General features: G+C 43.2%; 2 protein-coding genes and 1 pseudogene across 4 annotated transcripts; all 3 read left to right on the plus strand.

The window, feature by feature from the left end:
* LOC106603418 (SH2B adapter protein 2-like) overlaps positions 1–14,626 on the plus strand; it is a 21,275-nt pseudogene extending 6,649 nt beyond the window's left edge.
* An 8,191-nt stretch (positions 14,627–22,817) lies between these two features.
* On the plus strand, positions 22,818–87,956 carry LOC106603469 (potassium channel tetramerization domain containing 7). Its single transcript, XM_014197190.2, is given in 17 exon segments — positions 22,818–23,388; positions 31,009–31,111; positions 31,232–31,464; positions 31,726–31,748; positions 31,751–31,832; positions 32,212–32,384; positions 42,257–42,334; positions 47,385–47,484; positions 58,730–58,804; positions 59,011–59,084; positions 59,248–59,356; positions 63,256–63,329; positions 63,545–63,682; positions 64,694–64,804; positions 85,151–85,320; positions 85,514–85,692; positions 85,926–87,956. Coding segments are annotated over 17 exon segments (2,190 nt in total). The 5' UTR covers positions 22,818–23,297; the 3' UTR covers positions 86,303–87,956.
* Positions 87,957–90,890: 2,934 nt separating this feature from the next.
* Positions 90,891–119,755, plus strand: LOC106603470 (RAB guanine nucleotide exchange factor (GEF) 1). Of its 3 annotated transcripts, none has more exons than XM_014197199.2 (9): positions 90,891–91,650; positions 95,220–95,442; positions 95,882–96,081; positions 101,349–101,515; positions 104,943–105,024; positions 116,055–116,187; positions 116,387–116,478; positions 116,778–117,034; positions 117,150–119,755. In XM_014197199.2, exons 2-9 carry the CDS (start codon positions 95,264–95,266, stop codon positions 117,555–117,557), a joined length of 1,518 nt encoding a protein of 505 aa, XP_014052674.2. In that variant the 5' UTR covers positions 90,891–91,650; positions 95,220–95,263; the 3' UTR covers positions 117,558–119,755. The 3 variants fall into 3 exon arrangements, with proteins under 3 accessions (XP_014052674.2, XP_045573110.1, XP_045573111.1); XM_045717154.1 differs by having other exon boundaries at positions 95,224–95,442; XM_045717155.1 differs by lacking the exon at positions 90,891–91,650 and having other exon boundaries at positions 95,425–95,442; positions 95,882–97,009.
* Positions 119,756–121,896: the final 2,141 nt, after the last annotated feature.

Here is a 121,896-nt window from a genome sequence, read left to right on the forward strand (position 1 = left end):
CACTCGCTCTGAGGCTTGGAGTAGTTTTTTCCCTTCCTCTACATGGGTAACGCTGCTTCGAGGGTTGGCTGTTGTCAATGTGTTCCTGGTTTGAGCCCAGGTAGGAGCGAGGAGAGGGACGGAAGCTATACTGTTACACTGGCAATACTAAAGTGCCTATAAGAACATCCAATAGTCAAAGGTATATGAAATACAAATCGTATAGAGAGAAATATAATTCCTATAATAATATAATAACTACAACCTAAAACTTCTTACCTGGGAATATTGAAGACTCATGTTAAAAGGAACCACTAGCTTTCATATGTTCCCATGTTCTGAGCAAGGCACTTTAACATTAGCTTTCTTACATGGCACATATTGCACTTTTACTTTCTTCTCCAACACTTTGTTTTGCATTATTTAAACCAAATTGAACATGTTTCATTATTTGAGGCTAAATTGATTTTATTGATGTATTATATTAAGTTAAAAATAAGTGTTCATTCAGTCTTGTTATAATTGTCATTATAAAAATAATAATAATAATTGGCCGATTTAATCGGCATCGGCTTTTTTGGTCCTCCAATAATCGGCATTGGTATCGGCGTTGAAAAATCATAATCGGTCGACCTCTAGTTAGTATAACAGTAGGGTTAAGCAGTAGTCCTGCTTTGGCCTCCCTCCTACTTGGACCTCCTATCGCCTTTCCTATCATTTCGTTTTTTCTCTGTTCAAAGCTAAATGGTCATTGTAGGAACCAGATAATGTGTACTTGCAATTTGCTTCTCCCAAAATGGCAGCCTTTTAAATTGAACAAAAACCTATCCATTGAAAGTGATATCGGACCTGTAAAACGTCTTGTATTGATTGCAGTCAGTCTCTTGTAGGGTATTAATGAGTATCATGTAAGTCTCCCACATGAGACAGGGAGTTCATGTCACATGTTTTTAGGATAGGCCATCAAATCAGGTAGGAAGGGATGTAAACTGGAGTTGTTTCCATAACGGCACACCAGAGTATCCACTGAAATAATGAGGGTAGCCTCAAATACAACTCAGCTCCCTCATCTCTTCTGACCTTCTCTATCCACAGATTTCACCAGCCGAATGCACTAATGAGGACTTGGAGCAGGACTGTGTGAGGAGGAACTCTCTCTGTCTCTCAGTTCTGTACTCAGGATTATTGGGAGTGCTTTTGGAATGTGCCGAGCTAAACCAGAAGAAGACTGCTGTCCTGGTGGGAGGAGGCCGTTAGATCTGCCTGCTACATACATATTAATCTGATCTACTAGGCCCTCCAACCTTTCCCTGGTCTCTGACGGAGGGCAGCCCATTGAAGCAGAATCCCAGCCCCCAACACCAGCCCAAACCCAGGGGCCCCTCCAATCTGACTCTGGGCCAGTCCTGCAGCACAGAGGACCTGTCTGAGGGCCTCCCCGTGGCCACCTTCAAGAAGGGTTTCTCCCTGCGTAACGTCAGCCTGTGTATGGTGGACGGGGTCCAGGATATGCTCCAGAGGAGCCGTGGGGCCTCCCCAGAACCCCACTGCAGGCTCAAAGGGGACACAGGGGGCCACTGGAGCCCGCATCTGCTGTGCCTGCCCCGACGGCCCCGCTCTGCCACCCGCCAGCCGAGGTGCAGAGGGAAGGGGCCCTGCGCTATATGGTAGCAGACGACTCGCATAGCATGGTCTGCAGCACTCAGTAGCAGAAGTGTCGTCTGCTGCTCATGAGGAGGAGGGGCCGCCACTGAGCGGGAGAGGGGCTTCCTGCTGGAGTTCTATGTGCCGCCCAAGGTGAGTCTCGTGGTCACTTCCTGTATTTTACATGGATTTGGTAGAGAAAATCACATACCTGAAGTTTTAAAAGGTAGTCAACGCTATAGGATTACATTGGGCTCCTGTATTGCTGACCTGATACTCTGACACTGAAAATTAGATGTCTTTTGTCAGTGCGTGCGGTATCTCTGGTGTCTCCTCTGTCCTCTCTCTGGCCCAGTCATCCAAGCCCAAAGTGAGTGTTCCTCTGACAGCTGTTGTGGAGGTGCGGACCACCGTGCCCCTGGAAATGCCAGACATGGACAACACCTTCGTCCTCAAGGTAAGCTTTACTTGTCAGGACATTATCACACGTGTATGTAGGCTTTATGACATAACATTCAAGTAGTACCAAATGCTCTGTATGCTGCAGATTTGCATAATGAACCAAACAGTGAAAACCGCAGACCATATTTGTTGAATTTATCTTACGTCAGTAGGCTAAAACAGGCTACGAATATGATACCTTATACATCAATGTATTTTCCACTTCGTTTGCTCAATTATATGTAGTCCTACACTGAACAAAAATATAAACGCTACATACAGTTCATATAATGAATTCATTAGGCCCTAATCTATGAATTTCACATGACTGGGAATAGAGAGTTGATTGGTCACATATACAGTTGAAGTCGTCAGTTTACACAAGTCATTAAAACTCGTTTTTCAACCACTCTACAAATTTCTTGTTAACAAACTATAGTTTTGGCAAGTTGGTTAGGACATCTACTTTGTGCATGACACAAGTCATTTTTCCAACAGACAGATTATTTCACTGATAATTCACTATCACAATTCCAGTGGGTCAGAAATTTAAAGGCACAGTCAACTTAGTGTATGCAAAAAGTTTGGAAAATTCCAGAAAATTATGTCATGGCTTTAGAAGCTTCTGATAGGCTAATTGACATCATTTGAGTCAATTGGAGGTGTACCTGTGGATGTATTTCAAGCCCTACCTTCAAACTCAGTGCCTCTTTGCTTGATATCATGGGAAAATCAAAAGAAATCAGCCAAGACCTCTGAAAAAAAATTGCAGACCTCAACAAGTCTGGTTCATTCTTGGGAGCAATTTCCAAACGCCTGAAGGTACCACGTTCCTCTGTACAAACAATAGTACGCAAATATAAACACCATGGGACCACGCAGCCGTCATACCGCTCAGGAAGGAGATGCGTTCTGTCTCCTAGAGATGAACGTACTTTGGTGTGAAAAGTGCAAATCAATCCCAGAACAGCAGCAAAGGACCTTGTGAAGATGCTGGAGGAAACGGGTACAAAAGTATCTATATCCACAGTAAAACGAGTCCTATATCGACATAACCTGAAAGGCCGCTCAGCAAGGAAGAAGCCACTGCTCCAAAACCGCCATAAAAAAGCCAGACTACGATTTGCAACTGCACATGGGGACATAGCTCGCACTTTTTGGAGAAATATCTTCTGGTCTGATGAAACAAAAATAGAACTGTTTGGCCATTATGACCATCGTCATGTTTGGAGGAAAAAGGGCGGGACTTGCAAGGCGATGAACACCATCCCAACCGTGAAGCACGGGAGTGGCAGCATCATGTTGTGGGGGTGCTTTGCTGCAGAAGGGACTGGTGCACTTCACAAAATAAATGGCATAATGAGGAAGGACATTTATGTGGATATATTGAAGCAACATCTCAAGACATCAGTCAGGAAGTTAAAGGTTGGTCGCTAATGGGTCTTCCAAATGGACAATGACCCCAAGCATACTTCTAAAGTTGTGGCAAAATGGCTTAAGGACCACAAAGTCAAGGTATTGGAGTGGCCATCACAAAGCCCTGACCTCAATCCTATAGAACATTTGTGGGCAGAACTAAAAAAGCTTGTGCGAGCAAGGATCCTACAAACCTGACTCAGTTACACCAGCTCTGTCAGGAGGAATGGGCCAAAATTCACCCAACTTATTGTCGGAAGCTTGTGGAAGGCTACCCAAAACATTGGACCCAAGTTAAACAATTAAAAGGCAATGCTACCAAATACTAATTGAGTGTATGTAAACTTCTGACCCACTGGGAATGTGATGAAAGAAATAAAAGCTGAAATAAATCATTCTCTCTACTATTATTCTGACATTCTTAAAATAAAGTGGTGATCCTAACTGACCTAAGACAGGGAATTCTTACCAGGATTAAATGTCAGGAATTGTGAAAAACTGAGTTTAAATGTTTTTGGCTAAGGTGTATGAAAACTTCTGACTTCAACTGTACGCTATATATGCAAAAGTATGTGGACACCCCTTCAAATTAGTGGATTTGGCTATTTCAGCCACACGTTGCTGACAGGTTTATAAAAATCGAGCACACAGTCATAGGATACCACCTTTCCAACAAGTCAGTTCGTCAAATTTCTGCCCTGCTTGAGCTACCTGGTCAACTGTAAGTGCTGTTATTGTGAAGTGGAAACATCTAGGAGCAACAATGGCTCAGCCGCAAAGTGGTAGGCCACACAAGCTCACAGAACAGGACCCTGTGTGCTGAAAGTGTGTAAGAATCGTCTGTCCTCGGTTGCAACACTCACTACCGAGTTCCAAACTGCCTCTGGAAGAAACGTCAGCACAAGAACTGTTTGTCGGGAGCTTCATGAAATGGGTTTCCATGGCCGATCACCATGCGCACCATGCGCAATGCCAAGCATCGGCTGGAGTGGTCTAAAGCTCGCCGCCATTGGACTCTGGAGCAGTGGAAACGTTTCACCATCTGGCCGTCCTACAGACGAATCTGGGTTTGGCGGATGCCAGGAGAACGCTATCTGTGCCTATGCATAGTACCAACTGTAACGTTTGGAGGAATGATTTCTGGGGTAATTTTTCAAGGTTCCGGCTAGGCCCCTTAGTTACAGTGAAGGGAAATCTTAACGCTTCAGCTTACAATGACACTCTAGACAATTCTGTGCTTTCAACTTTGTGGCAACAGTTTGGGGCGGCCCTTTCCTGTTTCTGCATGACAATGCCCCCGTGCACAAAGCGAGGTCCATACAGAAACAGTTTGTTGAGATTGGTGTGGAATAACTTGACTGGCCTGCACAGAGGCCTGACCTCAACCCCATCGAACACCTTTGGGATGAATTGGAACTTCGACTACGAGCCAGGCGTAATCACCCAACGTCAGTGGCCGATATTGGCGGGAACTTGAACACGCTGTCATACACACCAATCCAGAGCATTCCAAACATGCTCAATGGGTGTCATTTTTGGTGAGGATGCAGGCCATGGAGGAACTGAGACATTTTCAGCTTTCAGGAATTGTGTACAGATCCTTGTGTGCATTATCATGCTGAAACATGAGGTGATGGCGGCGGATGAATGGTATGACAATGGGCCTCAGGATCTCACCACGGTGTCTCTGTGCATTCAAATAGCCATCAATAAAATGCGATTGTATTTGTTGTCCGTAGCTTATACCTGCCCATACCATAACCCCACCGCCACCATGGGGCGCTCTGTTCACAATGTTGACCGCACGCCCCATGACGCTATACACGCGGTCTGCCATCTGCCCAGTACAGTTGAAACCGGGATTCATCCGTGAAGAGCAGAATTCTCCAGCGTGCCAGTGGCCATCGAAGGTGAGCATTTCCCCACTGAAGTCGTTTACTACGCCGAACTGTAGTCAGGTCAAGACCCTGGTGAGGACGACGAGCATGCAGATGAGCTTCCCTGAGATGGTTTCTGGCAGTTTTTGCAGAAAATCTTTGGTTGTGCAAACCCACAGTTTCATCAGCTTTCCGGAGAGCTGGTCTCGACGATCCCGCAGGTGAAGAAGCTGGATGTGGAGGTCCTGGGCTGGTGTGGTTACACGTCATCTGTGGTTGTGATGCCGGTTGAACGTACTGCCAAATTCTCTAAAACAATGTTGGAGGCAACTTATGGTAGAAAAGTTTACATTCCATTCTCTGGCAACAGCTCTGGTGGATATATATGCATTCAGCATGCCAATTGCACGCTCCCTCAACTTGAGACGTCTGTGGCACTGTGTTGTGTGACACAACAGCACATTTTACAGTGGCCTTTTATTGTCCCCAGCACAAGGTGCACCTGTGTAATGATCATGCTGTTTAATAAACTTCTTGATATGCCACACCTGTCAGGTGAATGGATTTTCTTGGAAAAGGAGAAATACTCACTAACAGGAATGTAAACAAATTTGTGCATAACATTTTAGAGAAATAAGCTTTTTGTGCATATGGAACATTTCGGAATCTTTTATTTCTGCTCATGAAACATGGGACCAACACTTTACATGTTGCGTTTATTTTTGTTCTGTATATACTGTATACATTTATATGCTCTAATGTTCTTCAGTGACCTTTTTATTTTGTTTCTTTATACACCTATCCAATACTCTCTCTCATGTCTACACCAGTGCCTAGTTGATTTCGACTGTTCACCTATTATGCCTAATCCAATGCTTGTGTTGCAGATGGAGAATGGAGGAGAATACATCCTGGAGACTTTAGACTCCCTTCAGGAACACTCCTGGGTAGCTGACATTCAGAACTGCATAGACCCGGGGTAAAGAAAAAGACCACCACACTCACTTCTCTGTGATCTAGGGTTGCATTTCAATTTAGTCTAACGTGAAATTAGATTCCTTCCCTTTTCTCTCTTCCTGCACTGATGTGAAGGAGAAGTGAAAGCAAAATCCCAGTGTACATCTACCATATTGCTTTCAACCCTGTGTTTTCAGATTGACAGAAGATGGAAAAGGATTTCACTTCAGACTATTGAGATGCACCCCTATATAGATGATTTTAAGCAGCACCACTCAAACCAGTTCCTTCTCTTCCTCTGTCTCAATGAATGTGTTTGTATTCTGTGTGACAGGGACAGTGGAGATGACATTGAGCTGACGTCTTGTCCTCACGGCCAGTTCCCCTCGGTGTCCACCTGTAGCTGTGAGCTCACATCTAGTGAGTACTTATTCACTTAAATTGGTAATGGTATCCCAGCTAGCACATAACGTTCTGACAACCATATGTTTCGTCTTGGTGAGATCATGGTTATTTTGCATACAACCTTCCCACAACTTTCTGGGAATGGTGCAGGATAGTTGCTTGGCTTTGGAACATTCTCAGCACATTTAAGGAACACCATTTTCTTGGTATTTCATTACTTTAACAGAACATTTCCTAAAAGTTCAAACATGGTTTTATTTCATTTCAATTTTGGTAATGTTCTAGGGACCTTCTCCAACTGGTTTGACATTGGGAATGTCAAATTGTTCAGAGGATGTTACGGAAACAATGTTCTTCTGTGGGAATTTCAGTACTTCAGCATAACGTTTCCACATGGTTCTATTTAAAGTCATGTTCTCAAATTGTTCCAAGAAGGTTAAGAGAACTTTAACATTCAGAGAATGTTCTAAGAATGTTATTTATAAATGTGTACATTCCGTTCTCAGCATCAACAAAACTCTCTCTATCCTCAATCTTGCCATACCTGATCTTAATGAGTGTTTTTTTCCCCTTTGAAATTGGGTCTGTTTGAATAGGCAAAAATGAACCTCTTTAAAAAAAAAAACATGGCATGCTAGCTCCATCCTGGTGGAGCAGTGGACTAATTCCATGGATAGAGAACAGAACATCATCGGTCATCTCACTGACACTGTGACACAATAAAAAAAAAATACATGTGTTGGCATGAATAATGCATAAGCAAATACATGTCCATGTGTCCTATCTGTGCTTAGAGTTCAAAACAGTTAACCTAAGCTAGCACTATTTTTAAAGGTTTTATTGAAACATGTTCTCAGAGCATTAATAAAACCTTTCAGGAAAACTTTCAGGGAACCATAGTAAAACGTTCGCAGTAGCCTTCTTCACGGGTCCAAAAAGTTGAACTCTTTTCCCGAAATGGACCTGGGTTTTTCCAAACTGGACCCGATATGCATAAAAATATTTTTTAATATAGAGACCCATTCTGAATGGACCCAAGGACAACTAGACCCGTTCCGTATAGACCTGGTTTGATCCAGACCTGGTCTGATCCAAGTGAGGGAAGCAGCAGAAAAGAGGAGAGAGGTGCCGCTCTAGCAGAAGGGGGAGGGGCCATACTGTGAGCGAGTGACATAGGGAGAGATGGCAAACAACCAAGCTGTCTCACGCTCTAGTAGACTAATGGCTATGATAGCTAGGTTATTTATCATCAAATATGATTACGTAGTTCCTGTCTTGACTGCATCAAACCAGGAGAAGCTAGCTAACTAGGCTAATTGGAGCTACAGTGCATGTACTTCCTCATTCTACAGTTACAAATAACAAGTCCATTCAGAATATTAAGTAGCAGCCTACCGGTTGGCTCTTGGTCATGGTAGCCTATCCTTCTCCTTTTAACTTTTAATTCTGTCATTTTAATTTCATATTCCATTGATTACATATCTCCTACCTTTTGCCACATCTATGACCGTAGCCTATTCCCGATTTGATGACTTATGATTGGCCAACAACAACAAGCTACACACGCCACACTCCACTCTTGTGAAAGGCAAGAGCAGCAGCATAAATGAAAACATTTCTCTCTCTACTGTTGCAGTCGCGTTCGGATCTGTAGGGGCCCTTCCGGACAAGTCAGTTAAAATGACATATACCCGAGACAATCACATTCGACCCAGACCCGTGACATTATTTAGAATTCTAGATCCCGACCTGCTCGGCTCCCGAACCGGGTCTCGGTATTCAGGTACAGGTGGCTCCGTGAAGACCTCTAGTTCTCAGAACCTCCCTGCAACCTAAAAATTAACGTTCCCAGAACAGGCAAAATGTTCACTTCCATTCTCAGAAGGTTAAAAAAACATTACCGGTCATTCCCAGAACCAATAGGAAACCAAAAACATACATTTACACATCTTCCAAGGAACCAAATGTGCTAGCTGGGATCTCCGCATCTGACTGTATGGAGTAACTTTCACTCCATGCTCTCTCTGTCCACACAGACATGCACAAGACCCCTCAGCACCGTGCTGGCCCCTCAGGGTCCCAATGTCAGACCCTGTTGGCCTTTCCTTTGCACCCCACCCACATCCCTCTAGAACGCTTCCTCCAGTCACTGGAGTCCAACAGGCCTGGAGCAGGTAATGGCCAGCTCTCTGGATGTGGAAGGATGGCTTTTTTCTGCTCAGCCCATACAGTGACGAGATGTTTAAGTTGTGCTTTTCACCTGTAGGTGAAGGATCGCCCCACTCTGAGACGGACACCTCTCTGACCTGCTATCCATGGTTCCACAGTACACTGTCTCGAGTGCATGCTGCTCAGCTGGTGTTGGTGGGCGGAGCCCGGAGCCACGGGCTCTTTGTGATTCACCAGAGCGAAACGCGGCTGGGAGAATACGTCCTTACATTCAACTTCCAGGGCAAAGCCAAGGTATGCTCAGACTCAAAACCCTGATCCCAAACAAGTCTTTTTATCTGGCCGGCTGCCCATTCACAGGATTCCCCGTCACAAGGGCATAATGTAACAATTTTTTATTGAACCTTTATTTAACTAGGCAAGTCAGTTAAGAACAAATTCTTATTTACAATGACGACCTACCCCGGCCAAACCCAGACGACGCTGGGCCAATTGTATGCCGCCCAATGGGACTCCCAATCACGGCCGGATGTGATACAGCCTGGATTCCAACCAGGGACAGATACCCCCAAAAACACCTCTTGCACTGAGATGCAGTGCCTTAGACCGTTATGCCACTCGGGAACCCAAAGTACTTAAATAAAAATACTTTAAAGTACTACTTAGGTCATTTTGGGGGGTATCTGTACTTTATTTTACTATTTACTTTCACTTCACTACATTCCTAAAGAAAATTATGTACTTTTAAAAAAACAATTTGTACCCCTTTTTCTCCCCAATTTCATGATATCCAATTGGTAGTTAGTCTTGTTTCATCGCTGCAACTCTTGTACGGACTCGGGAGAGGCGAAGGTCGAGAGCCATGTGTCCTCCGAAACACAACCCCGCCAAGCGTCACTGCTTGTTGACACAATGCTTGCTTAACCTGGGAGCCAGCCGCACCAATGTGTCGAAGAAAACACCGTACACCTGGCGACTGTGTCAGTGTGCACTGTGCCCGGCCCGCCACAGGAGTCGCTAGAGCACGATGAGACCAGGACAACCCGGCCGGCCAAACCCTCCGCTAACCCGGACGACGCTGGGACAATTGTGCGCCGCCTCATGGGTCTCCCGGTTGCGGCCAGCTGCGACATAGCCTGGGATCGAACCAGGATATGTAGTCCTGGTTCAAACGCTGCGCCACTCGGAAGGCCAAAAAGAAAATGTAGAATAAGCTACAGTGCATTCGGAAAGTATTCAGATTCCTTCCCTTGTTCCACATTTTGTTACGTTACAGCCTTATTCTAAAATAGATTTGTTTTTTTCCCTCATCAATCTACACATAATGCCCCATAATGACAAAGCAAAAACAGGTTTTTAGACATTTTTGCAAATGTATTTTCACATTTACACAAGTATTCAGACCCTTTGCTATGAGACTTGAAATTGAGCTCAGGTACATCCTGTTTCCATTGATCATCCCTGAGATGTTTCTATAACTTTGAGTCCACCTGTGGTAAATTCAATTGATTGGACATGATTTGTAAAGGCACACACCTGTCTATATGGTCCCACAGTTGACAGTGCATTTCAGAGCAAAAACCAAGCCATGAGGTTGAAGGAATTGTCCGTAGAGCTCAGAGACAGGATTGTGTTGAGGGTACCAAAACATTTCTACAGCATTGAAGGTCCCCAAGAACACAGTGGCCTCCATTATTCTTAAACGGAAGAAGTTTGGAACCACCAACACTCTTCCTAGAGCTGGCTGCCCGGCCAATATCGTCCAAAATAATATTGTGATATGTTGTGATATGTAACTGTATTGATTTCCCCCCCCCCCCCCTCCAACTACCCTACTACCCTTTCCCCCCATCACTACCCTGCTACCCTTTTCTCCCCATCGCTATCGAACTACCCTGCTACCCTTTCCCCCATCGCTATCGAACTACCCTGCTACCCTTTTCTCCCCATCACTATCGAACTACCCTGCTACCCTTTTCTCCCCATCACTATCGAACTACCCTGCTACCCTTTCCCCCCCATCGCTATCGAACTACCCTGCTACCCTTTCCCCCATCACTATCGAACTACCCTGCTACCCTTTTCTCCCCATCACTATCGAACTACCCTGCTACCCTTTCCCCCCCATCACTATCGAACTACCCTGCTACCCTTTTCTCCCCATCGCTATCGAACTACCCTGCTACCCTTTTCTCCCCATCACTATCGAACTACCCTGCTACCCTTTTCTCCCCATCACTATCGAACTACCCTGCTACCCTTTCCCCCCATCACTATCGAACTACCCTGCTACCCTTTCCCCCATCACTATCGAACTACCCTGCTACCCTTTCCCCCCATCACTATCGAACTACCCTGCGACCCTTTCCCCCCCATCACTATCGAACTACCCTTTCCCCCCCATCACTATCGAACTAACCTGCTACCCTTTCCCCCCATCACTATCGAACTACCCTGCTACCCTTTCCCCCCCATCACTATCAAACTACCCTGCTACCCTTTCCCCCCATCACTATCAAACTACCCTGCTACCCTTTCCCCCCATCACTATCGAACTACCCTGCTACCCTTTCCCCCCCATCACTATCGAACTACCCTGCTACCCTTTTCTCCCCATCGCTATCGAACTACCCTGCTACCCTTTCCTCCCCATCACTATCGAACTAACCTCCTACCCTTTCCCCCCATCACTATCGAACTACCCTGCTACCCTTTCCCCCCATCACTATCGAACTACCCTGCTGCCCTTTCCCCCCATCGCTATCGAACTACCCTGCTACCCTTTCCCCCATCACTATCGAACTACCCTGCTACCCTTTCCCCCCCATCACTATCGAACTACCCTGCTACCCTTTCCCCCCCATCGCTATCGAACTACCCTGCTACCCTTTCCCCCCCATCGCTATCGAACTACCCTGCTACCCTTTCCCCCCCATCACTATCGAACTACCCTGCTACCCTTTCCCCCCCATCACTATCGAACTAACCTGCTACCCTTTCCCCCCCCATCACTATCGAACTAACCTGCTACCCTTTCCCCCCCATCACTATCGAACTACCCTGCTACCCTTTCCCCCATCACTATCGAACTACCCTGCTACCCTTTCCCCCCCATCACTATCGAACTACCCTGCTACCCTTTCCCCCCATCACTATCGAACTACCCTGCTACCCTTTCCCCCCCATCACTATCGAACTACCCTGCTACCCTTTCCCCCATCACTATCGAACTAACCTGCTACCCTTTTCTCCCCATCACTATCGAACTAACCTGCTACCCTTTTCTCCCCATCACTATCGAACTACCCTGCTACCCTTTCCCCCCCATCACTATCGAACTACCCTGCTACCCTTTCCCCCCCATCACTATCGAACTACCCTGCTACCCTTTCCCCCCCATCACTATCGAACTACCCTGCTACCCTTTCCCCCCCCATCACTATCGAACTAACCTGCTACCCTTTCCCCCCCATCACTATCGAACTACCCTGCTACCCTTTCCCCCCCATCACTATCAAACTACCCTGCTACCCTTTCCCCCCCATCGCTATCGAACTACCCTGCTACCCTTTTCTCCCCATCACTATCGAACTACCCTGCTACCCTTTCCCCCCCATCACTATCGAACTACCCTGCTACCCTTTTCTCCCCATCACTATCGAACTACCCTGCTACCCTTTCCCCCCATCACTATCGAACTAACCTGCTACCCTTTCCCCCCATCACTATCGAACTACCCTGCTCACCTTTCCCCCCCATCACTATCGAACTACCCTGCTACCCTTTTCTCCCCATCACTATCGAACTACCCTGCTACCCTTTCCCCCATCACTATCGAACTAACCTGCTACCCTTTCCCCCCCATCACTATCGAACTACTCTGCTACCCTTTCCCCCATCACTATCGAACTAACCTGCTACCCTTTCCCCCCCATCACTATCGAACTACCCTGCTACCCTTTCCCCCCCATCACTATTGAACTACCCTGCTACCCTTTCCCCCCCATCACTATCGAACTAACCTGCTACCCTTTTCTCCCCATCGCTATCAAACTACCCTGCTACCCTTTCCCCCCCATCACTATCGAACTACCCTGCTACCCTTTCCCCCCCATCACTATCGAACTACCCTGCTACCCTTTCCCCCCCATCACTATCGAACTACCCTGCTACCCTTTCCCCCCCATCACTATCGAACTACCCTGCTACCCTTTCCCCCCATCACTATCGAACTACCCTGCTACCCTTTCCCCCCCATCACTATCGAACTACCCTGCTACCCAGTTTACAAATTTACCTCATTGTATGGACAAATGGAAAGTAGTCCCGGTCGCGACCCAAGATTGCCGTCCGCGTACTAAGCAGCATTGGATACAAAGCAATGGGAATGGTAGGAAGACCTAACAGCATGCCATGCCTCTCCCTCCTGTGAGCAGCACCTGCGTCTGTCTGTGGACTCTCAGGGCCAGTGCCATGTGCACCACCTGTGGTTCCAGAGCGTGGGGGACATGCTGCAGCACTTCCACTGCTATCCCATCCTCCTGAAGTCGCGCGGGGCTGCAGACATCACGCTGCGATGCTACATCCAGACACACAGCAGCCACCCAGGTAACACACGGCTACTGCTTGAGATATTTTTGTGTCAAATATAGGCTATTAATATGATTTATATTTTAGTGACAAAACATAATGAGTGTTTGACGTCTTATCCAACATTTCTAGTGCTCAAAAACAATCCCTGCATTCTTCAACTGCTTACCAATATATAACTTCTCATCTTAAATTTGTTCACTCAAGCTTTTACATCGGAGGATGTACTAAAAGTGTTACCCAGCAGGAAAGTCGTTTTTAAAAAATGTATAGCTTCAAGCCAATAAATTAGCCTTTTAGGAGAGATCCACTGGATTAGGCAACCAAACGGGATTGAGGATCACTCTTCCAGGCTGTCTTTTTGAGGTGCGCCACAAGGGACGGGAGTCAAAATAGTTATTCTCTGTGGAATGTGTTCTTTACACTGAAGCTCCCTCTTCCCTCTGCTGTTCCAATTGTGTCCACTCGTCTCAGTCCACTGTGTGTAACCACTTAGTGTCAGCCTTTCTCATGCTAAATCCATTTGGTCTCTCCTCTGTTTTGATTTCAACTGAAATATCCTCAAAGCCTTCCTAATGGATTTCTAAAACCAGTCTTTTTTTTTTTTTTACCTAAACATGTTCTTTTGTACCTTTACACCCTGAAAAATGTAATATAGCACATAAATGCAATTCAAAAGATTCCTACTCTGACTTTGTCCAAATCAAGTTAATAGATAGAATTTGGATTCAAGATAGATCTACGGTGCATACGTGTGTGTGTGTGTGTGTGTGTGTGTGTGTGTGTGTGTGTGTGTGTGTGTGTGTGTGTGTGTGTGTGTGTGTGTGTGTGTGTGTGTGTTTCTCTTTGCAGGGCTCAGAGCGTCTCGGATGTCCACCCATACCAGAGAGGCTGTCAGAACGGCCTCCACCAATCGGCACACTTATTTCCCAGAGTCTTTCAGCTGGATGGCGCATCTGTGGACTCTGCTCTGCCCCCCAGGTCCCCTGCTCTGCCCCGCATCCCGCCTCCCTTCACCAGACTTGAGGATGGTGGTGGTGGGGGATTACGGAGTTGCAGTGGCAGCAATGAGCACCTGCTGCCGCCCTCTGGTGGCTCTGCTGATGAACAGCAGGAGAGTGAGGGCACACAAAGAACACAAGCAGTAGAGAGCCAGTACTGTCTACTGAGGAACCTTGACGTAATCTATGACTGACCGCATCAGAATCACATATCGGTTTTGTCAAAACTGGAACTGCTGCCATAAGAGATTTTGCAGGTGGTGGAACATTCTCCTGCATAGTTTTTGTGTGATAAAACGTAAGATATCTTTTCAGTGCTCATTGTATGCCATACCACATGTATCCTCTGACTAGAACACAACTGAATCCCACTAAGGGAGAAGGAATGGATGGGTACGTGCAGTGAACTTGAGAGAATGACTTAGGATGTCAGTGCTAAGACATGACAAAGAAGGGGAGGATTATATACACCCCAGTGGATGGAACTGTTATATTCAACCTTTATCCCTCCCAGCTGTAGTGAAGGAGATCCTCAGTGATCCCCTTTGATCAAAAGACAATGTGACCCCATGTTTGTACCACATTTGAGTCTCATAAATCTCTTGGCTCCATGGAATATTACCATTAGTTAACAGGGCGCAATACTCCCTTTTTAAAAACATGTTCACTAAAATGTTACTGTGCTTGCTACCAGACTTTGGTTCAAATACAATTTTAATTATTTTATTTTTTTTCACATACATTTCAAAGTATTCAGATATTCAACTACTTGTATTCTCAAAGAATATTGGAATGTATTTGCAAATACACTTGATAAGTATTGGAAATGTATTTGTAAATACTCAAATACACCGACAAATGTATTTAAGTACAAATATTTAAATACTCCCATGCAATTGAACCTATGTCCTAGGAGTATTTGAAATAATGTTTTGAAAATATCTTCACATAGTAGGCTATTTATGACATTTTTTGAAAATACTTCCATAGAAGTAGTTCATTTTGGACACATTTGAAAATACTTTAAAATATTTAAATGAATAATTAAATACACATGTATTTGAACTCAGGTCTGCTTGCTACTATGACATGTAAGGTGTATACTTAACAAATTGTATTCAGTGTATAGCCTAATGTAAAAATAATTTGTCACACTGTCCCCTCTATTTCAATCATGATTCCTTGGGAGACATATGGTGGTAAAAAATGTACTACACTGACAACACTTAAATTAATATTCACCAGCTTTTCAAATTTGGTAGAATATATACTTACAAGCACATCAAGGCAATTATATGGGGATAATTACAACTCTACTGCCGCTGTAAATTTGCATTTTTTTGTTTGTTACTTATTATATATAAAAGTGAGTTCACTCTAGAATCAAAGTTAGCCAGATGTTTTCAGACCTCAGAAATGGACGAGATGAGGTTATCAAACATGAATACGACTACATTAAGGTCTGACAGCAAATAAACGTTACTTATTCTGAACTGTGTAGAATACCATTTTTTTTACAGTAAAACAACAACTATAAGCTGCTGTGCTGCTGTAAGCCTTATGATTAACCCCCTTTGTATTCAGTATTGTATCAATGCTGATAACCCAAGTGACATTCAATTCTCATGTGCTTCCATAAGCACGCCTTTTAAATAATTGATTTCTCTTAAATACATTAAACGTGTTGAAGCAGCACAAATTACATGGGATTGGTCATGCATTTTCTTACATCTAATACCATGAAGGCACATTTCAATTAATTTACTGTACACAATGTTACATTTTATTCTTTCTGTATAAGAGCAAGGCCTAGACCCCTATGGCTGTGTTTACACAGGCAGCCCAATTTTTATATTTTTTCCACTAATAGGTCTTTTGACCAATCACATCTGGTCTTTTCACCTCAAAAGACCACTTAGTGAAAATTATAATTTGGCTGCCCCAAAAATTATTTAACCCCCAACTTTAAAAGCCAAGTTGAATCATAGGGAAAGGGGATACCTAGTCAGTTGCACAACTGAAATGCATTCAACCTACATGTGTCTTCCGCATTTAATCCAACCCCTCTGAAACAGAGAGGTGTGGGGGCTGCCTGAATCTACGTCATTTGCGCCTGTTTGGGGTTAACTGCCTTGCCCAAGGGCAGAAAGGCAGACTTTTCCACCTTGCTGGCTTCGAACCAGAGACCTTTCGGTTACTGGCCCAACACTTACCCGCTAGGCTACCTGCTACTTTAGCGCCATATTGAACGTTAGCCTAATCAACCATTGCACTATTCTGCAATTCATTGAACACTGCAGAATCAAATCAACACACAGTATATTTACAGTTGAAGTCAGAAGTTTACATACACTTAGGTTGGAGTCATTAAAACTAGTTTTTCCAACCACTCCACAAATCTATTGTTAACAAACTACACTGCTCAAAAAAATAAAGGGAACACTTAAACAACACAATGTAACTCCAAGTCAATCACACTTCTGTGAAATCAAACTGTCCACTTAGGAAGCAACACTGATTGACAATAAATGTCACATGCTGTTGTGCAAATGGAATAGACAACAGGTGGAAATTATAGGCAATTAGCAAGACACCCCCAATAAAGGAGTGGTTCTGCAGGTGGGGACCACAGACCACTTCTCAGTTCCTATGCTTCCTGGCTGATGTTTTGGTCACTTTTGAATGCTGGCGGTGCTTTCACTCTAGTGGTAGCATGAGACGGAGTCTGCAACCCACACAAGTGGCTCAGGTAGTGCAGCTCATCCAGGATGGCACATCAATGCGAGCTGTGGCAAGAAGGTTTGCTGTGTCTGTCAGCATAGTGTCCAGAGCATGGAGGCACTACCAGGAGACAGGCCAGTACATCAGGAGATGTGGAGGAGGCCGTAGGAGGGCAACAACCCAGCAGCAGGACCGCTACCTCCGCCTTTGTGCAAGGAGGAGCAGGAGAAGCACTGCCAGAGCCCTGCAAAATGACCTCCAGCAGGCCACAAATGTGCATGTGTCTGCTCAAACAGTCAGAAACAGACTCCATGAGGGTGGTATGAGGGCCCGACGTCCACAGGTGGGAGTTGTGCTTACAGCCCAACACCGTGCAGGACGTTTGGCATTTTCCAGAGAACACCAAGATTGGCAAATTCGCCACTGGCGCCCTGTGCTCTTCACAGATGAAAGCAGGTTCACACTGAGCACGTGACAGACGTGACAGAGTCTGGAGACGCCGTGGAGAACGTTCTGCTGCCTGCAACATCCTCCAGCATGACCGGTTTGGCGGTGGGTCAGTCATGGTGTGGGGTGGCATTTCTTTGGGGGGCCGCACAGCCCTCCCTGTGCTCGCCAGAGGTAGCCTGACTGCCATTAGGTACCGAGATGAGATCCTCAGACCCCTTGTGAGACCATATGCTGGTGCGGTTGGCCATGGGTTCCTCCTAATGCAAGACAATGCTAGACCTCATGTGGCTGGAATGTGTCAGCAGTTCCTGCAGGAGGAAGGCATTGATGCTATGGACTGGCCCGCCCGTTCCCCAGACCTGAATCCAATTGAGCACATCTGGGACATCATGTCTCGCTCCATCCACCAACGCCACGTTGCACCACAGACTGTCCAGCAGTTGGCGGATGCTTTAGTCTAGGTCTGGGAGGAGATCCCTCAGGAGACCATCCACCACCTCATCAGGAGCATGCCCAGGCGTTGTAGGGAGGTCATACAGGCACGTGGAGGCCACACACACTACTGAGCCTCATTTTGACTTGTTTTAAGGACATTACATCAAAGTTGGATCAGCCTGTAGTGTGGTTTTCCACTTTAATTTTGAGTGTGACTCCAAATCCAGACCTCCATGGGTTGATAAATTGGATTTCCATTGATTATTTTTGTGTGATTTTGTTGTCAGCACATTCAACTATGTAAAGAAAAAAGTATTTAATAAGATTATTTCTTTCATTCAGATCTAGGATGTGTTGTTTAAGTGTTCCCTTTATTTTTTTGAGCAGTATATAATTTTGGCAAGTCGGTTAGGACATCTACTTTGTGCATGACACAAGTCATTTTTCCAACAATTGTTTACAGACAAATTCACTATCACAATTCCAGTGGGTCAGAAGTTTACATACACTAAGTTGACTGTGCCTTTAAATAGCTTGGAAAATTCCAGAAAATGATGTCATGGCTTTAGAAGCTTCTGATAGGCTAATTGACATCATTTGAGTCAATTGTAGGTGTACCTGTGGATGTATTTCAAGGCCTACCTTCAAACTTTGCCTCTGCTTGACATCATGGGAAAATCAAAAGAAATCAGCCAGGACCTCAGAAAAAAAATTGTAGACCTCCACAAGTCTGGTTCATCCTCGGGAGAAATTTCCAAACGCATGAAGGTACCACGTTCATCTGTTCAAACAATAGTACGCAAGTATAAACACCATGGGACCACGCAGCCGTCATACTGCTCAGGAAAGAGACGCGTTCTGTCTCCTAGAGATGAACGTACTTTGGTGCGAAAAAGTGCAAATCAATTCCAGAACAACAGCAAAGGACCTTATGAAGATGCTGGAGGAAACAGGTACAAAAGTATCTAAATCCACAGTAAAATGAGTCCTATATCGAAATTACCTGAAAGGCCACTCAGCAAGGAAGAAGCCACTGCTCCAAAACCGTCATGAAAAAGCCAGACTCCGGTTTGCAACTGCACATGGGGACAAAGATTGTTTTTTGGAGAAATGTCCTCTGGTCTGATGAAACAAAAATATAACTATTTGGCCATTATGACAATCGTTATGTGTGGAGGAAAAAGGGGGAGGCTTGCAAGCTGAAGAATACCATCCCGACCGTGAAGCATGAGGGTGGCAGCATCATGTTGTGGGGGTGCTTTGCTGCAGGACGGACTGGTGCACTTCACAAAATAGATGGCATCATGTGGGAGGACAATTATGTGGATATATTGAAGCAACATCTCAAGACATCAGTCAGGAAGTTAAAGCTTGGTCGCAAATGGGTCTTCCAAATGGACAATGACCCCAAGCATACTTCCAAAGTTGTGGCAAAATGGCTTAAGGACAACAAAGTCAAGGTATTGGAGTGACCATCACAAAGCCCTGACCTCAATCCTATAGAACATTTGTGGGCAGAACTGAAAAAGTGTGCTCTGTCAGGAGGAATGGGCCAAAATTCACCCAACTTATTGTGGGAAGCTTGTGGAAGGCTACCCGAAACGTTTGACCCAAGTTAAACAATTTAAAAGCAATGCTGCCAAATACTAATTGAGTGTATGTAAACTTCTGACCCACTGGGAATGTGATGAAAGAAATAAAAGCTGAAAAAAAATCACTCAACTATTATTCTGACATTTCACATTCTTAAAATAAAGTGGTGATTCTAACTGACCTAAAACAGGGAATTTTTACTAGGATTAAATGTCAGGAATTGTGGAAAAACTGAGTTTAAATGTGTTTGGCTAAGGTGTATGTAAACTTCTGACTTCATCTGTAAATGTTGCCGTGTTTTAATTTTTCTTTTTTATTTCACCTTTATTTAACCAGGTAGGCCAGTTGAGAACAAGTTCTCCTTTACAACTGCGACCTGGCCAAGATAAAGCAAAGCAGTGCGACAAAAACAGAGTTAAAAAAATTAAACGTGATTGAATAAAACTATTTTTTTTACTGCAATACAGGCCAACACATATACTTCTGTTCTTCACTGCACCAATTCCTACATTAGACAATTTCCATTTGAACAAAGTAAATATTTTCTAGTGAACAATAAGAAACACGCATGGTACACTGCGGTGTTGTGATGGTGGAACAGCTCAACCTAATGCACCAGTAATCCCTATCATCAGCACCTATTACAGTATCATTAACCTTTCACCTCTATATTCTTAGGTTAGGCAGCTTTCATTAGCACACCTGGATCCAGCAAGAAAGGAAGTGGAAACCAATCAACAGGTGTGTTAAGTAAGGTCCCAATCATCCCATATCATTGCATTCAGTCTTCCCATATGAATCCTATATGTTGGGTGAATAGAATGCCCTCCTATGCCTCTTTAGTGTCATTTTGCGAAATCCATTTCCTCCCCGTTTCAAGTTGATCAGAACAGACACGGCCATGATGACCAACAGCCATCTCCATCATCTTGCCCAAATCAAATTGTATTTGCCACATGCGCCGAACACAACAGGTGTAGACCTTACAGTGAAATGCTTACTTACAAGCCCTTAACTTCTTAAAGCATTGTTGGTTAAGAAAAAAAGTAAAAGTAAGTAAAAAATATAAAATAAAAGTAACAAATAATTAAACAGCAGCAGTAAATTAACAATAGTGAGGCTATATACAGGGGGTACTACAGAGTCAATGTGCAGGGGGCACCGGTTAGTGGAGGTAATTGATGGCCTCCTCCTTCCTGATGCGCAGCTCCTCCTCTCTCAGGAGCTGGGGTTTGATGAAGTTGTCGAAGATGTTCTTGCTGTCAATCCCCAAGGCGGAAGATTGGCGTGCCTCCCTCGTTGGCTGAGATGAGGAGCTTGTAAGTAATGCCTCAATCGTATTTCTTCCTGTTCCCCAACACGTTGTATGCCTCGCTGATGTTGGAGAAGCAGCTCGTAGCCACCTCACTGCCTGCAGTTCTTGTCTGGGTGGTAGATGAAAGACTGCTTGTTGTAAGTAGTCTTGAACTAAGTTACGTGGCGGTCGGAGACACCAAGGATTTCATAACATGCCGTTTTGCTTTTATACAGGGGCTCATACGTGTTGCTGTTGCCATGAGCCCTCACAAATAACTGCTCATGAGACAGTCGCAAAATAAGGCTTGACTGTCTTTTGGATAATCTCACCGCACAGAGATCTTTTCTGCTTGTGCCTGGTTTGGGTTGTGGTGGCAGCCACGAGACTGTTTCTTCTCCAGCTTGAGGCAATAACATGGACCTATGTGTCAGTGAGGTGAACTTAGATAAAACCACCTGGAAGCCGTGTTTATCGAGTGGTTTTATATCCTCACTGTCAGACAAGTTATTCATCCACACAGACCCAAACTGTAATTCCCCCTCATCGCATTTTGATAAGGTTGTGGCAAAATGCAACATCAAATCTACTGTCGGTGAGTCTGCTGAGGGACCTTGAGTTCTCAGTTTCTAAACTCTCATTACGCTTCGATCACACCGACAGCATCATTGCATTTTGGTACACCAGAATTACATTAATTTCCAATGAAACGCCTTGTGGTGCATAGGTTGGATTTATCGAACGTACGCCTCAAACTATGCATAGACGACTTGACAGAAATGGTAGCAGAAAGTGAATGTTAAACTTTTGTTGCATACATATCCAGATGATGCATACTATTGTGCACAATGACGCTTCTAACACACCGACAGTGTTTTGCGCAAAATAGTATGCAGCACTGTCAAGCCGTCTAGGCATAGTTTGACGAATACATACGTTCGATAAATCCAAGTATGCACCACACCGAACACACTGCAACTGCCTCTGCAAGGCAAACGCAGCGTTCCATTGGAAATTAATGTAATACTGGTTTATCAAATGCAAATCACTGTCGGTATGTTCGAAGCGTTAGGAATGGAGCGCCTGCAACGGTGTCCAGTTGCCGAGTCGGGCTGTATTATGGTCATTTTGAGCTTCACCAGACCGAGATTCTGTCAGCAAGCTTGGTTGCCCTCAATCGCCAGATGTGACTGTTTATTATATATTTTTTGAATTCTGTATGCTCCCTTATCAATTTTCAGACTGACCTCCGCCATGTTTGCAAGGAGCAAAGAACCACATTTCCGGTTACTCTGCAACAGGCCAATAAAAACCTAGGTATTTGAAAAGCGTATGGAAGTGGCCAATCAAATATAACAAACAGTTTGAGCAGCAGTGCATTACGTCATGGTAAATACGCAACATTTGTTTCAGCGGGGAATTTGATACAAAATATCCACAGGAAGACTTTCCAAACATGGGTCTGCTATCTCAGGAGGCCGTTCTGGCTAATGATTGAGTACTTGAACTCGCTAGCCGAACCGAGCGAGTGTGCTCGCGTACTCCCATAAAATACAATTACTTGAAAAACTATTTAAAAAAGTATATACGTACTCAGAATATACTAAATTAATCTAAGACAACTCAAGAAACCTGTCACAAATTGACGTTTTTGCAGAGATCTTAGTCCGCAATTTTACATCTAATGTTTGGTGCAGTATTTGTCAATGAAACAAATTGCATGAAAACGACTCGCTTCCCGTTGAATGACAACATACTTTATTGAAGAGTCCTACTGTTGACCAATCACCGACGAAGTCCGAAACGAACAACAACGTCACAAAATGTCGTCATAATATATGCAGAGGCAAAAAGCCTGATATGGACAGAGATGGCAGGACCAGTAGAATAGAGATTCTAAGGGGAGGCATTTATTTGAAATCCTGAGGAAGATCAGGAAGGACGGCAGGAAGGGACGAGAGGAGGCTAATGAGACATTAAAAGTGATAATCACACTTTCCTATTACCAGGAAACTGAAACCGTTGCGCATGTATTGCTACAGTGCGAGAGGGACAGAGCAAGACAGTTCTAGTATGAGGGAGAGGGGGATACAGGAAATTAGTTTAACGAGTATATTGAGTAGAATTGTATATATTTTTTCATTAGAGCAACGGTGCTGGCAGGTAGGGTTTAGTTTCTCCCTGTCTCTGGCCCACACTCCAGTACAGTAAGTGGAGGTAATGCACCATTATGTTGGATGCTAACCGCCGATAAACCCCACCCAAGAAGAAGACGAATATTTGGACGAGGACGCATGCGGTCGCCTTTACAGGAATAATTTTGCAATGAATTCCAACATAACGTCAACGGATCCATCGGACGACTGGGGTGACATAAGCGATGCAGAATTACTCGATGCACAGTCAGAGCATCTCGGTGAGTAACCCTTGATCATGGTTCTCAGTTCCATTACACATAAGTCATTGGACCAAGGCGTTTTCTGTATGGGGAAGTTTTGTTAGAGCCCGACTATGGAGCCAGATAGCTGCCAGAAGGTTGAACGTACATATCGTTAGGATCGTAAGAAAATCCATATGTAAATTGTTAGGATCATAAGACAAGCCATGCGTGAAACACAACCATTAAATTATATCTGTAAACGTATGTTACGACTATGAATTATTATTTTAAAAATATTTTTTTACCTTTCTTTAACTAGGCAAGTCAGTTAAGAACAAATTCTTATTAACTGCCTTGTTCAGGGGCAGAACGACGGATTCTTACCTTGTCAGCTTGGGGATTCGATCTTGCAACTTTTCAGTTACTAGTCCAATGCTCTAACCACTACGTGAACATTTACAGTTAAATTGGGCCTTAAGTAAATTACTTGTGTGAGAATAATACTATAAAGACACAGAAGAGCCTTGTCTTGAATAACCGCCTGAGCTGCAAAATGAAAAGTAAATTATTTAGTCTTATTCAAATATCTAAATATGCCATGCTGTTATTTAATGTCCATATAATTTTAGAATATATTTTTAAAGCCACGTGGGGCTACTTTGGTGATCATGTAGCCTAATGAATCATACATTTTCCAGTATTTGGGAACAGACTGTAGGCCTTACATTAGGCATTTTGACTGTTGTATTTGAGAATTCCATTCTGTATGGAGGCTTGTTATTGCCATTGTGTTGCACAACCCCATCACACAGAGGCTATATTCATATAAATAAATGAGACAAACATTTATTTTAATTTAGTCTTGGCTATAACCTGTCCTGAGTTAAATAGCCAAGGGGTCCCAAATGGTCAAGACTATCTATAGCCTATTCTTATTGCCAGATTGGTTTTCCCTATCAGCCACTGCATGTGCTTTTTCAACTATTTTGTTTAAAATGTATTTAGAGGCTATATTTAAGGGGAGGCCTATAAACACAAATGGAGTTCTAAAATTATTCCACAAGACACCATGACCCAAAATGATAGCCTAAATTGTAATGCCTACAAGTTGAAGGCCTCTTTATTTATTTGGATAGGCCTAAATTAAACATAGAATTATTAGCGTTATAGGCTAAAGAACTTGAATTTAGATCATTTTGAATGCACACATGGATTTCTATTCTCTTTGATTTAGTTCCTATTGCAACTCAGATGAATTACAGCATGGATGGCATACTGAACTGAATGGATTCATTACATATTCATATGTTGGAATGATGAGTTGCATGCATGTTCTACACTTTTTTTGGCTTGTAGGCAAATCTGCTGTCTATGCTTCATGGAGGGAATAGCCTATACGGAGACTACCTTAGACCACTGCAACAGAGTTATTGTGGAGTGTGGGGAATTAGCTTATGCCAGACTTGGCCTATGTTTAACCTCAGTCCATATGTTCATGACCCGATTTATATAAAACATGTAGAATTATTTTAAATTCATATTAACCCCACCTACAGAATATGCTTTGGCAAGATTGAGTGATTAAATCAATTTCAAAATATGAAATAAAACATTTGAGTGGCAAAGACTCCAGTGGTCATACATAATTCATAGATTCACCAAACATCTATTATTCTTCTGTTTCATTATGCCTGGTTTATACTACTGGTATTGATTGTAGACAGAGCCCAGAGAATGAGATGGTGCAATATTGAATTAGTCATATTTTGATAAGGTGGGTACATGGGGATGTCCATGTCACCCAGAGATATGTCCATGCTGTGGAGTTACACCTAGCGGACGGAAACTTCACTGTTGTATGGCATAATACAGCTAGTGCTATCTAGACTTACACTTGCAAACAAATCCATTACATTAGCGACCTAAATGTGAAGTAATCTCAACTGAGAAGTTATAGAGAATGGAGACTTAACTTGAAAACGTGCAGGATACCTCTTTCCGGTTTTCCTGACTTCCGGGTTTTTAATACTGTGTTATGCTTATTCGCGTAGCACTCCTCATAGGCCGTTTGGTGTAGGGTTTTTTTGTTTGTTGGTGAGATGAAACTGCCAAAACTCTGAAAGGAATTATTGTAAGTCAGAATTGCAACACAAGATTTGTTCAAGCCTAAAATGTTAGTCTGTAATCTTAACATGGTGTTTGTATGTTCACAGATTAAGTTTCACGTTTCATGCATGGATCCATAACGATGCTCAAGCTAAATATTAAGACACGTCACTTTGTGCATAAGGACCTCATCTTTCATATCAGCGAGAAAACATTTTCAAAAAACAAAACGGTTAAATTGATACACACCTTGATTGGGTTCCTGTTCCCACATGGCCATATTTCCATGTTACTGCACTCTGTTTATGGAAGATGAGGAGACCACCTGTTCTTATTATCAAGCACACTCTGAACATCTGTATGTAAGCATAACTCGGTGTCGTTTCATTGATGGAAGCACCCATAGCTGTGTGGATCTGTGAAAACTGCTACAGTAAGTGTACCTTTTTTATTTGAAGGATTCTTTCTCGCTGATGAAAGATAAAGGCCATGTGTTTTGAAAGCCATTTCGCAAGTGATGATTGACGTTTCTAAACGTTAAAAGCAGCATCGGGATTGTAGTTCACATGAGCCGTGGGCGCTAATGGCTGAAAACTGTAGGGAGAAGGCAGAAAGAATGCCACCTAGAGTTTTGGAATCTACTTGGTGAGTAGCTAAATACAGCAGCATTAGTTGATCGTGGTTCTTTTCCTATTTGAGATTTTTGCTTGCATTGTCCAATGGGAAATCTATGGAATGGTGTTTGAATTTGCCTTGTAAATAAATTAGAGTATCTTAAGGAAATTTGATTGTTTTTCATACAGGTAATATTTTCGTAAGGACATTTCAAACCGTTATTGTTTTCTTTAGTCTTGTTTGATACTGACTTTTTAATGGTTGACTGGACGCCAATCGCATTGTATATTGATATTGAGAGACAAGGCATTACTAACCACTGATACCTGCCCAGGTGATGGGCCAAATCCTTTTTTTCCATTGAGGGACAGGAACTGCAACCCTCTTCTTAGACACTGCTATTGAAATGCAAACTGGCTCTCAGAAAGGGCTATTGTTCTTAGCGGGATGGTGGCATGTAACCTGTTTCATTGCTAGGTAAACACTGTGTACTGGGAAATACTGTTTTTGCTATAACAATGTATTGCTTTCCTTAAAACCTCTTAAGGATCAGACCCTTTTTCCCCCCAATATTTTCCTAAAGACATACCCAAATCTAACTTGCTGTATCTCAGGACCTGAAGGAAAGACATGCATAATCTTGATACCATTTGAAAGGAAACACTTAAGATTGTGGAAATGTGAAATTAATGTAGGAGAATAACACATTCGATTTGGTAAAAGATTAAAAAAAACATCTGTTTTTTTTTGTTCCATCGTTGAAATGCAAGAGGAAGGCCAAAATGTAATATTCCCGGTTAGGCGCAATTTAGATTTGACACTAGATGGCTGCAGTGTATATGCAAAGTTTTAGACTGATTCAATGAACCATTGAATTTCTGTTCGAAATGTTGTCAAGACAGCCCAAATGATTTATTAATACATTTTAGTTCATAATTGTGCACTCTCCTAAAACAATAGCATGTTTTCTTTCACTGTAATAGCTACTGTAAATTCGACAGTGCAGTTAGCTTAAATTCTTGTTAATCTTTCTGCCCATATTAGATATGTATATGTATTGGGAAATGTTCTTGTGATTAACATGAGGTTGTAAGTAACATCAGCCTACATTAGCTCAACTGTCCTGCGGGGGGGGGGGCACTGATCCTGTAATTAAAGGTCCAATGTAGCCGTTTTATATCAATCTCAAATCATTTCTGGGTAACAATAAAGTACCGGACTGTAATATTTTAATTAAAATAAATGTATATTTCTCAAGATTTTTGCTGGGACTATCTGGCAGTGGTCTGAGTGGGGAGGGGGGAAACCTAAAACTAGCTGTTATTGGCAGAGGTTTGGAACTGTAAAACAGTGTTTCCCAAACCTGATCCTCGACTACACCCAACAGTACACAGTTGCGTTGTAGCCCTTGACAAACAACTCATTGAGGGCTAGATGATTAGTTGACAAGTTGAATCAGGGGTGCTTGTCCAGGGTTAAAATAAAAATGTATATTGTTGGAGGTACTCGAGGACCAGGTTTGGGAAACACTGGTGTAAAAGACCAAGTATGGTAGCTGCAGCCTAATATGGCAACCAGAGTATAGGCGAGTGGGTGTATGAAAAGCGAATCAGCTAATTGGACAGATTGGTTTACACTAAAGACCGTTTTGCTTTGCTGATTGGGCTGCACAAGGAGTCAATGAGCTGGCGACTAGTGCACCTGTTTCCGCGAGATAGTACTGCTACAAAGTTAAAGTGCTTGCCGACTCATTTTTTAAATTATTTTTCATTTAAATTTCTTTTGTTTTCACCCCAATTTCGTGGTATCCAATTGTCTCATCGTTGCAAATCCTGTACGTACTCGGGAGGCGAAGGTCGAGAGCAGGGCGTCCTCCGAAACAAAACCCAACCAAGCCACACTGCTTCTTGACACAATACCCACTTAACCAGGAAGCCAGCCACACCAATGTGTTGGGGCAGTGGTAGGCCTGATCACCGACAATGATGAGACAGTCTATAGAGAGGAGGTCAGAGACCTGGCAATGTGGTGCCAGGATAACAACCTCTCCCTCAACGTGATCAAGACAAAGGAGATGATCGTTGACTACAGGAAAAGGAGGGCCGAGCACGCCCCCATTCTCATCGACGGGGCTGTAGTGGAGCAGGTTGAGAGCTTCAAGTTCCTTGGTGTCCACATCACTAATGAACTGTGATGGTCCAAACACACCAAGAAAGTCGTGAAGAGGACACGAAAACGCCTATTCCCCCTCAGGAGACTGAAAAGATTTGGCATGGGTCCTCAGATCCTCAAAGTTCTACAGCTGCATCACCACCTGGTATGGCAACTGCTTGGCCTCCGACCGCAGGGCGCTACAGAGGGTAGTACGTCCGGCCCAGTACATCACTGGGGTCAAGCTTCCTGCCATTCAGGACCTCTATACCAGGAGGTGTTCGTTGGAAGGCTGTAAAAATTGCCAAAGACTCCAGCCGCCCTAGTCATAGACTGTTCTCTCTGCTACCGCACGGCAAGCAGTACCGGAGCACCAAGTCTAGGTCCAAAAGACTTAACAGCTTTTACCCCCAAGCCATAAGACTCCTGAACAGCTAAACAAATGGCTACCCGGACTATTTGCACCCCCCCCCCAACACACACACATTTTTACGCTGCTGCTACTCGCTGTTTATTATCTATGCATAGTCACTTTACCTCCTACCTACATTTACATATTACCTCAATTACCTCCACTAACCTGTGCCCCTCACATTGACTCTGTACCGGTGTACAGCCTCGTTATTGTTATTTAATTGTTGCTCTTTAATTGTTATTTAAAAAAAAAAAAAAAAAAAATCCTTTTTCTTTTTGATTTATTTATTGTTTACTTCAGTTTATTTAGTAAATGCTGTCTTAACACTTATTTTTTCTTAACTGCATTGTTGGTTAAGGGCTTTTAAGTAAGCATTTCACTGTAAGGTCTACACCTGTTGTGTTCGGCGCATGTGGCAAATACAATTTGATTTGGGCAAGATGATGGAGATGGCTGTTGGTCATCATGGCCATGTCTGTTCTGATCAACTTGAAACGGGGAGGAAATGGATTTCGCAAAATGACACTAAAGAGGCATAGGAGGGCATTCTATTCACCCAACATATAGGATTCATATGGGAAGACTGAATGCAATGATATGGGATGATTGGGACCTTACTTAACACACCTGTTGATTGGTTTCCACTTCCTTTCTTGCTGGATCCAGGCGCACAATGGAAGAACTGTTCACATGTAAACTCAGCAAAAAATGAAACAACCATTTTTCAGGACCCTGTCTTTCAAAGGTAATTCATAAAAATCCAAGTAACTTCACAGATCTTCATTGTAAAGGGTTTAAACACTGTTTCCCATGCTTGTTCAATGAACCATAAACAATTAATGAACATGCACCTGTGGAACGATCGTTAAGAAACTAACAGCTTACAGACGGTAGGCAATTAAGGTCACAGTTATGAAAACTTAGTACACTAAAGAGGCCTTTCTATTGACTCTGAAAAACACCAAAAGAAAGATGCCCAGGGTTCCTGCTCATCTGTGTGAACGTGCCTTAGGCATGCTGCAAGGAGGCATGAGGACTGCAGATGTGGCCAGGGCAATAAATTGCAATGTCCGTACTGTGAGACGCCTAAGACAGCGCTACGGGGAGACAGGATGGACAGCTGATCGTCCTCGCAGTGGCAGACCACATGTAACAACACCTGCACAGGATCGGTACATCAGAACATCACACCTGCGGGACAGGTACAGGATGGCAACAACAACTGCCCGAGTTCCACCAGGAACGCACAATCCCTCCATCAGTGCTCACACTGTCCGCAATAGGTTGAGAGAGGCTGGACTGAGGGCTTGTAGGCCTGTTGTAAGGCAGGTCCTCACCAGACATCACCGGCAACAACGTCGCCTATGGGCACAAACCCACCATCATTGGACCATACAAGACTGGCAGAAAGTGCTCTTCACTGACGAGACGCTGTTTTGTCTCACCAGGGGTGATGGTCGGATTCGCGTTTATTGTCGAAGGAATGAGAGTTACACTGAGGCCTGTATTCTGGAGCGGGATCGATTTGGAGGTGGAGGGTCCGTCATGGTCTGGGGCGGTGTGTCACAGCATCATCGGACTGAGCTTGTCATTGCAGGCAATCTCAACGCTGTGTGTTACAGGGAAGACATACTCCTTCCTCGTGGTACCCTTCCTGCAGGCTGATCATTATCATGCACTCGTCTCGAAACAGGGGCAGCGGGAAAAAATACATGTCATCTATGCACTTAAATAGCGAATGGAGGACGTTTTTCCCGTGGTTCATTTTCATGCCAGCCAGGTATGCTGTACTCCTGTTGTAAAGAGAAGCAATGTGTTTAATATGCTCTCATGAAGTGTTTGATTCGATTTTAGATTACATTTGCGCTGATGTCAGAGTAATTCGAGGGACAATAGAGTGCTAAGTACCAGGCAGTTTATACGTTTGGTAGGCTACCAATGACCATCAGCAGCATCAGAGCTTGGAGAAGCCTAATTACCATGACTAAACGGTCACGTGACAGCTGGTGTGGCGGTAATGCGGTCACATTAACAGCCCTACCCACAGCAACAACTCCTCCCTCATAATATACATAATACATACATACATGTACATACATGTACATACATACCGCCTGGTGATGTCACCAGGCAAGTCGAAACACCCGTCTATGCAAACAGGCTGCTTAGAAGCTCCTGTGTAGATTTTATTTTCAACCAGCAACTATCAGGAAATGGCACATCACATTTTTTCACACTTTCACAGTGTTTGTTTCGTCAGCTGTTGTACAATATGATACAAAACAGAATGTTGACTGCACTGGGCCTTTTAATACTTCTTTCTTCACAAGGGTGCAGTTTCTAAATCTCTTTCATGTGACCACCTCTAGCCCCTCCTGACCGGTCCCGTCCGACTCTCGGTGGGAATGTTGGTGATGATGGTCAGTCCCTTGAAACAACAGAAAAGAGGATTGATTACCATATTAAAAAATGGTAAACCCATTCAAGCATACACAATTCAACCCAGAAAACAGTCAACATTTTCCCTGTCAGCCTATGCTTTTGATCAGCAACAAAGCATTGTGTGTGTGTGTGTGTGTGTGTGTGTCTCAGGCCTTACCTCGCTCCCCTGTTTGAGAGGGTGAAGAACCGGAGCGCTGCCTTGTCTGTCCCCAACCAGAGCCCAATGGAGAGATTCCTTAAACGTCACCTCAGCGTTACACAGCTATGTGAGCAGTCTTGGTGTGAGATCAAAATGGCCTATGGGTTCATTAAGCCTAAAGTAAGGATGCTAGAGATGCAAAAGACAGAAGTGACAACTGGGGCCAGTATTCATCTCGCCAGAGGTAAGCGGCACGTTGCGCTTATGATGTGATTCCATATCTCCTCCCATACGACTGTTGTGCCCATTCTAAACTAGGCCCACCTTATGAGCCAATGCTGAATTAGAGAAGAGCTTTGGCACAGAGTACTTTCATGTTAGTCATTTTGTAACCTACACATGCATCCGCAGGGATTTATGCTATCGTTGATCTTTGCTTTCCATATAGATGTTATGGAGAAAACTAGTTATAACCCATGTCCTGACCTTGTATCTCTGTGTCCAGAACTGGAGGTCAAACCAAATGTTGTGCTGTGGCTGCTGTCACCAGGGAGGACAGGGAGGCTCTGAAGCTAATCAACATGCTACAGATGGTCCCAGCTTTAGAGGCAGGTATGGTGGTACATTACTTGTATTTATTGAACCCTTATTTTACCAGGTAAGTTGACGGAACACATTCTCATTTACAGCAACAACCTGGGGAATAGTTACAGGGGAGAGGAGGGGGATGAATGAAGCTTGGGATGATTACGTTACATTGCATATCCATGGTTTTTCAGAATGTCTGAATCCTGACAATCAGCCCAATCTTGAGCCCTCTGAAGAGGGAAATGTAAAATAACATTACCACAGGAGACTGCTGTCACAGAGTTGTGTGTGTGTGTGTGTGTGTGTGTGTGTGTGTGTGTGTGTGTGTGTGTGTGTGTGTGTGTGTGTGTGTGTGTGTGTGTGTGTGTGTGTGTGTGTGTGTGTGTGTGTGTGTGTGTCCCAGGCCAGCTTGTGCGGGAGTTCCCAGTGTTTGGTGTGTTGGAAGGGATGTTCTTCATGGGTGTGGTTGATGAGCTGTATCGTAGTGACTCTGGGGAACTGGTCCTGAGTGAACTGAAGACCCGTAGTCACAACTCTCTGCCCCGCCCAGCCCAGACCAAGGGACACTCTCTACAGGTACACTACAGACAGTCAGACACTCTTATATTTCTCTCTGACCTCCCCTCACTTTCTGGTCTCTGACCTTTCTCTGTAACCTCTCTCTCTCTCTGGTCTCTCTATCTCTGTTCTCTGACCTCCTATCTGGCTTTGACCTCTCTCTGAGCCCTCTCTCCAGTCTCCTTTATTTCTCAGTGTGGAGTCTGACCCCTATATGATCTATTTCTTTGATCCATCTCTCTCTATGACCTGTACCTCTGCCTCTCTCTCTCTCACTCTTCTCACTCTCTCTCAGGTGGGTATGTACAAGCTCTTGTTTGATTCCATGGTAAAGGGTTCTGTGAAGAGGGACCATCTCCTCCACAACCTTCAGCTGGATCCTAATCAGGTCCTTGGATCAGACCTCCAGACCCACACCCAGTCACTGGGCTTCCAGGCAGTCACGTTCAGAGAGCTCCTGGACCACCTACTGGTCGTCCTTATCTGTTCTAACCTCCATGCTATCGACAAGCTACGCCTGGAGTATAGCCACCAGAGCTCCGGAAAGCTCATTGGCACCAGGGAGGTAGCGTTTGAGGAAGCCCAGCTTAGGACTAAGATCAGGGGCTACCTGGCTTACTGGAGGGGCGAGAGGGTGCCCCAGGGAGTGGAAGTGGAGGAGGCCTGGAAGTGCAGGATGTGTCCCTATGAGGAGACCTGTGACTGGAGGAGGGATAGATCACAAAGGCTGATGATGGTGAATAAGAGGGCCAAGTTGGAGTGTCCTAAGTCAGATGATCCCAAGCCAGATGGTTTGAATTTGAATGGGTCGAAATTGGAGGATCCCAAGTAGAATACCGGTAGTTCTCCTGAATGAAATAGCCCTAAACATACAGAACCCCAGGCATGTCTCCTGTAATGATTTTCTGGGTGTAGTGTGAAGTTCAGGAAGGTTCTATCTATGTATCATTGAAGGTGTAAGCCTATTAAGCTATTTTAAAGTCAGGTTTGTTTAGAACTAAAGTGCCTTTAGAAAGTATTCACACCCCTCGACTTTTTCCACATTCTGTTACAGCCTGAATTTCAAATGGATTAAATTGGGATATTGTGTCACTGATCTATACATAATGCCAAAAATGAAAAGCTGAAATGTCTTCAGTCAATAAGTATTCCGTCCTTTTGTTATGGCAAGCCTAAATAAATTCAGGAGTAAACATGTGCTTAATATGTTACATAAGTTGCATAGACTCACTCTGTGTACAATAGTGTTTAACATGATTTTAAAATTATTATCCCATCTCTGTACACCAGTGATTCCCAACCAGAGGTACTAGGACTCCTGGGGGTACTTGGCCTATCCACAGGGCGTACTTGAGAAGACACACATGAGACCATAGGCTTACTGGTAAAAATGCACATGAGGGGGTACTTCAGGGGTACTCCGGGCAGAGCAAAATTCAGTTGGTGGTACAGTAACCCGAAAAAGATTTGGAACCACTGCTGTACACCCCACATACAAATATCTGTAAGGTCCCTCAGTCGAGCAGTGAATCGCAAGCACAGATTCAACCACAAAGACCAGGGAGGTTTTCTAATGGTTCGCAAAGAAGGGCACCTATTGGTAGATGGGTAAAAAAGAAAGAGCAGGCATTGAATATCCATTTGAGCATGGTGCAGTTAATTACACTTTGGATGGTGAATCAATACACCCAGTCACTGCAAAGATACAGACGCCCTTCCCAACTCAGTTGCCGTAGAGGAAGGAAACCGCTCAGGGATTTCACCATGAGGCCAATGGTGACTTTAAAACAGTTAGAGTTTAATGCTGTAATAGGAGATAACTGAGGATGGATCAACAACATTGTAGTTACAATACGAACGTAAATGACAGAGTGAAAAGAAGGAAGCCTGTACAGATTTAAAATATTCCAAAACATGCACCCTGTTTGCAATAAGGCACTAAAGTAATACTGCAAGAAATGTGGCAAAGAAATTAACTTTTTGTCCAGAATACAAAGTGCTATGTTTGGGGCAAATCCAACACATCACTGAGTAGCACTCTTCATATGTTCAAGCATGTTGGTGGCTGCATCATGGTATGGGTATGCTTGTCATCAGCAAGGACTAGGGAGTTTTTTTTAAATAAAAATAAATGGAATAGAGCTAAGCACAGGCAAAATACGAGAGGAAAATTTGGTTGTCTGCTTTCCAACAGACACCTTTGCAGGACAATTACCTAAAACACAAGGAAAAATATACACTGGAGTTGTTTACCAAGACAACATTAAATGTTCCTGAGTGGCCTCGTTACAGTTTTGACTTAAATTGGCTTGAAAAGCTATTTGAAAGACTTAAATGGCTTTTTAGCAATGATCAACAACCAACTTATCAGAGCTTGAAAAAAAAAAGAATGTGCAAATATTGTACAATCCAGGTGTGCAAAGCTCTTAGAGACTTACCCAGAAAGACTCACTCACCGCTGTAATTGCTGCCAAAGGCGATTCTAGCATGTATTGACTCAGGGTTTCCATTAAATAAAAAAGTTTAATGTCAAAATGGAGAGAGCAAAAAAAATATAGAGAGTATGTTGTGTAGATCGTTTACAAAAAAAATACAATTAAATCTGTTTTAATCCCACTTTGTAACTTTAAAATGTGGAAAAGGTCAAGGGGTGTGAATGCTTTCTGAAGGCACTGTACGTGGGCTACCTCAGCAGTTGCAATAACCACTTATAAGTGTATATTCCTTTTTATAACTATCGAAATATACATGTTGACTTTTTGTAAACTTTTTTTTATACTGGGGAAAAATATTTTGAATACCATGAAATGCAATGCAATAAATGAAAGGATGGATGAGTGTCATTTAGTATGAGATATTTTCAAGGAAGCGCAGAATAAAACCAAGCATGAACTGTTATTTCCTCCACCAGGTAGAGCTAGTGTGTAAAACATAACTTTAAAAAATCTATCATAATTCTTATATGAACTCTTCCCAAAACAGTAATTTTGAATGCCAGTTTTTATTTTTCCTAATCTGGAAAGTAGGCCTATTTAAAATGTGTATTGTAGCCTGTACCATGCAATTTGTGTATATTTTAATCCTGAAAGCGAGTATCCTGAAATTAATCTCTGCAAATTAGTTTAAAAAGTAAAGTAGTTACACATTTCTAAATGACAAGGAAATGCATTCAATCTTGTACCTCAAGATATCGCACGTTCTCGATTGATATACACCCCTTGCGCGTGCCCGCCCCTCATCACGTCGGAAAATAAAATGAAAATCATTCAGTCAAGAGTAGGATACGGGTAAGGAGCATCTATCTACTTATTGATAGAGAAAGTGTTTCAGAAACAGGTGGAAAAGTCGTGAATTCACGATGAAGGACCGTACACACGAGCTTAGGGTGGTAAGTGAAATACATGTTTAAGTCTAGCCTACTACATTTGAGATCCCAGAAACAAACGGTGGTTATTTGGTGGGATTGGGGTGGAGCGGTAGGTGCGCCTCACTTGTTTTTTTTGGAGGTGGCGAGCAGCTGTTTTAGAGTAGAACAAACTCAATGTTTTATATTATAAATGTTTTATACTTTAGTTATTTTATAACAATATGCTGAACATTTGTGTGTCAGTTTTGTTTCGTCTCAAAGGTAAACTTGTTCCACGCTTCCATATGGAAACGCAACGGGTGAGAGGAGGGTGATAACGTTGGCACCAGTCAAGTGGCCCTCGCCTGTTGTCCATTAGTAGCATAGTTGACTCTAAATGGTTCATAAGCGCGCACGTGAAACACTTTTTCCAATGTCATTAATGAATGCCAAAGGATGAATGAATTTGCTTCTAGTTTCAACCCTATAGAAACACTATGTACAGTTGAAGTTTACATACACCTTAGCCAAACACATTTCAACTCAGTTTTTCACAATTCCTGACATTTAATCATAGGGAACTTTTACTATCTTAGGTCAGTTAGAATCACCACTTTATTTTAAGAATGTGAAATGTCAGAATAATAGTAGAAAATTATTTAGCAGCTTTTATTTCTTTCATCACACTCCCAGTGGGTCAGAAGTTTACACACTCAATTAGTATTTGGTAGCATTGCCTTTAAATTGTTTAACTTGGGTCAAATGTTTCGGGTAGCCTTCCACAAGCTTCCGACAATAAATGGGGTGAATTTTGGCCCATTCCTCCTGACAGAGCTGGAGTAACTGAGTCAGGTTTGTAGGCCTCCTTGCTCGCACACACTTTTTCAGTTCTGCCCACAAATTTTCTATAGGATTGAGGTCAGGGCTTTGATGGCCACTCCAATACTTTGACTTTGTTGTCCTTAAGCCATTTTGCCACAACTTTAGAAGTATGCTTGGGGTCATTATCCATTTGGAAGACCCATTTGCGACCAACCTTTAACTTCCTGACTGATGTCTTGAGATGTTGCTTCAATATATCCACATCATTGTCCTTCCTCATTATGCCATCTATTTTGTGAAGTGCACCAGTCCCTCCTGCAGCAAAGCACCCCCACAACATGATGCTGCCACTCCCGTGCTTCACGGTTGGGATGGTGTTCTGCGGCTTGCAAGCATCCCCCTTTTTCCTCCAAACATAACGATGGTCATTATGGCCAAACAGTTATATTTTTGTTTCATCAGACCAGAGGACATTTCTCCAAAAAGTACGATCTTTGTCCCCGTGTGCAGTTGCAAACCGTAGTCTGGCATTTATTTATGGTGGTTTTGGAGCAGTGGCTTCTTCCTTGCTGAGTGGTCTTTCAGGTTATTTTGATATAGGACTCATTTTACTGTGGATGTAAATACTTTTGTACCCGTTTCCTCCAGCATCTTCACAAGATCCTTTGCTGTTGTTCTTGGATTGATTTGCACTTTTCACACCAAAGTACGTTCATCTCTAGGAGACGTCTCCTTCCTGAGCGGTATGACGGCTACATGGTCCCATGGTGTTTATACTTGCGTACTATTGTTTGTACAGATGAACGTGATACCTTCAGGTGTTTGAAAATTTCTCCCAAGGATGAACCAGACTTGTGGAGGTCTACAATTGTTTTTTTTTAGGTCTTGGCTGATTCTTTTGGATTTTCCCATGATGTCAAGCAAAGAGGCACTGTGTTTGAAGGTAGGCCTTGAAATACATCCACAGGTACACCTCCAATTGACTCAAATTATGTCAATTAGCCTATCAGAAGCTTCTAAAGCCATGACATTTTCTTGAATTTTCCAAGCTGTTTAAAAGCACAGTCAACTTAGTGTATGTAAACTTCTGACCTACTGGAATTGTGGTACAGTGAATTATAAGTGAAATAATCTGTCTGTAAACAATTGCTGGAAAAATGACTTGTGTCATGCACAAAGTAGATGTCCTAACCGACTTGCCAAAACTATAGTTTGTTAACAATAAATTTGTGGAGTGGTTGAAAAACGAGTTTTAATGACTTCCAACTTTTTGTATGAACTATGTCTATATATATAATGCTTTTATTTTCCACTTCAAATTACACTATATATTCCACATACTTTTGTATATTTAATGTATGTGGACACCCTTCAAATGAGTGGATTTGGATATTTCAGCACACCCGTTGCTGACAGGTGTATAAAATCGAGCACACAGCCATGCGATCTCCATAGACAGACATTGGCAGTAGAATGGCCTTACTGAAGAGCTCAGTGACTTTCAATGTGGCACCGTTATAGCATGCCACCTTTTCAACAAGTCAGTTCGTCAAATTTCTGCCCTGCTAGAGCTGCCCCGGTCAACTGTAAATGCTGTTTATTGTGAAGTGGAAACATCTAGCAACGGTTTAGCTGCGAAGTGGTAGGCCAAACGAGCTCACAGAACGGGACCACCAAGTGCTGGTGTGTAAAAAAAATGGTCTGTCCTAGGTTGCAACACTCACTACCTAGTTCCAAACTGCCTCTGGAGCAGTGGAAACGCGTTCTCATGAGTGATTAATTAAGCTTCACCACCTGGCAGTCTGCCGGACGAATCTGGGTTTGGTGGATGCCAGGAGAACGCTACCTGCCCCAATGCATAGTGCCAACTAAAGTTTGGTGGAGGAGGAATAATGGTCTGGGACTGTTTTTCATGGTTCGGGATAGGCCCCTTAGTTCCAGTGAAGGAAAATCTTAATGCTACAGCATACAATGACATTCTAGACAATTCTGTGATTCCAACTTTGTGGCAACAGTTTGGGGAAGGCCCTTTCCTGTTTCATTATGACAATGCCCCCGTGCACAAAGCGAGGTCCATACAAAAATGGTTTGTCAAAATCGGTTTGGAAGACCTTGACTGGCCTGCACAGAGCCCTGACCTCAACCTCATCGAACACCTTTGGGATGAATTGGAACGCCGACTGCGATCCAGGCCTAATCGCCCAACATCAGTGCCCTACCTCACTAATGCTCTTGTGGCTGAGTAGAAGCAAGTCCCTGCAGCAGTGTTCCAACATCTAGTGGAAAGCCTTCCCAGAAGAAGGGAGGCTGTTATGTCCTCATAGGAGCTGCCTGAGCATCTGTGGATGACAGTGTCACTCCTGGATTCTCCCCTGGAGGGACCACACGGTCCAATCACAGTCCGTCTCACATGAGTGACATTCCGTATGTCATTTAGGAATTCTTTCACAGAGAATAAAGAGATGTACAGTAAATGTGTGTTCTTATAGATGGGGCCAATTTGTTACATATAAGGCCTAGCAAATTCCATGTCAAAGTTGTCATTGTCTTTAAGTAATGCCACCTGTCGGACCTACTACAGTATCATGATTCTTTCTGTCCCCAGTCATTCTCTGCAGTCTCAACACCAGTTCTGTGCTAAACATGACTGCCCAGTCATTGTTAAACATCTGCATTCAGTTCACATCCATTTCAGGCTCTACAGATTGCTGCTATTAAAACAAAACATTTCACAGTGGAACATCATGCTGCTGTGGCTGTTAAACACCACAGGACGACAAGCAGCATGGCGTGACTGGATGGTGATATTTTCTCTCATATTCACTGCAAGGCATAGTTGCAGTTGCTGTCCACTCTTTTGTGGTGCTGAACTTCAAAATTGTGGGATTCTGTCACTGTTCATGGTACTGAAATATGAACTTCATTGATTTGTTTACATTAGGCATTCTACGTGTGGCGAAGTCAGAAAAACGTACTATGGTGACCTTGCCACATCTATAGTAATCTTATTGTGAGATGAATCCATGCCCCAAGCCACCTGTTGTGTGATCCAGCTACACTTTAATCCCAAATTAATGCACTGTCCAGTTTCTTCCCAAATTAGGCACAGTCTAATTTCATCTTCACTCAATGCTGGTACTGAGTTGTTCAGTGAAGGAAGACATGCTGTGGCTCTGTGTGCGTGGATTCTGTCAATGACCATTACACATTGAATTAGCTGTTTTTCAGACCAAAGGGAGCCAATGGACTTGGGCAGAGATGGTATTGTGTATTCAGATCCTGTAGCCCGCCAAGGGGGCTATGCACAATTAAACACCTGGGCCATGTGCTGTATGCATCTGACTGATGACGGGTCTGAGAGTAACCCCTGTAGTGGAGTCGAATCATCACACAGACATTTCACTCAAAAAGCGTACTAGCGTGGGTGGACATAAAAACACTGTACTGATTGTATATTATAGTGCTACACCAAAGTCCTATCAGTTGTTTGAGATGTATCATGACCATTGGCTTAGGCAATTGGTGCCCTGCCCAGTCCGAAAACCTCTAGATACTTCTTGAGGGTCTCTCGTAGATGGTAGAACAGCCACAGTATTAACTAATGAGATTATCCAGTTTGTAGTTTTATGGTGGTCAGACTGGCTATGACCAGTACTTGGTTAGAATATAATGCTTACATGTTGTCTGGATAATATCCGTAAGCCTGCTTTTCAGTCAGCTATTACATTTTCAGTGATTGTTGAAGGTTCCACTTGACATATTATGTAACACTTGCCAGTGCCAGCATTGGTGGCTCTCTCTCTGAGTGTGTTTCTAGTGCAGATGGAGCTGGAGTTAGAGTGAGTCGGCAGAATGGCGGGCTGTGAGAATGCATGTCCTCGCTCACCAGAGAGGGGGGGGGGGCTGTAGTGGTGCCCCCTCTTTATGTCTCTCCCTCTCTGGTGTGTGTGGAGGGTGTTTGCTTGTGAGTGTATATTTGTGTGTGGAGGTCGTGTATGCGACTGGAGATAACGTGGTGTCAGTGTGGGCTGATGGCTGTAATGACTATGGTGTAGCAGCATGGAGGTGCAAACTATTGTCTGCCTTCCCTGTGCCCTCCCAAAGCCCATGTGTAGGAGCTGGATGAGTGTGCCACGGTGAACACTAACCCACTATTTCCATGGGGACTATTACATTCATCATCCTCCACCTCCCTTATGAAAATTGATACCTCTCTGGTTGTCAACTCTCAAGTGTCCTGTACATGTGTTTTGTCATGGAACAAAGAATCACATATGTGCCTTACTAGTACTCAGATCTTGATTACATTTTGAAGATTTTATTATAAAATACATACCTTGAGAAAATCTCACAAACTCAAATAATTCTGTTAATGCAAATAGTTAAATTAGCCTTGTTTGTTACTATTTATTAGTCAATTGTAAATCCAACATGCTGGTAATTCTAGATAAGCAGGTTTTACAATGGCATCAATAGCCTTTCTCTGGAAATTGTGTTTTGCTCCTATTTGCTGGATGTCTTTGGAATGATATAATTTCATCTACCTTACGCTGCTTTCTTGCTCGTTCGTTAGCCTTGATGTCTTGATGCCATTAAAGGCGTCCGAATCCTGGCATGCCAGGCTAGTTTTAAGGTGATGTTCATGAAGGATAATATCATTCTGCGGCTGGCTAATGCTTCTCAACAGCATTATTGAGGTAAGTGGGAATGGGAAATGAGTGGATATCTGTATGGGTGGAATGATGTATGGACTGATTCAAGCTGCATGACAGCAAAGGCGCTTATGTCAATAATTAGCATTTCTATGTATACAAACGTCGTCATTGATCCGTGTGACTTCAATCACAAGGGTCTGTCTGAGTGAATTGTATTTAGGCCCTGATTTATAATCAGGTTTAGACCTTGTCTCTTACAATGTAGATTTATGATATTTATGGACAGCTGTCATACAAAACACTATTTGGTAATCGACCATTGGCATTAAGTGAACACATTTTTTGTCCATACTTTTAAAGTCCAAATATCTAGTAATATTTTATTCTTCCCATCAGCGGCAATTTAGAAGGGATCTTCAGAGCAATTAGCCTATTGTCCGCATACTATGGTATTTTTATGATTTATCATACTTAATTTGACAGCAGCAGCCCTCTCCTGTTTAAACCGTAACCTTTCCCCTCCCTTTATTGTTCCAGTGGCATTAATGAACAGTCGTCAAATCTTCCATATGCCCCATGAATTCAAACAATAAGATATAACAGCATACAGGGGAGGTGAACTTTGAACCCTGACCCTGTGCCCATATCCTGAACCTCCCCAAGGATCCTCTCTGGGAGAGGAATTAAACATTCATGCTTTTTAGGACTCATTGCATCCACCCCCAGCTGCCAAGGCCTCTGTGATAATGATAGCCCTTTTTCTTCACGTTTCTCCCAGAGAGAGCCCCCCCCCCTTCCTTCTTTTTGAGGATCAATTGGATCCTGTGTCATCACAGGCCTTTTTTGCTGGCTGCAAAGATTTTATTTGCTTTGTTGTTGACAAGATTAGCTGGTAGGGTTGGCACAAGGCATGTCAAATGTGGAAGTTGCCAATTCATTTTTTTAAATTCGTTTTTCAGGCAATTTGCAGATGGTCGCCGATACGTTCTAGATGCTTTTCTATATCCACATTTTGAAAATGTATTCATTTCTGTTCTGTTAATATTTCTTTGTCTCTGTACCTTCAGGGGAAGGAGACTGAGGAAGAGGATGATGTGGCAGTCAACATGGAAAAAGATCGATTTATGGATGAGTTCTTTGTACAGGTAAGCCCCAGATTTCTGTCTTTGTGTGTGTGCATGGTATGAGAGCGACGAGTGCTCTCTGTATGTACGCAAAGTCTGCACAGGCACTGCACAACTAAATCAGATTTTCAGAGGTCCAATAAATTATTCAAAACATTGTTCATATCAACATTTTCATATCTCTACTGAAATCCTTTTATTTTAGCTAAGAGGTCCCATTAGCTTCATATCTCTAAAGTTACTAACAAGAAACTTGTACTTGAGGTTAGATAACAATGTGTTGAAGCAACGTTTGGCTTGCCTTCCCCTCCCACCATTTTGCATTTACTCTTTCACCCAGTTTTAATCCTAACCCAGACAGTAGACGACTGTGGGCCAGATCTGGTTGTTTGGTGGCACATGTATGGCTCAGTGTCGGCACAGCAACTTGTGTCATATGGGCAAGCTCTGACTTGAGGTATGTGGCCCTATTATAAGTTCCCGTAGCTGCTGGGCCACTTTTGGTATGGAATGTGAGCCTCATGCATCCACCTTGCTGTGCAGGTCTGGCTTTTTCATGGTGAACATCTGGCGTCTAGAATCCTGGCATGGAGTTGACCAACTAGCTACTCTTAACAGTCCCCAAAATCGGCACTAGAATTACTTTAAAAAAAAAAAATTTGTATGTTTACATTACTTATTTTGTTGATTTCCCTATGTTTTATAAGTCAGAAGATAGCTATCCATACCTTCCTAGAACTGTCAACGTCCTCTGTCGAATAAACGTTTATTCGCCTCCCTCTGGTGGTCGGCTGCATCATTACATCCATTTATTTCACTTCACTGCAACATTACGTCAAAGGGGCGGTCCTTAGAAAAACATTTATCCTGCTCGACTGCTTCACGGCACAGACATGGCAAAGCAATCGCTGACTTTGTCTCGAACAGGCAGATCTAAATACATAACTTTCATAGCTCTACGATAAAGAATGCAATGTACACACTTCCTTATTAAACCTAAAAGAAGTAAAGAAGGAATTTTGTGTGGAAGTCAAACATTTGTTTTACGTCGGTGGCAGACACATTGCATATGCTCAGAACGGCAAAATGGAGGCCTTTACATAGCCCTCCTCTCCTTGTCTATATGAGGAACACACACTGTTTAAATGGCCCAAATGTTGATTTAGACGTTCACAAATGTAACACATTTTGACACTCCCTAATGTCATGATATGTTTGGTAAAGTCATAAAGAAGGTTCAATATTTTGGGTAGATGTTTCTAAAACAGATTATAACTATATGGAAATATTACAAAGTATGAAAAGCTTTATTCATTTATGTTTTTATCATCAACATCATATTTCTATACATTTTATTATACTTTTTTTGTGTACTAGATCATATAGATTGAAATGTTTTTTTTTTTCCTTCCCAGACATAGATAAACAATTCCAGGTGAAAGTCAAAGACCATAGCTTTCTAGGGGGGGAAACATTACTACATGAATACAATATTGCCCTCTTGTTAGATTGACTAAAACCACAGTGACACAGTGCAAAACGGCTGTCAGTTCAACTGGTTTTAAGGTATGGCAACCAGAACTGACCTACTTGTTTTTCTTCACCATCGCCTGTAATTATTGCTGACTCTGAGTTGAGGATGTCTACTGTAATTCAGCTGGAGTTGATCCAGTTTCTAACACTAGCTACTTTCATAGTTGAACAGGCCCTTATTATGCGTGAAGCAGCGGGGTTGTCGTATTCGCGCTCAGCCTTTGAGCTCTGAAGTCAACACATCTCAGTGTAGGCAAAGTCTTGGGCTCCCAATTGCAGGCTTTTCAAGATGCACATTAAAATCATCAAGCCATCAAACATAAGTCGCTATGGTTCAACTCCTTTCCATGTTCTGAAGACAATGAGTTCTCAATTAACAGACCTGATCAAATAAAGGTCGATAAATAAATCCATGAATTGGATTTAGATGCACCTTATTCCTCAGAGACTGTGATGGTATAATAACTTAAACCCCATCTGCTCTCTCTCTCCTCTCTTTCCTTTGAAGTCTTCCTGGCATTGCCTCACTGTACTTTAACAGGCATTTTCTCATCAGGCTGCCCAGATATAGTGCCTGAGCTTATTTATGGGTCCTTTTCCAACAATGCAGAGTTAAAGATAAAAAAACACAAAAAATATTGACATGAGGGACACACAGTGAATAACGAGTAAAAATAACATGGCGATATACAGGGAGTACCAGTACTGAGTTGATGTACGGGGTAACTAGCGGAACCCTTAAATATTAGCTGAGCTGTAGAGTAGCACCAAACTTCGCTGAGAATCACATATCTCTCTGTCTTTCTCCACCAGGAGTGATATTTAGACCAGCTCCCTATAGACGCACACTGATGACATCACTGAGGCCCATAACAAAGTGTAGTCTGCTCTGAGAGTTTGAATGGAATGGGCCCGATACTGTTTGACATATACGCTGAGTGTACAAAACATTAGGAACTTAATACTGAGTTGCACCCCCTTTTGCCCTCAACAGCCTCAATTTGCCGGGGCATCAAATTATATTTGTCACAGTGAAATACTTACTTACAAGCCCTTAACCAACAATGCAGTTTTAAGAAAAATACCACCAAAAAATAAGAAATAAAAGTAACAAATAATTAAAGAGCAGCAGCAAAATAATATTAGCGAGGCTATATACAGGGGGTACCGGTTAGTTGAGGTAATATGTAGGTAGAGTTATTAAAGTGACTATGCATAGATGATGATGATGATGATAGAGTAGCAGCAGCGTAAAAGGGGGGGGGGGCAGTGCAAATAGTCTGGGTAGCCATTTGATTAGATGTTCAGGAGTCTAATGACCGGGGGGGTGTTTAGATGCATCTTGGACCTAGACTTGACACTCCAGGACCGCTTGCCGTGCGATAGCAGAGAGAACATGACTAGGGTGGCTGGAGTCTTTGACACCGGCTGGTATAGAGGTCCTGGATGGTAGGAAGCTTGGCCCCAGTGATGTACTGGGCTGTACGCACTACCCTCTGTAGTGCCTTGCAGTCGGAGGCCAAGCAGTGATGCAACCCGTCGGGATGCTCTCTGGTGCAGCTGTACAACCTAATATTTTCAGTCTCCTGAGGAGGAATAGGTTTTGTTGTGCCCTCTTCACGACTGTCTTGGTGTGCTTGGACCATTAGTTTGTTGGTGATGTGGAGGCCAAGGAACTTGAAGCTCTCAACCTGCTCCACTACAGCCCCGTCAATGAGAATGGGGGCGTGCTTGGTCCTCCTTTTCATGTAGTCCACAATCATCTCCTTTGTCTTGATCACGTTGAGGGAGAGGTTGTTATCCTGGCACCACACGGTCAGGTCTCAGATCTCCTCCCTATAGGCTGTCTCGTTGTTGGTGATCAGGCCTACCACTGTGTCATCGGCAAACTTAATGATGGTGTTGGAGTTGTGCCTGGCCATGCAGTCATGAGTGAACAGGGAGTACAGGAGGGGACTGAGCACGCACCCCTGAGGGGCCCCTGTGTTGAGGATCAGTGTGGCGGATGTGTTGTTACCTACCCTTACCACCTGGGGGCGGCCCGTCAGGAATTCCAGGATCCAGTTGCAGAGGGAGGTGTTTAGTCCGGGTCCTTAGCTTATTGATGAGCTTTGAGGGCACTATGGTGTTGAACGCTGAGCTGTAGTCAATGAATAGCATTCTCACATAGATGTTCCATTTGTCCAGGTGAGAAAGGACAGTGTGGAGTGCAATAGAGATTGCATCATCTGTGGATCTGTTAGTGCGGTATGCAAATTTTAGTGGGTCTCGGATTTCTGATGTGAGTCATGACCAGCCTTTCAAAGCACTTCAGGGCTACGGATGAGAGTGCTACGGGTCAGTAGTCATTTAGGCAGGTTACCTTGGTGTTCTTGGGCACAGGGACTATGGTGGTCTGCTTGAAACATGTTGGTATTACAGACTCCAACAGGGAGAGGTTGAAAATGTCAGTGAAGACAGTTGCCAGTTGGTCAGTGCATGCTCGGAGTACATGTGCTGGTAATCCATCTGGCCCTGCGGCCTTGTGAATGTTGACCTGTTTAAAGGTCTTACTCACATCGGCTGCGCAGAGCATGATCACACAGTTGTCCGGAACAGCTGATTCTCTCATGCATGTTTCAGTGTCACTTTCCTCGAAGCGAGCATAGAAGTTATTCAGCTTGTCTGGTGGGCTCCATGCATGAACTCTAAAAGGTGTCGAAAGCATTCCACAGAGATGCTGGCCCATGTTGACACCAATGCTTCCCACAGTTGGCTGGATGTCCTTTGGCTGGTGGACTGTTCTTGATACACATGGGAAACTGTTGAGTGTGAAAAACCCAGCAGCGTTGCAGTTCTTGGCACACTGGTTTGAGTGTGTCTGGCACCTACTACCATACCCTGTTCAAAGGCACTTAAATCATTTGTCTTGCCAATTTCCCTCTGAATGGCACACATACACAATCCATGTCTCAATTGTCTCAAGGCTTAAAAAACATTATTTAACATGTCTCCTCCTCTTCATCTACACTGATTTGAAGTGGATTTAACAGGTGACATCAATGAGGGATCATAGCTTTCACCTGGATTCACCTGGTCAGTCAAAGAGCAGCGTTTTGTACACTCGGTGTATGACAATTATATTGGGCTTCGCTGTATACTAAGCAGCATACAGAAGTGGCAGTACACAGGCCATGTCTAGTAAAAAGCTTGATTTTTAGCTTCACTGTTTAAAATTAGGCAATTGGCATCTAACGTGCTAACAGATTTTTGGCTCCCCAAATCCGAGTGAAGCTATAACACGTTTGTACCAACAGCTACATGATACATTTTCAAACAAATCATATGAAGTATAGATTTCATGATTTTTGTTATTGCCATCTTTCTGGGTCCTACATCATTACCTGGTCTGATTGTGGAAGGCCTCCTTAAGGTGTTGGTGTATTCTAGGACCAACCCATTTTGAATGAACATGCATTTGTATTCTCATTGCTTATGAAGTGGTGAGGAGTGTCATATGGGGGCTTGTTGTATATTGTCTCCCTCTCTGCTGTACCAGGTGGAGGAGATCCGAGGCTTCATCGAGGAGCTCTCAGAGAAGGTGGAGGAGGTAAAGAGACAACACAGCGCCATCTTGGCCGCCCCGAATCCTGACGAAAGTAAGTCACTCTTCTCTACTCTTTCTCCCTGGATGAAAGAATAAGAGAGAGAACAAGGGAGAGGGTGGGTGGTAACCTCCACAGGTCATGAAATTAGTTGGTAGGGTGTCCACCCACTCTGCCCGGAGTGGGTGAAAACGCACTTTGATTATGAAATTTCACTTCCTTATGTAATAAAATACATTTTACCAAGACAAATATGATTATTCATGTTCGGGATCGTTTAGTGGGGTCTTTCTCAAACATATCATTACAGTATATCCGAAAAGTCGGATTTCGTTTCCTAATACATCTGATAATAACCACCGGACTCTGACATAGCAGTGCAGGTTTCTCGTAACAACTTTTGAGGATTTTACATTTTGTAGTCGTCTTTAAAGTTTAAAGTTGTTTCCGCGGGTCACAAAAAGCTAAAGACGAGCTGAATTAAATGTAAAAGTCTTTGAAAATAAAAAGCTTGGTATACTCTCAGTGCTCTGTTGACATTTCACAGAGATGCGCTTATTTTTGTGATATATCTTCGATAAAGAACAGGAATCTTGAATTAATATCAAAAGTGTATACTAAAATATGAAAATACTACGTGATGTCTCAAAGTCAATTTCTATCTTACTTCTATATTGTTTTATGTCCTGCGGATTCCAGAAGAAAGATTGCGACTTTAACAGGAAAATGTGCCTGTCAGGTAGCCTGTAGACTTAATTCTTGCACAGAATACAGGCCATGACCCAGCCTAGCTAACGCAATGCAATTTTCCAGATTCTTGATTTAGTCACCCTAATTCTGGCCATCCTACCAGGGTAAAAACTCTCACTTTTGAACAGATTATGATAGCGACTTGGGCTCCCAAGTGGCGCAGCGGTCTAAGGCATTGCATTTCAGTGCAAGAGCCGTCACTATAGTATCTGGTTCAAATCTAGACTGTATCACGTCCAGCCGTGATTGGGAGTCCCATAGGGCGGCGCACAATTGACCCAGCGTCGTCCGGGTTTGGCCGGAGTAGGCCGTCATTGTAAATAAGAATTTGTTCTTAACTGACTTTCCTAGTTAAATTAAGGTTGTTATATTTGTAATTTTTTTTAATGTGGTTTGGGCGATTGGTTTTCTTAGCAGATTATCTACACAATTAACATGTTTATTATATAATTTTACCCATTGGTCAAAAGATGGGGTTTTGATTGGACACCATAGAGTTGGGAGAGACTTTTGTGAAAGGTTATCACCCCTATCTGCCTCCTACACACACACAGTCATAGGTAGTGCAGACCACCTCTGAACCTCCCTTTCTCATTACAGCCTAGTCATAAATATTCACACACCTACAGTTTTCTTATCAGTGATAGCAGCACAGGTAGTGTGTGAAAAAGAGAGGAGACTCTCTGGAACAATAGTTGTTCAAACCTCAAACTCTGTTCAGGATTTTGAGAATTTACTTGTTGAATTGAAGTGGAGAGTTGCCCATTATGTGAATGGAGTTGAAATGCATTGAAAATCCAAAAAATCTAATAGAAAGAAGTTAAGAAAAATGTAAATATAAGAACGAGCAATGTCAGAGTCCATAATATATATGTATATGGTGGTGTGCATAGACATTATGGACAATATATTCATATAAAATATGTGTACTGCAGTAGTTATAGGATGAGCCTTGACTAGAATATAGTATATACATACGAAGTGTATAAAACAGTATGCAAACATTATTAAAGTGACCAGTGTTCAATGATTATGTACACAGGGCAGCAGTCACTAAGGTGCAGGGTTGAGTAACCGGGTGGTAGCCGGCTAATAACAGTAAAGTTCAGGGCAGGGTACTGGGTGGAGGCCGGCTAGTGGTGACTATTTAACAGTCTGATGGACTGGCGATAGAAGCAGTTTTTCAGTCTCCTGGTCCCAGCTTTGATGCACCTGTACTGTCTCCGCCTTCTAGATGATAGCAGGGTGAACAGGCCGTGGCTCGGTTGGCTGAGGTCCTTGATGATCTTCTTGGCCTTCCTGTGACACTGGGTGCTGTAGATGTCTTGGAGGGCAGGCAGTGTGCCCCCGGTTGGGTTGACCTCACTACCCTCTGGAGAGCCCTGCGGTTGCGGACGGTGCAGTTGCCGTACCATGCACTGATGCTGCCCGACAGGATGCTCTCAATGGTGCATCTGTAGAAGTTTGTGAGAGTCTTAGGGGATAAGCTGAATTTTTTTCAGCCTCCCTGAGATTGAAGATGCCCTGTTTCGCCTTCACCACACTATATGTGTGGCTGGAGCATTTCAGGTTGTCAGTGATGTGCACGCCGAGGAACCTGAAGCTTTTCACCATCTCTACTGCAGCCCTGTGGATGAGGGTGCGCTCCCTCTGCTGTGTCCTGAAGTCCACGATCAGCTCCTTCATTTTGTTGACGTGGAGGAAGAGGTTATTTTCTTGGCACCACTCCGCCATAGGCTGTCTCATCGTTGTTTGTAATCAGGCCTACCACTTTTGTGTCATCTGCAAACTTGATGATTGATTTGGAGGCGTGTGTGGCCACGCAGTCATGGGTGAACGGGGAGTACAGGAGGGTGCTGAGCACGCATCCTTGTGGGGCCCCCGTGTTGAGGATCAGTGTAGCGAAGGTGTTGTTGCCTACCTTCACCACCTGGGGTCGGCCCGTCAGGAAGTCCAGGACCCAATTGCACAGGGCGAGGTTCAGAACCAGGGCCCAGGGCTTAGTGATGAGCTTGGAGGGCACTATGGTGTTGAAGGCTGAGCTGTAGTTAATGAACATAGGTATTCCTGTTGTCCAGATGGGATAGGGCAGTGTGCATTGCAATGGTGATTGCTTCATCTGTGGATCTATTGGGGCGGTATGCAAATTGTAGTGGGTTTAAGGTGCCGGTAACTATTAAACATGGCCAATTAATTTGTCCTTATAAGTTAAGAGATTTTCCTAATAGGAACTAACATCCAGTGCATTCTGATTGGTCAGTCAGGTCTGGCCTTACAGAGAGGTTCATTTCAAAGTCTTGAGAAGAACTACAGGGGTTAAGACTCTTATGGAAAAAGAAAGTCCTCCAGTTCCATCTGATTTTATATTCCTCGACAGATAGACACGTCAAGTGAAATATTCATACATTCTAATTATAGACTACTCCCATAGGGAATTTTTCCCCCAGAATTTGAAAGATATGACATTCCGTCTCCCATTAAATCTTATGAGATGAATATTGGTATAATTACCAAAGCACTCTAGCTAGCGTACTGCAACATGCTGGCAGGGAAGTGTCTGTGTATTGAATCCACAGTGACATGTTTGGCATTTCACTGAAGTACAGAGAAATTCTTGAATGTGTTGCTCTGTTTTGGTGCCATAAGAGAGGTGTCTCTATTTCAGTATAAGGGGTATCAAAGTGAAGCATGTTCTTGTTAGATGTCACTTCAGTGCCGTGGAAGAGAACAACTCTGTTCTTCAACCGTCAGTGAGTATGAGGGATTTTGTTCAACATATTTTCAGGAAGATCGAATGCAGTCCGCAGGGCAAAATGAGTTTGACACCCTGCCCTAATCGAAAGGGCAGTTTGTACAAGCCTAGCGCTACACAGAGAGAGAGAAGCATGGGACATGTTATTTGATGATATGACGATTTAGGCAAGATTTCTTCCAACCCATTGTCTCAACATGTCATCTGGGTGTACAGTATCAGTCAAAAGTTTGGACACGCCTACTCATTTGAGTTTATTTTGACTAGTGAAGACATCAAAACTATGAAATAACACATGGAATCATGTAACCAAAAAAGTGTAAAACAAATAAAAATCAATGTTATATTTGTGACTCTTCAAAGTAGCCACCCTTTGCCTTGATGACAACTTTGCACTCTTGGCATTCTCTCAACCAGCTTCATGAGGTAGTCACCTGGAATGCATTTCAATGAACAGGTGTGTCTTGTTAAAAGTTATTCTTTCCTTAATGCGTTTGAGCCAATCTGTTGTGTTGTGACAAGGTAGGGGTGGTATACAGAAGATAGCCCTATTTGGTTAAAGACCAAGTCCATATTATGGCTAGTACATCTCAAATAAGCAAAGAGAAACGACAGTCCATCATTACTTTAAGACATGAAGGTCAGTCAATCCGGAAAATGTCAAGAACTTTCAACGTTTCTTCAAGTGCAGTCGCAAAAACCATCAAACGCTATGATGAAACTGGCGAGGATCGCCACAGGAAAGGAAAACCCAGAGTTACCTCTGCTGCAGAGGATAAGTTCATTAGGATAAGTTCATTCGAATTACCAGCCTCAAAAATTGCAGCCCAAATAAATGCTTCAGAGTTCAAGCAACAGACACATCTCAACATCAACTGTTCAGAGGAGATGTGTGAATCAGGCCTTCATGGTTGAATTGCTGCAAAGAAACCACTACTAAAGGACACCAAAAAGAAGAAGAGACTTGCTTGGGCCAGGAAACATGAGCAATGGACATTAGACTGGTTGGAATCTGTCCTTTTGTTCTGTTGATTTTTGGTTCTAACCGCCGTGTCTTTGTGAGAAGCAGAGTAGGTGAACGGATGATCTCCGCATGTGTGGTTCCCACCGTGAAGCATGGATGAGGACGTGTGGGGGTGCTTTGCTGGTGACACTGTCTGTGATTTATATAGAATTCAAGGCACACTTAACCAGCATGGCTACCACGCCATTCTGCAGTGATACGCCGTCCCATCTGGTTTGGGCTTAGTGGGACTATCATTTTGTTTTTCAACAGGACAATGACCCAACACACACTTCCAGGCTGTGTAAGGGCTATTTTACCAAGGAGAGTGATGGAGTGCTGCATCTAGCCTCCACAATCACCCGACCTCAACCAAATTGAGATGGTTTGGGATGAGTTGGACCTCAGAGTGAAGGAAAAGCAGCCAACAAGTGCTCAGCATATGTGAGAACTCCTTCAAAACTGTTGGAAAAGCATTCCTCATGAAGCTGGTTGAGAGAATGCCAAGAGTGTGCAAAGCTGTCATCAAGGCAAAGGGTGGCTACTTTGAAGAATCTCAAATATAAAATATATTGTGATTTTGTTTAACACTTTTTTTTGGTTACAACATGATTCCATAGGTGTTATTTCATAGTTTAGATGTCTTCGTAGAATAAAAGATGTCAAATAGTAAAAATAAAGAAAAACCCTTGAATGACTAGGTGTGTCCAAACTTTTGACTGGTACTGTGTCTAAGCCTTAACACGTCTATGTGCTCCGAGGTCCCTGTCATAGCAGGAGAAGAATCCTGCATCTTTATTGCAGGTTAGAGAAGACCATTGTCAGTAGCATTTCAATGGGGACATTGACTCATACAACTTCATCGTCTGTGACAGATGAACTTGACCTCTTTGTTTTGGCGGGGTCACACACTCAAGCACCCCATTGTCAGGGCCACGGCAGGCAGAAATTAGTTGTCTGTGTCGGGGCTAAAATGAGATGGCAACCACATTCTAATCAGATGCGTGATTAACGAGAAGAGTTAGGGTTAATGTTCCATATTCCTACCATCCATTTTACATACACACACATATGCACACTCCCAAAAATGGCAATTATATACAAACACATATGCACGCACTGACACACACACCCACTGAAGACAGAGCTGTCTTGGAGCCACATGGAGCCTCTTATGTGAATATCTCTTCTCTCAGCCCCTGGAAGAGATAATAAAATCTCCCAATGCCCGTTGAGTCTGATTTCGGGAAATTAGGAGGACTACAAGGAGTGTATAGACAGAACACTAACAAGCTATTGTGGGATCTAGTGGTGGTTTTGGGGCTATTATTCTACTATTCATAATTGATGAGTGGCTGTAATGTGGGCTATCCACTGACTCCAGACTTCCATTTTAGGAGGAGATAAAAACAGAAAAGGAGGGGAATTAAATGCCAAGGGTGCATCTCAATAGTCTAAACCAGCTTCCTCTCTTTGTTTCCTTTACACATACAGAACTCAAAAAAGAGAATAGATGTAGGAACTTAAACCCACACATTACTTTCACCTATCCAGTCATTCCAGATCAATTTGGAGAAAAGGACAGGAATCCACATTTTGTCTAAAATCAAATCTATGGAGATCTGGCCCAAAGCGATATGTGGGGCTTAGAACTAGGGTGAAATTACCATATCTCTGTGTGGCTGGTGTGGTCTGTGTGGCCCACTGAGAAGATGACTGATGCTGGGAGCTTGCTGGGTGGGACAGGAACAGGGTCATCACTACCTAAGCAATGCTGATCTTCCAGTTGATGGTTTATTTAGGAATCTTTTACCCCACTTAGGAAGATGTATAAGTAGTTAAAAGCTTCGGCGATATGGCTGGGGTGTTAAAAATGAAGGGCTTTTTTATGTTAACAGAAGGGCCTTTTCAATCAACTGGGAGGGAGGGGAGGGGTATTCAACCGGGGGTATTCAACCGGGGGTATTCAACCGGGGGTCTGCAGCGGTACTACAGGGGATCCGTGCAATAGATGAATTTCCCTCCCCAATGTTTTTCAGAATATCACTAGCAACAACATAATACATTTAAAAAATGTATTACATCCCTACAGTAGAAAATAGGAGAACATCTTTCAAATGATCTAAACTTTATTTCTCAACTCCTAAAATTGAGCCAATTACACACTGGAGCCAATTACAGTCACTGGAGTATCTGACATACAGTTGAAGTTTACATACATACACTTAGGTTGTAGTCATTAAACTAGTTTTTTAACCACTCCACAAATTTCTTGTTAACAAACTATAGTTTGGGAAGTCAGTTCGGACATCTACTTTGTGCATGACGCAAGTAATTTTTCCAACAATTGTTTGCAGACAGATTATTTCACTTATAATTCACTGTATCACAATTCCAGTGGGTCAGAAGTTTACATACACTAAGTTGACTGTGCCTTTAAACAGCTTGGAAAAGATGTCATAGCTTTAGAAGCTTCTGATAGGCTAATTGACATCATTTGAGACAATTGGAGGTGTACCTGTCGATTTATATTTCAATACCTACCTTCAAACTCGGTGCCTCTTTGCTTGACATCATGGGAAAATCAAAAGAAATCAGCCAAGACCTCAGAAAAAAAATTGTAGACCTCCACAAGTCTTGTTCATCCTTGGGAGCAATTTCCAAACGCCTGAAGGTACCACGTTCATCTGTACAAACAATAGTACGCAAGTATAAACACCATGGGACCACGCAGCCATCATACCGCTCAGGAAGGAGTCGCGTTGTCTCCTAGAGATGATTGTGCTTTGGTACGAAAAGTGCAAATCAATCCCAGAACAAGAGCAAAGGCCCTTGTGAAGATGCTGGAGGAAACGGGTACAAATGTATCTATATCCACAGTAAAACGAGTCCTATATCGACATAACCTGAAAGGCCGCTCAGCAAGGAAGAAGCCACTGCTCCAAAACCGCCATTAAAAAAGCCAGACTACGTTTTGCAACTGCACCTGGGAACAAATATCGTACTTTTTTGGAGAAATGTGCTCTGGTCTGATGAAACAAAAATAGAGCTGTTTGGCCATAATGACCATCATTATGTTTGGAGGAAAAAGGGGGAGGCTTGCAAGCCGAAGAACACCATCCCAACCGTGAAGCATGGGAGTGGCAGCATCATGTTGTGGGGGTGCTTTGCTGCAGGAGGGACTGGTGCACTTCACAAAATAGATGGCATAATGAGGAAGGAAAATTTGTGGATATATTGAAGCAACATCTCAAGACATCAGTCAGGAAGTTGAAGCTTGGTCGCAAATGGGTCTTCCAAATGGACAACGACATTTTTACATTTTACATTTGAGTCATTTAGCAGACGCTCTTATCCAGAGCGACTTACAATAGTGAATGCATACATTTCATACATTTTTTCTCTCCGTATTGGTCCCCCGTGGGAATCGAACCCACAACCCTGGCGTTGCAAACACCATGCTCTACCAACTGAGCCACACGGGACCCATGTGACCCCAAGCATACTTCCAAAGTTGTGCAAAATGGCTTAAGGACAACAAAGTCAAGGTATTGGAGTGGCCATCACAGAGCCCTGACCTCAATCCTATAGAAAATGTTTGGGCAGAACTGAAAAAGTGTGTGCGAGCAAGGAGGCCTACAAACCTGACTCGGTTACACCAGCTCTGTCAGGAGGAATGGGCCAAATTTCACCCAACTTATTGTGGAAGGCTACTCGACACGTTTGACCTAAGTTAAACAATTTGAGGCAATGCTGCCAAATACTAAATGACTGTATGTAAACTTCTGACCCACTGGGTATGTGATGAAAGAAATATAAGCTGAAATAAATAATTCTCTCTTCTGACATTTCACATTCTTAAAATAAAGTGGTGATCCTAACTGACCTGAGACAGGGAATTTTTACTATGATTAAATGTCAGGAATTGTGAAAAACTGAATTTAAATGTATTTGGCTAAGGTGTATGTAAACTTCCGACTTCAACTGTATGCTTTGAAAAAGCACCCACGAATAGGCTACCAGTGTGGCAAGTGCCGTTGGCAAGGTTTCTTGACATTTGTTTAACCAGCTAACTGTTCCTCTCAGCAAAAATGTGTTTGGAGTTTATTTGGATCTCCATTTGCTTTTACAGAGGCAGCAGCTATTCTTCCTGGGGTCCACAAAAAAGCACAAAACATGACAAACAAAACACCAGTACAATGATAGACACTGAAGGACAGTTGCACACATTTAAAATCCAACGATATAAAATTGAGTAATTGGTGATGAGAGTTCCATACGATAATGGCTCTCTATAATACTGTGCGTTGCCGTGAATTTCTTTTGGGCTTGGGGACTATGAAGAGTCCCCTGGTGGCATGTATTGTGGGTAATATGTGAGTGTCTGAGCTGAACGTTATTTAATTATGCAGACAGTCAGGAATTTTCATTAAAACTAGAAGAGAAGAATTTCATCTCTCGTCAACCCTCAACCGGGAAAAACTGGCATGCATGTTGTTGATGTTTGTTCTGTATGTGCAGTTGTTGGCAAGGCGTGCTGCTCTGTTTTTGATCCAGTTGCAGCTTTACTAGGTCTTTCTTTGCTGAACCTTACCATATTACAGGACAGTAATCAAGATGGGACAAGATCAAAGACCTAACAACTAGTACAGTTGATTTTTGTGTCAAAAATGCTCTCATATTTTTATACCAGACATACCCCTCCCCATCTTCACAACAACTTTGTCAATATGACTTGCCTACTTGGGCTCCCGAGTGGGACAACGGTCTAAGGCACTGCATCTCGGTGCCAGAGGTGTCACTTCAGACACCCCGGATAGAGTTGTGCTCTGCCTACTGACATAACCAGGAGGTAAATTATACAGAACAAAAATATAAACGCAACATGTAAAGTGTTGGTGCCATGTTTAAAATTGTCCATGCGCACAAAAAGCTTATTTCTCTCAAATTTGCCAAGATAATCCATCCACCTGACATGTGTGGCATATTAAGAAGCTGATTCAACGGCATGATCATTACACAGGGGTACCTTGTGCTGGGGACAAAAAAAGGTGACTCTAAAATGCCACAGATGTCTAAGGGAGTGTGCAATTAGCATGCTGATTGCAGGAATGTCCACCAGAGCTGTTGCCAGATAATTTCATGTTAATTTCTCTACCATGAGCTGCCTCCAACGTCATTTTAGAGAATTTGCCAGTACGTCCAACTGGCCTTACAATCGCAGACCACGAGAAACCACGCCAGCCCAGGACCTGCACATCCAGTCAAGAATCTGTACACAAATCCTGGAAGCTGAAAATGTCCCAGTTGTTCCATGGCCTGCATACGCACCAGATTTGTCACCCATTGAGCATGTTTGGGATGCTCTGGATCAACGTGTATAACAGTGTGTTCCGGTTCCCGCCAATATCCAGAAACTTCTCACAGCCATTGAAGAGGAGTGGGACAACATTCCACAGGCCACAAACAACAGCCTGATCAACTCTATACCAAGGAGATGTGTCACACTGTTTAAGGCAAATGGTGGTCACACCAGATGCTGACTGGTTTTATGATCCACGCGCCTTCCTTTTTTTGAAAGTAATCTTTTGTGGCTCCCAAGTGGCGCAGCGGTCTAAGCCACTGCATCTCAGTGCTTGAGGCGTCACTACGGGCACCCTGGTTCGATTCCAGGCTGTATCACAACTGGCCGAGATTGGGAGTCCCATAGGGTGAGGCCCAATTGGTCCAGCGTCGTCCGGTGTAGGCCGTCATTGTAAATAAGAATTTGTTCCTAACTGACTTGCCTAGTTAAAATGTAAGGTTACATTTAAAATCTGTGACCAACAGATGCATATCTGTATTCCCAGTCATGTGAAGTCCATAGATTAGGGCCTAATGAATAAGTTTCAATTGACTGATTTCCTTATGTAACTGTAACTCAGTAAAATTGTTGCATTTTATATTTTTGTTCAGTGTAGTCAATAGACCAATAAAAATGAGTTCCAAACCTCTCTGCCAATAGCAACTCGTTTTCAGTTTTAGCCTCCCCACTCAGACTACTCCCACAGTCCTAGCAAAAGTATTGCTTGAGAAATTGCTCTTTGCTAAGAAGCTATTTTTGTTTCTTTGTAACCATTTAAATTGAAAACAATCATGCAGTTTTCCTCGCAAAAGTGATTTCTGTTCTCTTTATGAAATTATCTACTTTACCCTGTATATCAAAAAATGACCGTATAACACTGATTGTTTAAAGCAAAACTATTGCTGACTGTGAACCTGAACAATAAAATGTTTTATATATTGTAAAGCCAATATAGCCAGATGAGCAGGTATAACCAGATGGGCAGGTTGGTTAGTGCCCGAATCTAGGCACAGTGCTCAGTTTCAGTAGTGATATTGCCTGGGGTTGTCAACACCGGTACATGCAGTTCGACACTGAAGAAGAGGACGTATCAGTTGTCACAAAAGATGAGACCTATGAAGAATGTAACATGAGCAAAACATTTGAATCCATTTTCTGATGAATGCTACATTTGGATTGGTTTGGTGTCCGGGGGCCGATACACTTGTAACTTATGCATTGGCACTGATTCAAATGTTTATCGGTGAATCGTTACATCACTTTTAGAAATGACTTGATAATGAGATAAAAACGGCTGCGTTGGACCTTTTAAGAGGACGTCATGGCTTTGTTGGGAGAAACAGAAGAAACTCGTATGTTGCAATCGTGTTGACCTGAATAGGACAAATGTGAAACAGGATTTTCGTGAATAAATCAATTATTCAGATGTTTTTGCTGTTTCTCTCATCAGAAACGAAGGCAGAGTTGGAACAGCTGATGACAGACATAAAAAAGTTTGCGAACAAAGTGCGCTCCAAGTTAAAAGGTATGTTGCAAACACAACCATTGTTTATAGAATCTGGCTGTAGCTTATGTCACATTTAAAGGTAGAATATTCAGGCAAATGCATTATTTAGCATGGAGAGGGGAGAGAAACCAAACTAAACCTGGTTCTTCATTAATTAGATCATCTGAATAAATGGTAGTGGTACTGGTAGATAAATCTTTCTTCTTTCTCTCTGTTCCCTACAGGCATTGACCAGTCCATGGAGCATGAGGAGGCTTTAAACGGGTCATCTGCAGATCTGAGGATACGTAAGACACAGGTGGGTTATGGTGTGTGTATATAGCAGGCAATTTCAAAACTGAGTCTAGAGTTTTCAGGGTCGGAGTTGCCATCCCTGTTGTACTGTATGTATAAGTCTAGTTATTATTGGAAAGCATTAACTATTGATGGACAATGTAATATCCTGCATTATTCTCTGTCAGCATTCCACGTTGTCTCGGAAGTTTGTGGAGGTGATGTCGGCATACAACGCCACGCAGTCGGACTACCGGGAACGCTGCAAGGGCCGCATCCAGAGACAACTGGAGATCTGTGAGTGTGTGTGTGTTCCTGATATTCTCTTATCAGGAATTGTGATACGGTATTGTGCATGATAACATTACAGACTACATAGTTACACACCGCATGAATGGGTTGATTTATTTTGGTTTTATTTTCTGAGTTTAGTTTGTCTGTTTGTTTGTCTACTGTTTCCCCAACGCATGTAAACTCAGCAAAAAAAGAAACGTCCATTTTTCAGGACCCTGTCTTTCAAAGATAATTCGTAAAAATCAAAATAACTTCACAGATCTTCATTGTAAAGGGTTTAAACACTGTTTCCCATGCTTGTTCAATGAACCATAAACAATTAATGAACATGCACCTGTGGAACTGTCGTTAAGACGCTTACAGACGGTAGGCAATTAAGGCCACAGTTATGAAAACTTAGTACACTAAAGAGGCCTTTCTACTGACTCTGAAAAACACCAAAAGAAAGATGCCCAGGGTCCCTGCTCATCTGTGTGAACGTGCCTTAGGCATGCTGCAAGGAGGCATGAGGACTGCAGATGTGACCAGGGCAATAAATTGCAATGTCCATACTGTGAGAGGCCTAAGACAGCGCTACAGGGAGACAGGATGGACAGCTGATCGTCATCGCAGTGGCAGACCACATGTAACAACACCTGCACAGGATCGGTACATCAGAACATCACACCTGCGGGACAGGTACAGGATGGCAACAACTGCCCGAGTTACACCAGGAACGCACAATCCCTCCATCAGTGCTCAGACTGTCCGCAATAGACTGAGAGGGGCTGGACTGAGGGCTTGTAGGCTGTTGTAAGGCAGGTCCTCACCAGACATCACCGGCAACAATGTCGCCTATGGGCACAAACCCACCGTCGATGGACCAGACAGGACTGGCAAAAAGTGCTCTTCACTGACGAGTCGCAGTTTTGTCTCACCAGGGGTGATGGTCGGATTCGCGTTTATCGTCGAAGGAATGAGAGTTAAACCGAGGCCTGTACTCTGGAGCGGGATCGATTTGGAGGTGGAGGGTCCGTCATGGTCTGGGGCGGTGTGTCACAGCATCATCGGACTGAGCTTGTTGTCATTGCAGGCGATCTCAATGCTGTGCGTTACAGGGAAGACATCCTCCTCCCTCATGTGGTACCCTTCCTGCAGGCTCATCCTGACATGACCCTCCAGCACGACAATGCCACCAGCCATACTGCTCGTTCTGTGCGTGATTTCCTGCAAGACAGGAATGTCAGTGTTCTTTTTATTTTGACCCCCCCCCCCCCCCCTTTGTTCAGGGACTAACAATTCAATTTCTGTTTTTCACATATCTGTGGAACTTGTTCAGTTTATGTCTGTTGAATCTTATATTCATACAAGTATTTACACATGTTAAGTTTGCTGAAAATAAAGCAGTTGACAGTGAGAGGACGTTTCTTTTTTTGCTGAGTTTATTTATAGTTAGAAATCTAGCAACTGTGTTTTGAGTTTCCACTTCTTCAGGTGGTGAATTAGGCCTATATATAATATTAGCAAACAGAAAGAACATGCATTTTTTATCTCTCTATTGAACAAAAAAAATGAAAATTGACTGTAAAATAATTAAAATATCATAATTGTCAACCCAAAATTCATGACAGTCACTGGATTAGGTTGCATAATATCACAATACTCTCTCAGTAGTCTATTACACTTCTTAATAAAGCATTGTGATTGACTTTAGAACGACTTCATAAGACTCAAATATATTCTATTGTGTGACGCTGCAGAATGTTTTTATGGGGGTGGGATTCCTAATGTTTGGTTGAGGTGTAAGGTGAGGTGTAACTGTATGCTAATTTATTAGCATTTATTTACCTGGGAATAGAGGAATAAACAGATCCATAGTGGAAGTGTGTGTGCACACACTCATAAGCATATGGACACATATGTGCGTGCATGCATGCACACATATATATATATATATATATATATATATGATGCAAAGAAAAAAATTGTTACTGTAGGTAAACACTGGCTGTGTTCTGATTGTCAAGTCTAGGACCAAAAGGCACCTCAACAGCTTCTACCCCCTTGCCATTAGACTGCTGAACAATTCATAAAAATTGCCTACGGACAATTTACATTGACCCTACATTCATGACACTCACTCCCCCCAATGGCAATTAGTGAAAGGGTGCACTCATTAGGTTAGGACTTGCAGATTAACATGTTGGCAAAAATATACTAATGTCACTACTCGCTACCTCCTAAACCTCTAGGTTTATAAATTGACAAATTTGCCAAACCAGCGATGTGAGTTATTCAGCCTTTCAAGAAGAAGTGCTGCACATGGTAGGGAGTGGAAAGAGAGAGCCACTGTTATTGGGTATAGCAATGGCTGAGGTTTGATGGATTCAAAAGTGGGAGGACAGAAGGTCACTGGGAGGGAGGCAGAGGTCTTTTTTCAGGCCTTGTGTTGGCACGCATACACACAGACGTGTGTGTGTGTGTGTGTCTTTTGTACGCATCTGTGTGGCCATCACGGCATGTTGTGGCCTTTTTCCAGCACTCTGAATTGTTGTCACTAGCTGCCAGTAGATGATCACCCCACTGTAAAGCTTCACCATTTATCTGCCACAGCACACAAACAGCAATTGAATCACAGGGTCGGTCACTAAGGTTACAGACTTGAAATATACATTTTCCCCTGGATGGAAGAGTGGATTTGGCCCCCCTATTGCCAACAGATGCACAATATGTCCCCAACACGTTTCTGCTTCTTTCTAGCATGCATAGGAAATCTGTGGAACGACAGGGAATCAATGTTGTGTGTGCATACTTTATTTCAAATAGTGATGCTGTTAACTTAATCTGTCTGTAATACAACCATTCTAGAACTCTACAACAGGTTCCCCTGGATTCCTGTTTGGATGAATTCAATCACTAAGACACATTTACTGAGTGAAACCAAAAAGCCCATACCGTATTCATCTAAAGGTATGTGTAATGCATTTGGTTGGCAGTAGCCTAGAGGTTAGAGAGGCGCACCTTGAGCAAGGCACTTAATTGCACACATCTGCACACAAGACCAAGCAACACAAAAATGGGAATGGAACTGAATTGGCAGCTGGAAGGCCGCTCGTCTCTAATTCCATGTATCATTTCCTGCCGTTGTGCCCTTGAGTAAGGCACTTTTTGCACACAATTGCTCTCTATCTAGGGATGCTGCACTGCTGCTGACCTTCTGCCTGTCAACATGTGTGTTTTGGGAAAGGCAGAAGGCAAATTTCCGTTCTAACCAATGGACAAAGTCCTATTCTATTAGGAATATATAACATGCAATTATTTATTCAGATATTTTTTTATGAATGCTTATAGCAAATGTTATTAATAGGTAATAGGAGGCACCATAAACTCATTACGCCATGGTAGTTCATAAACTATTATACATTTTTTCAGTCCCATCTTAGCTTTTTCAAACAGGAAATCTGTGACATAATGCTGTTGAAACAGGCTGCGTGGGTCTCCCATCAGGGGCTGGCTTCGGCAAAGGCAGAGATAGCAACAGGCGGATGAGAGACTAGCCTGTGATTAATCCTACACTGACGCCTCTTTCTCGCTCTCTTTCTATCTGCACCTCACCTCCCCAGCCCATTTGCCTTGATGGGGTTGTGGGCGCCCACTCGCTGCCATCGTGATTAGTGGCAAGAGAGAGATCGTGCGCGCGTGCACACACAGCAGCCCTGAGAAGGCTCCTTTAGCCTGTCACAATGACAGGCCCACGCCACCTCGTAGACAGCCCATCGACATGTCTTGGGAGAAGGAAAATGAGATATAACACTGTGTGTGTGTGGTGGTTGAGTGGCCAACATGTTTAACCTTTTACTTAGACACACCGAATATATTTTAGCTAACTTTCTCAACTCCATGGATTGTGTTTGTTATTGTAGCTGGTAGGAACACAACTAATGAGGAACTGGAGAGCATGCTGGAGAGTGACAATCCTGCCATCTTCACATCAGGGGTGAGTGACCACACACACACGCAACGGGCCAATACACAGGCAATTACATACAATTGTCTGAGAATCATACACAATAGAAGACCAGATATCTAGAAGACAAGATATCTCTCTGTTGGCGAGGTTTGGCATTCCAACTGAGTATGCCACACCTACAAGGGGGAGAACTTGTGAGTGGGTATGAGTGTGTGATGACACATGAACTCTGTCTCTTCTAGATCATCATGGACTCCAACATCACCCAGCAGGCCATGAATGAGATTGAGACGAGACACACTGAGATCATCAAGCTGGAGAACAGCATCAGGGAACTTCATGACATGTTCATGGATATGGCCATGCTGGTGGAGAGCCAGGTAGGACTCTATACACACTGACTGGCTAACACACAACAATGAAGACTACACACATACCAATTAGAAAACCCTGTTAAGATCTAATTCTCAGAGTAGAAAACTCAACGGACATTATGAAAGCTTAACCAAGTTTAGTTTTTCCCAGAGGGTCAATACAGCTGCATTAGACAAAACATGTTTCCACCACCACAAGTGTGTGTATATATACTCCAATTTAGGCCCTCCTCCTTCTCTCCAATCCTTACATCTTTTATGGTTCGACAGGAAGATGAAGTGATGGGAGAAACAATGGTTTATTATCCTTTAAGGGGATCTGACCTGACCTCAACCCCCTTGATGTCTAACCCTAAGATCTCCACCCGTATCACCTATAGCAATCCTGTCACTGCTTCCTGTCTACCCAGCACATTCCAAAGCCATCTGGCTCCTACAGATAACTATTAACTTCTGATGTAACAACCAGTCTCTATCACCCCTCAGATACTATAGTCTTACTTCTGATGTATAATGTCTCTAGCCTAGCAATGTTCCAAGTTTATTCTAGAATCCAACAACCTACCACACTGAAATCCCTCTCTCTCCATGCTCCTCAATTTACCTTCGCGCTCTCTCTCTCGCTCTCTCTCGCTCTCTCTCGCGCTCGCTCGCTCGCTCTCTCTCGCTCTCTCTCGCTCTCTCTCGCTCTCTCTCGCTCTCTCTCGCTCTCTCTCGCTCTCTCGCTTTCTCTCGCTTCTCGCTCTTCGCTTTCTCTCGCTCTTCTGCTTCGCTTTCGCTCTCGCTTCGCTTCGCCGCTTCTCGCTTTTCGTCGCTTTCTTCGCTTTCTCTCGCTTTCTGCTCTTCGCTTTCTCGCTCTCGCTCTCTCTCGCTCTCGCTCGCTCTCGCTCTCTCTCGCTCTCTCTCGCTCTCTCTCGCTCTCTCTCGCTCTCTCTCGCTCTCTCTCGCTCTCTCTCGCTCTCTCTCTCTCTCGCTCTCTCTCGCTCTCTCTCTCTTTCTTTCTTTCCCCACCACCAGGGGGAGATGATAGATCGTATAGAGTACAACGTGGAGCACTCAGTGGACTATGTAGAGAGGGCCGTGTCTGACACCAAGAAGGCAGTAAAGTACCAGAGTAAAGCAAGGAGGGTAAGTCAAATACTAACTCTCAATGTGAGTGTTGTGTCGTTAGATGTAACGTTGCATGATGTGGCTTCATGTTGCTTGATGTGAGGTAAGTTGATGGGAGGTGTCATGGTCTGATGTGCATGTCATTCCCAATGTAAAGATTCAGTGACAGGTATGTGACTCAGGCAATCCTTTTCATTTTTTTGTTGTTGGTGAGTGCAGAGGAAGACATAAATCGTTGTTCTCGGGACCTTTTCAAACATCTGAAATCGCTGTCTTTTTCTAGTGATCAGGCTGTATGCAAAGCATACACAACATTTGAATGTATAATACACCCCCTTGTGTCTGAACAGCCACAGTGCAGGATGGGATGGAAGACCCTGTTCACACACAAGTAATGCTTTTATAGTTGTTGTCTGTGCGATGGGGCGCCGTGCCTGTCTTCATATTGGTCAGCCCTCTTCCAGCTCCAAACCAGACTAAACATTGGACTCATAAACGCACGGTCAAAGCGAATATGTCATGTATTGACGTCAGTTAATCGCTGGAGACCTCTGTGGAAAAAGTGACATTCATTTCACCTTTTCTGTTTTGTTAATCTCCAGTAGAAAAAAAAATACATCTGTAGTGTTATAGGTGGGTAAATTAAACTGTCACAAAAAAAGATGCACAAACTGTGTTTACTTGCATTTTCAACCCAGGCAAACCATGCATGATCTTATGTGGCCTGGTCTCATTGAGGTCCTCTATGTATCTGTCTACCTTCATCATTGCTGCTGTGACAGAACAGCATGCATCAAGCCTACTGCTCTCTGCTGGGCTACATCTACATGGGCACAGATCTAAGAACAGCTTACACTCTCTAATTCTGGACCATTACTATCAGAAGTAAAAGGCGTAACTGACCTAACGCTAGCGTCTAGGCCCGGGGCAGCTTCATCAGACCCCTTCCTGAATGACAGCCTGTACATTGTACAATATTGCCACCACTTGGTCAGATGAAGTACAGCAGGTCAAGGTTGAGAGAAATTGCAATTTATTAAACAGGCAATTAAAGAATGACTCCAATACAGAGCTCACATAGGGAATAAAACCCTATTCCAATACTGTGAAATGTTGGTGCATGTGTGTATTTCCTAGCTTTGTCAGTATAAGCATGCCCATGTGTGTGGTTTACCTGTTGCACATAACTGTGTTTGTAATATGGTTAGTAGTAGTTCTGACAATAACATTTTCTCAATGTTTTGGTAACGCCATTTCCCCCTCTACTTTTTCATGCTGCCTGAAATCCTTGTTTTATTTCTATTGACGTAATACAATAATGGTGGTGCAGAAGAAAGTAATGATTATTATATGTTGTGTGGTGCTTGGTATTGTTATTGCCTCCAGTGTAGGTGGTAGTTTAGCATAGAAGACACGTTATACACATATAGACACTCACTCACTCACTCACTCACTCACTCACTCACTCACACACTCACTCACTCACTCACCACACTCACTCACTGACACACACACACACTCACTGACACACACACACACTCACTGACACACACACACACTCACTGACACACACACACACTCACTGACACACACACACACTCACTGACACACACACACACACACTCACTGACACACACACACACACACTCACTGACACACACACACACACGACACACACACACACTCACTGACACACACACACACTCACTGACACACACACACACACTCAATGACACACACACACACACACACCTCAATGACACACACACACACACACACACACTCAATGACACACTGACACACACACCCTCAGACAACACACTCAATGACACACTGACACACACACCCTCAGACAACACACAGACACACACACCCTCAGACAACACACACACACACACCCTCAGACAACACACACCCTCAGACAACACACACCCTCAGACACACACACACACACACACCCTCAGACACACACACACACCCTCAGACACACACACACACACACACACCCTCAGACACACACACACACACACACCCTCAGACACACACACACACACACACACACCCTCAGACACACACACACACACACACACACCCTCAGACACACACACACACACACACACCCTCAGACACACACCCTCAGACACACACCCTCAGACACACACCCTCAGACAACATACACACACACTCACTCACTCACTCACTCACTCACTCACTCACTGACACACACACACACTCACTGACACACACACACACACACTCACTGACACACACACACACACACACTCACTGACACACACACACACTCACTGACACACACACACACACTCACTGACACACACACACACACACACACTCAATGACACACACACACACACACACACTCAATGACACACTGACACACACACACACTCAATGACACACTGACACACACACCCTCAGACAACACACACACACACCCTCAGACAACACACACACACACCCTCAGACAACACACACACACACACCCTCAGACAACACACACCCTCAGACACACACACACACACACACACCCTCAGACACACACCCTCAGACACACCCTCAGACACACACACACACACACACCCTCAGACACACACACACACACACACCCTCAGACACACACACACCCTCAGACACACACACACACCCTCAGACACACACCCTCAGACACACACCCTCAGACACACACCTCAGACACACACCCTCAGACAACACACACACACACACACACACACACACACACACACACACACACACACACCTCAGACACACACACACACACACCCCTCAGACACACACACACACACACACCCTCAGACACACACACACACACACACACCCTCAGACACACACACACACACACACACACCCTCAGACACACACACACCCTCAGACACACACACCCTCAGACACACACACACACACACACACCCTCAGACACACACACACACACACACCCACCCTCAGACACACACACACCCCCACCTCAGACAACACACACCCTCAGACAACACACACACACAGACAACACACACCCTCAGACACAGACCGACGACAACACACACACACACCCTCAGACAACACACACACACACACACACACACACCCTCAGACACACACACACACACACCCCAACACACACACACACACCCTCAGACACACACACACACACACCATCAGACAACACACACACACACACACCATCAGACAACACACACACACACACACACACACCCTCAGACAACACACACACACACACACCCTCAGACAACACACACACACACACACACCCTCAGACAACACACACACACACACACCCTCAGACAACACACACACACACACCCCTCAGACAACACACACACACACACCCTCAGACAACACACACACACACACACCCTCAGACAAAACACACACACACACACACCCTCAGACAACATACACACACACCCTCAGACAACACACACCCTCAGACAACATACACCCTCAGACAACACACACACACACCCTCAGACAACACACACACACACACCCACAGACAACACACACACACCCTCAGACAACACACACACACACACACACACCCTCAGACAACACACACACACCCTCAGACAACACACACACACCCTCAGACAACACACACACACCCTCAGACAACACACACACACCCTCAGACAACACACACACACACACCCTCAGACAACACACACACACACACACCCTCAGACAACACACACACACACACACCCTCAGACACACACACACACACCCTCAGACACACACACACACACCCTCAGACACACACACACACACCCTCAGACACACACACACACACCCTCAGACACACACACACACACACACACACACACCTCAGACACACACACACACACACACACACACACACACACACACACACACACACACACACACACACACACTCAGACAACACACACTCAGACAACACACACACACACACACACTCAGACAACACACACACACACACACACTCAGACAACACACACACACACACACACACACACACACACACACACACACACACACACACACACACACACACACACACTCAGACCACACACACACACACACACACTCAGACAACACACACACACACACACTCAGACAACACACACACACACACACACATCAGACAACACACACACACACACACACACTCAGACAACACACACACACACACACACACACTCAGACAACACACACACACACACACACACACTCAGACAACACACACACACACACACACACACTCAGACACACACACACACACACACACACTCAGACAACACACACACACACACACACACACTCAGACAACACACACACACACACACACACACACACACACACACACACACACACACACACACACACACACACACCCTCAGACACACACACACACACACACACCCTCAGACACACACACACACACACACACACCCTCAGACACACACACACACACACACACACCCTCAGACACAGACAACACACACACCCTCAGACACAGACAACACACACACCCTCAGACACACACCGACAACACACACCGACAACACACACACCGACAACACACACACCGACAACACACACACCGACAACACACACGCACACCGACAACACACACACACACCCTCAGACACAGACAACACACACACACCCTCAGACACAGACAACACACACACACCCTCAGACAACACACACACACACACACCCTCAGACACACACACACCCTCAGACACAGACAACACACACACACCCTCAGACACACACACACACCCTCAGACACACACACACACCCTCAGACACACACACACCCTCAGACACACACACACCCTCAGACAACACACACACCCTCAGACAACACACACACCCTCAGACAACACACACACCCTCAGACACACACACACCCTCACACACACACACACACACACACACCCTCAGACACACACACACACACACACACCCTCAGACACACACACACACCCTCAGACACACACACCCCTCAGACACACACACACCCTCAGACACACACACACACACACACACACACACACACACACACACACACACACACACACACCTCAGACACACACACACACCCTCAGACACACACACACAACCCTCAGACACACACACACTACACACACACACACACACACACCCTCAGACAACACACACCCTCAGACAACACACACACACACACACACACACACACACACACCCTCAGACAACACACACACACACCACCTCAGACACACACACACACACCTCAGACACACACACACACACACCTCAGACAACACACACACACACACACCCTCAGACACACACACACACACACTCAGACACACACACACACACACACACACACACACACACACACACACACCCTCAGACACACACACACACACACACCCTCAGACACACACACACACACAGACACACACTCAGACACACACCCTCAGACACACACACCCTCAGACACACACACACACACACCCTCAGACAACACACACACACACACCGACACACACACACACACACACCGACAACACACACACACCGACACGCACACACACACACACACACACACCGACAACACACACACACCACACACACGCACACCGACACACACGCGCACACGCACCCGACACACACACACACACACACTCAGACACACACACACACACACACACACACCCTCAGACACAGACAACACACACACACCCTCAGACACACACACACACACACACCCTCAGACACACACACACCCACACACACACCCTCAGACACACACACACACACACACACACACACACACACACACACACACACACACACACACACACACACACACACACACCCTCAGACACACACACACACACCTCAGACACACACACCTCAACACACACACACACCCTCAGACACACACACACACACACACACCCTCAGACACACACACACACACACACACACACACACACACACACACACACACACACACACAGACCACACACACCCTCAGACACACACACACACAGACAACACACACCCTCAGACAACACACACACCGACAACACACACACACCCTCAGACACAGACAACACACACACACCCTCAGACACAGACACACACACACACACCGACAACACAGACGACACACACACACCGACAACGCACACACGCACACCGACAACACACACCGACAACACACGCACACCGACAACACACGCACACCGACAACACACACGCACACCGACAACACACGCGCACACGCACTCCGACAACACACACACACACACACTCAGACACACACACACCCTCAGACACACACACCCTCAGACACAGACACCACACACACACCCTCAGACACAGACAACACACACACACCCTCAGACACACACACACACCCTCAGACACACACACACACCTCAGACACACACACACACCCCAGACACACACACACACACACACACACACCCTCAGACACACACACACACCACACACACACACACACACACACACACACACACACACCCTCAGACACACACACACACACCCTCAGACACACACACCCTCAGACACACACACACACCCTCAGACACACACACACACACACACCCTCAGACACACACACACACACACACACCCTCAGACACACACACACACACCCCCTCAGACACACACACACACACACACACACACACACCTCAGACACACACACACACACCCTCAGACACACACACACACACACCCTCAGACACACACACACACACACACACACACAGACCACACACACACAGACAACACACACCCTCAGACAACACACACCCTCAGACACACACACCCTCAGACACACACACACACAGACAACACACACCCTCAGACAACACACACACCGACAACACACACACACCCTCAGACACAGACAACACACACACACCCTCAGACACAGACAACACACACACACCCTCAGACACAGACAACACACACACACCCTCAGACACGACAACACACACACACCCTCAGACACAGACAACACACACACACCCTCAGACAACACACACACACACACACACAGACAACACACACTCAGACACAGACAACACACACACACCCCACAACACACACACACACACACCCTCAGACACACACACACACACACACACACACACACCCTCAGACACACACACACACACACTCAGACACACACACACCCTCAGACACACACACCCTCAGACACACACACACACACACACACACACACACACCCTCAGACACACACACACACACACACACACTCAGACACACACCCTCAGACAACACACACCCTCAGACACAGACAACACACACACACCCTCAGACACAGACAACACACACACACCCTCAGACACCGACAACACAGACGACACACACACCGACAACACACGCACCACACACACCGACAACACACGCACCACACACACCGACAACACACGCACCACACACACCGACAACACACGCACCACACACAACGACAACACACGCACCACACACAACGACAACACACGCACCACACACAACGACAACACACGCACCACACACAACGACAACACACGCACCACACACAACGACAACACACGCACCACACACAACGACGACAACACACGCACCACACACAACGACGACAACACACGCACCACACACAACGACGACGACACACGCACCACACACAACGACGACGACACACGCACCACACACAACGACGACGACAAACGCACCACACACACGACGCACAACACACGCACCACACACACGACGACAACACACGCACCACACACACGACGACAACACACGCACCACACACACGACGACAACACACGCACAACACACAACAACACACGCACAACACACCGACGACAACACACGCACAACACACACGACGACAACACACGCACAACACACACGACGACAACACACGCACAACACACACGACGACAACACACGCACAACACACACGCCGACAACACACGCACACACACACGCCGACAACACACGCACACACACGCCGACAACACACACACACACGCCGACAACACACACACACGCCGACAACACACACACACACACACACACACACACACACACACACACGCCGACAACACACACACACACACACGCCGACAACACACACACACACACGCCGACAACACACACACACACGCCGACAACACACACACACACACACACGCCGACAACACACACACACACACACACGCCGACAACACACACACACACACACACACGCCGACAACACACACACACACACACACACGCCGACAACACACACACACACACACGCCGACAACACACACACACACACACCGCCGACAACACACACACACACACACGCCGACAACACACACACACACACACACCGACAACACACACACACGCCGACAACACACACACACACCGACAACACACACACACACACACACACGACAACACACACACACACACACCGACAACACACACACACACACACACACCGACAACACACACACACACACACACACACCGACAACACACACACACACACCGACACACACACACACACACACACACACCGACAACACACACACACACACACACCGACAACACACACACCGCCGACAACACACACACACGCCGACAACACACACACACACCGACAACACACACACACACCGACAACACACACACACACACACACACCGACAACACACACACACACACCCCGACAACACACACACACACACACACACCCGACAACACACACACACACACACCGCCGACAACACACACACACACACACGCCGACAACACACACACACACACGCACAACACACACACGCCGACAACACACACACACACACGCCGACAACACACACACACACACGCCGACAACACACACACACACACACGCCGACAACACACACACACACACACGCCGACAACACACACACACACACACCGACAACACACACACACACACACGACAACACACACACACACACACACACACACACACACACACACACACCGACAACACACACACACACACACACACACCGACACCGACAACACACACACACCGACAACACACACCGACAACACACACACACACCGACACACACACACACACACACACACCGACAACACACACACACACACACACACACACACCGACAACACACACACACACACACACACCCTCAGACACAGACACACACACACACACACACACACACACCGACAACACACACACAAACTAAAGATACTCAATGTACAGGCCAGTTGTATTTGCTATGAGTGTTTATTGTAAATAATATGTGGTTTTATAAACGTTTTATTCTTTGATGGATGTTGAATGGGGTCTGATTGTAACCAAAAGGGGGACATTAGGGATTTTGACAACTGTACTGTAACTCTCACGGTCACATTCCAGTTGAAAATAACTTTCTTTGTTTTTTTGTATGTCCAAATAAATGACCTCATGACTTTTGATGAGTGAAGTCAGCACTTTCTGATTGGTCAGAGAAATCAATGTACAGTACCTTGCAAATGTATTCATCCCCCTTGGTGTTTTTCCTATTTTGTTGCATTACAACCTGTAATTTAAATTGATTTTTATTTCCATTTCATATATTGGACATACAGAAAATAGTCAAATGTTTAAAAAAATTCTACAAAATAAAAAATGGAAAAGTGGTGTGTGCATATGTATTCACCCCCTTTGCTATAAAGCCCCTAAATAAGATCTGGTGCAACCAATTACCTTCAGAAGTCACATAATTAGTTAAATAAAGTCCAGCTGTGTGCAATCTAATTGTCACATGATCTCAGTGTATATATACACCTGTTCTGAAAGGCCCCAGAGTCTGCAACACCACTAAGCAAGGGGCACCATGAAGACCAAGGAGCTTCTCCACAACTTTGTCCCTGACCTGTTTGGAGAGTACAGATCATGGTTGGCTTACAAAAAAATATCAGAAACTGAACATCCCACGGAGCACCATTTTGAATCCATTATTAAAAAATGGAAAGAATATGGCACCACAACAAACCTGCCAAGAGAGGACCGCCCACCAAAACTCAGACCAGGCAGGAGGGCATTAATCAGAGAGGCAACAAAGAGACTAAAGATAACCCTGAAGGAGCTGCTTTTTGGCCATCAAGGAAAACACTGTCTGGCGCAAACCCAATACCTCCCATTACCCCGAAAACATCATCCCCACAGTGAAGCATGGTGGTGGCAGCATCCTGCTGTGGGGATGTTTTTCATCGGCAGGGACTGGGAAACTGGTCAGAATTGAAGGAATGATGGACGGCGCTAAATACATGGAAATTCTTGAGGGGAAACCTGTTTCAGTCTTCTAGGGATTTGAGACTGGGACGGAGGTTCACCTTCCAGAAAGACAATGACCCTAAGCATACTGCTAAAGCAACACTCGAGTGGTTTAAGGGGAAACATTTGAATGGCCTAGTCAAAGCCCAGACCTCAATCCAATTGAGAATCTGTGGTATGACTTAAAGATTGCTGTACACCAGCGGAACCCATCCAACTTGAAGGAGCTGGAGCAGTTTTGCCTTGAAGAATGGGCAAACATCCCAGTGGCTAGATGTGCCAAGCTTATAGAGACATACCCCAAGAGACTTGCAGCTGTAATTGCTGCAAAAGGTGGCTCCACACAGTATTGATTTTGGGAGGGTGAATAGTTATGCACGCTCAAGTTTTCCGTTTTTTTGTCTTATTTCTTGTTTGTTGCAAAATATATTTTATTGTGACTCTTCAAAGTGGTAGGCATGTTGTGTAAATCAAATGATACAAAAAAATGCCAAGGGGGGTGTATACTTTTGCAAGCCGCTGTATATATCTATCTATAACTACAAAATGACATTTTCTAAAGAAGGTGTGTGCTTGCTCGTCTTTATGGATGTGAAATCGTCTTAACTCTGTTCTCTGATTGGTTCCTTCATGATGACATCTTTATAACCCTGCTCTCTGATGATCTCTTTATAATTACATCATAACACTGCACTCTGATTTGGTGCCGTGTGTGTGTGTGTGTGTGTGTGTGTTGCAGACACACATACACACTTTCACTGTGTAAGAATTCACACAACCGCAATGCACCCTGGTATTGAGTGTAGTGCATTATATTTATAGACACCTGGCTGTCATTGTGCTATCACTCCTCACTTCCGCTCCCAGCAGCCATGGGAGCTGTGTGAATGACTCATTGTGACCTGTTTGTTCTTTTTCTCCCTCTGTAGCACACTGGATATCTTCCTTGTGCTCAGCTAGTCTTTATATAGCACTGCCACTGCAATTGTAAGGGAGGAGGTACCCTGGTACAGGGTTGGGAGAGAAACTGTGAAAAGATGCTGTAGTTGTCATTGACTACAGACGTAGGTGCAATGTTTGCATCAGAAGGAATAACACACAAAGTAGAACATTCATAATAGATTTTTAAGTGATTTAAATTAAGATAGCTTTTATTGGTCAATTGCACACAAGGTCAAACCGAAATTGAGCTTCCATTTTAATCCAACCCCTCCGAAAGAGACACATACAGGTTTTGGAGAGGTGAGGGGGTCTGCCACACTGGGCGCCTGAGGAGCTGTAGTTGTGGGGGGTTAAGTCCCTTGCTCAAGGGGCACAACGGCAGGCAATGGGATCTTACTTCCTGAGATTTTTCCCGTCTGACCCAGGATTTGGACTCTCTAACCGCTAGATATAACCTGCCTGTTTGGCCCTGGGTCCCTGCTCATCTACGTGAGCATGCCTTAGGCATGCTGCAAGGAGGCATGAGGACAGCAGATGTGGCCAGGGCAATAAATTGCAATGTCCGTACTGTGACACGCCAAAGACAGCGCTACAGAGAGACCAGGCGGACAGCTGACAGTCCTTGCAGTGGCAGACCACGTGTAACAACACCTGCACAGGATCGGTACATCCGAACATCACACCTGCAGGACAGTTGTTGCCATCCTGTACCTGTCCGAGTTACACCAGGAACTCACAATCCCTCCATCAGTGCTCAGACTCTCCGCAATAGGCTGAGAGAGGCTGGACTGAGGGCTTGTAGGCCTGTTGTAAGGCAGGTCCTCACCAGACATCACCGGCAACAACGTCGCCTATGGGCACAAACCCACCGTCGATGGACGAGACAGGACTGGCAAAAACTGCTCTTCACTGACGAGTCGCGGTTTTGTCTCACCAGGGGTGATGGTCGGATTCGCGTTTATCGTCGAAGGAATGAGAGTTACACTGAGGCCTGTACTCTGGAGCGGGATCGATTTGGAGGTGGAGGGTCCGTCATGGTCTGGGGCGGTGTGTCACAGCATCATCAAACTGAGCTAGTTGTCATTGCAGGCAATCTCAACACTGTGCGTTACAGGGAAGACATCCTCCTCCCTCATGTGGTACCCTTCCTGCAGGCTCATCCTGGCATGACAATGCCACCAGCCATACTACTCGTTCTGTGCGTGATTTCCTGCAAGACAGGCATGTCAGTGTTCTGCCATGGCCAGCGAAGAGCCCGGATCTCAATCCCATTGAGCACGTCTGGGACCTGTTGGATCGGAGGGTGAGGGCTAGGGCCATTCCCCCCAGAAATGTCTGGGAACTTGCAGGTGCCTTGGTGGAAGAGTGGGGTAACATCTCACAGCAAGAACTGGAAAATCTGGTGCAGTCCATGAGGTGGAGATGCACTGCAGTACTTAATGCAGCTGGTGGCTACACCAGATACTGACTGTTACTTTTGATTTTGACCCCCACTTTGTTCAGGGACACATTATTCCATTTCTGTTAGTCACATGTCTGTGGAACTTGTTCAGTTTGTTTCAGTTGTTGAATCTTGTTATGTTCATACAAATATTTACACATGTTAAGTTTGCTGAAAATAAATGCATTTGACAGTGAGAGGACGTTTCTTTTTTTGCTGAGTTTACATTCAATTTGGAACAAAGGTTACATGCACTTACACATCTAGGGATTGCTTTGCAGGGGAAAATTATTTTTGGGGAACAGTTTAGAGAAAAGAAGATACTGCACTCGCAACTATCACTTCTTTATTTTGGCACAAAGATACTTTGCAAGGTAAATAAGTAATAGTTTGCGAAAAGTGGAAATGCACCCTAATCATATCACCATTTGTGATATGATATATACAGTGGGGTCCGAAATTATTTACACCCTTGATAAAGATGAGCACAAATGACTGTATAATTTATACATTTGTATCTAATACTGAGCTATATTGTATACAACATTTTGGGGGGAAATTATTTTATAATACAATTTCTCAGAGAAAGAGATTTTGTTTAACAAGTAATAATTGATAATAAGATAGGGGTCAAAATTCTTGACACCCGTTTTCAATACCTTTTCAATATCTCACCTTGCGAGGATAACAACACAGAGCCTTTTTCTAAAATGTATTATGAGATTGGAGAACACATTGGGAGGGATCTTAGACCATTCGTCTGTACAGAATCTTTCCAGATCCTTGATATCCTTCATCTGCACTTATGGACTGCCCTCTTCAATTCAAACCACAAGTTTTCAATGGGATTCAAGCCCGGAGACTGAGTTAGCCATTGCAAAATGTTGATTTTTGTGGTCAATTAACCATTTCTTTGTGGATTTGGATATGTGCTTGGGTTTATTGTCTTGCTTGAATATCCAATGGAAGTCAAGTTTCAGGCTCCTGGCAACTAACAACTAGATTTTGGGCTAAAATGTCCTGGTACTGGGTAAAGTTCATGTCATTAACCTTAACAAGGGCCCCAGGACCAGTGGAAGCGAAATAGCCCCAAAGATCCACCACCATATTTAAAGTAGGTATGGGGTTCTTTTCAGCTTATGTGTCCTTATTTCTACGTCAAACCCACCACTGGTTTGCAGGGCCAAAGAGCTCTATTTTCATATCATACAACAAATGTAAACACTTGGAGTTCTCTAAACAGCATTGGTACTTGGATTGGAACCAATGCGATGGTCAGATTACAGGAAAATAGAGCTCTTTAGCCACGTACAATATAGCTCAGTATTTGAATTATTTATTTTACACAGACATTTTTGCTAATCTTTATCAGGAGTGTCAATTTCGGGCCCCACTATCACCATATGGTATATAATTTTTACTAAAGCGTTAATTATTTAATTTCTGTTCCAACTTTTGATACACTTCCTGTCATCTCTTTACAAACAGTATGTTCCATCTGGCTAGGAACACAGGGGAACATTTCCTTACAAGAGAGATGTCTGCACTGAATAATTAGGTCAACAAAAAAACAGAAGGCCTTGGTGGGGAATCCATCAGTACATCTTCACTGTCACTGTACAGCAGTCCTCTGGTGGGATCAGCCTCAACCAACTTCACTGCACACGCTGATGATGCTATTCAATCAATTCCACTAGCCAGGAGAATCTGGGGTATAAGGCTGAATTATGTTTTTCCTCTGCAAAAAGCATGTTTGTGTCAATTATGAATAGGAGTGAGGGGAAGCAGTTCTTTGTTAGTGTGGCTTCCCTCATACTGTCTACTTCTAGCCTAATGGTTCTGCATTAATGAGCATCATTCATCCGTAAGACTGGAGAATGTTTCCTCTTGTCAAAGATCCAAGGAGTAGATCTGACGTTGTAATCAGACATGTCTGGGGCTCCAGCTAGCATGTACAGTGCATTCGGAAAGTATTCAGCCCCCTTGACTTTTTTACAGCCTTATTCTAAAATGGATTTAAAAAAGTATCCTTATCAATCTACATACAATACACCATAATGACAAAGAAAAACATTGTTTTAGGATTTTATCACATTTACATAAGTACTCAGACCCTTTACTCAGTACTTTGTTGAAGCACCTTTGGCAGAAATTACAGCTTCAAGTCTTCTTGGGTATGACGCTACAAGCTTGGCACACCTGTATTTGGGGAGTTTCTCCCATTCTCTGTAGATCCTCTCAAGCTCTGTCAGGTTGGATGGAGAGCGTCAATGCACAGCCATTTTCAGGTCTCTACAGAAATGTTAGATAGGGTTCAACCACTCAATGAAATTCACAGACTTGTCCCGAAGCTACTCCTGCATTGTCTTGGCTGTGTGCTTAGGGTCATTGTTCTGTTGAAAGGTGAACCTTCGCCCCAGTCTGAGGTCCAGAGCCCTCTGGAGCAGGTTTTCATCAAGGAGCTCTCTGTACTTTACTCTGTTCATCTTTCCCTCGATCCTGGCAAGTCTCCCAGTCCCTGCCACTGAAAAACATCCCCACAGCATGATGCTGCCACCACTATGCTTCACCGTAGGGATGGTGCCAGGTTTCCTCCAGATGTGACACTTGGCATTCAGGCCAAAGAGTTCAATCTTGGTTTCATCAGACCAGAGAATCTTGTTTCTCATGGTCTGAGAGTCCATTAGGTGCCTTTTTGCAAACTCCCAGCGGGCTGTCATGCGCCTTTACTGTGGAGTGGCTTCTGTCTGGCCACTTTACCATAAAGGCCTGATTGGTGGAGTGCTGCAGAGATGTTTGTCCTTCTGGAAGGTTCTCCCATCTCCACAGAAGTACTCTGGAGAGAGTGACCATCGGGTTCTTGGTCAACTCCCTGACCAAAGCCCTTCTCCCCCGATTGCTCAGTTTGGCCGGGCGGCCAGCTCTAGGAAGAGTCTTGGTGGTTCCAAACTTCTTCCATTTAAGAATGATGGAGGCCACTGTGTTCTTGTAAACCTTCAATGCTGTAGAAATGTGTTGGTACCCTTCCCCAGATCTGTGCCTTGACACAATCCTGTCTCGGAGCACTATTCCTTCAACCTCATGGCTTGGCTTTTGCTCTGACATGTACTGTCAACTGTGGGACCTTATGTAAATAGGTATGTGCCTTTCCAAATCATGTCAAATCAATTGAATTTACCACAGGTGGACTCCAATCAAGTTGTAGAAACATCTCAAGAAGGATCAATGGAAACAGGATGCACCTGAGCTCACTTTTGAGTCTCCTAACAAAGGGTCTGAATACTTGTGTAAATAAGTTATTTCTGATTGAAATTTTTTATGAATTTGCAACATTTTCTAAAATCCTGTTTTCAGTTCGTCAGTATATGGTATTATGTGTAGATGAGGAAAATGTTTTATGTAATCCATTTTAGAATAAGGATGTAATGTTATTTTTTAAATATGTTTTAAGTCAAGAGGTCTGAATACTTTCTGAATGCACTATATATGGTTGGCCCTCTGGTACTGATCTCTGGATTTGTTTGAGATATCTTTCATTATTCATCTAATATTTGATGCTAGAATGTGAGCCAAAATGGTCCAGAACGCAATAGTAAATAAAAGTATTTATTAGATTATAACATTTTGGTAGAAAAATTGATATTTCATTTGTTTGAAAATACAGTAAATCAAGACATTTAAGAATCCTTGGCCAAAATGCATGTGTGAAGTAACAGCTTCTGTGTATTGGGTGGCACATTCAGGTATTTCAGGAGAGGGACACGAGTTGGACCCTGTGGAGATAAAAAAATAAAAAGTCAAAAGAACTATATTGCAGCCAAGGTTTCTCTGGTTTCTCCCCAAGTGAGGGGTCAAATGTCAGACTAACCTTGTTCTCTCATTCTTATTAGGTAGACCTGGGGGTCAAGCCTAGCTCGCTGTAGACATTGTTGTCTTGTTCCTGGAGTCGTATGAGAAACATCTCACTGGCTATGTTGCCTTTCCTGCGCACACTATCAATAAGTTGGCAAGCCTTATCCGCCCTCTGCTTGTACTCCTCCTTTATCCCCTCTATCTCTCCATCGTTCAGCACCTTGTCTTCCAAGAGGTCATCCATCAGTTGGTCCAGAACGACCTTAGATGCCTTTTCAATGAATTTGGTCCTCACTCCATGCAGCTGCTGAGCTGTTGACATTGAAATGTTGGTAGGCCTATAGCACTTTACTATAGGTTTGACCTGTTTACACTGCATTTACCTGGTATTAACCAGTAAATTATAGTGTATTCGGGAAAGTATTCAGACCCCTTGACTTTTTCCACATTTTGTTGTTACAGCCTTACTCTAAAATGGATTACATTTTTTTCCTTATCAATGTACATACAATAGCCCATAATAACAAAGCGAAAACAGGTTTTTAGAAATGTTTGCAAATGTATAAAAACATGTTTACTGAAATTTCACTTTTACATAAGTATTCAGACCCTTTACTCAACTTTGTTGAAGCACCTTTGGCAGTAAGCTCAATTTCGAGTCTCATAGCAAAGGGTCTGAATACTTACGTAAATAAGGTATTTCTGCTTTTTATTTTTAATGCATTCGCAAAAATGTCTTAATCTGTTTTTGCTTTGTCATTGTGGTATTGTGTGTAGATTGAGGATAAAAAAAAATCTATTTAAAATAAGGCTAACATAACAAAATATAGAAGAAGTCAAGGGGTCTGAATATTTTTCGAAAGCACTGTATCAATGGGTAGACCTACTTTCAATCACATCAACTGTGCGTAGTGATGCTTATTTGAATTTATCTCAACAAAACAATTAATTCATAGGCTCTTGAATAATTACCATTTAACATGCATTTTGTAAATGCCTGGTCATTTCTGTGCCACCAAAATGCCACTTAAAACACAAACACACACACACAGAATTGGGCAGAGGCTGAATAAAACGAGGGTAAGGAGAGTACATGGTGTTTTGCAGATGTATTATGTCCCAGTTCTCACACCTTTCAACCGGTAAATAAATATATATACTATATTTGTAAACGCATATGGCCTTTATACATTGTAGTAAAGGGGCCCTCTTGAAATGAGTTAGGAAGAATAACAAACTTGCTTATGATACAATGCTGTCTGCTCTGCTGGCCTATGACAATCCAATGTGACACGGATACACTATTTCACGGTATTTTACCTGCCATTACTCAGCAGAGGTAGAACAAGAGTATTATGTCACTTTCCTGATTATCTTCACGCTCGTGTAGCCTATTCTGGCTGCAGACCGTATTGTTCCTTATCCGTAGGTGTATTGCACATCAGTGTATCCTGTAACTAATATTTAAAGCTGAGAAAATAAACAGACTTTTCTGACAGCAACCTTAGGCACCGCACAAAGACCTACATACAGTGTCGGTACATATTTCCTGATTTTGCGCACAAATTGAAATTGAAAGTGGGCTACACAGCTGACCGCTAAATAATACACAAGCCAGATAAAAATGCAGAATTTGCATTAACTAATGTGCATCTTGTTACTACAGAATCAAGGGAGAGTTGGCTTATGCGGAGCTGCAGGCTTATTGACATTTTAAAAAATACAGGGCTATCTAACACATTTAGCAAAATGCAGAAGAACATTTAGCCTAGTTTTATAGCCTGGAATAAAGTAAAGTATTGCTTAATCATAAATGTGCAATAGAAATACACTATTTAAAAGACAGGGTGCAATGTCCAACCCATCTGAGACGTAAAGTCTATGGCCAAGCCTGCGCCTCTAATGTTGGCCTCAGCAAAAAGTAACAATAGACCTATAGCTAAGTAACCTAGTGATGCAAGGCCAACATGACCTGTGAATATTATCACGCCTAGTATGAGGTTTACATTGTAGCAGCATTTTATGATTTGTCGTGCTATCTGGAGACTGCAACATTTGATTTTCACACATTTCTTGTTGGGCTAATATTATTCGTAGCCTATATCAAATCATTTTTTAAAGGTTTGTGTTTTCTGTATAAAATCACGTTTGGCATTGGTTAGTCTCTGTGTATACCGTAATTTACGCATTTTATGAATCCTTGAAAGGATATAAGCTACGAATTGAACGTAGGCTAAGCAACCCACTGTAGGCTAGAGTAGCCCACAGAACTGACGCTCTGGTGGGCGTAGCAGTTTGAGGTTCTCGCTGTGCGTAACGTGGTCTTCTCCAAGCTACCGTATTGCAATATGTCAGAGAGCGTTAGGAGTTCAAGCAAAGTAGATAAGGTAGACTAGCTCATACCATATTGTAAGTGTCCGTCCCTATCAGCTGACAGGTCCCACCCTAGGTTGATGACAGTGTTGTCCCCTCACAAGCAAACGTGGATTGTGCTTTATCCTTGGCGATTGGATTGACTTGAGTTCACCTGACTCACACTCGCAGACCTGGTGTGTGTGCATGCAGCATTATGGATCTGACGAGGCTTCTAACGGAGAACGACCGCCGCTCTCTTTCAACAACTCCAGCCCGTTACCCGTGGCTCCTTCACGGGTAAGGAGGTTCGCTCAGGAGAGGCGAGCGCTCCCTCAGCCGAGAGTGATGGTGGTATTCTCGGCCGCAAATGAGATTGATAAACCAGGCGATGCAATGTCGAGTTCGGACTCTGCGGAGGATGATTTCCGAAAGCCAGCCACCCCCGCACCGAACCTAAATCTAGGCAAGTCTCTTCGTACCACCTTTAACGAATCTCCATCTCCAGAGGTAAGGACGAGATGGCCGTTTGTTGTTGTTTATTCTAGGAACGTTGTGGGGATTAAATGGGTTTAGGATGTGAGTGCAGTGGTGGCCATGGATATATGAACTGTTAAACGTCGCTATCGCTGAGAATCTCCTCTTTATCTTTGCACCTAGTCTATGAATTTCAGCATTATTTCGACCGTTTCTTTCCCACGCGTTCCACCTCTGTAAATGATATGCCATGGATCAATCTCCACAGGCAACAGATGCATAAACCATGTAGTTTTTCTTCCAGTGTGATCTTTACCCTGATTGGTTCACCACCCCACAGAGAGGGCTGGCTCCTTGTCCCAATTGGCTCTTATCACATGGCTGTTATTATCTGTGACAGCCCCTCGCTGGGATTGACCTTCTTTACTCGTGTCTAGGGAAGCCCTTGCTTACAGTGTCATGTCCAGTGACTGTCACTTGTGTTGTTGGGCCCAATGTGTCCTGTCAAGATCTGCCCTGTGATTAGGATATTATCCTCAGTAATCCCATCCTGTTATTGCTGGTGTTATTATGCTACTGTGGAGCATCTGCAGAGGAAGATGAGGGAAACAAATGACAAGGACATTATTTATTGTACATGTCACAGGAATACTGCTCTAATGCTATACAAAAGTAATACAAAATTATAATAAGTTTATGGTGTCAAGAATGCAATATGAATGAAAGATTTACACCTTTTTTTACAAAAATAAATGTACTGTATTTTATGCACATATTTTCCAAAATGGATAATGCACTTTTTCCAGATTTGATTTGATTTTTTACATTTTTTAAAATGTATTTATTATTATTATTTTTTTTTTAACCCAATCACCTGTAGTTTCCTGAGGTTATTTCTCTCAACGTGGGCGGGACCTACTTCACCACCCGCCTGTCCACTTTACGGCGCTATGAGGACACCATGCTCGCCGCCATGTTTAGTGGACGCCATCACATCCCACGTGATGCTGAAGGTCGCTTCTTCATTGACCGGGATGGGGCATATTTCGGGTGAGCTCTCTTCAAATAGCCAGCAGCAAAAAATGCTTATTACATGCTAATAATAGTGAATGAGCATGCCAGTCCCTTATTCTACAACACATTTGACATGAAACTGCTATTGAATGAACAGACTGAGGATAGTGGATGCAATTTTAACAAAAAACAACACGTGTGTTTGTGTGTTTGCATGTCCCTTGTATAGGGACATCCTGAACTTCCTGCGCGAGGGTGAACTACCTCAGAGGGATCGTGTGAGGGCGGTACACAGGGAGGCCCAGTACTATGCTATTGGTCCCCTGTTGGACAGCCTGGAGGACACTCAGCCACTCACAGGAGAGAAAGTCCGCCAGGCCTTCCTCGACCTCCTGCCCTACTACAAGGGTAACCAACACAATCTCACACACTGAATCTAACTGGGTCAACCTTATTACAGATAGTAATGTTGCAACAACATGCTTAAATTTATGTGACATTGACTATTGAAGTTATTTCAATATTCAAAGTTTATACTTCAATAAAGTAGAAATGTGACAAGTAAATGGAAATATGTCAATGAACTCCTTTAGAAAAGTTAGATCTGGAGTGAAGTTAGTTATCCCTTGTTTTGTTTGTAGATAATCTGGAGCGCATCGTGGAGATTGCCAAACTGCGGGCCATGCAGAGGAAGGCTCGCTTCGCCAAGCTTAAGATTTGCGTGTACAAGGAGGAGATGCCCATCACGCCGTACGAGCGGCCGCTCTTCAATTCATTGCGCTTCGAGCGCACGGAGAGTGAGGCCAAGCTGTTCGAGCACCACTGTGAGGTGGACGTGTCGTTCGGGCCCTGGGAGGCGGTGGCGGACGTTTACGACCTGCTCCACTGCATCGTCAGTGACCTGGCGGAGCGTGGCATCACGGCCGACCAACAATGCATCGGTGTCTGTGACAAACACCTCATCAACCACTACTACTGCAAGAGGCCCATCTACGAGTTCAAGATCACATGGTGGTAAAGCAGGACGACAAAAGATCTTGCTGTCTGTGTTGTGAGGTGGACTCCTGTTGTGATATGCCAACTGATCTCCTTCCTGGTCCCTCAGGATGAGAGAGAATAGGGGTAGTCAGTGTTATTCTCCCTTTTCAAGAACTGAAACCTATGAAGTGCTGAGTTTTATAGAAAGGAGGGAGTCTGGCTTTTGTGCTTCTGTTTCCTAACTCAATAGTTGTGACCAATGTTTCCTTTGTGTTTAATTGTTTTTAACAGTATTTACCTAGGGTCTCATTGGCTGCTTCTTATTTTTTACTTGTTAAACTCTGGGAGTTTTTGTTCTCATCCAACCTTGTAGATCGGCCAAGGTTTTTCAGAAAAGGGTCAAGTTAATCTCATATTGTGACTCCAGTGCTGTCTGTCCCTTTGTCTTCATTCCTACTTATGCTGTTATGCATTCTACGTTGTGCGTTTCTGTGGTAACCACTTTCTTGGTCGCGAGAGAAACTGGATGCAATTAAGCAAGCTGGGGAAATATTGTTTAAGTACTGTATATAGCTACATGTAAATGTCTATTTTGTTACTGAGTAAGTAAGTGTCGATTTTTTTCTTTGCTAAACAGTCTGTGATCAGCATGGCTTTGGAAAGTCATTCTCTTTTTACCATTACAGTTTTAAAGACCCAAAGGAAATTAGAGAGTTGAAAATCAAATAGATTAAAGGGGCATGGTCAAAGTTATTTTACTTCAGTTTCCTCTTGATGGATCCCATATGTTCTTTTAACTGGAAATGTTTATCTGGCGGTTGAAAATGGTGCATGTGCTTCCTGTAAGTAAAACCAGAATTTCTCTCTGAAGGGGTTTCTATAGATGAAGGAACATTTTTAATGTGCTGCTAAAAGTAATTTGCACTTAAAAAGCTAAGAACACAACATATACACTACATGGCCAAAAGTATGTGGACACACCTTCAAATTAGTGGATTCTGCCATTTCAGCCACACCCGTTGCTGACAGGTGTATAAAATCAAGCACACAGACATGCAATCGCCATAGACCAACATTGGCAGTAGAATGGCACGTACTGAAGAGCTCAGTGACTTTCAACGTAACCATCATAGGATGCCACCTTTCCAATAAGTCACTTTGTCAAATTTCTGCCCTGCTAGAGCTGCCCCGGTCAACTGTAAGTGCTGTTATTGTGAAGTGGAAACATCTAGGAACAACAATGGCTCAGCCGCGAAGTGGTAGGCCACACAAGCTCATAGAACGGGACCACCGAATGCTGAAGCGTGTAAAAATCGTCTGTCCTCAGTTGCAACACTCGCTACCGAGTTCCAAACTGCCTCTGGAAGCAACGTTAGCACAAGAACTGTTCGTTAGGAGCTTCATGAAATGGGTCTCCATGGCCGAGTTGCCACACACAGGCCTAAGATCATCACCATGCGCAATGCCAAGCGTTGGCTGGAGTGGTGTAAAGCTCGCCACCATTGGACTCTGGAGCAGTGGAAACGTGTTCTCTGGAGGGATGAATCACACTTCACCATCTGGCAGTCCGAAGGACGAATATGGGTTGGGCAGATGCCAGGAGAACGCTACCTGCAATGCATAGTGCCAACTGTAAAGTTTGGTGGAGGAGGAATAATGGTCTGGGGCTGTTTTTCATGGTTCGGGCTAAGCCCCTTAGTTCCAGTGAAGGGGAAATGATAATGCTACAACATACAATGACATTCTAGAACATTCTGTGCTTCCAACTTTGTGGCAACAGTTTGGGGACGGCCCTTTCCTGTTTCAGCTTGACAATTCCCCCGTGCACAAAGCAAGGTCTATACAGAAATGGTTTGTCGAGATTGGTGTGGAAGAACTTGGCCTGCACAGAGCCCTGACCTCAACCCTATCGAACACCTTTGGGATGAATTGGAACGCCGACATCGAGTGTGTGTGTGTGTGTGTGTCCTCACTAATGCTCTTGTGGCTGAATGGAAGCAAGTCCCCGCAGCAATGTTCCAACATCTAGTGGAAAGCCTTCCTAGAAGAGTGGAGGCTGTTATAGCAGCAAAGGGGGGACCAACTCCATGTTAATGCCCATGATTTTGGAATGAGATGTTCGATGAGCAGGTGCCCATATACTTTTGACCATGTTTGTGGTGACATCCATCTTTGGGTCTTTGGCGTTGAACTTTATAGCTCGAACTGCTTCTATCTGCATTTTTGTCAAAATTGAGTTATTGACATAGCCTTGTTCAATGTTATTTACCTATATAGTACTCAAAGTTCCCAACTCTCATTGGTTTGAATGGTATCAGCAATTTTTATCTTGTATTCTTTCGAAATTAACAACATGAATTGTGGTATTTTAAATACCAATTATCTCAGAATCATGTTTTTGCAGCTAGAACCTTATAGTCCCAAGCTCTCAAGTTGACAATTTAGCAGATTTTTGATGATACTGTATATTTGCCATTATATTGACATATGCTTCAACAATTCCATCTTCTTTTGCAGCATGACATAGATTAGTCATACAAGTTTCATATGATAATTTTATATGACATGGTATTTCTACCGATTAAATAAATTCAGCTTAAGTGCCTTTTCCTAAGGGCAATTGTTTCACCTACATGGAGCTTAAACCAGGAAACGACACTATTTTTTTCTAATCAAGGACAACTGCAGTGACACTATTGTCACCTCCCCCATGGGTTAGTTCTGTTTTCTTTCTTGTTCCCTGTGTTGTTTAGTTAATTCATATTAGATTTATACAGATGTCAGATTGATATGTCCATTCAATTACATTTTCATAGAGTAGGCTACAAGTTCTTGTTTTAGAGGGCTCGGGATCAAAATTATTATGTGCAATGTTTGTGAATCCATGACTTGGTTTGCAGAATGAAATACAGTAATGCAGTGTTGTAAATGTATGTCCAGACAGCTTGGTTCTTCTGAGAATAGGCCAATTAATGCTTTATAACAGAACAGACAACACATTACTGTATGTCCAGGCAGCTTGGTTTTTCCATTATAGGCCCATTAATGCTTTATAACAGAACAAATAACACATTACTGTATCTCCAGACAGCTTGGTTGTTCCGGTATAGGCCTATTAATGCTTTATAACAGACCAAACAATACAGTAGGTTATTACTGTGTGTCGGGTGGATCAGGGTGGATAGTATTTTTTACTTGTTTTGTGCTATTGATGTCATGTTACACAGGTCTCTAAGTTTGGCTTGGATAATGTGACTTTATTTTCCCTCTGTTTAACTCTATGATACTAGGCTGAGTGATTGACAACAAGTGTTAAGAGTTGCCACTTTCTTACCGTTGGGTGTCAATTGATTGGATTTTGTCGATTTTTATGAAGCCTGTCGCAGATAGAGCCTTTAATCTTTTAAAATAGAATTGCAGAGATGGTTTGGGGGTTAGAATACAATTGTATTTATTTAATTCAGTATTTTAGGCAACTTAGACTTGAGGAACATTCCTTGCACCTTATTGAAGTTTCTCCCTTGGCTGGTGAATGTCTTTTGCAGATTCCATAGCGGGCCCATGTCTAGGCTGCTCATGGCATGGGAAAGTTGGAAAAACAATGCACAGCTTGACTAGTGGCCTAATTTTTCAAGACTAATATCTTGCTTTAACTTACATATTGTATTATTTGTTGTAAGGGTATGCTCTATTGTGCTAACAGTAAGTCATATTTTTTGTTTTTATAATAAGGTACAAATACAGTTTGCCTTAGTCTGTACAAAATGATCAGTCTCTGTAGTTGTGTTTTCTTCTTCCGGGCTGGATAATGTTATGCATGCAATGTGCCAATGGTTCAAGTTGCCAAGTACAGTACTTCCATGAAATTAACTAAGCAACCTACCAAATAACTTCAGTTTCCTAAATTGAAAACCTGGGATACGTTGCTGATCTATCATTGAAACCAGGCTCATTTGTCAAATTCATCAGTGCAACAATTTGGCATCAGCACAACTGGACCATTTTTTTGATTGACCACATTATGGGCAGGGTATAATCCCTAGAAGTTTGTGGTCTTACGCACATCCTTAAAAACATAGGTGCTGAGCTAATAAAGAATACTAGTAAAGAACAAGAAGCCCTGCACACTGTTAAAGATCCGTTTTGGATCAAAATGTTGTCAATAAAGAGGTGAATTGGGAGCTTTAATCATTGTGTGACGTTTTAATAGTGTGCAGGCCTTGTTCTTTACCAGGATGCCATCTCTCCCTCCACTTCTTGGCAATGATCTGTGTCTTATTAATCATAAGCCTAATAATATATAGCTTCAAGATGCAGCTCTCTCATAACAAAATATTCCACATAGTTGGTATACTGACTGAGGAATTAGAATGGTTGAAGGCATTTAGGGTCAGGGTAAAAATACACAATGAATTACATGAATGTTACTGCACTCCACCATTCCAGTAGTCCCAGTCGGTATTAGAACGCCTGCCTGTGGGTGTGGTTACCCCCATTGACATTCAAACGCAATTTTCTTGTTGACTGCTTGTTTAAGTCAACATGTCTAAAGATTCCTTTTAAACATTGCCTGCCCCAGAGCATTCTCACTACTTCGAAAAATGTAATAGGGCTTCCTTCATGCCCCTTTTCATGATGGTGCTAGCAGCCATGTGGGTGAGCGTTAGCTACCAACCCAAACAAATGATCTAGTCAAGAGACCAACAACACAAACACATGGAATATACCACTACAAGCAGTTAGTGGAGTTACACATGGACTACACTAAACAAGTTAAATGTCTTAGCTAATTCTGATGAAATGTTTTCCACTACGTGTAGCCTACTGGTCTGCTGAATACTATAAAAGCCTGAAGCCCTTCTCGCAGGCTCTATTTCACTACTTTTTCTTTTTTTTAACCTACTTAACAAGGCAAGTCAGTTAAGAACAAATTCTTATTTACAATGACAGCCTACACCAGAGACATCCGGACGACGCTGGGTCAATTGTGCGCCGCCCTATGGGACTCCCAAACACGACCGGTTGTGATACAGCCTGGATTCGAACCAGGGTGTCTGTAGCACTGAGATGCAGATCGCTGCGCCACTCGGAAGCTTTGCGATCCGTATGTCGCGATTTTTGACCTGGTTACATGTAAATTGAACAACACAGTAATTTTCCGGCATGTTTTGTTATTTCTGTGTAACAAAATCGACGACGAAATTGGGGCTACTACAATGGGGGTGAATGGGAAAGAATGTTTGTGTTCCACAATTTGTCGGCGTGGTCGTGGGAATTCCTTATTATTAAGTGACTGAGACTCAAGAGTCCGCTCCACCTCTCCAGACAATTTCCAGCCACAGCCAGTGGCTTCTAAAGAAGGTAGCTCGTCCTAGGACACTGAAAAGGGTAAGGATTATACTTTGTAACGTTAATTGTAGAACAGTTAGCTACGGCATGTTTATAACAGCCAAAATGTAAGTACACTTTTGCTAACTACACAAAGATACCTTAGCAACGATGTTTATAACTAAACCAAGAGACCATCGCCTGTCGCTTCCAATGGGAACAAATTAGGACAGAACAAGCAAGGAGGTGGGCAGAGCCAAGCATGAGCTAGCGAGATCCTATTGGCACGTTCTAGTATTCATCTGCATATTTCCGTTTGGGAACGCCTCGTGAAGTGCGTGTGTGCAATAACTCAATTCGCCTTTGTACTCCTAAACAACGAGATTTACAAAACGTAGTCCACTTTGTTCATAACATATTCTAGTTTTGGCAACAGAAAGCTGTATGTAATCGATGAGAAAATGTGCAGAATATCGTCAAATCCACATCGTTACATCTTCTCCCATGCCGGCCAGTGGGCTTCCTCTCACTACTATATTTGGTAGTGAGTGGAAACGCCAAGCGGATGCTTCACATTTATACATCCGGTGGAATGTCTGTCTCATTGTTCTAGCATGCTAGCTAAATATCGTCACACTGTGGTTAGCTGCCTGGCAGGTAGCTAGCTAGTTATTGTTGCCATTGAGTTTGAATTTCAAACGCCTTGTGCTGAAACCCCATTTATGTTTGTTGTAACCTGTACATGCTCACCTGTCTTCGGCTTATCTTTGTGTTTGATTTTCTTGTTGCGATAGCTAGTTAACTAACCAGCCATGCTTCTGCCATGTTATTGTTGATGTAAGCCAGTCAGTCATAAGCTATAGGTGGGGATCCATCGCCTGCTTGAGAGTGGGCTAAACCAGGTTTTAACCCATACTGTCACTGAGTCTTATTTTGAGTGCACACACTCATTCATAGTACGTACATGAACTGAGATAATTGCAAATTCAAGCTGTAGGTGAATGATTTCTCTGTTTAGAAAGACAAGCTGCCCTACCTACATTTCTTCTGGGGGACATTTTTTGTGACTGGAGATCATTCACAAAATCAATATTCAGGAGCCACAACTGCAGTGACATGGTTATGAACATAAGCGTCATCACGGAAACTGCACATGGCTTGGCTATTCTCGTCTATTTGGTTGGTGAAGTAGCTACACGTTGATGGCAGTGCAGGGAGCTGTTGTATCCCAATCACACCATATGGTAGTTTTAGTTGCTGTCGGTCAAGCTTTTTTAGTGATAATAATAGCAAGCAAACCATCTCAAATGTAGGCTAGGCCTATGTACTGTTTTCCCCACCGAAACCATATTTATTTGCAGTGGTAGAGTTAGGCTGCTGGCTAACCCTAACCTCTGTTGTCAAAACAATCTGCTACGGAGATGTAGGGTCTGCTCAGCACAACTTAGCACACTTGGTATGGCAACTGCTCGGCCTCCGACCGCAAGACTCCAGCCACCCTAGTCATAGACTGTTCTCTCTGCTACTGCACAGCAAGCGGTACCGGAGCGCCAAGTCTAGGTCCAAGAGGCTTATAAACAGCTTCTACCCCCAAGCCATAAGACTCTTGAACAGTTAATCAAATGGCTACCCGGACTACCTGCACCCCCCCCTCCCTTCCTCCCCCTTTACGCTGCTGCTACTCTGTTATTATAAATGCGTAGTCACTTAATAACTCTACCTACATGTACATATTACCTCAACACCGGTGCCCCCGCACATTGACTCTGTACCGGTACCCCCTGTATATAGCCCTGCTATTGTTATTTACTGCTGCTCTTTAATTATTTGTTATTCATATCTATTACTTAAAAAATATATATTTTCTTAACTGCATTGTTGGTTAAGGGTTTGTAAGTAAGCACTTCACTGTAAGGTCTACACCTGTTGTATTGGGCGCATGTGACAAATAAAATTGGATTTGATTTAGAAAAACTTGTCAAATGCGTTGAGCTTGAGAAGCACCTCCCTGTCTCCTTCCACTATAATGTGTGTGAAGTTGACCACACCATGAGTCATGTGTTGTCCAGTATATATGGGGTTGAAAACGTTAATGTGAACTTGTTCGCTTCAAGCTGCTCTCTTTAGCCTAGTCCCTATCCTGGTTCCTGACCACACGGTGTCTTCTGGCTCTAAGCTCACAGCAGTTTCGGCAGCATCACGCTGAAATATTGATGCTCTAATGGCTTTCTGCTGTGTAGAAATGGGTCCTGTTACCTACCAGTCACTCTGCTAGGCAATTTCATGGGAACAGAATTATGTTGAGACTCAGGTTTTTCACTTTAAAATGTATACCAAACAAACATTGATTTCAATGTTTAACAAACTATGCACAATGGCTACTTTTAACAATTTCTTTAGAAAATTTTACAAAATCATATTTACAGGAAGAACTGTGCAGATACAAAGTTTGGTAACAGAATACAATTTGGGGAGATTTGACCGTAATTATGTTACCAAACTTTGCATCTGCAGTTTTTCCAGTAAATGTTTGTAATTTTTATTTACTGTGTATATTGTTCAAAGTAGTCATTGTGCATAGAGTTGTATGGTTTGTATAAATACTGTATCATTAGCTTTTTAAAACAAATGTTTTATCTTATCATATTTTGGACCAGAATGAGGCTGTCTCTCCACTAGCCTCGGGCGGCGCATTAGCTTTCAGAAATCTGCATTTTCAAAACGCAGACCATACAAATAAAAATCTGTTTTAAACCATTTCATCTGAGTTTTATATTGAAAGTCAACAGTGATGTTTTACTTCAATAGATTTATAAGGGGTGTGCAACTATAGTTTTTCTTCTCATAAAATACTTTAGTGCAACACATTCGTCAAATCTTTTTCATCCAATGACAACAGAAGCTATTTTGCTAGCACCCCCACAAGTAAATTAGCTTGAAAAAGCAAGGCATTTTATTTTGCAAAACCGATGCATGGACATCATCTTTGGGAGGGGGGATTCCTTGGATGCCTCATGTCTAACTCATTGTTGAAAAAAAGTTTGATCCAAATCAGATGTTGGGCTCCTGAGTGGTGCAGCGGTCTAAGGCACTGCATCTCGGTGCTAGAGGCGTCACTACAGACCTGGTTTGATTCCAGGCTGTATCACAGCCGGCCGTGATTGGGAGTCCCATAGGGCGGCGTACAATTGGCCCAGCATTGTCTGGGTTAGGGCATGGCCGGGGTAGTCCGTCATTGTAAACAATAATGCGCACAACAGTAAACCGATAATCTCATAGATAACCTCACCTGAATACCATATTCATAATGTATCAAGTAAAATGCCTAGTAAAATAAAAGGTACTCTATTTTTTTGACTATTATATGAATCCTATAAATTATAATTGGCAATTTGGGTGCAATCAGTTGGATTCATTTCTCAGTGCTTTTTGAGGCGGAATGACACCGTAGCAAAAATGAACACGACGCAGACAACTCTTTTGGTTCTTTAAAAACTTGCTGTAAGTAAAATATTGTGTGCTACAGCTTGGAAAATAAATAAATGTGACTCTGGATGACAAGTATTTAGCTCAATGTCCCAATTGGTCTCAAACAACCCAAACATGATGTAATCTTTCCTTGCCAGCAGCCAGCCAGCCAGCTCTACTGAGTTTCCTCCATACAGGCAGCGAGATGAGTCAGTGGACGGCGCGCCGCGGGATCCACATGGACCAGTCGGAGCTGCTCTGCAACAAGGGCTGTGGTTACTATGGTAACATGGCCTGGCAGGGCCTGTGCTCCAAGTGCTGGCGGGAAGAGTACCAACGAGCCCGACAGAAGCAGATCCAGGAAGACTGGGCCCTGGCTGAGAAGTTAGTAGGCCCACCTGTGAAAGGTTATAATCAATTGCAATGTGTCGTCAGTGCTGTGGTGCATTCCTTTTCGCCAAGGTTCAGGCTGAAACATATGCCCTTCCTCAGTGGCATGGTAGAAACTTTTTTACACCACAGTTTCATGTGGGATGCCTCACTATGTTAGGGAATGCCAACTTTCAGCCCCAGGTCACTGGCCAGCAGAATCAAGCTGGTTTGTCTTATCCACGTCCTATTCTAGCTTGAGACATTTAGTAGAGGATTCATACATGATAATCAAGAGTTTTGGGGCATAAATGAAATGTCGATTTTACTAGCTTTGTCCAACACTTACCTTCCCTCGATACATTGTAATTAAAACAGGACACCAGCGGTTTGTTGACTAGTAGCCTCAAGTAAAACAGTCTAATCACCAGTTGTTCCCCCTGGTTTACCTCAGGCTGCAGAAGGAGGAGGAGGCTGCCTATGCCAGTATCCAGGGGGCCCAGTCTCAGCCCCCGTCGCAGCCACAGGCTCAACCCCAGGCCTCTCTTGCCCCCTTCTCCAAGTTCGAGGAAAGGAAGACCAACGAGAAGACGCGCAAGGTGACCACCGTGAAGAAGTTCTTCAGTCCCTCGTCACGGACAGCCCCCAAGAAAGGTGACTGACTGACTCTGAAAACTCATAAAGACCGTTCTGCATTCCCTCTTATACGTTAAAGCCTGAGTTATCTCAATGGCATTTCTCCAGTGCAGTTTGACACACACTTTCCACCCCGGTGTATCAGCCTAGTACTTGTCTCATCAGCTCACTTCCTTGGCAGTGATCCCCGGAGGCTCTAAAGCAGGGCATGACCAGCTCACAGGGTGATTGATCTATAGGGTATTCTGTTCCCTCCAAGCCCATTACAGCCTATTATACCTAGGTGTATTTAGTGACACCATAACTGTAAGGTAAGCTCCTATACAAAGGCCCCAAGGGTATTGAGAACAATGTGCAAACTTCAAAGTCCCTTGGGGACAATTATTTTTGCGGACTTAGATCGTTTTTCTTTAGAAAAAAAAAATAGGTACCCTCTCTCTTTGCGTAATCTCACTGTGGGGATCATGGTTGACCGTCACTGAAGCTTCACTCGTCTGTATTGTCACTCATTTCACTTTTGCTTTGGAGTCACAGCTGCTGCGCACCAATCTCTAGTGTTATGTTGTGCTATCAACTGTTTTCCATGTCTGTTCTCTTTAATACCCCCTCTCATGATAATGCAATTGTTTCCCAAACCAAACAACCCCCCTCCTATCTCTCTTTGAACCACTCATTCTGCACTTATCTGTCAATGCCATTGTTTGTTGATCAATGAAGTCATTCATTTGTCTTCCAATATTCTCCCTACCCGCACCCATTCCACCTTCGCCCACATCTCTCAAATCTACCCATTCTCTCTTGTATGGCCCCCATTTCCTGTGCCCTGTGGCCCCAATTGGCCCTGCCATCTCATTCTCAGCCCCCAGTGAGGGAGAGAAGGTGACAGGCCTCAGAGACTGGAGAGGAATGTTTACTTCTCCTTGGGAAATGGGCTCCCCCACAGAAGGTACAGTAATTACTTCTACCATTGGAGATTAGATTTGCAGTGGGTAGTGCCCCCATTTTAATCCCTGTAGTTTTAAAACCAACTAGGAACTCATTAGGGCTTTACTAGTGTAGTTGACTTAATGTTACCCTCCAACATGGTGGCATTAAGATCTACCAGTAGTCTCACCATAGTGGCACCCTCTCAGTCTAATTGGCTGAGAGACCTGTCCATCAAATTGACTTTCCTGCTCTGGTTGATTTAAAAAAAAAATAGGTTAGATGTGAATTGTGTGTGTGTGTGTGTGTTTAACAAAAGTCACTTTTGCATGTTGCTCATAATGTTCATTATCTCACTGTGTCCTCCTCTTGCATATGGTCATTATACTGGCAGCACTGGTGACCAGACTCAGAGGTGGGTGTCTGTCATTCTCTCTCTAGTTGTAGAAACACTTCTACAGAATAGAGAGAACTGTCCCTTTATAGTCCACTGAAACTCCCAACAATGCGTTCTTGCAATCACCAGCAAAAGTGGGTGTAAAGAATCTGGTTATTTGTACTTGTGACGGAATTCTATTGATTGCATATTTGGGTCTGTTTTCCTGACATCGCCTCAGCTCTTATGTAAAGATGCACAGGTTAGACCTGTCAGTGTTTTGGTTTTAAAACCTTCTGACCTGTTTACCTTCTTCACTTGAGGCTGTCAGTTCAGGGCTCCAGACCCCAAAAAATCCTGGGTGGCACTAGTGCCACTAACTGTTTTTGTGGCACCCCCATAAAAACATTCTGCAGCGTCACACAATAGAATACATTTGAGTCTTATGAAGTCGTTCTAAAGTCAATCACAATGCTTTATTAAGAAGTGTAATAGACTACTGAGAGAGTATTGTGATATTATGCAACCTAATCCAGTGACTGTCATGAATTTTGGGTTGACAATTATGATATTTTAGTTATTTTAGTCAATTTTCAATTTTTTTTGTTCAATAGAGAGAGAAAAAATGCATCTTCTTTCTGTTTGCTAATATTATATATAGGCCTAATTCACCACCTGAAGAAGTGGAAACTCAAAACACAGTTGCTAGATTTCTAACTATAAATAAACTCAGCAAAAAAAGAAACGTCCTCTCACTGTCAACTGCTTTATTTTCAGCTAACGTAACATGTGTAAATATTTGTATGAACATAACAAGATTCAACAGACAAACTGAACAAGTTCCACAGACATGTGACTAACAGAAATTGAATAATGTGTCCCTGAACAAAGGGGGGATCAAAATCAAAAGTAACAGTCAGTATCTGGTGTGGCCACCAGCTGCATTAAGTACTGCAGTGCATCTCCTCCTCATGGACTGCACCAGATTTGCCAGTTCTTGCTGTGAGATGTTACCCCACTCTTCCACCAAGGCACCTGCAAGTTCCCGGACATTTCTGAGGGGAATGGCCCTAGCACTCACCCTCCGATCCAACAGGTCCCAGACGTGGTCAATGGGATTGAGATCCGGGCTCTTCGCTGGCCATGGCAGAACACTGACATTCCTGTCTTGCAGGAAATCACGCACAGAACGAGCAGTATGGCTGGTGGCATTGTCATGCTGGAGGGTCATGTCAGGATGAGCCTGCAGGAAGGGTACCACATGAGGGAGGAGAATGTCTTCCCTGTAACGCACAGCGTTGAGATTGCCTGCAATGACAACAAGCTCAGTCCGATGATGCTGTGACACACCGCCCCAGACCATGACGGACCCTCCACCTCCAAATCAATCCCGCTCCAGAGTACAGGCCTCAGTGTAACTGTCATTCCTTCGACGATAAACGCAAATCCGACCATCACCCCTGGTGAGGCAAGTCAGTGAAGAGCACTTTTTGCCAGTCCTGTCTGGTCCAGCGACGGTGGGTTTGTGCCCATAGGCGACGTTGTTGCCGGTGATGTCTGGTGAGGACCTGCCTTACAACAGGCCTACAAGCCCTCAGTCCAGCCTCTCTCAGCCTATTGCGGACAGTCTCTGAGCACTGATGGAGGGATTGTGCATTCCTGGTGTAACTCGGGCAGTTGTTGCCATCCTGTACCTGTCCCGCAGGTGTGATGTTCTGATGTACCGATCCTGTGCAGGTGTTGTTACACGTGGTCTGCCACTGCGAGGACAATCAGCTGTCCGTCATGTCTCCCTGTAGCGCTGTCTTAGGCCTCTCACAGTACGGACATTGCAATTTATTTCCCTGGCCACATCTGCAGTCCTCATGCCTCCTTGCAGCATGCCTAAGGCACGTTCACACAGATGAGCAGGGACCCTGGGCATCTTTCTTTTGGTCTTTTTCAGAGTCAGTAGAAAGGTCTCTTTAATGTCCTAAGTTTTCATAACTGTGACCTTAATTGCCTACCGTCTGTATGCTGTTAGTGTTAGAGAGAGAGACAGAAAGAATTAGAGCGCATACTTAAATTCACACAGGTAACCTGATAAGACAGGAGAAATACTCCACATATAACAGACTGACCCTAGCCCCCCAACACATAAACTACTGCAGCATAAATACTGGAGGCTGAGACAGGAGGGGTTGGGAGACACTGTGGCCCCGTCCAACGATACTCCCGGACAGGGCCAAACGGGCAGGATATAACCCCACCCACTTTGCCAAAGCACAGCCCCCACACCACTAGAGGGATATCTTCAACCACCAACTTACCATCCTGAGACAAGGCCGAGTATAGCCCACAAAGATCTCCGCCACGGCACAACCCAAGGGGGGGCACCAACCCAGACAGGAAGATCACGTCAGTGACACACCCCTCCCACTCAAGTGACACACCCCTCCTAGGGACGGCATGGAAGAGCGCCAATGACTCAGCCCCTGTAATAGGGTTAGAGGCAGAGAATCCCAGTGGAGAGAGGGGAACCGGCCAGGCAGAGACAGCAAGGGCGGTTCGTTGCCCCTGAGCCTTTCCGTTCACCTTCACACTCCTGGGCCAGACTACACTCCTGTTCATTAATCAAGCATGGGAAACAGTGTTTAAACACTTTTACAATGAAGATCTGTGAAGTTATTTGGATTTTTATGAATTATATTTGAAAGACAGGGTCCTGAAAAGGGGACTTTTCTTTTTTGCTGAGTTTATAACACCAACAGCTAGTAGCCATGTACACTGAACAGAAATATAAATGCAACATGTAAAGTGTTGGTCCCATGTTTCAGGAGCTGAAATAAAAGATTCCAGCAATGTTCGATACGCACAAAAAGCTTATTTCTCTCATTTTGTGCCCTAATTTGTTTACATCCCTGTTGGTGAGCCTTTCTCCTTTGCCAAGATAATCCATCCACCTGACCGGTGTGGCATATCAAGAAGCTGATTAAATAGCTTGATCATTACACAGGTGCACCTTGTGCTGGCAACAATAAAAGGCCACTCTAAAATGTGCAGTTTTGTCACACAAAAAAACAATGCCACAGATGTCTTAAGTTGAGGGAGTGTGCAATTGGCATGCTGACTGCAGGAATGTCCACCAGAGCTGTTGCCAGAGAATTGAATGTTCATTTCTCTACCATAAGCCACCTCCCATGTCACAGATCCTGAGGTACTGTATCTGTGGCCAACAGATGCATATCTGTATTTCCAGTCATGTGAAATCCATAGATTAGGGCCTAATGAATTTATTTCAATTTACTGATTTTCTCCTGTAAGTGAGTTAAATCAATGAAATTGTTGCATTCATATTTTTGTTCAGTATATTAATCTAACAATTAAACGTAATGTCCTAAAAAATGCAATGAGGCCCAGTGCAGTCGCGAGGCCGACGCGCAATTTCGCACACGCTTCGTAATTCAAAGCCATAACCGATATCTTGTTGTGCTTTTGAGCTCAATAATGAGAATTGCGAAATAAAAGATATATACTTACAGAAAGCTGAGACCCTCCTCTCTTTAAATATGGACAACTAATTGCTTCCAAAGTATTATCATTATTTTTTTTTTTCACCCTTCAATTGCATTTTTAAATGTTATACAATCACGAGGGGGGAGAGCGATTGTGAGAGGCTCATTACAGCAGCCGGCCCCAGCGAAACAGGCAGGCACAGCGGCAGGTCAGACACTTCTATTAAAGGAATCATAAGGATAACGCACTTTACAAATTCATGGTTTTATCCGCCCAAAAAATAGGACGTTTTAATTGAGGTGACCAGGTATAATGTGCAGCTCGCACTAGTGAGACCAATTAAAAAGTTAACTGGGACAGCCAAATAAGTGTCGCAAAATGTGACAAATGGTCGCAGTCTGGAGCCCAGCAGTTAGCGAGAGCAACCATGACGAGAAAGGCATGGGGTAACATTAAGAAAACAACACAAGTCATGGTGTCCTCCCCTCAGAGAACCTGGAGGGCAAGATCCCCAGCCCCTCCATCAGCCGCCAGTCCAGCATCGAGACAGACCGCGTCTCCAGAGACTTTGTGGAATTTCTGAAGACCCTGCAGAAGCCAGGCCGAGAAGTCCACAAGCAGAGCAGTGCCTTCATCGAGATCATGGCCAACAAAAAGGTCAGTTGAACGAGCATTCAATAGTTTTCAATGATTTTCCATGCGCAGGGTAAAAAATACAGTACCAGTCAAAAGTTTGGACACACCTACTCATTCAAGGGTTTTCCTTTATTTTTACTATTTTCTAAATTGTAGAATAATAATGAAGACATCAAAACTATTAAATAACACATATGGAATCATGTGCTGAGCACTTGTTGACTGCTTTTCCTTCATTCTGCGGTCCAACTCATCCCAAACCATCTCAATTGGGATGAGGTTGGGTGATTGTGCAGGTCAGGTCATCTGATGCAACACTCCATCACTCTCCTTCTTGGTCAAATAGCCCGTACACAGCCTGGAGGTGTGTTGGGTCATTGTCCTGTTGAAAAACTAAGCGTAAACCAGATGGGATGGCATATTGCTGTGGTAGTCATGATGGTTAAGGGTGCCTTGAATTCTAAATAAATCACAGACGGTGTCAGCAGCAAAGCACTCCCACACCATCACACCTCCTCCTCCATGCTTCACGGTGGGAAGCACACATGCGGAGATCATCCATTCACCTTCTCTGCGTCTCACAAAGACATGGCAGTTGGAACCAAAAATCTCAAATTTGGACTCATCAGACCAAAGGACAGATTTCCACCGGCCTAATATCCATTGCTTGTGTTTCTTGGCCCAAGTTAGTCTCTTCTTATTATTGGTGTCCTTTTACTAGTGATTTTTTTTCTTTTTTTTTCTCAGCATTTCGACCATGAAGGCCTGATTTCACGCAGTCTCCTCTGAACAGTTGCTGTTGAGATATCTGTTACTTGAACTCTGTGAAGCATTTATTTGGGCTGCAATTTCTGAGGCTGGTAACTCTAATGAATGTATCCTCTGCAGCAGAGCTAACTCTGGGTCTTCCTTACCTGTGGTGGTCCTCATGAGAACCAGTTTCATCATAGTGTTTGATGGTTTTTGCAACTGCACTTGAAGAAACATTCAAAGTTCTTGACATTTTCTGGATTGACTGACCTTCGTGTCTTAAAGTAATGATGGACTGTCATTTCTCTTTGCTTATTTGAGCTGTTCTTGCCATAATATGGACTTGGGCTTTACCAAATAGCCTTATCTTCTGTATACCACCCCCTAACTTGTCACAACACAACTGATTGGCTCAAACGCATTAACCTCTATGGGCTAGGTGGGACGCTAGCGTCCCCCCCGTGGTGCACTCCATCAACAGCAGGTGCATTTCAAGAGCGGCAAATTTGAATCCGAATAAATGTCAAAATTCAAATTTTTCAAACATACAACTATTTTACACCCTTTGAAAGATAAACATCTCCTTAATCTAACCACGTTTTACGATTTCAAAAAGGTTTTACGGCGAAAGCATAAATTTAGAGTATGTTAGGACAGTACATTTACAAGAGTTGTGTGTAATGTTTTGTCAATTCAAAGACAGGGTCACCAAAACCATAAAACCAGCTAAAATGATGCACTAACCTTTTACAATCTCCATCAGATGACACTCCTAGGACATTATGTTAGACAATGCATGCATTTTTAGTTCTATCAAGTTCATATTTATATCCAAAAACAGCGTTTTACTATGGCATTGATGTTGAGGAAATCGTTTCCCTCCAATAACCGGCAGTCAAGTCAGCGCCACAAATTAAATAATTAAAATTAGAAAACATTGGTAAAATATTATATTGTCATTTAAAGAATTATAGATTTACATCTCTTGAACGCAATCAACTTGCCAGATTTAAAAATAACCTTACTGGGAAATCACACTTTGCAATAATCTGAGCACTGCGCCCAGAAAAATACGCGTTGCGATACAGACTAGACGTCATGTTGGGGAGATCTAAAATCGAAAATACTATGTAAATAATCCATTACCTTTGATTCTCTTCATCAGATGTCACTTCCAGGTATCACAGGTCCATAACGAATGTAGTTTTGTTCAAAAAAGCTCATCATTTATGTCCAAAAATCTCCGTCTTGTTAGCACATGATCTAAGCCAGCCGGACTTCTCGTCATGAACGAGGGGGAAAAATATATTTACGTTCGTTCAAACATGTCAAACTTTGTATAGCATAAATCATTAGGGCCTTTTTTAACCAGAACATGAATAATATTCAAGGTGGACGAATGCATACTCTTTTATAACGTATTGGAACGAGGGTACCCAACATGAACTCGCGCGCCAGGTGTCTAATGGGACATCATCGTTCCATGGCTCTTGTTCGGTCAGATCTCCCTCCAGAAGACTCAAAACACTTTGTAAAGGCTGGTGACATCTAGTGGAAGCAATAGGAAGTGCCAAAATATTCCTCAGCCCCTGTGTTTTTCAATGGGATAGGTTTAAAGGTAATACAACACATCAGGTATCCACTTCCTGTCAGAAAATGTCTCAGGGTTTTGCCTGCCAAATGAGTTCTGTTATACTCACAGACACCATTCAAACAGTTTTAGAAACTTTAGAGTGTTTTCTATCCATATATAATAAGTATATGCATATTCTAGTTACTGGGTAGGATTAGTAACCAGATTAAATCGGGTACAAATTTTTTATCCAGCCGTGCAAATACTGCCCCCTAGCCCTAACAGGTTAAGAAGGAAAGAAATTCCACAAATGAACTTTTTAACAAGGCACACCTGTCAATTGAAATTCATTCCAGGTGACTACCTCATGAAGCTGGTTGAGAGAATGCCAAAAGTGTGCAAAGGCAAAGGCTGGCTACTTTGAAGAATCTCAAATATAAAACATTATTTTGGTTACTACATGATTCCATATGTGTTATTTCATAGTTTGGATGTCTTCACTATTATACTACAATGTAGAAAATGGTAAAAAAGTGGAATGGGTAGGTGTGTCCAAACTTTTGACTGGTACTGTATAATCTGAAACGAGTAGAAATACCGGCACAATTTATGCTTGTGTGTAACATTTTTGTTGCAACTTTTTGACCAAAAGGTCTTTGTCCAGCTGAAACTTAATAAACTGAATGGGAGCATATGCAGCAGTGTGTAGATATTTCTGTTCTTTCAACAAAGGTCAGCCTTGAAAAACTAAGCTGAAAGAATAGCTTTTATGTGTATGTTTGTTTTGTAATGGAATATTGCCGTTTTTATATGGCAAAACACTCCAAGGCTTTCTTGTTGGGAAAAGTTTGCTTTTATTGGCTAGATCAGTAGGTCTGTTGTACTTGGCTTTACAGAACCGTGTCAGTTTAAAGCCGTTTTGTCTATGGTATATCTGTTGTAGAAAAGGAATACAATTATATAAACAGGCAAACAGAGCTGTTAGGTTAAGATTGAAAAGTTATTTCAAGCTATCACATTTTGATCTGGAACATGCAATTTTGGTATGTAGTTCCTCTCCTGTTGACCAGACATTGACATTCAATGACAAATACCTGGGATGACCTTTGACCTCTGATCTCTCAGGACTTAGGTGCTGATGAGCTGTCTGAGTGTGTCCAAGACTTCTACCAGAACATGTCCGACCGCCTCATGACCAATTTTAAAGGTGGGTTCAAACATGACTCAATCTGCCATAAAGGAATCAGTGTACGTAACAAAATGCACCACAAAAATATAAATACAATGCATTTACAAGATTCACAAAAAATTGTGTCCCAATGTGTGGTTTCAAAATAACGGAGTATAGTGTATTCTACTGCACAATAGTGTTCTGTTGGTCTTTTCGAAGGCTTAAGCATAAAATACACAGAGAATCTCACTGCCGATAAGTACTTATCGCAGTGGGAGGCCATTCCTTCTCTTGCTAGAACAAAAGCGGTAGCTGCTGCATGCCGACCCGGTAACGCCGACCCTACCAATTCTACTTGTAAAATTGCAATGTTTGGCAGTAGTGAACAACTTCACTTTGAGCCAATCGGAGAGCACGAACCCCGTGGGGGAGCCAACAAAAAAAAAGGGTATTTTCTCCGTACATCCACGGATGAGCAAGTCAAATTTCTTATGCAATGTATGGGATGGTAGCTAGCTAAGTGCACAGACGCAATGCACACAACACACCATTGTTGCTAGTATTGACATAATACAATTTTCATGAAACAGCTGCCTGTGTTAGCTGCCAAGTTAGTGTAGTGTCCTTAGCTAGCTTTGTTGTGCTAGCTAGTGAGTATTCTAACGTTAGCTAGCTAGAACAACATTTGGCTATGGGCTGCACTGGCAGTATGTGATTATGGAAAGTGAATGATTGTTTCTACGTCATCTTGCTAGGTAGTTATCTCGCTGTGGTCATCTGGCTAGTATCAACAAGGGCTTTCTACAAAAAAGCAACATTAGCGCGGATAGTTTGGAATGTAGACCATAAGCAATACGCACGGATATATGCATTGCCAAGCAACGCTACTGCCACCTTCTGGTTTGGAGTATTTTATCAAGGCTGAGTGGCTGACGACTTCCAAGATTTTTGCTGCGTGAACACAAGAGATTGGCCCACCACCTAAGAGTGTTGGCAGTCAAAGCTTTAAAATGTTTAGTTGATCAATTCCTGTCGAGGGAGGAGCAGATTTTTTGGGGGGGGATATGATAGTAAAACATTCTTTTGATGGATATAACATTTGTTGGCACCTTGAATTCTTGCACATTTTCTCATAAAAAGGTATATTTTGAAACTCGGCCGCACAGGCAAGTTTGTCAAACTACTAAACTTGGAACCAATCAGAACTCCCGTACATACCCCTTGTGATGAAGGTAGCCATTGGCCTGCTTCTGTCTATGATGAAAACGTGAGCTGTTATCTGATGAAGAGGAACAGATATAGCTAGCTCCCAGATTGAAATAAAATCAAAATCTGTTTTCGAGTGCACTGAAGAGGTAACTCTGTTTACCATTTAGGCAATTTATTGAAAGCTAGCCAATGTTAGACTAACCTAGCCAGCTACTGTAAATGTCAATTTGTGTTTCATTAGCTATCTCTCTGAGTTCAATTGTTGAATCATGTTTTGGCCTGATTATGTCTAATTTAAAGTATCTAGCTGCAGGCTTAATGAAACATTCAATCCTATACTTTGCATAGAAACCCAAATACAATCATGTAGATAGAAGTGTGTCGTATGCTAGAATAGAGGTTTAAAAACGACAACTGCAGGTGTATATTAGCCAATACATATGGCATAGCTTACACATATAGCATTCATTGCAATACAATGTGCTCTGCAATAAGATAACCAGAGTTTGATTTCTAAACCAGATGAGTTTTCAAATAGCACCTGCCCAATTCCGTGGGAGGCATGCATAATGTTGGATGGCCAATACCATGGTGGGCATGCATAATGTTGTATGGCCAATACCATGGTGGGCATGCATGATGTTGGATGGCCAATACCATGGTGGGCATGCATAATGTTGGATGCATTGGAATATAAGGTTTGGAGAATGATAGAGAGCCTGTAGGATTATACAAAAATCAGTTGGGAAATGAATGTTTTGAGTTTCAAATACTGAATGTGAGTATATTTATGTGGTTTTAAATGATTAACTTTCCTACTAACCTAAAAGTCAACAGTGCCAAAATATTGAAAAAACATTCATTATTCTATTATCTATGACTGAGTGTGAGACATCTTTTCCATTTTGTACGTTTCAACGTTCTTAACCGTAGACTCCCTGCCACCCTGACAAGACTGTGTAAGACAAAAACCCACAAAGAAAAGACAACAGGCAAATGCATATGTGGTCTAAATAGTGATGGCAGGGCTAATTCAAACTGTAGGACTTGGTGAATAGACCGTGGGAGATAAAAGTGAGAGACAATATTGAATAAAGATGCTCAAACAAGAATGTGTGTCTGTAATAGTGTTCTTCAACTCTAAAATGCACTAGACTGTGTAAGACAAAATCCAGAAAAGACAACAGGCAAATGCATACAGTGGGGAGAGCAAGTATTTGATACACGGCCGATTTTGCAGGTTTTCCTACTTACAAAGCATGTAGAGGTCTGTAATTTTTTATCATAGTTACACTTCAACTGTGAGAGACGGAATCTAAAACAAAAATCCAGAAAATCACATTGTATGATTAAGTAATTCATTTGTATTTTATTGCATGACATAAGTATTTGATCACCTACCAACCAGTAAGAATTCCGGCTCTCACAGACCTGTTAGTTTTTCTTTAAGAAGCCCTACTGTTCTCCACTCATTACCTGTATTAACTGCACCTTTTTGAACTCGTTACCTGTATAAAAGACACCTGTCCACACACTCAATCAAACAGACTCCAACCTCTCCACAATGGCCAAGACCAGAGAGCTGTATAAGGACATCAGGGATAAAATTGTAGACCTGCACAAGGCTGGGATGGGCTACAGGACAATAGGCAAGCAGTTTGGTGAGAAGGCAACAACTGTTGGCGCAATTATTAGAAAATGGAAGAAGTTCAAGATGACGGTCAATCACCCTCGGTCTGGGGCTCCATGCAAGATCTCAGCCCAGAAGTACACGGCAGGACCTGGTCAATGACCTGAAGAGTGCTGGGACCACAGTCTCAAAGAAAACCATTAGTAACACACTACGCCGTCATGGATTAAAATCCTGCAGCGCACGCAAGGTCCCCCTGCTCATGCCAGCGCATGTCCAGGCCCGTCTGAAGTTTGCCAATGATCATCTGGATGATCCAGAGGAGGAATGGGAGAAGGTCATGGGGTCTGATGAGACAAAAATATAGCTTTTTGGTCTAAACTCCACTCGCCGTGTTTGGAGGAAGAAGGATGAGTACAACCCCAAGAACACCATCCCAACCGTGAAGCATGGAGGTGGAAACATCATTCTTTGGGGATGCTTTTCTGCAAAGGGGACAGGACGACTGCACCGTATTGAGGGGAGGATGGATGGGGCCATGTATCGCGAGATCTTGGCCAACAACCTCCTTCCCTCAGTAAGAGCATTGAAGATGGGTCGTGGCTGGGTCTTCCAGCATGACAACAACCCGAAACACACAGCCAGGGCAACTAAGGAGTGGCTTCGTAAGAAGTATCTCAAGGTCCTGGAGTGGCCTAGCCAGTCTCCAGAGCTGAACCCAATAGAAAATCTTTGGAGGGAGCTGAAAGTCCGTGTTGCCCAGCGACAGCCCCGACACCTGAAGGATCTGGAGAAGGTCTGTATGGAGGAGTGGGCCAAAATCCCTGCTGCAGTGTGTGCAAACCTAGTCAAGAACTACAGGAAACGTATGATCTCTGTAATTGTAAAAAGGTTTCTGTACCAAATATTAAGTTCTGATGTATCAAATACTTATGTCATGCAATAAAATGCAAATTATTTACTTAAAAATCATACAATTGGATTTTTGTTTTAGATTCTGTCTCTCACAGTTGAAGTCTACCTATGATAAAAAATTACAGACCTCTACATGCTTTGTAAGTAGGAAAACCTGCAAAATCGGCAGTGTATCAAATACTTGTTCTCCCCACTGTATGTGGTCTCATTGTCTAAGTAGTGACTGCAGTAGGACGGTTCTCCTCACAGGTGAGTGAATCAGCCCATGCTTGGTAAATAGCACTTGGTTGATATCTGGGAGCAGGTCACAGGAGAGCTGAATTGATTGTGAGAGACCAGAATTAATCAAATAAATCATCACAGCAAAGGACTGTAGTTTGTGAGCTAGGAAATTAACATCCTGACAGTCTGAGGCAGGGTGCTCTGCAATCATCCTACTCCAACTATTGACATGGATAATGTAGCATTTCTTATTTGTCAGTATGAAATTATTGGGTCCTGCCTTGATGACTGTATTAGTTTTACACTACTTGTCCTATAGATTTTTGTAGTCTTAAATTATTACTTGGAATAAATTGAAAACCAAAATGCTCCTTGTCCTGGAATGACATGCTAGCTAGCGATAATACCATCTGCTCCTACTAGTAACAGATCTACTTGTTGTAAATAGCTAGCTACATTACTAAGGTTGCTGTCGGGAGTCATTTTACAGCTTGCATTGATGGTATCACATTTCTATAACTAAATATTTTTATTTAAAAAAAATTCAAAAGCCTTTACCTGAGCAGTTTGTCAGACCTGTGTCTGCTACCTGAGACATGGATAACGTGATTGGCAGACGTGATCAACAGCGATAATACATACGTTTTTGATTGGTTTACAGTTTAGTACTCAGCGGCATTTGCCTGTCCGGCTAGCGAACATAAAAGTAAGTATTTGTAAAAAAAAAAAAAAAAAAGTGCAAGAACTGACATTGCCAACAAACAGATGTGTTCAGAAGAAATAAATATACACTATGTGAAAAAAAGAGAGCTCCTCCCTCGACAGAGATTGATCATTTGGCAATCCTACCTGTGTGTCTGAGCTTTTACATAATGCCTTTGGTTTCATTTGCAAATAGAAATATCTATTAATATCTACTGTAAATATACAAGTGAGGTCTAAGCACTACACCGAGTGGCCACTGAGGACAATGAATGACATTGATAAGTCTAAGTCCTTTCAGTCATATCAAAGGCTAAAGTCTTAATCTCTGGATCCTCTTTGACTGATATGGGAAACGTGTTTGGTAGATTTCAGGCCTTTAGACTTGTGATACGAAATAGATACCTTGTGATCTGTGATGGATTGGTTAGGTTACTTTCTAAATGTAATCTGTTACAGTTCGTAGTTACCTGTCAATTTGTAAGCCGTAACACAACTTTTCAATTACCCAACCTCAGTAACGTAATCTGAGTACTTTCCCTTAAGAGGCATTAGAAGACAAATGATTCATCAAATGCATTTGGTGTGTCATCGTAGTGCTCCCTGAATTGTGGTCAGACTCGCTCAGGCAGCACTAACTTAAACTTGCGCCTTTTTTCAATTCTGAATTGAATGTTATTGAGAAAACAAACATGTCAATGTATATTTTTTTTGCATACATCTTTTCTTAATTTATAAGTAATCCAATAGGTAATCATAGTTTTTCAAAACTATTAATCTGATTACAATATTTTTGCTGGTAATGTAACTGATTAGTTAATATTTTTAATTAATTATGTGACATGTCGGTGTCTGATATGTTTGCCAGATCTCAGCTGTTCCTCACTCTGTGTGCTATTTTATTGTGGGGGTCGACTACGTTTGCTTCAATTGTTCCCTACAACAACAGCTGGCCTTCACATAGAAGCTTGCTAACTTTAGCTAGCTCACATCCAAATGCCAGTCCTACATTCTTCCACAAAACATAGATAGCTCGCTAAATCAGTTCAACACCAAACTTTACAATGTATACAATAGGCTTTCCAACACTATCTCGCTACGCCATTGTCCAAGCTACGGTAAGCGCTAGCCACATTTTAGTTTCAGATAGGGCAAACACTGCAGCTAGCTACATTTCCTCGACCAAGATCAACCAAGAGATCAGTCAATACACAACTCAAACTGTAGCTGAGAAAACAAATTGCTAGCTAGCTATATTAAACCTCCAATGCACATGTAAACAACACCTCTGTTGTGCACTGCAGTGTGCAAATACACGCTCACTACAATCATAAACCTCACCAGAGAAGCATTGCTATTTCAAATATCCAGAATAAATTCCAGTACGCTCCCTCTCCTGTCTTCTTGACATTTGAATCCAAATTTGCGCTGATGAACATTGCGAAACTAACGTCAATGCCATTTTGAGAGTCTTGATTGTACTTGACAGCTCTGATCTGGATGCTGGAATAGCCCAAGTGTTGGGCACACTATTTGTCAATAACGCCACCATGCAGGGGTATTCTAGGGGCGGGAGGATTATATAAATTGATATAAACTGGGTGGTTTGAGCGCTGAATGCTGATTGACTGACAGCTGTGGTATATCAGACCGTATACCACGGGTATGACAACATGTATTTTTACTGCTCTAATTACGTTGGTAACCAGTTTATAACATCAAGGCACCTCGTGGGTTTGATATATAATATTATGACCAATATACCACGGCTAAGGGCTGTGTCCAGGCACTCTACGTTGCGTCGTGCGTAAGAACAGCCCTTAGTCGTGGTATATTGGCCATAGAACAATTCATAACTCCGCTTTAGGCTAGAGACAAGCTGTAAAAGGCACAAGAAAGATGTGGCTCTAGTATACATGGGGATATCTTTGTTTAGTCTCTATGGCTGAGCTATACGACCTTTAAAAGATAATGACTTAAAACAGTTTTTTCTTTACTTTGCTTTCAATGTGGGTTATGAGTCATATTTTACAATGTAAGACTGTCGCAGTTAGGGTTGCAAAGCTACTGGTAATTTACAAAAGTTACCGGGATCTTATGTAAATGTGGTAATTAACAAACTATATGGCAATCTATGGTAACTTGTGTCATTTAAACTTGTATAACTTAAAAACAATATTTGGCTGTAACGTTACAAAATGTGGAAGAAAGCCAAGGGGTCTGAATACTTTTCGAATGCACTGTATTGTAGTTATTATTTTTTTTATAGCTGTGTGCATATTGTCCATGAGTTTCTAGTAGATAGAGAAAATAGCCTGAAATTAAACCCTAATATCATAATGAAAAAATAATCAAATCAATTGTTTTCAATTAACTCTTTAACTCTTTCACAACTGCCACCAATTTGGCGCCAAAACATTTACAGCAAATACATTTTGGCATAGTAAAATTTAAATAAGTGTGTTTTGAAAATGTTTTGAAAATTAAGGATATTGCATGCTGAAACCCCCATAGTGAAATACCATTGGTGTTTAATAAGTTGATGGTTTATATTCAGGATAATGTTTTACAGCTTTGTCATTTTATATTTATTTAAAAATCATCTTTTATTTAATTATTTCATATATTTTACATGTGATAAGGCCAGAAATAATTGCAGACACCTGTAATAATCTGAAATACCCCAAAAGGCCACTAGATATAATTTTATAAAATTCCAAATAGACGGATTAGCTGATCGTCACAAACGATTTGCACGCTTCAATGAGGCAGAAGTCCTTGTTTTGTGATTCTAGATAGACAGATGGCAGCTTTTTGTCATTTTTGGTAGCTATGTGGGGAATCGTAGGTGGCTTGTTTCATCTTGTTCTTGATACCATGCCTTGTTTTGAGGTGTTTTGACTGATGCCACGTCTATGCTAATGTGGCTCAAATTGGTTAGCTAGCTAACCAACAACTGTAACGATGTATTTGAGAGACAAGTGCTCATTGTGCAAATTTCTTTGTTTTCAATAAACATTGGTGACGAAATATAGTTTACATGTTGTTAACAGTCTAAGCCAACCCCGTCTGTTTTGCCCCATAGTTGTGCGCACGTCGGTTTTGTTGCTAAACAACCAACCCTCTATAAACCTTGAAGGTTAATACAATTCTGGTAGTTTACTGGTGAACTTATAAAGTTTACAGTAATATACCCTCCCTTTGCAACCCTAGTCTAAATCAATTGAGCTATTCACCTTCTGAAAACTGCAGACAATTACTTTTGACTATCCATGTTCAATTCTACAAAAACTGATTTGAGCTATTAGAGGGCAGCAGACCAGGGTTTAAACCAGCAACCCTTGCAGTTATGCAAGCACACCACCTGTGCCATTAACACCCAGACATTTTGTCAGAAGACAAATTTAAAGGTTACAATAGCACTGCCAATGACATATTTTGGGGTGTTCAAAAATGTTTGGCTTAAATATGGAAATGTTGTATAATGCAAAGAAAATCACCTTCTGGTGTAGAAACCATGAAAATTAAACACAAACTACATTTTAAGTGAGAAGTAGACATCGGTCTGAAGCCAAAAAATAAAGGAAATTCACATGAGCACCACAGTACCTACTTCACCCATGCTCTACCAAGGTTTTCCAGCACACAGCTTTGACATACTACAGTAGCTATGTTGGTCTATTGTACTTCAAACAATGTGTATGCAGGTTGTACTTGAAATTTACTGGATTGACTGGCCTTCATGTCTTAAAGTAATGATGAACTGTCGTTTTCTCTTTGCTTATTTGAGCTGTTCTTGCCATAATATGGACTTGGTATTTTACCAAATAGGGCTATGTTCTGCATACCACCCCTACTTTGTCACAACACAACTAATTGTCTCAAACGCATTAAGAAGGAAATAAATTCCACAAATGAACTTTTAACAAGGCACACCTGTTAATTGAAATGCATTCCAGGTGACTACCTCATGAAGCTGGTTGAGAGAATGCCAAGAGTGTGCAAAGCTGTCATCAAGGCAAAGGGTAGCTACTTTGAAGAATCTCAAATATAAAATAGATTTTGATTTGTTTAACACTTTTTTTGTTACTACATGATTCTATGTGTTATTTCATAGTTTTGATGTCTTCACTATTATTCTGCAATGTAGAAAATTGTAAAAATAAAGAAAACCCTTGAATGAGTAGGTGTGTCCAAACTTGACTGGTACTGTTCATATTTTTCTCAACATATATTGCTCAAATAAATGTTTCAGTAAATTACAATTTTAAATGGCAAAGAACAACAGGCAGCTCCCACAACAACAAAAAAGCTCACTCAATCAAGCATGATGGTCTTGTACATATAAAAGTTAGAAACAGTAGTGGAATGGGATAATGTCATAGTGTGAGTTGGAAAGCATGCAATACTTTATTTAGTATGTATGCGGTACAAATCACATTATTGTGGGAGCACCTTTAAAGTGTATGAATTAGGCTGTTTTGAGAAGGTTTGAATCCTAAGCAAGTACAATAGCTACTGTAGGTCAAATCTGTGTGCTGGAAAACCTTGGTAGAGCATGGGTGAATTTTCTTATCTCTTACGGCTTCAGACCAATGCCTACTTCCCATTTTAAACTTAGTTTTTGTGTTTTTAGTAGGCGTACAACTAATAAACTGTATTTTTTTTGTGTGTGTGTGTATATATATATTACACATACAGTTGAAGTCGGAAGTTTACATACACCTTAGCCAAATACATTTAAACTCAGTTTTTCACAATTCCTGACATTTAATCCAAGTAAGAATTCCCTGTCTTAGGTCAATTTATTTTAAGAATGTGAAATATAAGAGTAAAGAATTATTTATTTCAGCTTTTATTTATTTATTTATTTCTTCTCATATTCCCAGTGGGTCAGAAGTTTACATACACTCAATTAGTATTTGGTAGCATTGCCTTTTAAATTGTTTAACTTGGGTCAAACGTTTTGGGTAGCCTTCCACAAGCTTCCCACTATAAGTTGGGTGAATTTTGTCCCATTCCTCCTGACAGAGCTGGTGTAACTGAGTCAGGTTTGTAGGCCTCCTTGCTCGCACACGCTTTTTCAGTTCTGCCCACAAATGTTCTATAGGGTTGAGGTCAGGGCTTTGTGATGGCCACTCCAATACCTTGACTTTGTTGTCCTTAAGCCATTGTGACAATACTTTGGAAGTATGCTTGTGGTCATTGTCCATTTGGAAGACCCATTTGCGACCAAGCTTTAACTTCTTGACTGATGTCTTGAGATGTTGCTTCAATATATCCACATAATTTTCCTTCCTCATTATGCCATCTATTTTGTGAAGTGCACCAGACCCTCCTGCAGCAAAGCACCCCCACAACATGATGCTGCCACCCCTGTGCTTTACGGTTGGGATGGTGTTCTTCTGTTTGCAAGCCTCCCCCTTTTTCCTCCAAACATAACGATGGTCATAATGGCCATACAGTTCTATTTTTGTTTCATCAGACCAGAGGACATTTCTCCAAAAAGTACGATCTTTGTCCCCATGTGCAGTTGCAAACCGTAGTCTGGCTTTTTTATGGCGGTTTTGGAGCAGTGGCTTCTTCCTTGCTGAGCGGCCTTCCAGGTTATGTCGACATAGAACTTGTTTTACTGTGGATATAGATTCTTTTGTACCTGTTTCCTCCAGCATCTTCACAAGGTCCTTTGCTGTTGTTCTGGGATTGATTTGCACTTTTCACACCAAAGTACGTTAATCTCTAGGAGACAGAACATGTCTCCTTCCTGAGCGGTATGACGGCTGCGTGGTCCCATGGTGTTTATACTTGCGTACTATTGTTTGTACAGATGAACGTGGTACCTTCAGGTGTTTGGAAATTGCTCCCAAGGATGAACCAGACTTGTGGAGGTCTACAATTCTTTTTTCTTAGGTCTTGGTTGATTTCTTTTGATTTTCCCATGATGTCAAGCAAAGAGGCACTGAGTTTGTAGATCGGCCATGAAATACATCCACAGGTACACCTCCAATTGACTCAAATGATGTCAATTAACCTATCAGAAGCTTCTAAAGCCATTAAATCATTTTTGGGAATTTTCCACACTGTTTAAAGGCACAGTCAACTTAGTGTATGTAAACTTCTGACTCACTGGATTTGTGATACAGTGAAATAATCTGTCTGTAAACAATTGTTGGAAAAATTACTTGTGTCATGCACAAAGTAGATGTCCTAACCGACTTGCCAAAACTATAGTTTGTTAACAAGAAATTTGTGGAGTGGTTGGAAAAAACGAGTTTTAATGACTCCAACCTAAGTGTATGTAAACTAACGACTTCAAGTGTGTCTGTGTGTGTGAGCTAGATGTAATGAAGACAAAAGTTAAGCCTACTGTGAAATGTTTTCCTTCCAGGCTCTTCAGAGCGTGTGGAGCAAGTGATGGACGAGGTGGAGAAGTACATTATGACTCGCCTGTATAAGAGCGTCTTCTGTCCCGAGACCACAGACGATGAGAAGAAAGACCTGGCCACTCAGAACAGGATACGGTAAGGACTACAATCTTCTGCCTGAAAGACAGGCAGTTTTAATAAATTGTTTATGAATTGGGGTGTTTGTCACTGTGGGCAGACATGCATGCAATTATCCTCCCGTATCTGTCAATGTGCGTGGTAATGACCCTTTGTGTTTTTATCACTCTGGGTGTTGTTTGTCACTGTCTCACCCACCACTGTGTGGGTTGTATAGGGCGTTACACTGGGTGGACATTCAGATGCTCTGTGTGCCAGTGGATGAGGAGATCCCAGCAGTGTCAGACAACGTGGTCAAAGCCATAACAGGTGAGTCATGGATGGTGTCACACAGGATCCCATTAGGACTCAACCAAACATGTCTCTTTAAATCATGGGTAGTGTTCAGAGGACTGCAGTGTGTTGCCTTTTTTGTTTGTTTTTTAACCTTTATTGAACCAGGAGAAGCCCATTAAGACAGTGTATTTTGCAAGGGAGACCTGGCCAAGAAAGCAGCAGCAGTCAATACAATATTACACAATTTTAAAGCATACATGATCTGACCTACAGTAAACATTTTCACATCTCAGGATTGTGAACAGGATTATGAATTGTGTGTTGCATCACAGACGTCATCGAGATGGACTCCAAGCGGGTACCAAGGGACAAGCTAACGTGCATCACGCGCTGCAGCAAGCACATCTTTAGCGCCATCAAGATCACCAAAAGCGAGCCAGGCTCGGCAGACGACTTCCTGCCCACCCTAATCTACATCGTACTGAAGGCCAACCCACCACGCCTGCAATCCAACATCCAGTACATCACCCGCTTCTGCAACCCCAGCAGGCTCATGACTGGAGAGGACGGATACTACTTCACTAACCTGGTACGTGTCTCTGTGCCACTTCACACCACTCCCTCATGCCTACACCGAGTTGATGAGAACCAAGCACACACTCATTTGGTTCATAGCTCACCTCCTGTGTCCTCTTTCTGTTTAGTGCTGTGCAGTTGCCTTCATTGAAAAACTGGACGCCCAGTCCCTCAACCTGGACCCTGTGGACTTTGAGCGCTACATGTCGGGCCAGGTCTCCCCTCGCAGGCCACAGGTGGACAGTGGCTGGCCACAGATGGACACTGCTGCTTCCATACCCGCCCTGGCCCAGGTCAACCAGAATCTGGATCTCCTGTCAGGCCTGGGGAGCCGGCAGGAAAGGGTTCTGGAGGGGGCGCGGAGCATGCAGAGTGACCTGATCACCTGGCAGGAGAGTGTGGCGCGAGAGGTGCAGGAAATCCTGGAGAAGTACCCGTTGGAGATCCGCCCACCTGCCCTCTCTGCCATCGACTCGGACAACATGGAAAACGACCGGCTGCCGCTGCCACTGACGCCCCAGGTGTTTGCTGGGTAATATCTCTCCAGAATGGAAGGCAAGAGGGCTTCTTGAACTAATGATCCCGCCTCTCTGTAATGGCTTGAGCCGTCATTGGCTCTTTACTGTGGCGAGGTTCAGGAATTGGCAGCCCCCTCGTGTCTATACTGCTACCATTTTAAACATTCTCACACACTGTAAGCCAAGTAGACTTTTGTCCATTTTGCCCCTAGACCCTTTCCCTAAAGCATTCACATTTTAATTAATAGATAAAAAGGAAGGACTAAGTTTGAGGAAAAGGCTTAAGGGACCTTAAATGGAACCAAGTCTTTACAATGTTCCTGCATACACATACTCCTTTTAGACTAGCCCTCTTCAGATCAGATGGCCTGAGTTGGCATTGGGCCCTAATCTGTACTCCTCTACATCCCTGCTGCACTGACACAGATGGCACACTTTGATACCGTAAGGTAACTTCTCCACCTTGTCGTGCTGAGGAAAGAGGCATGTTATTTTTAGATGGCTGCTGGTGAATTTGGGAAATGCTGACTCCTGCACCTTGTGGTATGAACTCTGCAGAATTCTATACTCTGTTTGCATGTGCTTTCCTCCGAGCCTTCTTGAGTCACCAGCAAGGGAACAGTCTGCAGTCTAATTGTGCGCAACGGGGAAAAAAGGAATGAATTTCCTCCTAAACTAAAGGTCTTAAGCGGGTTCTTATATGTGAGTATGCCCCAATGTGTGTGGTCTCAACTAATATTTTGAATGCTAATATAGAGCGCTTAATCGTCAGACTTAACTGAGAGGAAAGTATGAATTAGGGTACTTTTAACTTCTCTCATTCATTTTAGATTGCAATTATGTGTCAGTAGGGCCAAGAGCCCTCACTGTATATATTCAAGTTTGGACCTAGTTTTTCCTGATGATGTGATCTGACCACGAAAACGTCCGTCCTCTACTCCTGTGGTATGCCCATGAAGCAAAGTAATGCAGAAGAATGCTTCTTGTTATACCATGGAATTGCAGGGCATGATTTTTGTTTAATGAATCAACCATGGTGTTGGTTTGCTGGTGCACCAAACTACAATGTGCACTACAATAGGGAAATGATAATGTATATCCCTAAATGATCAATGCATTAAAATGGAATTTCTTCTTCCTGTTACATACAGTATGTATTAGTGGGGGATAATAACAATATTGTTGGTGGGCAGTGTAATGATAACAGTTTGCATTGTAACATGTTAATGTTGGATAAACAATAACTCCATATGGCATGAGGATAGGCAGAGCCCATAACACTCCTCAATTGACACTACCACTGTTTAACTTGATCAAACAGTGTTTCATTGTTTGTAAGAATTCCTTGGTGCACTGCTGTTATATTTCTAATTTGATTTGCGAGTTTGAGGGTACAGAATTCTGGCTCTAAAAAGAAGTCAAGGCAATGATACTACTTGAGCTAAATGTGAGAACTTATCCATAGGCTTGCTAATATACAGTATGTGGCACAGTAATTTCATTATAATCACATTTCAAATGTTCATAAGATATTCAAGAGGATGCCAGCCGAATGAAACGAAGGATAAATAGAGGACTTCCACTTAATACAGTATTCATGCTCCCCCCCCCCATTTTGCAACAGATCTTGGAACGGCATCCTAACATTTAGTTATTCTTCAGATAGAGTGGGACATGTTACAAACTGTGAAACCTAAAGCTTGACCAAGACTCAAGTTACTGTGTTACGTACAAAATGCCAGTGAACTGCTGATATGGATTGTGGCATGTTGTACATCATAGAAGTAATTGTGAAAGATGGATGATACCTGGGGAATGTTCAGTAAGGTGAAATGCTCAGATCAATGCAAATTATTTTGTGTATGTTTAAGGAACACTTAACAGTTCAATTTGATTACCGCATGATATTTACTCTATTACAGGCCTTTTCTATCTGCAATCCATTGAACATTTTAATCACCTGAATAAGCCCCAGGTTGTAATACTTCAACATTACTCACTCTGCTGTCACACAGACATATGTACTCTACTTTAACACTGTAATCAACTGTGACTGACTGCTGAGTCTCTAAAAGATTTGTAAACAAGTATGTGTATATTTGTGAACTTTTAAACTGAATGGCACATCACTATTTATTATGGAAACGTAATTTATAAGAATAGCCTTGTTTTACAGTGTGTATTTAATTGCCGTTCAATGAATAAACCCCAGGAACACAAATCTAGTGTTTCTTCCCCCCCCTCCCTCACACCATTTCCACCCATAATGCTGATGTTCTGCTTGTTCAAAATCCCATCTGGTTTGCGTTTAGTGGGATTATAATTTGCGTATGTGAGAACTCCTTCAAGACAGTTGGAAAAGCATTCCTCATGAAGCTGGTTGAGAGAATATCAAGAGTGTGCAAAGCTGTCATCGAGGCAAAGGGTGGCTACTTTAAAGAATATAAAATCTATTTTGATTTGTTTAACACTTTTTTTTTGGTTACTACATGATACGATAAGTGTTATTTCATAGTTTTGATGTCTTCACTATTATTCTACAGTGTCAAAAATAGTAAAGATAAAGAAAAACCTAGGTGTGTCAACTTTTGACTGGTACTGTAAGTAACCTTGATTTTGCACATAAACTCAGCAAAAAAACTTCACACCCAGAAAGAAGAAGTATGTGTCAACTTTTGACTGGTACTGTACAGGAAATTTACAGAAAATGTTGCTTGGTAACAGTAAATACACAAAAAATGTGCCTAAATCATGTGGAGTATCCTTCATTGCCTGCTGCAAATGACTTGCTACTGACATCTTGTGGTGAAAATGTTGACCAGAGTTGTACAGATAGAATGGGGCACTGCAGTCGTGGGTTACTTTGGAACCATATCCCAATTCTGAGAATCCTTTCTACAGATAAAATGGGTGTAGTGGAAGTAAGCTAAACTTTTACATTCAGCCTCAGAATTGCTGCGGCTATCTGTGGCTATGTAGCTCTTATCTCTCCTGGTCTCTTTTCCTCATTTAATAGAATTGGATGGGTGACGAGTGTATGTAGATTGCGTCTAAGTGTCCACCATATTGCTTTCCCCTATCACATGTTTGGGAGAAAATGTAAGATGTACTTTCTTTATTCATGCCTTTGGATGCCTATTCTTCAAGGCTCAGTGGTTAGCTAGGAAGCCAGGCTTGATACCAGAGGATCCTCCAGAAAATGGGATGAGGTGTCTCGATGGGGCTAGCCTGAATGGAAGACTTACATTTTATTCAGGTTCACTGGGGACATAAAAAATGGCTCATTAATTTTGCCCCACATTCACGGAAGGCAGCTCCACTTCTCTCCAAGCGTTCTGTATTTAGTATGTGGGTCAATTTCTCCCTCAGGTTCAAATTAGGCTTCGGAATAAGGCATGTTTAGTGGAAAGTCCACATTTCAGTACAGTTTTGAGCATGGCATAGTTGATATACAGTAACAGTCAAAAGTTTGGACACACCTACTCATTCAAGGGTTTTTCTTTATTTTTACTATTTTATACATTGTAGAATAATAGTGAAGACAAACTATGAAATAACACATGGGATCATGTAGTAACCAAAAAATCTATTTTATATTTGAGATTCTTCAAAGTAGCCTCCCTTTCCCTTGATGACCGCTTTGCACACTCTTGGCATTCTCTCAACCAGCTTCATGAGGTAGTCACCTGGAATGCATTTCATTTAACATGTGTGCCTTGTTAATTTATGGAATTTCTTTCCTTCTTAATGCATTTGAGGCAATCAGTTGTGTTGTGACAAGTTAGGGGTGGTATACAGAAGATAGCCCTATTTGGTAAAAGCCCAAGTCCATATTATGGCAAGAACAGCTCAAATAAGCAAAGAGAAACGACAGTCCATTACTTTAAGACATGAAGTTCAGTCAATTTGGAAAATTTCAAGAACTTTGAACGTTTCTTCAAGTGCAGTCACAAAAACTATGATGAAACTGGCTCTCATGAGGACCACCACAGGAAGGGAAGACCCAGAGTTATTTCTGCTATGGAGGATAAGTCCATTAGAGTTACCAGCTTCAGAAATTGCATCCCAAATAAATGCTTCACAGAGTTCAAGTAACTCATCTCAACATCAACTTTTCAGAGGAGTCTGCGTGAATCAGGCCTTCATGGTTGAATTGCTGCAAAGAAAGCACTACTAAAGGACACCAGTAAGAAGAAGAGACTTGCTTGGGCCATAAAGCATGAGCAATGGACATTAGACTGGTGGAAATCAGTACTTTGGTCTGATGAGTCCAAATGTGAGATTTTTGGTTCCAACCGCCGTGTCTTTGTGAGACGCAGAGTAGGTGAACGGATGATCTCTGCGTGTGTGATTCCCA

Source organism: Salmo salar, chromosome ssa04 (genome assembly GCF_905237065.1).
Source record: "Salmo salar chromosome ssa04, Ssal_v3.1, whole genome shotgun sequence".
In the NCBI taxonomy this organism is placed as follows: Eukaryota; Metazoa; Chordata; class Actinopteri; order Salmoniformes; family Salmonidae; genus Salmo; species Salmo salar.

Excerpts from the sequence above, each read along its gene's own strand:
- LOC106603470 (XM_014197199.2), top strand. The coding sequence starts at position 95,264 with ATGAGTCAGTGGACGGCGCGCCGCGGGATCCACATGGACCAGTCGGAG. Across the intron at positions 95,443-95,881 it reads GACTGGGCCCTGGCTGAGAA|GCTGCAGAAGGAGGAGGAGG; the intron begins GTTAGTAGGCCC and ends GGTTTACCTCAG. Across the intron at positions 105,025-116,054 it reads CCTCATGACCAATTTTAAAG|GCTCTTCAGAGCGTGTGGAG; the intron begins GTGGGTTCAAAC and ends TTTTCCTTCCAG.